At 47.5% G+C, this 105,000-nt stretch overlaps 2 protein-coding genes across 4 annotated transcripts; one reads left to right on the top strand and one right to left on the bottom strand.

Annotated features, from left to right (window-relative positions):
* Positions 1–10,797: 10,797 nt before the first annotated feature.
* Positions 10,798–39,094, top strand: LOC144600011 (cyclin-I-like). Its single transcript, XM_078411326.1, has 6 exons — positions 10,798–11,083; positions 19,943–20,095; positions 23,364–23,498; positions 31,051–31,125; positions 33,361–33,501; positions 36,438–39,094. Exons 2-6 carry the CDS (start codon positions 19,982–19,984, stop codon positions 36,861–36,863), a joined length of 891 nt encoding a protein of 296 aa, XP_078267452.1. The 5' UTR covers positions 10,798–11,083; positions 19,943–19,981; the 3' UTR covers positions 36,864–39,094.
* LOC144600009 (septin-8-B-like) lies at positions 33,154–80,156 on the bottom strand. Of its 3 annotated transcripts, none has more exons than XM_078411323.1 (9): positions 80,047–80,156; positions 73,051–73,246; positions 72,000–72,186; positions 66,132–66,293; positions 63,308–63,404; positions 61,339–61,507; positions 59,645–59,777; positions 57,024–57,214; positions 33,154–34,699 (listed from the first exon to the last, which is right to left on the bottom strand). In XM_078411323.1, exons 2-9 carry the CDS (start codon positions 73,215–73,217, stop codon positions 34,534–34,536), a joined length of 1,272 nt encoding a protein of 423 aa, XP_078267449.1. In that variant the 5' UTR covers positions 73,218–73,246; positions 80,047–80,156; the 3' UTR covers positions 33,154–34,533. The 3 variants fall into 3 exon arrangements, with proteins under 3 accessions (XP_078267449.1, XP_078267450.1, XP_078267451.1); XM_078411324.1 differs by having other exon boundaries at positions 33,154–34,696; XM_078411325.1 differs by lacking the exon at positions 33,154–34,699 and adding an exon at positions 50,368–54,097.
* Between the last annotated feature and the right edge of the window lie 24,844 nt (positions 80,157–105,000).

Genomic DNA, 105,000 nt, shown 5'->3' with positions numbered 1-105,000 from the left:
TCTGCTTTAGAGATACAGTGCGGAAACAGGCCCTTCGGCCCACTGAGTCCATGCCAACCAGCGATCACCCTGCACACTAACACTATCCCACACACACCACTCGGGACAACTTTACAATTACACCAAGCCAATTAACCTACAAACCGGCACGTCTTTGGAGTGTGGGAGGAAACCGAAGATCCCGGAGAAAACCCACGCGGGTCACGGGGAGAACGAACAAACTCCGTACAGACAGCACCCGTAGTCGGGATCAAACCCGGGTCTCTGGCGCTGCGAGGCAGCAACTCTACCACTAGGCATAACTACTTTAAATGGCACAACGCTCCATTGACCAGAAAAATGGACAATACTTATTATTTGTGCAGTAAATGATGACAGATAAAAATCCATTCACTGAGTATGGGAGTCTGGCCACGATACAGGAATCTCAGGGCAGGGAATCTAGCACAACAAACTGCACCCTTTTGCTAGCTGGATTTATAACTGAATTGTTTAAATCCTTTATAGTGGACGCACTGCTTTAAACAAATCAACACATTAGCAAGTTCATCAGAAACTATTGGCCTTGCTTATGTTGATGACAGGTTGCACATTAAAAAAAGTCAGCAATTTAGCCAGTTTTCAAAAATTCAGGAAGGAAATATTCTCCAAAGGCTTGGTTTAATTAAAAGGTGGTGTAAAATGTGCTTGTTGCACGGTTTTGTTCACTGGTTGTTCATAAGACAGTTTGTACGTTCTCCCCGTGACCTGCGTGGGTTTCCACCCACACTCCAAAGATGTGTGCGTTTGTAAGTTAATTTGCTTTGGTAAAAATGTACACTTTTAGTTTAGAGACACAGTGCGGAAACAGGCCCATCGGCCCACTGAGTCCGTGCTGACCAGTGATCCCTGCACATTAACACTATCCTACACACACTAGGGGCAAGTTACATTTATTCCAAACCAATTAACCTTCAAACCTGTGCATCTTTTGAGTGTGGGAGATGATGCCTGGAGTTGGGAGTATTAGCTATAAGGTCACGTTAGAGGCAGGAAACATTGTTCCCAATGTTGGGGGAGTCCAGAACCAGGGGCCACAGTTTAAGAATAAGGGGCAGGCCATTTAGAACTGAGATGAGGAAAAACTTTTTCAGTCAGAGAGTTGTGAATCTGTGGAATTCTCTGCCTCAGAAGGCAGTGGAGGCCAATTCTCTGAATACATTCAAGAGAGAGCTAGATAGAGCTCTTAAGGATAGCGGAGTCAGGGGGTACGGGGAGAAGGCAGGAACGGGGTACTGATTGAGAATGATCAGCCATGATCACATTGAATGGCGGTGCTGGCTCGAAGGGCCAAATGGCCTCCTCCTGCACCTATTGTCTATTGTCTATTGAGAGGTTAGGCAGACTTGGATTGTTTTCTCTGGAGCGCTCGAGGCTGAGAGAAGTTTCCAAAATTAGGAATGGCATAGATAGGGTAGACGATCAGAATCTTTTTCTCTGGGGCGGAAATGTCAAAGACTGGTTATGTGTAGTCATCTGGGAAGATGTGCAGGGCAGGTTTTTGTTTACACAGAGGGTGGTGGGTACGTGGAGCACACTGGCAGGTGTGGTGGTGGGGCAGGAACGATAGTGGCACTGATGAGGCTTTTAGATAGGGACATGGATATGCAGAGAATAAAGGGATATAGATCATGTGCCGACTGAAGAAGAGTCCTGACCCAAAATGTCATCTCTTCATGTTCTCCAGAGCTACTACCTGACCCACTGAGTTACTCCAGCACTTTGTGGCATTATTTATAGACAATAGACAATAGGTGCAGGAGTAGGCCATTCGGCCCTTTGAACTAGCACCGCCATTCAATGTGATCATGGCTGATCATTCTCAATCAGTACCCTGTTCCTGCCTTCTCCCCATACCCCCTGACTCCGCTATCCTTAAGAGCTCTATCTAGCTCTCTCTTGAATGCATTCAGAGAATTGGCCTCCATTGCCTTCTGAGGCAGAGAATTCCACAGATTCACAACTCTCTGACTGAAAAAGTTTTTCCTCATCTCAGTTCTAAATGGCCTACCCCTTATTCTTAAACTGTGGCCCCTGGTTCTGGACTCCCCCAACATTGGGAACATGTGTAAGGGGTTTCTGCGCCGAGCTTTCGCCCGACCTAAGGTCCCCGTGCCTTGCTCTGATCCCTTGACCAGGCCGCGCACACTGGTTTCCCGTGAGTGGTTCGACCCACTCACCCCCTACGGTTCTAGACACTGGGCTTAGATGCAGGAGCGTTTATAGTGCAGAAAAAAACTCAACCAGACCAGATTTGAAGACCAGGGTTTAAATGGAAAAGGCTTTTATTGAGCGCTTGGGACTATTGTCCATGAATACTTATACAGTTCTATAAGACATATCTATAAGACACATACCGAATTACATGAATACGTTTGACTATGAATCATAAAACGCACAGTTCTACAAGACATATACATGAATACCTTTTTCTCTGAATTCTAAAACGCACAGTTCTACAAGACATATACACGACTGTAAGATGGGGAACGTACGACACATCGCAAAATTGACCAACACATATTCCTTTACACACCCATGTTTATTCAAACCACCCTCCCCTCTACACTAAACTATGTCCAGGATATGCAGGATCGGGGTACATGCTCACCATGGGGCTATTACTGGGGTTACTGGCTGTTCGTGCTGCTTCTCCGCTGCTTTCTGTGAGGGTCGTGCTTGTCCCCTGAGTTTCTTCCTTCCGTTTCTTGCAGGTTTTCTTGCAGTATTTCTTCTCCAGTTGCGTGCCGGTTCCTCTCTCTTGCACTTCGCTTCTTCTTGCCTGTCTTTTCTTCCTCCTGCATCCGTTTGACTTGAGTTTAAAACCCAAAAGTCGTGGCCAGTTATACTATTCTGACCCGTCCCATCTCCCGCCAGATCTTGGGATCTCTTTGTTTAAAAGATATGTATTGAGTTTTCCCTTTGTCCTGCGTTATGTCCAGGGGTACCGGGGATGGCCAGACGGTGTTAATTGGTATTTCGTTGCGAGGTGATGGGTTTAACTGGTTTCCCATCACCTACCAGGTAGTTTTCTATGGGCTATTGTGCCCCCTTAACGAGATTAACTGTGTAGGTCGGCTTGGGGCATTGTGAAGCATGCTGATGTCAGCGCCCCAGTGTCTGGACTTCGACCTGGTTTCGCAGGTTTCTGCATGGCCAATATCCATCCATTGTTCTGGCCGTGGCTTTGCAGAAACCTAGAGACTGGGCTGTGGGGTTTTTGATCTTGTGGCTGGTCACGAGGTCCTGCGGCCATCTTAGGACCCACGAATTGTGACATCCTTTGGTAAACTGACCGCTGCTTTTCTCCGCTATCAGCCCCAGTCTCCCGTTTAAAATGTCCAAACTGCAGCTCTTTGGTTAGGTGTTGCTTGCAGAATGAGGGAAAACTTCTCAAATCTTACAGTCCCTCCTGTTGATTTGCATAACCCCAGCTTATCGAATCAATTAAATAATGTGGTTGAGCAATGTTTTCCCGATTCTCCACATCCAGACCCCTGAGGTTTTAACTAACTAGTGTTCCATTGCGAACGTACTGTCCCCATCTTTTAGGCTGACCTTTACTGCACGTGTCCCGGGCAAAACTATATTACAAGTATGTACATTTTCATGTCAGACATATACACCTACACCTTGTCCCAGGCCGATGCCTCCTCCATCCTCCTACTGGTGTCAGCTTTAATGTAGGACATGAAAACAACACAACAGCAAAACGATACATGCTGGACAGCTCGATCCTCCAATGCCTCTCAGATGAGAGTAAAAGAGGGACCAGGACCTACGATCTCCTACGGGACGAGGTCCTGGAAGTTTTGGGGATGGGCGATGAGGGTCCATTTGCCCGATTAGGGAAGACCCTCCAGATGGAGGGAGAACCCCCAAGGGTTTTTGCGGCGCAACTGTGGTCAGTGTACCAGAGCAGCTGCCCGCACGTCCCCGCGCGGGATGTCCTGGTCGGGAATGGGAGAGCCCAGTGGCTCCGATGTTTGGTGTCAAACAGCCTGGCGGCCGTCAGGGAGCAGGCGAAAGCCTGGTTTGATCCCACAAATAGCACGGAGGAGGCGGGATCAAACCAGGCTGCTCCCCGACACTGGACTTGGATGCAGGAGCGTTGATAGTGCAGAAAAAAACTAGCACCGCCATTCAATGTGATCAAACATCTTACACATGTTTCCTGCCTCTAACGTGTCCAGCCCCTTAATAATCTTATACGTTTCGATAAGATCTCCTCTCATCCTTCTAAATTCCAGTCCATTTGTAAAACCAACATCTGTAGTTCCTTACTTCTTAGTTTAACTTGGATCATTTTTGGCACGGACATTATGGGCCAAAGAGCCTGTTCCTGTGCTATGCTGTTTTATACAGTATAATCATAGAACCATACAGTGTGCAAACAGGCCCTTTGGTCCAACTTACCCACACTGACCACATGTCCCATCTACACTAGTCCCACCTGCCTGTGTTTGGCCCATATCCCACTAAACCTGTCATAAGGTCATAGGTCGGAAGTGATAGGAGTAGAAGTAGGCCATTCGGCCCATCAAGTCTGCTCCGCCATTCAATCATGGCTGATCTATCTCTCCCTCCTAATCCCTTCTCCCCGTAACCCCTGACACCCGTACTGATCAAGAATCAATCTTTCTCTGCCTTAAAAATAGTCATTGACTTGGCCTCCAAAGCCTTTTGTGGCAAAGAATTCCACAGGTTCACCGCCCTCTGACTAAAGAAATTCCTCCTCATCTCCTTCTGAAAGGAACGTCCTTTAAGACTCTCCCACTAGTGGAAACATCGTCTCCACATCCACGCTATCCAGGCCTTTCACTAATCGGTAAGTTTCAATGAGGTCCCCCCCTCATCCTTTTAAACTCCAGCGAGTGCAGGCCCAAAATTGATCACAATACTCCAAATGCGGCCTGACCAGCATCTTATAGAGCCTCAGCATTACATCCCTGTTTGTGTATTCTAACCCTCTTGAAATAAATGGTAGCATTGCGTTTGCTTTCCTTACTAACGATTCAATCAATAATCAATAGTCATTTATTTGTCACATACACATAAATGTGTAGTGAAATGAAACATTACCCGCAGTTCAACAATAAGACCAATAAGAATAATCAATAAAAATGCAATAACACGCACAATCATAAACTAACACCAAACAAAAGAAACATCCATCACAGTGAGTCTCCTCCAGTCACCTCCTCACTGTGATGGAAGGCCAGAATGTCTTTTTCTCTTCCCCTGCCGTCTTCTCCCGCGGTCAGGCTGTTGAAGTTGCCACGTCAGGGCGGTCGGGGCTCCCGACATTGAAGCCCCCGCCGGGCAGAGAAAATCCCGCGGCCTATTTCAGGCCGCGCCGGACGGTGAAATGTCCGACTTGCAGATTAACTTTTTGGGAATCCTGCACCTCCGATTTCTGGATTCTCTCCCCGTTTAGAAAATAGCCTACGCCTTTATTCCTATTAACAAAATGCACGACTCCACATTTTGCTGCCACTATATTCCATCTGCCACTTCTCCGCCCACTCTCCCAACCTGTCCAAGTCCTTCTGCAGAGTCCCTGCTTTCTCTACACTACCTGCCCCTCCACCTACTTTAATATCATCTGCAAACTTGGCCACAAAGCCTTCAATCCCCCGATTTATTCACAAAATGCTGGAGTAACTCAGCAGGTCAGGCAGCATCTCGGGAGAGAAGGAATGGGTGACGTTGCGGGTCGAGACCCTTCTTCAGACTGATGTCAGGGGGGCGGGACAAAGGAAGGATATAGAAACATAGAAACATAGAAAATAGGTGCAGGAGTAGGCCATTCGGCCCTTCGAGCCTGCACCGCCATTCAATATGATCATGGCTGATCATCCAGCTCAGTAGCCTGTACCTGCCTTCTCTCCATACCCCCTGATCCCTTTAGCAAAAAGGGCCACATCTAACTCCCTCTTAAATATAGCCAATGAACTGGCCTCAACTACCTTCTGTGGCAGAGAATTCCACAGACTCACCACTCTCTGTGTGAAGAAATGTTTTCTCATCTCGGTCCTAAAAGACTTCCCCCTTATCCTTAAGCTGTGACCCCTGGTTCTGGACTCCCCCAACATCAGGAACAATCTTCCCGCATCTAGCCTCTCCAACCCCTTAAGAATTTTATATGTTTCTATAAGATCCCCCCTCAGTCTTCTAAATTCCAGCGACTACAAGCCCAGTCTATCCAGTCTTTCCTCATATGCAAGTCCCGCCATCCCAGGGATTAATCTGATGAACCTTCTCTGTACTCCCTCTAAGGCAAGAACATCTTTCCTCAGGTTAGGAGACCAAAACTGCACACAATACTCCAGGTGCGGTCTCACCAAGGCCCTGTACAACTGCAGCAGAACCTCCCTGCTCCTAAACTCAAATCCTCTTGCTATGAATGCCAACATACCATTCGCTTTCTTCACTGCCTGCTGCACCTGCATGCTTGCTTTCAATGACTGGTGCACCATGACACCCAGGTCACGTTGCATCTCCCCTTCTCCCAATCGGTCACCATTCAGGTAATACTCTGCTTTCCTGTTCTTGCCGTCAAAGGCGGCACGGTAGCGCAGCGGTAGAGTTGCTGCTTTACAGCGAATGCAGCGCCGGAGACTCAGGTTCGATCCTGACTACGGGTGCTGTCTGTATGGAGTTTGTACGTTCTCCCCGTGACCTGCGTGGGTTTTCTCCGAGATCTTCGGTTTCCTCCCACACTCCAAAGACGTACAGGTATGTAGGTTAATTGGCTGGGTAAATGTAAAAATTGTCCCTAGTGGGTGTAGGATAGTGTTAATGTATGGGGATCGCTGGGCGGCACGGACTTGGTGGGCCGAAAAGGCCTGTTTCCGGCTGTATATATATGATATGATATGATATGAAGGTGGATAACCTCACATTTATCCACATTATATTGCATCTGCCATGCATTTGCCCACTCGCCTAATCTATCCAAGTCACTCTGCAGCCTCCTAGCATCCTCCTCGCAGCTAACACTGCCACCCAGCTTCGTGTCATCCGCAAACTTAGAGATGTTGCATTCAATTCCCTCGTCCAAATCATTAATATACACTGTAAATAACTGGGGTCCCAGCACTGAGCCTTGCGGTACCCCACTAGTCACTGCCTGCCATTCCGAAAAGGACCCGTTTATTCCTACTCTTTGCTTCCTGTCCGCCAACCAATTTTCTATCCACCTCAAAACTGAACCCTCAATACCGTGTGCTTTAAGTTTGTACACCAATCTCCTATGTGGGACCTTGTCGAAGACCTTCTGAAAGTCCAGATATAACACATCGACTGGTTCTCCCTTATCCACTCTACTAGTTACATCCTCGAAAAATTCTATAAGATTCGTCAGACATGATTTGCCTTTGGTAAATCCATGCTGACTTTGTCCGATGATTTCACCACTTTCCAAATGTGATGCTATCACATCTTTAATAACTGACTCTAGCATTTCTCCCACTACCGATGTTAGGCTAACTGGTCTATAATTCCCCGTTTTCTCTCTACCTCCCTTTTTAAAAAGTGGGGTTACATTAGCTACCCTCCAGTCCTCAGGAACTACTCCAGAATCTAAAGAGTTTTGAAAAATTATCACTAATGCATCCACTATTTCTGAGGCTACTTCCTTAAGCACTTTGGGATGCAGCCTATCTGGCCCTGGGGATTTATCTGCCTTTAATCCATTTAATTTACCTAACACCACTTCCCGACTAACCTGGATTTCCCTCAGTTCCTCCATCTCATTAGACCACCGGTCCCCCGTTATTTCCGGCAGACGGTTTATGTCTTCCTTAGTGAAGACAGAACCAAAGTATTTGTTCAATTGGTCTGCCATCTCCTTGTTCCCTATGATCAATTCACCTGTTTCCGATTGCAAGGGACCTACATTTGCCTTAACTAATCTTTTTCTCTTGACATATCTATAAAAGCTTTTGCAGTCTGTTTTTATGTTCCTTGCCAGTTTTCCCCTCATAATCTATTTTCCCTTTCCTAATTAAGCCCTTTGTCCTCCTCTGCTGGACTCTGAATTTCTCCCAGTCCTCTGGTATGCTACTTTTTCTGGCTAATCTGTATGCTTCATCTTTTGTTTTAATACTATCCTTGATTTCCCTTGTTAGCCACGGATGCACTACCTTTCCTAGTTTGTTCTTTTGCCAAACTGGGATGAACACTTGTTGTAGTTCATCCATGCGACCTTTAAATGTCTTCCATTGCATGTCCACCGTCAACCCTTTCAGCATCAATCGCCAGTCTATCTTGGACAATTCACGCCTCATACCCTCAAAGTTACCTTTCTTTAAGTTCAGAACACTTGTTTCTGTATCGACTTTTGTCACTCTCCATCCTAATGAAGGATCCTAATAACGATATAGGTTGAGACAGGAAGATAGAGGGAGATCTGGGAAGGGGGAGGGGAAGAGAGGGACAGAGGAACTATCTAAAGTTGGAGAAGTCGATGTTCATACCACTGGGCTGCAAGCTGCCCAGGCGAAATATGAGGTGCTGTTCCTCCAATTTCTGGTGGGCCTCACTATGGCACTGGAGGAGGCCCATGACAGAAAGGTCAGACACTGGAGGAGGCCCATGACAGAAAGGTCAGACACTGGAGGAGGCCCATGACAGAAAGGTCAGATTCTGTCATGGGCCTCCTCCAGTGCCATAGTGAGGCCCACTGGAAATTGGAGGAACAGCACCTCATATTTCACCTGGGCAGCTTGCAGCCCAGTGGTATGAACATCGACTCGACCCAAAACGTCACTCATTCCTTCTCTCCCGAGATGCTGCCTGACCCGCTGAGTTACTCCAGTATTTTGTGAAGAAATCATTAATATACAACGTGAGTAGCACCGACCCCTGCAGGACTCCGCTAGTCACAGTCCTCTGTGCTCCCCTCCCTCACCTCCTCCCCCTCCCCTCCGCCTCCCTCCTCTCCCTCCCTAAAATGTGAATAACTTAAAAAATATAACACCGATTTCAATGAAACTTTTCCCACCAGCCCCAAAAGGGACGACGGTGAGTAAGGTGGGCCCAAAATTGTCTCGCTTTCCTGTACCATTTGGGCTGTAGTTCAGGAACAAACAAACGAGAGTATTAGTATATAGATTACAAGACAGAAATGGTCTGAAGAAGGGTCTCTCGACCCGAAACACCACCTGTTCCTTCTGTCCACAGATGCTGCCTGACTGACCCGCTGAGTTACCCCAGCATTTTGTGCCTATCTTTGGTGTAAACCAGCATCTGCAGTTCCTCTTTACACATACTAGAGTGAAATATATGTTGTGCCCCCCACCCCCACCATCACCCCACCCCCCCATCACCAATCCCCCCACCCCCATCCCCAATCCCCCCACCCCACCCCCACTAACAACAACCCCTCCCACCAATCTCACCCATTGGGCTCAATGGGGGGGAAAAAAAGTGAGAAATGTCAGGACTTTAGAGGGAGGTTTTTTGAGTTGGTGGAAGTGACTACAGCAAGTTGTGAGTGGGGGGGGGGGGGGGGTAATAAACCCATTCCTTCTCTCCTGAGATGCTGCCTGACCTGCTGAGTTACTCCAGCACTTTGTGAATCCAACTCCTTCGATCTGTACCGGCATCTGCAGTTACTTTCTTACAATAAACGAGTGGCATTCATTGTTTCTGGCCCGCTGGCCGAATGGCCTCCAGTCCCCCCCCCCCCCTCCCCTCCCTGCACCCATTTTCTACGAGAGGAACTAAAACACAAGTGGAGGGCGGACACCAAACATTGGAGTGACTCAGGGCGGTGGGTGGGGGGGGGGGGTACAGGTCCCGTCTCGACTCACAACATGGACCGTGGTTGATGGATGTTGGGGACGGGACGGTCCGCACGTAACTGGTGTCGACGTGAAGGAACGAGGAGGGACTGGGGCTGGGGCTGGGGCTAGTTGGAGACTCGGGCTCCTCTCTCTCTCTCTCTCTCTGGATCCACACAAAGGGCGGCGGCTGTTGCTACTGCTGCTGCTGCTGCGATCACTCTCTCTCTCTCTCTCTCTCTCTCTCTCTCTCTCTCTCTCTCTCTCTCTCCCCCTCTCTTTCTCCCTCCCCCTCTCTCACTCTCTCTCACACTCTCCCTCCCCCTCTCTCTCTCTCTCTCTCTCCCCCTCTCTTTCTCCCTCCCCCTCTCTCACTCTCTCTCCCACTCTCTCTCCCTCCCTCTCCCCCCACTCTCTCTCCCCCCACTCTCTCTCCCCCCACTCTCTCTCCCCCCACTCTCTCTCCCTCCCTCTCCCCCCACTCTCTCTCCCACTCTCTCTCCCTCCCTCTCCCCCTTCTCTCCCTCCCTCTCCCCTCTCTCTCTCACACACTCTCTCCCTCCCCTCCCCCTCTCTCTCTCCCCCTCCCTCTCTCTCTCCCCCTTTCTCTCCCTCCCCCTCTCTCCTTCTCCCCCTCTCTCTCCCTCCCTCTCCCGCTCTCTCTCCCACTCTCTCCCCCTCTCTCTCACACCCTCCCCCTCTCTCTCACACCCTCCCTTCCTCTCTCTCCCCCTCTCTTTTTCTTTCTCTCTCTCTCTCACTCCCTCTCTCTCCCACTACCTCTCCCACCTCTCTCTCTCTCCCCCTCTCTCCCTCTCTCTCACACTCTCCCCCTCTCTCTCTCTCCCTCTCTCTCTCTCTCCCTCTCTCTCCCCCTCTCTTTCTCCCTCCCCCTCTCTCTCTCTCTCTCCCCCTCTCACTCTCTTCCCCCTCACACTCACTCCCTCTCCCTCTCCCTCTCTCTCTCTCCTTCCTTCTCCCCCTCTTTCTCTCCCTCTCTCTCTCCTTCCCTCCCTCCCACTACCTCTCACACTCCCTCTCCCCCCCCCCCTTGCCCTGCCCTGTGCTGGGCATCGCTTGCGCTCCCGGACGATGCTCGCCTCTCTGGGGGAGATTTCATTCCCTGGTTCACTGCCTGACGCCGACTCTCGTTCCCCTTCTGTGTTGCGGCCGAGGAGGGTTCCTGTGAACGGAGGGACGAAGATGTCCAACTGATCGATGGCTCCTTGGAGCGGGGCGGAGAAACGGGCAAAGAGGTCAGTTACCCGGAGCTTTTCTCAACTTTTCCACCCCTGCCCTGTCCAGCCCTGCCCTGTCCAGCCCTGCCCTGCCCTGTCCAGCCCTGCCCTGTCCACCCCTGCCCTGTCCACCCCTGCCCTGTCCTTCCCAGCCCTGCCCTGTCCAGCCCTGCCCTGTCCACCCCTGCCCTGTCCACCCCTGCCCTGTCCAGCCCTGCCCTGCCCTGCCCTGTCCAGCCCTGTCCAGCCCTGCCCTGTCCAGCCCTGCCCTGTCCAGCCCTGCCCTGTCCACCCCTGCCCTGTCCACCCCTGCCCTGTCCACCCCTGCCCTGTCCAGCCCTGCCCTGTCCACCCCTGCCCTGTCCACCCCTGCCCTGTCCACCCCTGCCCTGTCCACCCCTGCCCTGTCCAGCCCTGCCCTGTCCAGCCCTGCCCTGCCCTGCCAGCAGCGAGATAGATCAAAAACAGTGGTCAGAGTGTGATCAACAAGAGTGTGATAGATCAACAGTGGTCAGAGGTCTTGGCGACATTGTGTGTCTCAATGTAGGCAGGGGTGTAGCTTGCATGTAACTTAGTTGTATGTTACAGTTAGTTGCATGTTACATGTAGTTGGATGTTAGCGTTAGTTGTATGTTACAGTTAGTTGCATGTCACAGTTAGTTGCATGTTACATGTAGTTGGATGTTAGCATTAGTTGTATGTTACAGTTAGTTGTATGTTACAGTTAGTTGTATGTTAGTTGTATGTTACAGTTAGTTGTATGTTACAGTTAGTTGCATGTCACAGTTAGTTGCATGTTACATGTAGTTGTATGTTACAGTTAGTTGTATGTTACAGTTAGTTGTATGTTACAGTTAGTTGCATGTTAGTTAGTTGTATGTTACATTTTAGACAATAGATAATAGGTGCAGGAGTCGGCCATTCGAGCCAGCACCGCCATTCAATGTGATCATGGCTGATCATTCTCAATCAGTACCCCGTTCCTGCCTTCTCCCCATACCCCCTGACTCCGCTATCCTTAAGAGCTCTATCTAGCTCTCTCTTGAATGCATTCAGAGAATTGGCCTCCACTGCCTTCTGAGGCAGAGAATTCCACAGATTTACAACTCTCTGACTGAAAAAGTTTTTCCTCATCTCAGTTCTAAATGGCCTACCCCTTATTCTTAAACTGTGGCCCCTTGTTCTGGACTCCCCCAACATTGGGAACATGTTTCCTGCCTCTAACGTGTCCAACCCCTTAATAATCTTATACGTTTCGATAAGATCTCCTCTCATCCTTCTAAATTCCAGTGTATACAAGCCTAGTCGCTCCAGTCTTTCAACATATGAAAGTCCCTGGGGTTGAACTGTTCTCACTGCAGTCGCTGCCTCGGGTACACAGGCGTTCAGCTGGTCTTGTGTGTGTGTGTGTGTTCTGTAAATAATGAAGTCTCTGAATTGAAGGCAGTATATGTACCACTGCACGATTTGCAGTCCGCTTCCTTCATCTCCTTTGCAAGACATTGCACAGTCGCAGCAACACTGACCGACGAGTTTGGGTCAACAAAGACAGACACAAAACGCTGGAGTAACTCAGCGGGAAACAGGCAGCATCTCTGGAGAGAAGGAATGGGAGACGCTGCCTGTCCCGGCCGAGTTACCCGCCCACCATTTTGTGTCTATCTTTGGTGTAAACCAGCATAAGGCCATAAGTGATAGGAGTGGAATTTAGAAGGATGAGAGGAGATCTTATCCAAACGTATAAGATTATTAAGGGGTTGGACATGTTCGAGGCAGGAAACATGTTCCCAATGTTGGGGGAGTCCAGAACAAGGGGCCACAGTTTAAGAATAAGGGGTAGGCCATTTAGAATTGAGATGTGGAAAAACTTTTTCAGTCAGAGAGTTGTGAATCTGGAATTCTCTGCCTCAGAAGGCAGTGGAGGCCAATTCTCTGAATGCATTCAAGAGAGAGCTAGATAGAGCTCTTAAGGATAGCGGAGTCAGGGGGTATAGGGAGAAGGCAGGAACGGGGTACTGATTGAGAATGATCGGCCATGATCACATTTAATGGCAGTGCTGGCTCGAAGGGCCAAATGGCCTCCTCCTGCACCTATTGTCTATTGAGTGGAATTAGGCCATTCGGTCCATTATGTCTACTCTGCCATTCAATCATGGCTGATCTATCTCTCCCTCCTAACTCCATTCTCCTGCCTTCTCCATAACCCCTGACACCCGTACTAATCAAGAATCTATCTATCTCTGCCTTAAAAATATCCACTAACTTGGCCCCCACAGCCTTCAGTGGCAAAGAATTCCACAGAGTCACCACCCTCTGACTAAAGAAATTCCTCATCTCCTTCCTAAAAGAACGTCCTTTAATTCTGAGGCTATGACCTCTAGTCCGAGACTCTGTCCCACTAGTGGAAACATCCTCTCCACATCCACTCTATCCAAGCCTTTCACTATTCTGTACGTTTCAATGAGGTCCCCCCTCATTCTTCTAAGCTCCAGCGAGTACAGGCCCAGTGCTGACAAACGCTCATACTCATTCCTGGGATCATTTTTGTATAGTGCAGTTCCTTCCTACACATTCAGGTTGAGTCAATTTTTAGATTTAGAGATACAGCGCAGAAACAGGCCCTTCAGCCCACCGGGTCCGTGCCGCCCAGCGATCCCTACTCACTAACACTATCCTACACCCACTAGGGACAATTTTTACATTTGCCCAGCCAATTAACCTACATACCTGTACGTCTTTGGAGTGTGGGAGGAAACCGAAGATCTCGGAGAAAACCCATTTCTTTTCAACCCCTCAGTTCATCCACAAGGGTCTTTCAACCTATGTCCTTATTTTGGAAGGAACACTGACCGACCGCTGTGATGTGGGGAACTTAGAATGCACTTCTGGGTTTTTTTTAAAGTAAAAATTGTGGTTGCATTTTGAGAAAAGTTAGGGGAATTCCACAATTGTGTAACTAAATGTAACTTCCGATAATGTTGAGGGAAGTAGATAGAATCATAGTCATACAGCACGGATAAAGGCCCTTCGGCCCCACTCATCCATGCCGACCCATGTACGCTTTTCTTTCCCGAAGAAGCATCTTTTGTTCAATTAATCACAGATACAGAGTACTGAAAAGTACTGACATTTGTACTGATCAAGACTGACATTTGGAAGTTTGCAAACATCAATCAAACAGTCCTCAAGTTACAATGTTCATAAGTGATAGGGGAAGAATGAGGCCATTCTGCCCATCGAGTCTACTCTACCATTCCATCATGGCTGATCTATCTCTCCCTCCTAACCCCATTCCCCTACCTTCTCCCCATAACCCCTGTCTCCCGTACTGATTGAGGATCTGTCAATCTCTGCTTTAAAAATATCCACTGACTCGGCCTCCACAGCCGCCTGTGCCAATGAATTCCACAGCTTCACCACCCACTAACGAGAGAAATTCCTCTTCGTCTCCTTTCTATAGGAATGTTCTTTAATTCTGAGGCCGTGCCCTCTGGTCCTGGGCTCTCCCACTAGTGGAAACACCCTCTCCACATCCACTCTATCACGGCCTTTCACTATGTCATCCTGAGCCACAGTACACCCAACCCCCGTGGCGACCAGCGTTCATGGAAGGCCTGGAGAGTCCCTGGGGGCACCCTTTGCTCCCTCTCCTGGGACACGCAGGCATGGACGTAGGCTAGGGAGAGGGGCAGGCAGTCGGCTCGGGTACAAGCCACAACTGCCCGGACCCGTCGAATGGCCATCTTGGCCAGGGACCCATATATACACTAGTCTCACTTGTCTCCATTTGTTTCACATCCCTCTAAACCTTTCCAATCCTTTTCCTGGCCCTTTTGGGGGGGTTTTATGTACAATTCACCCTGTTTATCAGGGTCCACTGAGCACCTCGTCGTACCATGACAATGTATCTCATGTTTGCTTGGGTAGATTGCACCCAATGTTACGGAGGTTCACTTGTGACCACGTGGGTCTCCTTCTGGTGCTCTGGTTTCCCCCCACATCCCAAAGAGGTGCAGGTTTGTGTAGGGAATAGGGTTATTCTTGTCACGTGTACCGAGGTACAGTAAAAAGCTTTTGTTTTCATGCATAATGCTATGCATAGATACAATTGATCCAAGCTCAAGTACAATAGGGAGAGCAAAGGGGAAGATACAGAGTGCAGAATATAGTTCTCAGCATTGTAGCGCACCAGTTCCAGAGACAAAGTCCAATGTCCGCAATGGGGTAGAGGTGAATCGGACGGTACACCAGCTTATGGAAGGACTGTTCAGAAGTCTGATAATAGAGGGGAAGAAGCTGTTTCTGGTGGTGCGTGCCTTTAAGTTTGAATTGAGTTTATTGTCACGTGTACCGAGGTACAATGAAAAGCTTTTGTCGCGAGCCAACCAGTCAGCAGAAAGACAATACATGATTACAATCGAGCCGTCCACAGTGTACACATGATAAAGGGAAGAATGTTAGTTACGTTTAGGGCAAGGTAAAGCCAATAAAGTCTGATCAAAGATCGTCCGAGGGTCTCCAGTGAGGTGGATAGTAGTTCAGCACTGCTCTCTGGTTGTGGTGGGATGGTTCAGTTGTCTGATAACAGCTGGGAGGAAACTGACCCTGAATCTGGAGGTGTGCGTTTTCACACTTCTGTACCTCTTGCCCCATGATCTTCCCAATCTTCTGCCTGAGGGAGCGGGGGGGAGGGGAAGGGCAGCACGGTGGCGCAGCGGTAGAGTTGCTGCCTTACAGCGAATGCAGCGCCGGAGACTCAGGTTCCATCCCGACTACGGGCGCCGTACTGTACGGAGTTTGTACGTTCTCCCCGTGACCCGCATGGGTTTTCTCCGAGATCTTCGGTTTCCTCCCACACTCCAAAGACGTACAGGTATGTAGGTCAATTGGCTGGGCAAATGTAAAAATTGTCCCTAGTGGGTGTAGGATAGTGTTAATGTGCGGGGATCGCTGGGCGGTGCGGACCCGGTGGGCCGAAGGGCCTGTTTCTGCGCTGTATCTCTAAATCTAAAATCTAATGGGGGGGGGGGGGGAGATGGAATGGGTGGGAAAGGTCTTTGATTATGTTGGCTGTGTTCCCAATGTGTAGATTGTAGCTTCATTGGCCTCTGCAAATTGTGAACAGGTCGTCGATGGTCGGCATGGTCGGAAGGCCCTGCTGTATCTTCATAGGTTCATCAGTGATAGGAGCAGAATTAGGCCATTCGGCCCATCAAGTCTACTCCGCCATTCAATCATGGCTGATCTATCTCTCTCCCTCCTAATCCAATGCTCCTGCCTTCTCCCCGTAAGCCAATGAATTCCACAAATTAACTGCCCTCTAAAGAAATTCCTCCTCGTCTCCTTTCTAATAGTGTATCCTTTTATCCTGAGGCTGTGCCCTCTGGTCCTAGACTCTCCCACTAGAGGAAACATCCTCTCCACATTCATTTACCTTTCACTATTCAGTGATTTTCAATGAAATCCACCCAATTTATCCTTCTATACTCCAGTGAGCACAGGCCCAGAACCATCAAACTTCTAAACCCCGTCCTCCTGCCTTCTCCCCTTAACCCCGTGACACCCGTACTAATCATATGCTAAACCCGCATCTCAAAACTGAACCACATTTCCCAGCTGGCTACTCCTGCTGTGGTATCATGCTATCGATGAAGGTGGATGAGAATGGGTGGCCCTGGCTTTTCCTGTGACCAAAGGTAGACACAAAATAGACAATGGACAATAGACAATAGGTGCAGGAGTAGGCCATTCGGCTCTTCGAGCCAGCACCACCATTCAATGTGGTCATGGCTGATCATTCTCAATCAGTACCCCGTTCCTGCCTTCTCCCCATACCCCCTGACTCCGCTATCCTTAAGAGCTCTATCTAGCTCTCTCTTGAATGCATTCAGAGAACTGGCCTCCACTGCCTTCTGAGGCAGAGAATTCCACAGATTCACAACTCTCTGACTGAAAAAGTTTTTCCTCATCTCCGTTCTAAATGGCCTACCCCTTATTCTTAAACTGTGGCCCCTGGTTCTGGACTCCCCCAACATTGGGAACATGTTTCCTGCCTCTAACGTGTCCAACCCCTTAATAATCTTATACGTTTCGATAAGATCCCCTCTCATCCTTCTAAATTCCAGTGAATACAAGCTGGAGTAACTCAGCGGGACAGGCGGCATCTCGGGAGAGAAGGAACAGGTGACGTTTCGGTGGGGGGGGGGGGGGGGGAGAGACCCTGTTCCTGTGACCAGCCGGCCTCTGTGTCTACATCATCCCCTCAGGATTGCAAGGAATGCAGAAGCATGTTCAGTTGCGGAGAGCTGAGGAGATCTTTAAAAAGAAAGCAGGCCGGGGCGCCATCATTCCAGCTGCAACTCTCCGCACCCCAGAGAAGGGACCAGGACCTCCCTCTGAGCTCGTCTTTACCCATCGGATTTGCACAGAGCATTCCTAGCATTCCAGCGGTAGTTTAGAAAGTTTAAGGGTATCAATCCGTGCGATGAGCACGGGGGGCTTTATTCAAGAAACCACGACAGTATCCTTGACAATAGACAATAGGTGCAGGAGGAGGCCATTCGGCCCTTCGAGCCAGCACCGCCATTCAATGTGATCATGGCTGATCATCCACAATCGGTTCTACACGAGTGTCAGAATGAAAGGATAAATCAGTAGAAAGGTGATGAGGAGGAACTTCCTTAGTCAGAGGGTGGTTAATCTGGTGAATTCAGTGCCATAAACGGCTGTGGAGGCCAAGTCAATGGGTATTTTTAAGAGGGGAATTGACGGATTCTTAACTAGAACGTGTGTCAGACGTTATGGGGAGAAGGCAGGAGAATGGGGTTGGGAGGTGAAGGTAGATCAGCCACGATGGAATGATTAGAGATACAGCGCGGAAACAGGCCCTTCAGCCCACTGAATCCGTGCTGACCAGTCGACTAGCACTATCCTACACACACAAGGCACTATTTACAATTTCACCAGAGCCAATTAACCTACAAACCTGTAGTGTGGGAGGAAACTGGAGGTCCCGGGGAAAACCCACCTGTCACAGGAAGAACGTACAAACTCTGTACAGACAACACCCGTAGTCAGGATGGAACCCGTGTCTCCGGCGCTGTGAGGCAGCAACTCTACCGCTGAGTCACTGTGCCGCCCTTACCAGAATGATGATTCTCCTTCCTTTAATTAGAAACCTTGGCTGTGAATGATCAGAGCAATTGAAATATAATGGTTCATGTCTTGAAATTTCATTTTGATCGCATGGAGTACAGGCGACACTCTGGGACTGGCGTAAGGGGTATGTTCAGTTAACCCGAATGTAAGTCAGCTTTCATGCAAGTTGAAATCACCTTAAAACTAGGTCGCAGGTCCAGTGGATAGTCTTTCGTCAGAGGGAACAGGAAGCATGTACCAGAGATGGCAAGAGAGAACAAATGAAAGGAATGTGAAGGGAGTAAGTGGTGGAGATAATGTTACAATAGACAATAGGTGCAGGAGGAGGCCATTCGGCCCTTCGAGCCAGCACCGCCATTCAATGTGATCATGGCTGATCATTCTCAATCAGTACCCCGTTCCTGCCTTCTCCCCGTACCCCCTGACTCCGCTATCCATAAGAGCTCTATCTAGCTCTCTCTTGAATGCATTCAGAGAATTGGCCTCCACTGCCTTCTGAGGCAGAGAATTCCACAGATTCACAACTCTCTGACTGAAAAAGCTTTTCCTCGTCTCCGTTCTAAATGGCCTACCCCTTATTCTTAAACTGTGGCCCCTTGTTCTGGACTCCCCCAACATTGGGAACATGTTTCCTGCCTCCAACGTGTCCAACCCCTTAATAATCTTATACGTTTCGATAAGATCCCCTCTCATCCTTCGTTTAGCGTTACAGCGCGGAAACAGACCCTTCGGCCCGCCGAGTCCATGCCGACCAGCACTAGCGCTATCCCACACGCGCCTGGAACAATTTACAAATATACCAAGACAATTAACCTACAAACCTGTACATCTTTGGAGTGCGGGAGGAAACCGGAGAACTTGGAGAAAACCAACCAGGTCACGGGGTGAACGTACAAATTCAGAGTTACTCTGTTCCTTCTACCTTGTTGGGAAAAAAAATGATTTGGAGTACAATGGTTTAGTTTAGCTTAGAAATACAGCGCGGAAACAGGCCCTTCGGCCCACTGAGTCCGCGCCGACCAGCGATCCCCGCACACTAACACTACCCCACGCACACTCGGGACAATTTTACATTTACACCAAGCCAATTAACCTACATACCTGTACTTTGGAGTGTGGGAGGAAACCGGAGATCCCGGAGAAAACCCACACAGGTCTTCTGTTCTGTTGCTATTGAGGGCGTGCAGCGTAGGTTTACTAGGTTAATTCCCGGAATGGCGGGACTGTCGTATATTGAAAGACTGGAGCGACTAGGCTTGTATACACTGGAATTTAGAAGGATGAGAGGAGATCTTATCGAAACGTATAAGATTATTAAGGGGTTGGACACGTTCGAGGCAGGAAACATGTTCCCAATGTTGGGGGAGTCCAGAACCAGGGGCCACAGTTTAAGAATAAGGGGTAGGCCATTTAGAACTGAGATGAGGAAAAACTTTTTCAGTCAGAGAGTTGTAAATCTGTGGAATTCTCTGCCTCAAGGCAGTGGAGGCCAATTCTCTGAATGCATTCAAGAGAGAGCCAGATAGAGCTCTTAAGGATAGCGGAGTCAGGGGGTACGGGGAGAAAGCAGGAATGGGGTACTGATTGAGAATGATTAGCCATGATCACATTGAATGGCGGTGCTGGCTCGAAGGGCCGAATGGCCTCCTCCTGCACCTATTGTCTATTGAAACGTCTTGCTTGTACAGACTGTTTCTAACTAAAGCTCTCTGTTTCTAGGTACGTGCTCCGGGCAAGCTGGCCTGCTGTGTTGATGCCATGAAATGCCCTCGGCCACTGGATGGCCAGAAGCTGGCCTTCCTCCTTGACGTTGCCCTCTCTAAAGAGGCCCGACTGTGGAAAGTGCCCCTTATCGAGACCTACAGTAAGCAGGTAGCCTGTATTTTGCTCTATTCCGGCTCTACTCCTTCAGTCAAACTTCTTTAGAGTCATGTGTAAGAAGGAACTGCAGATGCTGGTTTAAACCGAAGATAGACACAAAATGCTGGAGTAACTCAGCGGGACAGGCGACATCTCTGGAGAGAAGGAATGGGTGAGGTTACGGGTCTGAAGAAGTGTCTCCACCTGAAACGTCACCCGTTCCTTCTCTCCAGAGATGCTGCCTTTCCCACTGAGTTACTCCAGCTTTCTGTGTCTATCTTCCTTTAGAGTCATAGAGTGATACAGTGCAGAAACAGGCCCTTCGGCCCAACTTGCCCACACCGGCCGACATGTCCTACATATACTAGCCCCACCTGCCTGTGTTTGGCCCATATCCCTCCAAACCTGTCCTATCCATGTACCTGTCTAACTTTTTCTTAAACGATGGGATAGTCCCAGCCTCAACTACCTCCTCTGGCAGCTCGTTCCATTCACCCAATATCCTTTGTGTGAAAAAGTTACCCCTGAGATTCCTATTATATCTTTCCCCCCTCACCTTAAACCTGTACCCTCTGCTGTTTGATTCCCACACCCTGAGTAAAAGAGTAGGAAGAAAACTGCAGATGCTGGCTTAAATCGAAGGTAGACACAAAATGCTGGAGTAACTCAGCGGGTCAGGCAGCATCTCGGGAGAGAAGGAATGGGTGACGTTTCGGGTCGGGACCCTTCAGACTGAAGAAGGATCTCGACCCGAAACGTCACCCATTCCTTCTCTCCTGAGATGCTGCCTGACCCGCTGAGTTACTCCAGCATTTTGTGTCTAGCTCTGAGTGAAAGACTCCCGAGCATTCACCCTCACTTTTCCCCTCACGATTTTATACTCTGTATGATCATTCCTCACCCTCCTGCGTTCCAAGGAATAAAGTCCTAACCTGGTCAACCTCTCCCTATAGCTCGGGCCCCTCAAGTCCTGCTGACGTAATGTTACAAAGCTGTAAAACCATGTTCTGCTCGCTAATGTTTTTCTCTCTGCTGTACTTGTGCGTGGCTTGACTGTACGCATGTGTAGTATGAGGCGGTCTGATAGGATAAGACAGAAACAAAAGCTTGTGACTGTGTCTCGGTACACGTGACAATAATGTCGCAGGGCTGCACGGTGGCGCAGCGGTAGAGTTGCTGCTTTACAGCGAATGCAGCGATGGAGACTCAGGTTCGATCCTGACTACGGGCGCCGTCTGTACGGAGTTTGTACGTTCTCCCCGTGACCTGCGTGGGTTTTCTCCGAGATCTTTCGGTTTCCTCCCACACTCCAAAGACGTGCAGGTTTGTAGGTTAATTGGCTGGGCAAATGTAAAAATTGTCCCTAGTGGGTGTAGGATAGTGTTAGTGTGCGGGGATCGCTGGGCGGCGCGGGCCCGGTGGGCCGAAGGGCCTGTTTCTGCGCTGTATCTCTAAAACTAAATCTAAAATCTTAATCTAACTAATCATAGACCAGGGTCAACATCTGGATTTAAAAGCTCTGGTGTTTCTCCGTTTTAAAGTGAGCTTTTTGATCTGTCATCTGATTTCAACCACGTGCACGGTTTTCAACAGGATGTTAATTATCAGCAGAATTGTACTTGCCATTTCCGACATCTAAGGAAGGAAATGAGATGAGAGGGAAACTATTAGACAATAGACAAGAGACAATAGGTGCAGGAGGAGGCCATTCGGCCCTTCGAGCCAGCACCGCCATTCAATGTGATCATGGCTGATCATTCTCAATCAGTACCCTGTTCCTGCCTTCTCCCCATACCCCCTGACTCCACTATCCTTAAGAGCTCTATCCAGCTCTCTCTTGAATGCATTCAGAGAATTGGCCTCCACTGCCTTCTGAGGCAGAGAATTCCACAGATTCACAACTCTCTGACTGAAAAAGTTGTCCCTCATCTCAGTTCTAAATGGCCTACCCCTTATTCTTAAACTGTGGCCCCCTTGTTCTGGACTCCCCCAACATTGGGAACATGTTTCCTGCCTCTAATGTGTCCAACCCCTTAATAATCTTATACGTTTCGATAAGATCTCCTCTCATCCTTCTAAATTCAAGTGTATACAAGCCTAGTCGCTCCAGTCTTTCAACATATGACAGTCCCGCCATACCGGGAATGAACCTAGTAAACCTACGCTGCACGCCCTCAATAGCAAGAAGGCGATATTAGCGCTGGAAGGAACACAGAGTCTTGGTCTTGGAGGGGAGGACGCTCCTCAAACTGCGGAGCATCCTAGACAATACAGCTCACCCCCTCCATGGCCCGCTGGTCAACCTGAGGAACACCTTCAGTAACAGACTGGTCCCACCAAGATGCAGCACAGAACGCCACAGGAGATCCTTCTTCCCTGTGGCTATCAAACTGGACAACTCCTCCCCCTTCTGTCGTGGGGTGAACTGAGACTGACCCCCTCCCCGCTCCCCAATCTTTACACATCCCCCAATCCTGGATTTTCCAATCATCACTTTAATTTCATGTTTCATGCATATTGTTGTGTTTTTACGGCTGTTGTCAGTTCAATTTTCCTCCTGGGATAAATAAAGTTCTAGCGTATTGTATCGTATTGAGTGCTGGAGTAACTCAGCGGGTCAGGCAGCATCTCCGGAGAACGTGGATAGGTGACGTTTCGTGCCGGGACCTTCAGTCAGTCTGAAGAAGGGGCCTCGCCCAAAACGTCACATGGATCGTTCATCAATTCACGTTCATAAGTGGTAGGAGCAGAATTAGTCCATTCGGCCCATCGAGTCTACACCACCATTCAATCATGGCTGATCTATCTCTCCCTCCTAACCCCATTCTCCTGCCTTCTCCCCATAACCCCTGACACCCGTACTAATCAAGAATCTGTCTATCTCTGCCTTATAAATATCCACTGACTTGGCCTCCACAGCCGTCTGTGGCAATGAATCCCACAGATTCACCATCCTGTGGTACTAAACAAGGGTTCCAATCGGAAATGTCACCTATCTGTGTTCTCTGTTTGGATAGCACTCAAAACAAAGCAAGGCTTTTGTACGTCAGTACACATGACAATAATAAACCTGGACCTGCTCCATGAAATCAGGACGTTATAAGCAGTCTGAAGGTCCCGACCCAAAACGTCAACCATCTACTTTCTCCAGAAATGCTGCCATTGAGTTACTCCATGAGTTACTCCAGTCTTTTTTTAAATAGAAGTTCGTGCTTTCTTGAAAGATTTTTCTCTGTACGTTGGGTTTTGCGTTTTGATATCCTTTTATTTTTTTAAACAGGATGCAACTATTAACCCACTTCAGCGGGAGAACGTGGTGTTGTGGCTCAGGGACTTGTGCTCAAAGTTTGGTTACTACCCAGAAACATTCTTCATTGCCGTCAGTATTGTTGACCGCCTTCTGACATCTGTCAAGGTAAGATTCCCGTCACAGAAAGGAAGCGTGCAGGTACAGCAGGCAGTGAAGAAAGCCAATGGAATGTTGGCCTTCATAACAAGAGGAGTTGAGTATAGGAGCAGAGAGGTCCTTCTGCAGTTGTACAGGGCCCTAGTGAGACCGCACCTGGAGTACTGTGTGCAGTTTTGGTCTCCAAATTTGAGGAAGGATATTCTTGCTATTGAGGGCGTGCAGCGTAGGTCTACTAGGTTAATTCCCGGAATGGCGGGACTGTCATATGTTGAAAGACTGGAGCGACTAGGCTTGTATACACTGGAATTTAGAAGGATGAGAGGAGATCCCTCTAAACCAATCCTATCCCATGTACCTGTCTAACTGTTTCTTAAACGTTGTGATAGTCCCAGCCTCAACTACCTCCTCCAGCAGCTTGTCCACACACCCACCACCCTTTGTAGGTTCCTATTAAATCTCTACCCCCTCACCTTAAACCTATGCAAAGAGGAGCAAAGAGTACCTTCTGCAGTTGTACAGGGCTCTAGTGAGACCACACCTGGAGTACTGTGTGCAGTTTTGGTCTCCAAATTTGAGGAAGGATATTCTTTCTATTGAGTGCGTGCAACGTAGGTTTACTAGGTTATTTCCCGGAATGGCGGGACAGTCGTATGTTGAAAGACTGGAGCGACTAGGCTTGATACACTGGAATTTAGAAGGATGAGAGGAGATCTTATCGAAACATATAAGATTATTAAGGGGTTGGACACGTTAGAGGCAGGAAACATGTCCCCGATGTTGGGGGAGTCCAGAACAAGGGGCCACAGTTTAAGAATAAGGGGTAGGCCATTTAGAACAGAGATGAGGAAAAACTTTTTCAGTCAGAGAGTTGTGAATCTGTGGAATTCTCTGCCTCAGAAGGCAGTGGAGGCCAATTCTCTGAATGCATTCAAGAGAGAGCGAGATAGAGCTCTTAAGGATAGCGGATTCAGGGGGTATGGGGAGAAGGCAGGAATGGGGTACTGATTGAAAATGATCAGCCATGATCACATTGAAATGGTGCTGCTGGCTCGAAAGGCCGAATGGCCTGCTCCTGCACCTATTGTCTATTGTCCTCTGGTTCTCGATTCCCCTACTCTGGGCAAAATACTTTTTTGCGTCCACCCAACCTATTCCTCTCCTGATTTTGTACATCTCTATAAGATCAACCCCCCATTCTCCTGTGCTCCAAGGCATAGAGTTCCAGTCTGCACAGCCTCTCCCTTTAGCTCAGGCCCTGAATCCTGGCAACTTCCTCATAAATCCTCTCTGCGCCCTTATCAGCTCGACAATATCTTTACTATAACACGGTCACCAACATTGAACACAATACTTTAAATGCGGCCTCACCAACGTCTTGTACAACTGCAACATGACATCCAACTTCCAATTCCAAACTTCTATACTCAATATGTGTAGGAAGGAACTGCAGATGCTGGTTTAAACCAAAGGTAGACACAAAGGTGTACTGCTCCTTGCTGTTTTGTATGTATTTGTTCGTTTGTGTTGTCCGCGGAAATCCCACAAAGATCACTTTATCCTTGTTGTTTTGATGTGTTTATGCTTTATTCTTAATTGTTAACTGTATGTTTGTGTTGTCATTTGTGAGTGGAGCACCAAGGCACATTCCTTGTATGTGCACATACTTGGCCAATAAACTTATTCATTCATTCATTCATTCATTCATTCATTCATTCAAAAAGCTGGAGTAACTCGTATACTTGTTCGAGTACTGCCACTTGCCACTTGCATACACTGGAATTTAGAAGGATGAGAGGAGATCTTATCGAAACGTATAAGATTATTAAGGGGTTGGACACGTTAGAGGCAGGAAACATGTTCCCAATGTTGGGGGAGTCCAGAACAAGGGGCCACAGTTTAAGAATAAGGGGTAGGCCATTTAGAATTGAGATGAGGAAAAACTTTTTCAGTCAGAGAGTTGTGAATCTGTGGAATTCTCTAACTCAGAAGGCAGTGGAGGCCAATTCTCTGAATGCATTCAAGAGCGAGCTGGATAGAGCTCTTAAGGATAGCGGAGTCAGGGGGTATGGGGAGAAGGCAGGAACGGGGTACTGATTGAAAATGATCAGCCATGGTCACATTGAATGGCGGTGCTGGCTCGAAGGGCCGAATGGCCTACTCCTGCACCTATTGTCTATTGTCTAACTCAGCGGGTCAGGCAGCATCCCTGGAGAGAAGGAATGGGTGACGTTTCGGATAACCTAGTAAACCTACGCTGCACGCACTCAATAGCAAGAATATCCTTCCTCAAATTTGGAGACCAAAACTGCACACAGTACTCCAGGTGTGGTCTCACTAGAGCCCTGTACAACTGCAGAAGGTACTCTTTGCTCCTCTTTGCATAGGTTTAAGGTGAGGGGGTAGAGATTTAATAGGAACCTACAAAGGGTGGTGGGTGTGTGGACAAGCTGCTGGAGGAGGTAGTTGAGGCTGGGACTATCACAACGTTTAAGAAACAGTTAGACAGGTACATGGGATAGGATTGGTTTAGAGGGATATGGACCAAACGCAGGCAGGTGGGTCTAGTGTGGATGGGACATGTTGGCCGGTGTGGGCAAGTTTATCCAAAGAGCTTGTTTCCACTCTGTATGACTCTATGATTTCCTTTTTATCTTTTTACTTCAATGAAAATGTACTTAACATTTAAAACACATTTAGGCAGGTATATGGATAAGAAAGGTTTAAAGAAATATTGACCTAATGTGGGAAATGAGGACAAGCTTAGATGGCATTTTGGTTGGAACAGATGATCATGGCTGAAGGGCCTGTTTCTGTGCTGTATGACTCTGTGGCTTTAAATTATCCACAACTAACTCCTTCATGTTAACAGTGTTTGAACTGCTAATACTCCTTTTATGCTCATCCCAATTAAAGTACCATCCCCTGTGAATTTTGGATTAGATTGCCAACTGGGTTGTCAAAACAATCACTTCTAAACTTAGAATATAGAAACAAGGAACTGGGGATGTCTGTTTACACAAAAGGACACAGAATGCTGGGGAACGGGTTAGGCAGCATCTTAGGCAGTCTCCTCGAGATACAGCGCAGAAACAGGCCCTTCAGCCCACCGAGTCCTCACCGACCAGTGATCCCCACAGATTAACACTATCCTACGCACACCAGGGACAAATTTTTTACATTTATTCATTTATACCAAGCCAATTAACCTACAAACCTGTACGTCTTTGGAGTGCGGGAGGGAACCGAAGATCTCGGACAAATCCCACGCAGGTCACAGGGAGAATGTGCAAACTCCGTACAGACAGCACCCGTAGGCGGGATCGAACCTGGGTCTCTGGCGCTGTAAGGCAGCAACTCTACCGCTGCGCCACTGTGCCACCCAGTTAAGAACATTACACAGAAGGACACTGGCCTTTGTTCAACCTTCTGTTTATTAAACCCCCCCCCTTCCCTGTGCCCACCTATTACCTGCCATGCTTTATTCTGCATCTCATCTCCTTCCCCCCCCACCCCCCAAACCACCAACAATCAGTCTCCAGAGATGCTGCCCGACCCGCTGAGTTACTCCAGCACTCTGTGAAATGTCACCTATCCATGTTCCCCAGAGACGCTGCCTGACCCGCTGAGTTACTCCAGCACTCTGTGAAATGTCATCTATCCATATCATATATCATATCATATATATACAGCCGGAAACAGGCCTTTTCGGCCCTCCAAGTCCGTGCCGCCCAGCGATCCCCGCACACTAACACTATCCTACACCCACTAGGGACAATTTTTACATTTACCCAGCCAATTAACCTACATACCTGTACGTCTTTGGAGTGTGGGAGGAAACCGAAGATCTCGGAGAAAACCCACGCAGGTCACGGGGAGAACGTACAAACTCCTTACAGTGCAGCAACCGTAGTCAGGATCGAACCTGAGTCTCCGGCGCTGCATTCGCTGTAAAGCAGCAACTCTACCGCTGCGCTACCGTGCCGCCATGTTCTCCAGAGATGCTGCTTGACCCGCTGAGTTACTCCAGCACTTTGTGTCCATTTGCTTCTAAACTCTCAGTGTCTTGACAGGGTTAGAATGGTTGCCATGGGTGTTATTGCAGATCCAATTATACTTTGGCTCAGTGGTGATCTTTAACACTTTGGCAAGGAAATTTGGCAAATGTCCAAATGAGGAAGCTCTCTAGAGCTCCGCCCAGTGGCCTGGTTCAGAACTCCATGACTAACGCTGAAATACTTAACATGCTTGACTTTTAATAACTTTCTCTTTAATATATAAGTAATGGAAAGACTATGAGCTGAGATTGGAATATTTTCGTATTTGAGCATAAGATGCATCAGTCATTCACAACTGTGACATCCTGCCTAGTTTGCAGTATTAAGCGCAATAGTTTAGTTGAGTTTAGCTTAGAGTCACGTGTACCGAGGTACAGTGAAAAGTTTCTTGTTGCGTGCTATCGAGTCTGCGAAAAGACTATACACGGTTACAATCACACAGTGCGCAGATATAGGATCAATTCAATAACAGACACAGAATGCTGGAGTAACTCAGCAGGACAGGTAGCATCTATGGAGAAAAGGAATTGGTGACGATTTGGGTCGAGATCTTTCTTCAGAGGCCTTCTTGTCCCCCATTGCAAGACATTGTGTGGTCGCAACAATACTGACTGACTAGTTTGGGTCAATAAGATAGACACAAAATGCTGGAGTAACTCAGCGGGACAGGCAGCATCTCTGGAGAGAAGGAATGGGAGATTCTGCCTGTCCCGCTGAGTTACTCCAGCATTTTGTGTCCATCTTCGGTTTAAACCAACATCTGCAGTTCGTTCCTACACATGAATGGCATACGTTTAGTGCAAGGGAAAGCCTGATTAAAGATAGTTCAATAATCTCCAATGGGGTAGATGGGAGGTCAGGACAATAGACAATAGATGCAGGAGGAGGCCATTCGGCCCTTCGAGCCAGCACCGCCATTCAATGTGATCATGGCTGATCATTCTCAATCAGTACCCCGTTCCTGCCTTCTCCCCATGCCCCCTGACTCCGCTATCCTTAAGAGCTCTATCTAGCTCTCTCTTGAATGCATTCAGAGAATTGGCCTCCACTGCCTTCTGAGGCAGAGAATTCCACAGATTCACAACTCTGACTGAAAAAGTTTTTCCTCATCTCAGTTCTAAATGGCCTACCCCTTATTCTTAAACTGTGGCCCCTTGTTCTGGACACCCCCAACATTGGGAACATGTTTCCTGCCTCTAACGTGTCCAACCCCTTAATAATCTTATACGTTTCGATAAGATCTCCTCTCATCCTTCTAAATTCCAGTGTATACAAGCCTAGTCGATCCAGTCTTTCAACATACGACAGTCCCGCCATTCCGGGAATTAACCTAGTAAACCTACACTGCACGCCCTCTGCACTTTAGCTGGTGTGAAGCTGGATCAGTTGCCTGATAACAGCTAATGGGAATTAATCTCAGTCTCGGGGGAATTGGGGGACCTGGATCACCTGCGAGCAGATGAGAGCAGTTCATGGCAGCACAGATATTGTGGGCCGAAGGGCCTGTTCCTGTGCTTTAGTCAACTTTATTATTGTCATGCGTACTGAGGTACAGTGAAAAGCTGTGCTGTACAGTTCTGTGTTGTACAGTTTAATTGATTTAAGATTTTCCAGCCATCTCCAGATTTTACCCTTATAATTTTAGGTAAATATATTATTGCCAGCGTAGCCAAGGCAGACATCATTTCGAACAGTGAGTTACATAAATTTAAGATCAAAATAATGAGTGAACTGGTCACCACTGGTGTGCAGATCTCTCAGTTCCCAACCTGAGAACACCTTCTTCCCCTCTGAGATCAGGTATCTGCAGTCCGTCCCTTAGTCGGGTACTGTTCATTCACCTCTGACCAGAGTGCACCCCGACCTCTCCCTCTTCTCCCCTCTCCCATCAGGCAAGAGGTACAGAAGTGTGAAAACGCACACCTCCAGATTCAGGGACAGTTTCTTCCCAGCTGTTATCAGGCAACTGAACCATCCCACCACAACCAGAGAGCAGTGCTGAACTACTATCTACCCCATTGGTGACCCTCGGACTATCCTTGATCGGACTTTACTGGAAACATGTTCCCAATGTTGGGGAAGTCCAGAACAAGGGGCCACAGTTTAAGAATAAGGGGTAGGCCATTTAGAACTGAGATGAGGAAAAACTTTTTCAGTTAGAGAGTTGTGAATCTGTGGAATTCTCTGCCTCAGAAGGCAGTGGAGGCCAATTCTCTGAATGTATTCAAGAGAGAGCTAGATAGAGCTCTTAAGGATAGTGGAGTCAGGGGGTATGGGGAGAAGGCAGGAACGGGGTACTGATTGAGAATGATCAGCCATGATCACATTGAATGGCGATGCAGGCTCGAAGGGCCGAATGGCCTCCTCCTGCACCTATTGTCTATTGTCTTTACCTTGCACTAAACATTATTCCCTTTGCATGTATCTCTACACTGTAAATAGATCGAATGTAATCATGTATTGTCTTTCTGCTGGCTGGATAGTACAAAAACAAAAGCTTTTCACTGTACCTCGGTACACGTGACAATAAACTAAACTGACTCTACCCCATTGCGGACATTGGACTTTGTCTGTGGAAGTGATGAGCTACAATGCTGACACAAATTGCTGGAGTAACTCAACGGGTCAGGCAGCATCATAGGAGAGAAGGAATGGGTGACGTTTCGGGTCGAGACCCTTCTTCAGACTGATGGTCTCGACCCGAAACGTCACCCATTCCTTCTCTCACGAGATGCTGCCTGACCCGCTGAGTTACTCCAGCATTTTGTGTCGACCTTCAATTTGAACCAGCATCTGCACAGTGTATTTTCCTACACAAAGCTACAATGCCGAGAACGATATTCTGCACTCTTTATCTTCTGCCTTTTGCTCTACCTATTGTGTGTGAGTTTGGCTGGATTCAGTCTGAAGAAGGGTCTCGACCCGAAACGTCACCCATTCCTTCTCTCCCGAGATGCTGCCTGACCTGCTGAGTTACTCCAGCATTTTGTGAATAAATACCTTCGATTTGTACCAGCATCTGCAGTTATTTTCTTATACTACTTTGGCTGGATTGTATCTGATTTGATTGAATCGCATGCAAAACGAAGCTTGTCCCTCTACCTCTAGCACACGTGACAATAATAAACCTAACCGATCTTATGTACGACGTTTAGGACTGAGACGAGAAGATATTTTCTTCACTCAGAGTTGTGAACCTATGAAATAGATTACCAGACAAAAGCTTTCATTGTGTGCGGAGGGAGCTAGGATATATCCCCAACACACAGAATCAGCATCAGCCACTGAACCATGGGACTGCTTCAATGGAGTAGATTATTCCTAAGTTTTTAACGTTGATTTATTTTTTATTAAAAATTATTAATTATTTTCTATGTTGCTTTATTATTTCTATTAACTGACAATTTCTTTATTTGCATCAGAATCTTCAGTAAATGAAAAAAAAAATGGTGCTGTTCTTTATTGAGTTATTATATCGACCTTTAAACATGTCATTTGTGCAGGCACAACCAAAGTATCTTCGTTGCATTGCCATTTCCAGCTTGTTCATCGCAGTAAAGATCAACGAGGAAGATGAGGTTCGTTTCATTGTTGTTTTGTCCTTGTTGTTATTGATAAGCTGTTGGAAGGTTGAACGATCAGCCTTTAGTGAATGATCAGCCATGATCACATTAAGTGGCGGTGCTGGCTCGAGGGGCCGAATGGCCTGCTCCCGCACCTGTTGTCTATTGGTTTGCCATCTCATGCCGTTGTAAAATGCCCCAATTGTACAGTGTCCCCTCACACAATTGATTGATTGATATTTTGTTATCATGTGTGGCATGTCGGCTCGGCACGGCCGCGTAGCGGTAGAGTTCCCGCCTCACGCTACCCTAGTCCCACTTGTCTGCGCTTGGTCCATATCCCTCCAAACCTGTCCTATCCATGTACCTGTCCAAGTCAAGTCAAGTCAACTTTATTTGTCACATACATACACCAGGAGGGGGCGTGGCTGCGTTCTCCAGCTGCGGCTCACCGGCAGCCTCTGTCTTTTTTTGTTTTTTGTCTTTATTATCGTTTAAATGTACGTTTTGATTTATTTTTAACTCTGTATATGTGGGGGGGGGGAAACCTTTTTTTCCAATCTCCTCCTCAACCGAGATGCGACCTTTACCGTGTTGTATCTCCGTTCGCGCTACGGCCTAACACCGTGGAGTCGGCGGCCTCCAGCTGGGATCGACCTTGAAGACTCCGGTCACAGGGCCTGGACTTACCATCTCGGAGGCTTTGGCCGTGGGCCCTGCAGACCGCAAAATCGGGAGTTCGCAGGTCCCTGGCTGGCGACCGGCTTTCGGGAGCTTCAGCCCTAGCAGCTTCGACCACCCCGAGAGCGAGGTTTGATCGACCTGCTCGCAGGCCCTTCATCGCCCTGCGTGGCCCGGCCGCGGCACTTTCCATCGCCCGGTGGGGGCTCAGGACCTTCATCGGCCTGCTCGGCTCGGCCCTGGGACTTCCCATCGCCCGGTGGGGGCTTCAAAAGTCGGGAGCCTCGATCGCCTCGAGGCACCACGGGAAAAGAATGAGGAGATAAGAATTTTCTTTGCCTTCCATCAGTGAGGGTGTGCCTGGAGCAATCACTGTGATGGCTGTTTGTGTTAAAATTGTAATTGTGTGTCTTGTGTTCTTTATTGTCTACTGCCGGACCCTGACGTGAGAGAGAGGACGCTGGCGCTATTTGATCGCCGCTTCTTCGTCAGGATAGTTCGTCTGTTTGTTTTTATGTCATGACTGTTTTTGTAAAGCGTCTTTGAGCATCTGGAAAAGCGCTGTAAAAAATAAATGTTTATTATTATTATTATTATAAGATGTGCAGTGAAATGAAGGTGGCAACGCCTGCGGATTGTTCTGAACTACAAAACAGAATAGAATTTATTTTTAGACACAAAAAATAAATTAATACAGTAAATTAAATTAGCCCCTGGTGATATGAGAGTTAACAGTCCTGATGGCCTGTGGGAAGAAACTCTTTCTTAAATGATGGGATAGTCCCAGCCTCAAACTACCTCCTCTGGCAGCTTGTTCCATACACCCACCACCCTTTGTGTGAAAAAGTTACCCCTCGGATTCCTATTAAATCTTTTCCCCTTCACCTTGAACCAATGTCCTCTGGTCCTCGATTCCCCAACTCTGGGTAAAAGACTCTGTGCATCTACCCGATCTATTCCTCCCATGATTTTGTACACCTCTATAAGATCTCCCCTCATTGTACATTATCCATGATTTAATTGTAACCCGAGGGGTCACTTTTATTTTCACACAAAGGGTGGTGGGTGTATGGAACGAGCTGCCGGAGGAGGTAGTTGAGGTAGGGACTATCCCAACATTTAGACAAGTACATGGATAGGACAGGTTTAGAGGGACGTGGGCCAAAAGTCGACAGGTGGCTCCAGGGCCCTGTTGGTCGGCGTGGGCAGGTTTGGCCAAAGGACCTGTTTCCACAATGCCTGCACTCTAAAGTGATTTGCTGTACCTCAGCACACGTGACAATTGTAAGCCTAATAAACAAGTTTTGCACATTCACCACATCTTTAAAACTTTACTGAACATAAGAAGATTTACAAAAGACAAACATTGGCACTTATTTATTGTGTAGGAAGGAACTGCAGATGCTGGTTTACACCGAAGATAAGACACAAAATGCTGGAGGAGCTCAAGAGGGTCAGGCAGCATCTCTGGAGAGAAGGAATGGGTGACTTTTCGGGTCGGGACCCTTCTTCAGTCTGAGAGAAGGAACTGCAGGCGCTGGTTGAACTTATTTATCAATTGTTTTACAGGTCACACTGCTAGTGAAGGACCTCGTGGTGAAGAGTTCCAGCGGTTGTACGAGCAGTGAGGTGGTGAGGATGGAAAAGATCATTCTCGATAAGCTGCAGTGGAACCTCTACTCAGCGACAGCGGTCGACTTCTTGAACATCGTAAGCATTCGACAGTCCGTGTTGTCTGGTCGTGATTGTGGCACGTTTGGACCGAGAGACGTTGAGACCGAGACAGGGGGGGACACCGACGTTTCTAAATCAGACTTCCTGCACCTCGGCACTTCTGCCTCATGAACCCGTGAAGCTGACGCGACTGCAACATGGACACTGGTTTCTACGGACATTTAGCACGTGGGCACGGTGGACGGTTCACCACGACTTGCAGCTGCAAACTCATGCGGTGGCCGTTCGTTGAGGGTCTGAGGAGGCACTGGGAAGGAGGGGTCGGGGCGTGACTCGTGCACTGGACAGTTTAACACAGCGACGACGGCTACATTGGAAACTGCATGGCTCTGTGATCACGGGTACATTTTACCCATCGCATCTTTTTGTTTTTGGACACCTGGATCGGGTCGTTTCTAATGATTCAGTCGAGTCTGTTGTCATGTGTACCGAGGTACAGTGATCGAAGGGGCACCTGTTGGAACCTCCACTATCTACCTTTTCCTTTCTGCCATTCAGCGTGCCAACCAACGTCTCCTGCAAGGCCACAACCTTGCATTTGCGGCGTCTCTCTTCATTGCCGCTCTCTAGCCTTCGTGAGCGACACTACTCCACCGACCCTTCAGGCTTGGTCTCCGCTCCAACTCCGGCTTTAGCGCCATCTCATGGAAGGTCCCGGGACCTCTAATTGTACGTCCCGTCCCGTCATCCGTTACGACCCCTTCTCACGTTGGATACTGGAGGTTCCCGTTTTGCATTGGTAGGCGGAGGACTCAAATCTCCACAGGTTGGTCTCGAGACAGACCACAGCCGTCGTCTGGTCGAGGTCTGGTCGAGGTCCTCCGCCCTCAAGGGATACTTGGGTTAGATTTGTCTTGCAGGTGCCGGGGGTTGGCGGGTGGGGGGGGGTACATGACAAACTCGGGCTGTTTGTGTTGGTGCCCTGGGACTAACCTAAACCTTGGTTTCCATTGTCCAGTTCCACGCCATGGTGATGTCCGTCCGGCCCCATCTCCTTGACCGCTGGCCTCAGATGAAGCCCTCCCTCCACGCCGCATTCTTGACCAGGCAGCTGCAGCACTGCACGGCCTGCCACCAGTTGCTGCAGTTCAGCGGCTCCACGCTGGCCTTGGCCATCATCAGCTTGGAGGTGGGGAGGCTGACCCCCGACTGGTTCACTGTCATCTCTGACCTGCTGGAGAGAACACAGGTAGGAACCGCTCGCCACAACATCCGCGCAAAGTCACGCACCGAGTGGCGGAGGGTCGGGCAGCTTCTGAGGAGGGGGGGGGGGGGAATGAACGGGTGACGTTCAGGGACAACAGACAATAGGTGCAGGAGGAGGCCATTCAGCCCTTCGAGCCAGCACCGCCATTCCCAATCAGTACCCCATTCCTGCTTTCTCCCCATATCCCTTGATTCCGTTAGCCCTGAGAGTTATACATAACTCTCTTGAGACCCTTCCTCAGTCTTCTTCAATAGACAATAGACAATAGGTGCATGAGGAGGCCATTCGGCCCTTCGAGCCATCCTCGCCATTCAATGTGATCATGGCTGATCATTCTCAATCAGTACCCCGTTCCTGCCTTCTCCCCATACCCCCTGACTCCGCTATCCTTAAGAGCTCTATCTAGCTCTCTCTTGAATGCATTCAGCGAATTGGCCCCCACTGCCTTCTGAGGCAGAGAATTCCACAGATTCACAACTCTCTGACTGAAAAAGTTTTTCCTCATCTCCGTTCTAAATGGCCTACCCCTTATTCTTAAACTGTGGCCCCTTGTTCTGGACTCCCCCAACATTGGGAACATGTTTCCTGCCTCTAACGTGTCCAACCCCTTAATAATCTTATACGTTTCGATAAGGTCTCCTCTCATCCTTCTAAATTCAAGTGTATACAAGCCTAGTCGCTCCAGTCTTTCAACATATGACAGTCCCGTCATTCCAGTACCACTTCAGACCAGCAGGTACAAGGGCAGCTTGTGGTTGACTGGCCAATGTGAAGCTCCATTTCACAATCCTGCAAAAAAACAGCTCTGTGTATACACTCTAACATTAATACATTGAAATTCAGTGAAGCAAAGGAGATGATCACAATTTCCTCCCAACCCTTCTTGTCCTCCCACTGTCAAAGGTACCTGGACTATCTTTAATCAGACTTCATAGGTTCATAAGTGATAGGAGTAGAATTAGGCCATTCGGCCCATCAAGTCTATGCCGCCATTCAATCATGGTGGCACGGTGGCGCAGCGGTAGAGTTGCTGCCTTACAGCGAATGCAGCGCCGGAGACTCAGGTTCGATCCTGACTACGGGCACCGTCTGTACGGAGTTTGTACGTGATCTCCCCGTGACCTGCGTGGGTTTTCTCCGAGATCTTCGGTTTCCTCCCACACTCCAAAGACGTACAGGTATGTAGGTTAATTGGCTGGGCAAATGTAAAAAAATTGTCCCTAGTGTGTGTAGGATAGTGTTAATATGTGGGGATCGCTGGGCGGCGCGGACCCGGTGGGCCGAAGGGCCTGTTTCCGCGCTGTATCTCTCTAAATCTATCTCTCCCTCCTAACCCCATTCTCCTGCCTTCTCCCCATAACCTCTGACACCCGTACTAATCAAGAATCTGTCTTCTATGACAAAAAGTTCCACAGATTCGCAGACTAATGAAATTTCTCCTCATCTCCTTCCTAAAAGAATGTCCTTTAATTCTGAGGCTGTGACCTCTAGTCCTAGACTCTCCCACTAGTGGAAGCATCCTCTCCACATCCACTCGATCCAAGCCTTTCACTATTCGGTACGTTTCAACGAGTTCCCCCCCCTCGTTCTTCTAAACCCCAACGAGTGCAGTTCCCAGTGCCGGCAAACGCTCATCGTAGGTTAACCTACTGTTAACCTCAGGTCAGTTCACATCAAGATATAGACGAGGTACTTTATCTTTCAGATTCACAGCTCAGATTTGATCTACTGTAAGAGCATGGTGGAACAGCAGGTGTCGCCGTCTGCACTGGCCTGGGATCCCAACGTGGTCTACATCTTTGACCCCGCTGCCTCGGCCATCGAGAGGCAACCACGAGGAAGGCCGTGCTACTCTCCCCAACGCCGCCCAAAGGCCGATCTGCTCAACAACGCGAAGCCACTGACCGGTCGACGAGCCGGTGTCGGCAACAACCGTGCAGCCCCGGCTAAAGCCAAAGATGCGGAGGCCACCGGAGTGCATGCAATGCAACGTTGCTCTGGGGAGGCTCTGGCTGCGGCGGGGAGCGTCGATGGCAAGGGTGTCGATTCCTGCAGAGCTGGTCGGCAGCAGATGGACATCCCCTCACCCTGCCCCTCTCTGCAGCCGGTGGACGGAGTGTGGGCAGAGTAGGGGCTCGGCAAGACAAGTCAATGTGGTTTGGTTAGGTACAGAGGTTAGCTGAATGCACCTGGTGACGAAACATAGACAACAGGTGCAGGAGCAGGCCATTCAGCCCTTCGAGCCAGCACCGACATTCTTCATTATGATCATGGCTGATCGTCACTCTTTTTCACTCTTGATCACCAACTTTTTCACTTAGAGTTGTGAACCTGTGGAACTTTCTGCTTCAGAAGGCAATGAAGGCAATTCTCTGGGTGCTTTCAAGAGAGAGTTAGATAGAGCTCTGAAAGATAGACATTAGACAATATGTGCAGGAGGAGGCCATTTGGCCCTTCGAGCCAGCACCGCCGTTCAATGTGATCATGGCTGATCGTTCTCAATCAGTACCCCGTTCCTGCCTTCTCCCCATACCCCTGACTCCGCTATCCTTAAGAATGCATTCAGAGAATTGGCCTCCACTGCCTTCTGAGGCAGAGAATTCCACAGATTCACAACTCTCTGACTGAAAAAGTTTTTCCTCATCTCAGTTCTAAATAGCCTACCCCTTATTCTTAAACTGTGACCCTCACTGTTTCTGCACTCCCCCAACGTGGGGAACATTTCATCTGCCCCCAGCCTGCCCAGTCCCTTAAGAATTTTACATGTTTCTATAAGAACCCCTCTCGTCCTTCTAAATTCCAGCGAATACAAGCCCAGTCGATCCATTCTTTCCCCAAGCTATACTCAAACCTAACCTCTCCACATTTAGGCCGTTTGGAAATTAAAAATTCCTTAGTAGCAAAGTTCAGTTTAGTTGATCAGTTGAGTTTAGTTTTTTGTCACGTGTACCGAGCGAGGTACAGTGAATAGCTTTTGTTGCTGACGTATTGTTACCAAGCCAAGTTGCTGGTGCCCAACCTAGGCCACTATTTCCATGCTGGTCACAGAAGTAGATGCACACATTATAATCGCTCCACACTCTTAAACCTCTACCCAATCAGCAACATTTCTTCACTAAACGTTATTCCCTTATCATGCACCCGTACGCTGTGAATGGCTCAATTGCAATCATGTATTGTCTTTCCGCTGACTGGTTAGCACGCAACAAAAGCTTTTCACTGTACCTCGGTACATGTGACAATAAACTGAATTGAGATTCCTCCTTCAAGCGGAATAATAATGTGGCCTTGATGGGTAATGTTTGTACGACTTGCAAGGAATAACTCGCCCTGCAGTGAAAATGGTCGGCTAAATGACATTCAAAACATCAGGGGTGGCAATAAGCAAGCTGGAGAACCTGTCCCTTGACCATTTTCTGCCTGGCCCCTACCTACAGAGCAGGTGAGAAGCATGTTTTATGCAGGATATCAACCGATATCCATTCCCATAGACAAGAACCCACTTCAGAATGGAGTCAGGAGTGCAGATGCTGGAATCTTGCACCGAATACAAAAAGTGCTGGAGGAACTCAGCAGGTCAGGCAGCATCTGTGGAGGGAATGAACGGGCGACGTTTCGAGTCAGGATGCAAACATTTGGTCCATTCCCTCCACAGACTCTGCCTGGCCCTCTGAGTTCCTCCAGCACTTTGAGTTTTGCTCAAGATTCCAGCATTCGGCCCATCGTCTACTCCGCCATTCAATCATGGCTGATCTATCTCTCCCTCTCCCTCTCAACCCCACTCTCCTGCCTTCTCCCCGTAACCCCTGACACCCGCACTGATCAAGACTCTGTCAATCTCCGCCTTAAAAACACCAATCGACTTGGCCTCCACAACCAAAGATTCACCACCCTCTGGCCAAATAAATTTATAAAAGATTGTAAATATATCATTACTTCCTATATGTAAGAGCGTGCAGTTTAAAAGTACCTTGGAAGCAAATAGGACGTAAAATGGTTTATCCCAAGTAATCTGGTTCGAAATGAAAAAGTATTTTGGAAACTGAACCATTTACCAGTGCACAAGTGTGCACTCATTTAAAGTTTTAAATATTTACATGTATCAAAGCACAGTTTAAGTGCTTCCATAACATTCTAGCCTTAGAGGGAGTACAGAGAAGGTTCACCAGATTGATCCCTGGGATGGCAGGACTTTCATATGAAGAAAGACTGGACAGACTGGGCTTGTACTCGCTGAAATTTAGAAGACTGAGGGGGGATCTTATAGAAACATATAAAATTCTTAAGGGGTTGGAGAGGCTAGATGCGGGAAGATTGTTCCCGATGTTGGGGAAGTCCAGAACCAGGGGTCACAGCTTAAGGATAAGAGGGAAGTCTTTTAGGACCGAGATGAGAAAACATTTCTTCACACAGAGAGTGGTGAGTCTGTGGAATTCTCTGCCACCGAAGGTAGTTGAGGCCAGTTCATTGGCTATATTTAAGAGGGAGTTAGATGTGGCCCTTGTGGCTAAAGGGATCAGGGGGTATGGAGCCATGATCATATTGAATGGCGGTGCAGGCTCGAAGGGCCGAATGGCCTACTCCTGTACCTATTTTTTATGTTTCTATGTTTCCATAACGATGTTAATCTAAAGCTCAACGTGCAATGATTACTTCAGTATTACTTCAGGGCTGGCTTCGAATGCAGTGTTCCAAAGAACAACGGCATTTTTGCTGCCAAGACTGTGTGTTCCTACTCTAGCAAGGTTGGACAAACATCAGTGTTAAAGCTCCTGCCCAATCATGGAGAGACAAGGAACTGCAGATGCTGAAACTTGGAAGAGGAAATAAAGTGCCGGAGGAACTCAGTGGGTCAGACAGCATCAGCTGTCTGTCTCTCTCAAGTGGCAGCTGTTTGAGGGGTAAAGAGATGGATTAACAATGTGCAAGAAGGAACTGCAGACACTGGTTTAAACCGAGGATAGACACAAAATGCTGGAGTAACTCAGCAGGTCAGGCAGCATCTCTGGAGAGAAGGAATGGGTGACGTTTCGTGTCGAGACCCTTCTTCAGACTGAAACGTCACCCATTCCTTCTCTCCAGAGATGCCGCCTGTCCCGCTGAGTTACTCCTGCATTTTGTGTCTATTTTCGGATTAATGATGAATCAGGTTGAGATCCCATATAAAGACCAATGCCAGGTCACCACCCAGAACATCACCAAATACTGGAGCGACTAGGCTTGTATACACTGGAATTTAGAAGGATGAGAGGAGATCTTATCGAAACGTATAAGATTATTAAGGGGTTGGACACGTTAGAGGCAGGAAACATGTTCCCAATGTTGGGGGGGGGGGGTCAAGAACAAGGGGCCACAGTTTAAGAATAAGGGGTAGGCCATTTAGAACTGAGATGAGGAAAAACTTTTTCAGTCAGAGTTGTGAATCTGTAGAATTCTCTGCCTCAGAAGACTGTGGAGGCCAATTCTCTGAATGCATTCAAGAGAGAGCTAGATAGAGCTCTTAAGGATAGCTGTCAGGGGGTATGGGGAGAAGGCAGGAATGGGGTACTGATTGAGAATGATCAGCCATGATCACATTGAATGGCGGTGCTGGCTCGAAGGGCCGAATGGCCTCCTCCTGCACCTATTGTCAATTCCTCCCCCCAGCCCTGCCGTTTGCTGTTTGACCTGCTGAGTTTCACCAGCAATTTGCCTCAGGAGGTGCAAGGAACTGCAGGTGCTGGTTTACAACAAAAAAAATACAAAGTGCTGGAGCGGGTCAGGCAGCATCTCCAGAGAACATGGATAGGTGACCTTTTAGGTAGGGATCCTTCTTCAGACTTGATAGGTGACGTTTCAGTCTGTAGAAAAGTGCCGATCTGAAACGTCACCTATCCATGTTCTCCAGAGATGCTGCCTGACCCTCTGAGTTACTCCAGCACTCTGTGAAACGTCACCTATCCATGTTCTCCAAAGATGCTGCCTGACCCGCTGAGTTACTCCAGCACTCTGTGCCTACTTTTTGTGGATTTTGATGCTGGTGTTTTAACAGGATAAAGTGTGCTACCTCCATCTGGTGGCCAATAACTGCAGAAAATGTACTTCATTCTGCCTGCATTGGCCTCTCTCTCTTTCGGTAACACAGTAAGAGGATGTGGGTCGTCATCTGACTGCATTGGTAAACACGACTGTACACAGAGAGATACATAAAGACAGCCACACACACACACACACAGACAAGCAGAATTAGGCCATTCGGCCCATCAAGTCCACTCCCCCATTCAAACATGGCTGATCTATCTCTCCCTCCTAACCCCATTCTCCTGCCTTCTCCCCGTAACCCCTGACACACGCACTAATCAAAAATCTGTCTATCTCTGCCTGAAAAATATCCACCCTCCACAGCCTTCTGTGGCAAAGAATTCCACAGATTCACCACCCTCTGGCCTCACTTGCTTTAGAGAAATGGTATTATGAACTATGAACGTGAAAGCTAACGGCCCAGAATGCCCTGTGTAAACATGTGGCAAGCCTTCAATTCAGTATACACTTAAAAATACAATCAGATCATTTTGAAAATGATCTTGTAATAAAATGTGCAATTCTTACCTTGGCAATAAGGTTTTAGAGATTTTCTGGAACATTGAGCAATATTCAATCGGAAGTCATAAGTTTTCATTAAAATACTATTAAGCAAAAAAAATCTAGGGGGAAAAAATCAGTTAAATTATTTTTAGCTGGTGCTGTTTGTGACAGTACAGGGCAGCGGTACCTCTAAGCCACACGTCCGTCCACACAAACATTGTGGGCCGAAGGGCCTGGTCATGTGCTGTACTGTTCTATGTAGAAACAAGGAGCTGCAGATTAGTTTTCAGTCTGAAGAAGGGTCCCAACCCGGAGATGCTGCCTGACCTGCTGAGTTACTTCAGCTTTTTATGTGTCTGTCTTCGGTTTAAACCAGCATCTACAGTTCCTTCCTACACATTGCTCTGCCATTTCTTACAGACTTGGGCAGGGTTGTTAGCCGGCGTCAGCAGATCCCTGTTTCTACATATGCTTATTAATTGTGCTTGGCTAGTGGATAATGTAAATGAATGAATTAGAACATTTTAACCACGGGCGGCACGGTGGCGCAGCGGTAGAGTTGCCGCCTCACAGCGAATGCAGCGCCGGAGACCCGGGTTCGATCCTGACTTCGGGCGCCGTCTGTACGGAGTTTGCACGTTCTCCCCGTGACCTGCGTGGGTTTTCTCCGAGATCTTCGGTTTCCTCCCACACTCCAAAGACGTGCAGGTATGTAGGTTAATTGACTGGGTAAATGTAAAAATTGTCCCTAGTGTGTGTAGGATAGTGTTAGTGTGCGGGGATCGCTGGGCAGCGCGGACTCGGTGGGCCGAAGGGCCTGTTTCCGCGCTGTATCTCTAAATCTAAAAAATCGAAATCTAAAACAAAATGTTAGTCTTAAGAGCTTGAGTTATTACATTACAAAATTAAAGTGTCCCCAATGTTTATTGATGGAAAAAAATGTGCGTAAGCATAGCTTACTGTTCAATTGATATGCAAACCGGCACCTATTTGTTTAGTTTAGTTTGGAGATACAGCATTGATACAGGCCCTTCAGCCCATCGAGTCCGCACTGACCATCGATCACCTGCAGACTAGTTCTATCCTACACCCTAGGGATAATTTACAGAAGCCAATTAACCTACAAACCTGCACGTCTTTGTAGTGTGGGAGGAAACCAGAGCACCCGGAGAAAACCCACGTGGTCACGGGGAGAACGTACAAACTCCGTGCAGACAGCACCCGAGGTCAGGCTCAAAATTGGGCCTCTGGCGCTGAGAGACGGCGACTCTACAAAATAAAAAAAGCACTACTTTTAGCTACAAATAAAATCTCCTTACAATTATTGCCAGTAATGGCAATTTGTAGAAATGTCCCTTGAATAGCCAAACTGGTTAGTAAGACTTCAATATTAAAAAAATCTTGCATTTACACACATTTTCCGTCACTTACTGGTATAGTTTTCAACATCCTCTTATGACAAGTGCCAAAGAACGGGGAGCTAGGATCAGGTCCTAGAAACAAAGAACTGGTTTACACCAAAGATAGACACGAGGTGCTGGAGTAGGTCAATGGGTCAGGCAGCATCTCTGGAGAGAAAGGATGGGTCTCATTTTGGATCCTGTCCCGAAACATCGCCCATCTTTTTTCTCCAGAGATGCTGCCTGACCCGCTGAGTTACTCCAGCACTTCGTGTCTTATTAGGCTAGGAATGATGTTAATGAATGGCAGGGGTACAGAATCGTATCGGTTCCAAAGCAAGGTGTACACGAAGCTCGCTTGCCTCGGTTTGTCCTGAGCTCCAAGGCCTGTATTGCAGAAGGAACCTGGGGTTCAGTTTCCTGAAAAAAGACACAAAAGTGCTGGAGTAACTCAGCGGATCAGACAGCATCTCTGGTGAACATGGGCAGGTAACATTTCAAGTTTCAAGCCTTCTTCAGACAGATTGTAGGTTGAAAGTTGGAAGAGTGGAGAGGCACGATAAGCTTGACAGGTAATAGGTGGATACAGGTGAGGTGGGATTCCCCCTCTGATGTATTTGCTTCAGGTTGGGACCCTTCTTCAGACTCACCAACCCCCAGGCATTCTTTTTTCTTCAAGATTGGAAGTTCTCTTTCCTAAAGTGCTTCATAGTTGATCATCTTGTGTGTTTCTTTGGTGAACAATTTGAAAGGTCGTCATTTGTTCTGTTCAACTAGTATTTTCTATTCAAATCTAATTACAAGCTCATGGAAAATGCTTGTTGCTTCTGCAAAGTTTTAGTTTAAGAGTGTTAAATCTGTCGGCATTGTGAAATTTGACGTGTTTGCTATTAACAGAATTTTCCAAATGGAGTTGCTGTTTATCCATGGTGTAAACTAGTGTCAAGGGGGTGAAACAAATTGAACAGCTGTTTTGTTCTCCTCACTCTGAATTGTTTAGTCACTCTCTAGACTGGGTAGGGAGCATGTCATAGAGTCACAGAGCGATACAGTGTGGAAACAGGCCCTTCGGCCCAACTTCCCCACACTGGCCAACATGTCCCAGCTACAATAGTCCCACCTGCCTGCGCTTGGCCCATATCCCTCCAAACCTGTCCTATCCATGTACCTGTCTAACTGTATCTTAAACGTTGGGATAGTCCCAGCCTCAACTACCTCCTCAGGCAGCTTGTTCCATACACCCACCACCCTCTGTGTGAAATGTTACCCCTCAGATTCCTATTAAATCATTTCCCCTCCACACCTTAACCTATGTCCTCGATTCACCTACTTTGGGCAAGAGACTCTGGTGCATCTACCTGATCTATTCCTCTCATGATTTTATACACCACTATAAGATCATCACCCCTCATCCTCTTGCACTCCAAGGAATAGAGTCCCAGCCTGCTCAGCCTCTCCCGAAAGCTCACACCCTCCAGCAAGATAAATCACACGCGTGTTTTAAAGGCAGCTACCGAAATGTTTCAAGTTAATCGTTAAAATGACCAAGAACATGCCTTGATTCTGCTCTTCGTAGGATTATCCAGATGAAACCTCACAGCTGAAGATAAACGGAGAGAGATAAATGAAGCTAAAGAAAAAAAAACCAGAAATGATCTGGCGTGTGATTGCAATACATTTAACCAAGAAACGTATACTATTCCTCTGTGATGGGACCAAAAACTCTCTATATATATTTTTAAAAAAAAGCTTTAGTATTCTTTTTGAATACTGTGATATTGAAACTATTTAAGCAGAACAAATATTTTGTACAATTTCTGTACTACTTTTACTGTTAAGGACACAAGATGCCAGTAATCTCCATTTTTAGTAGATATAATGTCTTGATCTTCATCATATTTTCTAAGCTAACACTGAGCCGTTGATACTGAGCAAGATAATGGAAGCTCCTCAATGTCCCTGATGGAGCTCTCTTATCTAATTTGATGTCAGATTATTTGAAATAAAGATCTGATAAAAGAGAATTTTCTGCTCGTCTCTATGTTTGCTGTAACATGCTTTCCCATTGAGGCAGTTGAACTATCAATAGACAATAGGTGCAGGAGGAGGCCATTCGGCCCTTCGAGCCAGCACCGCCATTCAATGTGATCATGGCTGATCATTCTCAATCAGTACCCCGTTCCTGCCTTCTCCCCATACCCCCTGACTCCGCTATCCTTAAGAGCTCTATCTAGCTCTCCCTTGAATGCACCCTCTGTAAATTCAGATTCAGGGACGGTTTCTTCCCAGCTGTCATCAGGCAACTGAGCCATTCCATCACCAACTAACGAGCAGTCCTGAGCTGCCATCTACCTCATTGGAGACACTCGGGCTATCTTTAATCAGACTTTATCTTGCACTAAACATTACTCCCTTTATCCTGCATCCGTAAACACTGTGGACGGCTTGATTGTAATCATGCATTGTCGTTCCACTGACTCGATAGCACGCAACGAGAAAGCTTTTCACTGTACCTCGGTACACGTGACAATAAACTGAAGATGGAACTTTACTCGAAACGTCACCCATTCCCTCCAGAGATGCTGCCTGTCCCGCTGAGTTACTCCAGCATTTTGTGTCTATCTTCGGTGTAAACCAGCATCTGCGGTTCCTACACAATAAACTAAATTAGTTGAGTAAAACAAAACTTCTCTCGCACGTACAGTATCCTTTAAACTTTGCCACTCTTAACTGAAAGTTCTGCCCTCTAGTCTTTGATATTTCTCCCTGAGAAAAAGGATCTGTCTACCCTGTCTACACCTCTCATAAATTTATGACAATATTTAATATGAACAAAGCTAGGTGGAAAATATTACCATAGCATTTTGTGGTGACAAATTATGGACCAAAAACGATGAAAAATGGTGGCAACAGGAAGGTTTGTAGACCGGAAACCCATATATCAAGCTAAACAAGAGGGAATTAGACAGAAAGAACTGTAGGAAAGAACTGCAGATGCTGGTTTAAATCGAAGGTAGACACAAAATGCTGGTAACTTAGCGGGACAGGCAGCATCTCTGGAGAGAAGGAATGAGTGAGGTTTGGGCTTGAGACCCTTCATAAGGTCATTTAGTTGTTGGAGTATTATTAGGCTGTTCGGCCCATCAAGTCTACTCTGCGATTCAATCATGGCTAACCTATCCCTCTCAACCCCATTCTCCTGCCATCTACCCGCATAACCCGACACCCGTACTAATCAAGAATCTATCAATCTCCACCTTAAAAATATCCACTGACTTGGCCTCCACAGCCTTCTGTGGCAATGAAGGCCACAAATTCACCGCCCTCTGACTAAAGAAATTCCTCTTCATCTCCTTCTTAATGGAACGTTCCTTTAATTCTGACACTATGACCTCTGGTCCTAGACACCAGTGGAAATATCCTCTCCACATCCACTCTCTCCAGTTCTTGCACACCCTTCTTCAGTTTGAAGAGATGTCTCCAGAGATGCTGCCTGTCCCGCTGAGTTACTCTAGCACTTTGTGTCTGCCTTGGCAATTAGACAGAGACGTACAATTTGTCCAAATGCCATAAGAATGATTCATCTTTTACTCAGTGCATGAATGATTCTCTCTCTCCAAAGTAACTGGTGACTAAAGGGCCAGTCCCACTTAGGCGATTTTTAAGGCGACTGTCAAAGTCGTAGCAGACCGCCGAAATTTTCTTTTACCCTACGACAATGTCGAGTCAGGTCGATACAAGATACTTTTTTCGTGAAACCAGCACCTGGCTAAGAGATTACACGGTCTTCGGAAACATCGCAAAATTCCCACGCTCACCTGACCGTCAAACTGTTGCCTCCAATCTACCCGCACCCTCCGCTCTGCTGCTGCTGCCAACCTCCTGTCGTCCCCCATCCGGACCAAACTCAGATCCTGGGGGGACAGGGCTTTCTCCATCGCTGCTCCCACCCTCTGGAACTCACTACCGCAAACCGTCAGAGACTCCTCCTCACTCACCACATTCAAAACATCACTGAAGTCTCACCTGTTCAGCACTGCCTTCAACCACTGACCGTCACCTCACCTTCTATCTCCTTTTTCTGTTCGTTTACTTATTTATCTATTTATTTTCTTCTCTATGTTCTAGTAATCCCTGTAAAGCGTCTTTGAGTGTTTGAAAAGCGCTATATAAATGTAATGCATTATTATTATTATTATTACCTGTCAAATGTCCTGACGGTAAATAAATTGGTTAAACAAAACTATCTACTGGTATCTTCAAATGCCTTTTCTTAATTTAATATCACGTGCTTCTAAATGCATCTGCGACAACCTAGCAAACCTGGGGACAGCATGCGACAGACAGCGCCCGCAATAAGCAACGATAACTGGCGACAAGCCAGCTGTCGCCGAGAAATTTCTATCAGGTAAATTTTTCCCCGATGCGCCGAGATCCGCTACGATTCATTGAAGACTCCTCACGATCATGCCCACGACACCCCGGCGAACATTCGGCAATAGCCTAGACACCGGCAGTCGCCTTAAAATCTTTAACAGGCCCTTAAGGGGGGCGTGTATACTCATACCTCAAAGATGTTCTCCTCTTCAATTTATATCCTCAAGTGTAGACATCCAACATATATATGTATGGATACAAGCAAACTAAATCTCAAAAATCAAATGATTTATTAACATTTAATGATAAAGTCAAGATGAAACAAATAATGAAAAATTCATTAAAAAAACCCCCAGCACATTTGAAACAATTTGTACTGGCGCACAAGAAGCCATTTTTGATTTTAGGCACTGGCTCATCAAATTAACTCATCAAATTAAAGATGGACACAATGGATTGGTTTAAAATTAAAACTGAACAGCTTCAATACAATTAAAACAGCAACCAATGGTGAACAACAGTGTCAGAAAAGACTTGAACAATAAAAAAAAAAGCGTTGTTCAAGTGTACAAATGTTCCACAAAGCACAAAAAAAAACAGCAAACCAGAGTTTACAGAGGCAGAAATAATGAAAAAAAATAAAAATTCCCAACAGCACAAAAGATAAAATGATAGAAAAAGTACAGTGAAGTGGAATGACATTCAAGTAACAATATTAGCATTTATATGTAAGATGTTTAGAACAATTTAATGTCTATAGTCTACATAAAAATATTTTATAAATATCTATGGATTTTAAGCAAGCACTGTTAAGAAATAACATTAAAAATAGTCGCTCCACAACTGTTAGAAAGTAGTTTGGTTCAATGATAAGAAATTATACCTTCAAATAAAACCCATGCTACCGATTTAAAAAAAATAATTCTTTGCCTCCAAAGACATAATGTGCACTTTCATTCTACAACTTACCGATAAAGCTACATTGTCCTGTTTTCCTCGTAGCCTATTGTCCGCCGATTATTTAGACTCCAATACTCTCTACACCAGAGGAGATACTTGGGGAATGAATTTCCCCTCAGCAAAGTTTAAAAAGCAAAAAAAAGATGTAAAAGATTTGGTTTAGGTCGAAATAAAATCAGAACAGTGCTGTCAGTTGCTGACATATTTAAGGCATTAAAAGCCAGATGACTGTCTATTGTCACCCTCTCTCCCACTGCCCCAACCTCTCTCAGAATCTGCTCTGATTTTTTCCCCCCGCTTACACCTCCTCTACTGAGAACTCTACACAAGAGGAATATTCGAAGAGGAGCTTCCTATAAGCGATGTTCCTTAAAAGCAAGACAGAATGCTTTGTTCAGTTTTGGGGGATTTCGAGTAAACCCAGAGGAAACCCACGCGGTCGCGGAGGGAACGAACAAACTCCGCACAGGCCAGCACCCGTGGTCAGGATTGAACCCGGGTCTCTGGCGCTGCAAGGCAGCAGTTTAGTTCAGTTGAGAGATACAGCACAGAAACACGCCATTCGGCCCACCGGGTCCGCGCTGACCAGCGATCCCCGTACACTAGCACTATCCTATACACTCGGGACAATTTACAATCTTTACCAAAGCCAAATTAACCCCTACAAACCTGTACGTATTTGGAGTGTGGGAGGAAACTGTTCCAGAGGAAACCGAAGCAGGTCACAGGGAGAACGTACAAAATCCATACGGACAGCACCTGCAGTCAGGATTGAACCTGGGTCTCTGGCGCTGTAAGGCAGCAACTCTACCGCTGCGCCACCGTACCACCATTGTTGATCATGGGGAAATCGTCTAATCGCCGACCAGCAATCCGCGCACATTAACACTATCCTCCACACTAGGGACAATTTTTACATTTACCAAGCCAATTTACCTACAAACCTGTACGTCTTTGGAGTGTGGGAGGAAACCGAAGATCTCGGAGAAAACCCACGCAGGTCACGGGGAGATCGTATAAACTCCGCCCAGACAGCACCCGTAGTCGGGATTGAACCCGGGTCTCTGACGCTGTAAGGCGGCAATTCTACCACTGCGCCACCGTGCCGCCCACTGGAGGGGGCACCACTTTAGTCAGAGGGTGGTGAATCTGCGGGATTCATTGCCACAGACGGCTGTGGAGGCCAAGTCAATGGGTATTTTTTAAAGTCAGAGATTGACAGGTTCTTGATCAGTACGGGTGCCAGGGGTTACGGGGAGAGAATGGGGTTGAGAGGAGAGATAGATCAGCCATGGTTGAATGGCAGTGCAGACTCGATGGGCCGAATGGCCTAATTCTGTTCCTATAACTGATGAACTTGCACTCTTCCGATCAAAAATATAAATTACGAAGTGAAGAGCAAATATAAAACCATATTTCCTTCACGCAAATATGCGGCTTATTTGAGTGTGCTACAGTATTCCTCAAGATTATTATTCTGCATTGATGTAAAACATCCCATTCCTGAAATCATTTTATTTTCTTATGCTGCTTATAAACATATCCTTTTATATTCTTCCTTAATTTTTACAGGACAGAAAACACACTGTCATGACACGAGTTAGAATTATATCCTATCAGTTCAATTAGTTAAAAATATAAAAAGAGAGATTAAAAAAAACCTCCACTTACACACCTGTTGGGACACAGGAAGCCTCACAGAACGTGACAGGTAAAGAAATCAGAAACGTAATTCTCTCCAGATCCACCACCGATTACCCGGTAACTGGTAGTGTACCAACCACTGGCCACATCTTCCCATCACCTCCCCTTTCTGCGTTCCGCAGAGACCGTTCCCTCCGTAAATCCCTGGTCCACTCGTCCCTTCCTACCCAAACCACCCCATCCCCGGGCACTTTCCCCTGCAACCGCACGAGATGCAACACCTGTCCCTTTACCTCCCCCCTCAACTCCATCCAAGGACCCAAACAGTCTTTCCAGGTGAGACAGAGGTTCACCTGCACCTCCTCCAACCTCATCTATTGCATCCGCTGCTCCAGATGTCAACTTGTTTACATCGGCGAAACCAAACGCAGGCTCGGCGATCGCTTCGCTCAACACCTGCGCTCGGTCCGCATTAACCAATCTGATCTCCCGGTGGCCGAGCACTTCAACTCCCCCTCCCACTCCCAGTCTGACCTTTCTGTCATGGGCCTCCTCCAGTGCCATAGTGAGGCCCACCGGAAATTGGAGGAACAGCACCTCATATTTCGCCTGGGCAGTTTGCAGCCCAGCGGTATGAACATCGACTTCTCCAACTTTAGATAGTTCCTCTGTCCCTCTCTTCCCCTCCCCTTCCCAGATCTCCCTCTATCTTCCTGTCTCCACCTATATCCTTCCTTTGTCCTGCCCCCCTGACATCAGTCTGAAGAAGGGTCTCGACCCGAAACCTCACCCATTCCTTCTCTCCCGAGATGCTGCCTGACCCACTGATTTTCTCCAGCATTTTGTGAATAAATACCCGGTAACTGGTGGTCTGCCGCCTCCTTTAACCTGGACAAAATTACGAGAGCTCACTTGAAATCCAACCCCCCCCCCACCCCGGAAGTCCCCCCAGAAAACGTGGGGCCCAGGCCGGGTGAGGCGGCCGATCTCGACCTCATCAGGACATCCACAGCCTGTCGGTGGGTGGAATTTGTCCCACTGCGGCCGGGCCTCTGGAACTCCGGCCCGACTGGAGCCGGCAGATCCGATCCCACAGCCGATTTCCGAGGGGGGGGTGGTGGTCTCTTGTCCCCAACCCCGCGGCCTTGCCCTCTGTTGGTCCGGCAATACGGGTAATGTGGCAAGGCTCTGGAACCAAGGGTGCTGGGAAATCGGTGGTGGACCTGGACTATAACCCAGACAACATGGTGGGCAATTTGGACGCTGAAGGTTCTCAAGGGAAAATGTGCAGACAGCCCGATAATCTGCTGCGGGGAATGTTTATGGACAGAGAAATTCTGGCCAGGAGACAGGGCTTTCTGGCTTTTTTTAAGTTTAGTTCAGAGACACAACATGGGAACAGGCCCTTCGGCCCACCAAGTCCGCTCCGCCCAGCGATCCCCGCACATTAACACTATCCTACACACACTAGGGACAATCTTTACATATTACCCAGTCAATTAACCTACATACCTGCACGTCTTTGGAGTGTGGGAGGAAACCGAAGATCTCGGAGAAAACCCACGCAGGTCACGGGGAGAACGTACAAACTCCGTACAGACGGCGCCCGTAGTCAGGATCGAACCTGAGTCTCCGGCGCTGCATTCGCTGTAAGGCAGCAACTCTACCGCTGCGCCACCGTGCCGCCCACATAACCTTTTCACATATAAGTTCCACATTATCCCACTTTCTCAGGGGCAATTTACAGACAGCCAATTAACCTGCAAACCTGGCCGTCTTTGGGATGTGGGAGGAAACCGGAGCACCCGGAGAAAGCCCACATGGTCACAAACTCCACACACGGACAGCACCCGAAGTCAGAATCGAACCGGGGTCTCTGGCGCTGTGAGGCAGCAACTCTACCGCTGCGCCACCATGCTGGCCATCTTCAGACTGTCGAGAGTTGTCTTATCCAAAGAGGTCGTTGAGGCAGGCACTCTTGCAAAATTTAACAAATATCTCAAAACAGGTAGGTGGATAGGACAGGTTTACAGGGATATGGGCCAAATGCAGGCAGGTGGGACTGGTGTAGATGGGGCGTGTTGGTCGGAGTGGGGAAGTTGGGCCGAAGGGCCTGTTTCCACGCTGTAGGACTCTATGGCTATTCAGTGTGAAGCTCTCTCACAGTCGAGATGTATTTTGTGTGATCCTCAGGAATGTGAGTGAGACAGAACCTTCTGACTCGAGGCAAAAGTGTTACCCGAAAGCCAATGATAGTATATGGAACAGCACAAGAACAGGCCCTTCGGCCCCAAAGGTCTGTGCTGAACCTATCCCATCACAACTGGAGAGCGGTCCCCAGTTACTATCTACCACATTGGAGACCCCTGGGCTATCTTTAATCGGCCCTTGGACTACTTCATCTTGCACTAAACATTATTCCCTTCACCCTGTATCTGTACACGGTGGATGACTCGATTGTAATCGTGTACAGTCTTTCCGCTGACTGGTTAGCACGCAACAAAAGCTTATCACAGTACCTCGGTAGACGTGACAATAAACTAATTTACACTATACCACCTCTTACCTGCCTGCAAATAATACCGATCCATAAAATATCAGGGAGAACTATCAACTGTGGAAGATGACTTTCATCCACCACCTGTATCAGTCATTGGGTTATTCCTTTGTTGACCTGGTGTAAATATGTCCAAAAACCCTGCAAGCAAAACTATTTAGTAGTTAAATATACAAACTATTCCTCGCCACACTGATCTCACCATTTAATCCTTCCTTCGTAGCAATGTGCAAAATATAGGAACTTCCTTAAGCGACTGCGATGTCTAACGTGAGGCTTGTATACCTGCCCCAAGGTGACACGTGAAAGGCACTAAACTCTAGGGGGGCTCCCTGTGGAATGAATAACAATGCCGCCCTTGTAGAGGCAAGGAACTGCAGACGCTGGTTTACAGAAAAGGGCACAAAGTGCTGGAGTAACTCAGCGGGTCAGGCAGCGTCTCTGGAGGTCGGAATGTACAAGCAAGGAACTGCAGACGCTGGTTCAGTCTGAAGAAGGGCACAACTCCAAACGTCATCTATCGATGTGTAGAAAGGAACTGCAGATGCTGGTTTAAACTGAAGATAGTAAGACACAAAAAGCTGGAGTAACTTAGCGGGTCAGACAGCACCTCTGGAGAAAAGGAATAACGAGACTGATGAAGTGTCTGGACCCGAAAAGTCACCTATTCCTTTTCTCCAGAGATGCCGTCTGACCCGCTGAGTTACTCCAGCTTTTTGAGTCTATCCTACGTCATCTATCCATGTTTTCCAGAGATGCTGCTTGACCTGCTGAGTTACTCCAGCACTGTGTCATTCAACAATATTACTTTGCCTCAGCCAAATATGGGCAAATCTCAGCGTCGAAACACATCATTTCAGTTGATGGTGCATTTACTTGCTTCAACTTGCATAAGATCCAACACTAGCAGCTCGATTTCTTTCCAACTGCACATCAAGACCTTAAATGTTCTAAGACGGACGCAAAATGCTGGAGTAACTCAACGTGACGTTGACAATAGGTGACATTGCAGGTCTCATTTTCACACCTTACAATTCCTCACCTCTGTGTCTCCCTCTCCCCTGACCCTCAGTCCGAAGAAGGGTCTCGACCCGAAACGTCAACCATTCCTTCTATCCAGAGATGCTGCCCGTCCCGCTGAGTTACTCCAGCATTTTGTGTCGATCTTTGGTGTAAACCAGCATCTGCAGTTCCTTCCTACACCTTAAATGTTCTCGTCTGAGATCCCACTTCTGAGTGCAAAGCTATGATGTTACTGCTCAACTGAGAAGTAGGGAACAAATTGGCACAAAATTGCACATTTTAGCTTTCCCCCTAGAGCAGACTTCAAGATTTAGGAACGTCCTTCATTTGTAAAAAAATAAATCTATGAATAGATTAGGAATAAAGCTTAACGTGGTCGACACCTTGCATCTATTCGAAAGTGTGGCATTGATATCTTAAGCTGAGAAACTAGTAATAGTTCCTGTCATATTTTGTCAAGTAACATTTTGTATACTGATATTTTTAAACTACTGCAGAAATTATACAAAAGAAAAAAAAAAAATATATATATATACATGTTATGACTATTTAAAAAACGGCCCTTTGCAGAAAATTGAGAAATCTACGTCGTTTTCAACTTATCAAAGTTCACAGGTAAGGATTCACATGATGTCTGTTCGTATGGTGCATTGTACAGGTATAATGTTGACTTCTTCTGATCAAGTCTTGACTTGGACTATTCCTGGTCCGTGTTGTGGCAGAGTAGAGATGGTTAGGTTAGGAGGCAAGAGACTTTTTTTTTTTAAATGTGGTAACAATTACGTTATTAAGGTCACGAGAAATAATCCCAGAGGTTTAACATGTGCAATGACGTTTTAACTGAAAAAGAAAAAACAAAAACAGAAAATAAAAATGAGAGAAATCGAAGAATGAAGCAAAATCATAAGTCATCGCGTTTTGTGACACAAACGGTGGCATTCGTCATGTTCGATATCTGTGCACTGGGAGAGGGGCCGGGGGGCAGAAAGAAAAGGGGCTGAAAAAGAAATAAATTAACACGGGTGCAAAATACAGAAACAAAACAATACACGGCTTAATATGGACTTTAACAAAACGAGCACCACCAGACTCAATGTGTAGGAAGGAACTGCAGATGCTGGTTGGAAACCGAAGATAGACCCAAAGTGCTGGAGTAACTCAGCGGGGACAGGCAGCATCTCTGGAGAGAAGGAATGGGTGTCGTTTTGGGTCGAGACCCTTCTTCAGACCCTGAAGAAGTCTGACGAAGGTTCTTGATCCGAAACGTCACCCATTCCTTCTCTCCAGAGATGCTGCCTGAGTTACTCCAGCATTTTCTGTCTACCACCAGACTCAAGAACAGCTTCTGAATGGTCCTTCCATAAGCTAGGGCACTGTCCGATTCACTTCTAACCCATCGCGGACATTGGACTTTGTCTCTGGAACTGGTGCGCTACAATGCTGAGAACTATATTCTGCACTCTGTATCTTCATCTCTGCTCCAACTTGAGTATTGTACTTGAGTTTGATTTCATTACATTTACGTAGAGTTTTATCTGATCTGATTGGAGAAAATGTAAAATAATGCTTTCCACTGTACACGAGGCAGTATTAAACCCTAACCCAAAGATGTTTTGTAGTAAACTTTACAAAGAGAAACATTCGGAAATCTTTGAACGTAAAGCAGATGGAGAGCTCCAGACTCTGCAACATGAGGATTAAAACAGGCTTTCAGATAAAGTAGAGTCATCTGCTAACAGCACCCCCTGTCAAATGAGCAGGCTGGCTTAGAAAGGTAATTAGAGATTACTCTAATTAAAAGTAAATAGAGTAAACGCAGAGATTGACAGGTTCTTGATTAGGAAGGACATCAAAGGTTAGCACGCAACAAAAGCTTTTCACTGTACCTCGCTCGGTACACGAGACAATAAACTAAAACTGGTGTGGGGAGAATGCAGGAGAATGGGGTTGAGATCAGCCATGAGCGATCGAATGGTGGAGCAGACTCGAGGGGCCGAATGGCCTAATTTTGCTCGTATGTCTTTTAGTCTTAGGGGCTTCGGGGAGCTACAAGGGGTCACAAAGAACCAGTAAATCAGGAGGTCTCTGATTCATACTGAGATGAGGAAAAACTTTTTCAGTCAGAGAGCTGTAAATCTGTGGAATTCTCTGCCTCAGAAGGCAGTGGAGGCCAAGTCTCTGAATGCATTAAAGAGAGAGCTAGATAGAGCTCTTAAGGATAGCGGAGTCAGGGGGTATGGGGAGAAGGCAGGAACAGGGTACTGATTGAGAATGATCAGCCTTGATCACATTGAATGGCGGTGCTGGCTCGAAGGGCAGAATGGCCTCCTCCTGCACCTATTGTCTATTGTCTATCAGTAAGATTATTGCCATATATACAGTAGGTACAATCCCCAGCAAAGTACCAAAGGCAGAGAAACTGCCCGCTGAGTCATTAAGTTAATTGCTTTTAAAATGTAAGAAAACTTGATCAATCGAGACCGCAGGCGAATGGTAGGTAGGGTGGGCCTAAAATTGTTGCACTATCGTGTACCGTTTTGGCTGTATTTCGGGTACGCACAAACAAACACCAAACAAACAAAGACAAGATGAGAGTTTTAGTAACATATAGATAGACACAAAAAGCTGGATCAGCGGATCAGGCAGCATCTCTGGAGAGAAGGAACGGGTGACGTTTCGGGTCGAGACCCTTCTTCAGACTGAGAGTCAGGAGAAAGGAAAACAAGAGGTATAGACTGCGATACAGAGAGATGTAGTCGTCTAGATCTCTCATTTCCCTTTCTCCTGACTCTCAGTCTGAGGAAGGGTCTCGACCCCAAACGTCACCCATTCCTTTTCTCCAGAGATGCTGCCTGACCCGCTGAGTTACTCCAGCTTTTTCTGTCAATGTTTAGATAATAATGCTGACCGGTTAATCTCCAGCTATCATTGCCCTGGAAAGTGGACTGATAGTGAAAGAACAAGTAGATCTGTTGAAGAACGAGAAGCTGGGGCTGTTAGTGTAGTCAGCTTTGGAAGAAAGATGTCCAACAGGAGAGACCTTGCATAACCTGTGATGTACACATTACAGAGTAGGACAGCCAGAGTGAAGTCTTGGTATTGCATCAGTAAGGAGATACTTCACAAGTTTATAAGTGATAGGAGCCGAATTAGGCCATTCAGCCCATCAAGTCTACCCCGCCATTCAATCATGGCTGATCCATCTCTCCCTCTCAACACTATTCTCCTGCCTTCTCCCCCGACAGCCCAGATACTTCAGTGTGGTTTGGCTTAAAGATGAAACGCGGAAACAAGCCCTTCGGCCCACCGAGTCCACACACCCACCAGTCACACACACCCACACTCACACCCACCAGTCACACACACCCATCAGTCACACACACTCACACCCAACAGTCACACACACCAGACACACAAGCACACGCACACACACACTCTAACACACAGACACACACACACACACACACACACTCTAACACACACACACACACACACACACACACTCTAACACACACACACACACGGGACAACTTTACATTTCATACCAAGCCAATTAACCTACAAACCTGTAGGTCTTAGGAGCGCGGGAGGAAACCGAAGATCTCGGAGAAAAACCACGCAGGTCACGGGGAGAACGTACAAACTCCGTACAGACGGCGCCCGTAGTCTAACCCGGGTCTCTGGAGCTGTGAGGCAGAAACTCTGCCGCTGCACCACCTAAAGATAATTTACAACCAGCCTTTGCGAGCTGGGTAAAGCAGCTTACTTTTTCCTGTCCTTGTCTTTCTTGACGGGCTGCTGCCCGGAGGCCTGGAAGGATTGTCCCTGCAGCGTGTGGGCGGCCATTCTCAGCCGGTTAAACGCGTTCATCTCCTCCTCCAGATCCCTCCGCTTCTCCTCCAGCTTCTTCTTCTCCTCCTGGTGCGTTTTCTTCAGCTGATCAAACTGATCGTGAAGCTGTAAATCAAAGCCCCAGATACTTCAGTTTAGTTTAGTTTCAAGATTAAAAAGTGCGGAAACAAGCCCTTCGGCCCACCGAGCCCACACCCACCAGGAGCAGTGATGCAAACTCAAACTCTGGTTTAGTTTAGTTTAGAGATACCAGCCTGGAGACAGGCCCTTCGGCCCACCGTGTCCGCGCCGACCAGCGAGCTCCTCATACAGTTTACAGTTTAATTTATTGTCACGTGTACCGAGGTACAGTGAAAAGCTTTTTGTTGCGTGCTATCCAGTCAGCGGAAAGACAATACATGATTACAATCGATCCATTTACAGTGTGAAGATACAAGATAAGGGAATGATGTTTAGTGCAAGGTAAAGCCAGCAAAGTCAGATCAAGGATAGTCAGCATCTCTGGAGAACATGGATAGGTGACGTTTCACAGAGTGCTGCAGTAACTCAGCGGGTCAGGCAGCATCTGTGGAGAACATGGATAGGTGACGTTTCACAGAGTGCTGGAGTAACTCAGCGGGTCAGGCAGCATCTGTGGAGAACATGGATAGGTGACGTTTCACAGAGTGCTGGAGTAACTCAGCGGGTCAGGCAGCATCTCTGGAGAACATGGATAGGTGACGTTTTGGGTCGGGACCTTCTTCAGACTGAAAACGAATCTGCAGTTCCTAGTTTCTACATTGAGCAGTACAGCACAGGGTCAGGCCTGCCAGCCCACAATGGTTGTGTGAACCATAATGCCATTTTAATCGGGACAATTGCCTCCACATAGTCTACACACCTCCATTCTCTAACTGGTCATGTTGGTATAGTTCAGTTTATTGTCACGTGTACAGTGAAAAGCTTTTGTTACGTGCTAACCAGTCAGCAGAAAGACAATACATGATTACAATTGATCCTTTTAAAGTGTATAGATACGTGATAAAGGGAATAACGTTTAGTGCAAGGTAAAGCCAGCAAAGTCCGATCAAGGATAGTCCGAGGGTCACCAAGGAGGTAGTCGTTCAGCACTGCTCTCTGGTTGTGGTAGGATGATTCAGTTGCCTGATAACAGCTGGGAAGAAACTGTCCCTGAATCTGGAGGTGTGCATTGTCACACTTCTATACCTTTCGATACCGGTTTGTCAAAATACCTCTTAAGCATTGTATTGGCTTCCAACCTTCCCTTGGCAGTGTGTTCCAGGCACACACCACCCTCTGTGTGGAAAAATCTGACCACGTACATCCGCTTTAAACTTTGCCCGTCTCACCTTTAAAATATGCCCTCTAGTCTTTGGCTTTTCAACACTGCAAATAAGGTTCTGACTGTCTATCGCATCTATGCCTCGACATTTTATAAACTTCTATCAGGTCTCCCCTCAGCCTCCGATACTCCAGAGAAAACAATCCAGGTTGGCCCAACCCCTCCCTGTAGCTAATGTACTTCTGGCAATATTCTGTTGAATTTCTGTCCATTCATGTTATGGGAGTAGAATTAGGCCATTCGGCCCATCGAGTCCACTCCGCCATTCAATCGTGGCTGATCTCTGCCTCCTAATCCCATTTTCCTGCCTTCTCCCCATAACCCTTGGCACCCGTTCTAATCAAGAATTTGTCTAAATCAGCTTTAAAAATATCCACTGACTTGCCCTCTCCACAGCCCTCTGTGGCAATGAGTTCCACAGATTAACTATCCTCTGACTAAAGAAGTTCCTCCTCACCCCTTTCTAAAAGAGTGCCCTTTAATTCTGAGGCTGTGACCTCTGGTCCTGGACTCTCCACTAGTGGAAACATCCTCTCCACATCCACTCTATCCAGGCCTTTCACTATTCTGTACGTTTCAATGAGGTCCCCCCTCAACCTTCTAAACTCCAGCGAGTACAGGCCCAGTGCCGACATTGGCTCACCACTCATTCCTGGGATCATTCTTGTAAACCTCCTCTGGACCCTCTCCAGAGCCAGCACATCCTTACTCACATATGGTGCCCAAATTTGCTCACAGTGCTCCAAATGCAGCCTAACCAGCGCCTTATAGAGCCTCAGCATTAACATATCATATCATATCATATATATACAGCCGGAAACAGGCCTTTTCGGCCCACCAAGTCCGTGCCGCCCAGCGATCCCCGCACATTAACACTGTCCTACAATTTTTACATTTACCCAGCCAATTAACCTACATACCTGTACGTCTTTGGAGTGTGGGAGGAAACCGAAGATCTCGGAGAAAACCCACGCAGGTCACGGGGAGAACGTACAAACTCCGTACAGATGGCGCCCGTAGTCAGGATCGAACCTGAGTCTCCGGCGCTGCATTCGCTGTAAAGCAGCAACTCTACCGCTGCGCTACCGTGCCGCCCATCTCAAAAACATCTCTGTTTTTGTATTCCAATCCTCTTACTATAAATGCTACCAATAAATCACCACCAATTTCCACTTCCGGGAAGAAAGCCTCACCTCCTTTTCCTTCTCCTTGAGATCCATCTCGGTTTCCTTAACCCGGGCAACAAACATTTGCCTCATCTCCTCCTCTTTCTTCTGCAGTTCACTCATAAATTCGTTCCTTTTGGCTTCGTAGGTTTCCTGCAGACTGAATATAGAGCACAATATTCCACATTATCCACCCACCCCTCAATCAGTCTTCAGTACAGTTGAGTTTATTGTCACGCGTACCAAGGTACAGTGAAAAGCTTTTGTCGCACGCTAACCAGGCAGCGGAAAGACAACACGTGATTACAATCTAAACCATTTACAGTGTACAGATACATGATAAGGGAATAACGTTTAGTGCAAGGTAAAGCCAGTAAAGTCCGATCAAGGATAGTCCGAGGGTCTCCAATGAGGTAGATAGTAGTTCAGCACTGCTCTCTGGTTGTGGTAGGATGGTTCAGTTGCCTGATAACAGCTGAGAAGAAACTGTCCCTGAATCTGGAGGTGTGCGTTTTCACACTTCTGTACCTCTTGCCTGATGGGAGAGGAGAGAAGAGGGAGTGGCCGGGGTGCGACTCGTCCTTGATGATGCTGCTGGCCTTGCCGAGGCAGCGTGAGGTGTAGATGGAGTCAATGATCTGGGCTGCAACTACAATTCTTGTATCCTTCAGTTAGCTAACCAACGTGACAGAGGACGAGCCTAATTAATGAGGTTTAGGTTTATGATTGTTGCATGTACTGAGGTACAGTGGAAAGCTTTGTTTTGTTTGCTATCCAATTAAGTCAAATAATACTATACATAAATACAATCAAGTCAAACTTAAGTACAAAAGATAGAGTGAAAAGAAAGAGTAACTTTACTTTAGACTTCAGAGATACAGTGCGGAAACAGGACATTCGGCCCATCGAGTCCGTGCCGACCAGCGATCACCTTGTACACTAATACTAACTGCACACACTAGGGTCAATTTACAATTTTTACCGAAGCCAATTAACCTACAAACCTGGATGTCTTTTGGAGTGTGGGTGGAAACCAGAGCACCTAATGCGGTCATAGGGAGAAGGTACAAACTCCGTACAGACAGCACCCGTAGTCAGGATCGAACACGGGTCTCCAGTGTGTAGGATAGTGCTAGTGTGTTGTGAATTTTGAACAACAGAGAGATGTGAATTTGTGGAATTCTCCACCACAGAAGGCAGTGGAGTCCAATTCACTGGATAGAAACATAGAAACATAGGTGCAGGAGTAGGCCATTCTGCCCTTCGAGCCTGCACCGCCATTCAATATGATCATGGCTGATCATCTAGCTCAGTAACCTGTACCTGCCTTCTCTCCATACCCCCTGACCCCTTTAGCCACAAGGGCCACATCTAACTCCCTCTTAAATATAGCCAATGAACTGGCCTCAACTACCTTCTGTGGCAGAGAATTCCACAGACTCACCACTCTCTGTGTGATGAATTTAAGGGAGAGTTGGACAGAGCTCTAGGGGCTAGCGGAATCAAGGGGTATGGGGAGAAGACAGGCACAGGGTTACTGATTGTGGATGATCAGCCACGATCACAATGAATGGCGATGCTGGCTCGAAGGGCCAAATGGCCTCCTCCTGCACCTGTTTTCTATGTTTCTGTGTGGGGATCGCTGGTTGGCGTGGACTCAATGGGCCGAAGGGGCTGTTTCCGCTCTGTAGCTCCAAAGCAATGCGGGCGGCTGATCCAACCTGAATGGTTTGCTGTCAGGGTCCGTGTCTTTGAAGCCCATCTCCTCGAGCTTGCACCGCCGATACAACTCGTAGTGCCTGGCATGAGTCTGCTCCCTCAGATCCTCCATGTTCACACGAATCAGCATCTCACGCAGCTTCACAAAGTCACAATGGCTCTCATTCTCAACTGGACAAAAGGACAAAAGCGCATCAGAACACCTCCTGGGTCAAGGGTCAAGAATACTGTCTGTCAGCAAGTAGACACTAAATGCTGGAGTAACTCAGCGGGACAGGCAGCATCTCTGGGGAGAGGGAATGGTTTTAATTGTCCTATGTCCCAGACAGAACAATGAAATTCTTACTTGCAGCACCACAACAGAATATGTGAACATGGTACTCTGTAAACAATATAATAAACAAGTTCAATGTATAGGAAGGAACGGCAGATGCTGGTTTAAATCAAAGGTAGACACAAAATGATCGCATTGAATGGCGGTGCTGGCTCGAAGGGCTGAATGGCCTACTCCTGCACCTATTGTCCACGTTGGGTCGCTCTTTGTTCTCCGTGCTCCCCTCCCTTCCTATGGGGGGGGGGGGGGCAATGTTACCTAAAATTGGAGAATTCAATGTTCATTGAAAATACATGTGCAGGAAAGAACTGCAGATGCTAGTTTAAACCGAAGATAGACACAAAATGCTGGAGTAACTCAGCGGGACAGGCAGCATCTCTGGTGTGTGTGTGTGTGTGTGTGTGTGTGTGTGTGTGTGTGTGTGTGTGTGTGTGTGTACATGTATGTATGTGTATTTGTATATGCGTATAGTGTAAGAAAATAACTGCAGATGCTGGTACAAATCGAAGGTATTTATTTCACAAAATGCTGGAGTAACTCAGCAGGTCAGGCAGCATCTCAGGAGAGAAGGAATGGGTGACGTTTCGGGTCGAGACCCTTCTTCAGTGTATATATACATACACACACACACATATATATATATATATTTATAAGAAAATAACTGCAGATGCTGGTACAAATCGATTTATTCACAAAATGCTGGAGTAACTCAGCAGGTCAGGCAGCATCTCGGGAGATGCTGCCTGACCTGCTGAGTTACTCCAGCATTTTGTGAATAAATATATATATATTTATATATATATATACAGTATATAAAGACACACACATTTATACACACATATATATGCATATACAAATTCTTTTGTATTTGCCTTCCTTTGTCCCGCCCCCCCTGACATCAGTCTGAAGAAGGGTCTCGACCCGAAACGTCACCCATACCTTCTCTCCTGAGATGCTGCCCGACCTGCTGAGTTACTCCAGCATTTTGTGAAATGAATACCTTCGATTTGTACCGGCATGGCACACACGCGCACGCACACACGCACGCACACACGCACGCACGCACGCGCACACGCACGCACGCGCACGCGCACACACGCGCACGCACGCACACACTCACGCGCACACGCACACACGCCCCCACCCAAGTCTATGTAGCTTAGACTATGTAGTTCACATCTAATACATGTGTAATGTTTTTTAAAATATGTGGATACAGGCCCTTCGGCCCACCGAGTCCATGCCAACCAGCTATCACCCTGTACACCAGCACTATCCTCTACACACACGAGGGACAGTTTAAATTTTTTACTGAAGCCAAATAACCTACAAACCCGCAGGGTTACTCCAGCATTTTGTGAAGAAATACCTTCGATTTGTACCAGCATCTGCAGTTATTTTTTATATAAACCCGCACGTCTTTAGAATGTGGGAGGAAACGGAGCACCTGGTGAAAACCCACGCGGTCACGGGGAGAACGTACAAACTCCATACAGACAGCGCCCGTGGTCAGGAACGAACCCGGGTCTCTGACGCTGTGGGCACTGTAAGGCAGCAACTCTACCGCCGTGCCACCCCCTCGCTCGACATAGGTGAGGAAGCATAGGTGACATTAGCTTAATAAATGCTCCACCTACCCTGTACGATGCCCCAGGGATACTGACGAGCTTTCACCATCTTGTTTCCTACTTTTGCCTCTTCCATGCTGCCGACAACTGCAAACGGGAGATGTGCCTAAAAGAAGAAAGGAAATACACACCTGCCCATCACAATATGTTCAACAAGAGGTTTTCAAGAGAGAGTTTGATATCGCTCTTAGGACTAACGGGATCGTGGGATACGGGGAGAAAGCAGAAACGAGGTACTGAATTTAGTACTTATCGAGATCTTATCGAAAAGTATAAGATTATTAAGGGGTTGGACACGTTAGAGGCAGGAAACATGTTCCCAATGTTGGGGGAGTCCAGAACAAGGGGCCACAGTTTAAGAATAAGGGGTAGGCCATTTAGAACTGAGATGAGGAAAAACTTTTTCAGTCAGAGAGTTGTGAATCTGTGGAATTCTCTGCCTCAGAAGGCAGTGGAGGCCAATTCTCTGAATGCATTCAAGAGAGAGCTAGACAGAGCTCTTAAGGATAGCGGAGTCAGGGGGTATGGGGAGAAGGCAGGAACGGGGTACTGATTGAGAATGATCAGCCATGATTACATTGAATGGCGGTGCCTGCTCAAAGGGCCGAATGGCCTCCTCCTGCACCTATTGTCTATTGAATTTGGGTGATCAGCCGTGATCATATTGAATGACGGTGCTGGTTGGAAGGGCCGAATGGCCTACTCTTGCACCGATTTTCTATGTTTCTATGTTTCAGCCCCTAGCTCTAATGCTGCAAAATGTCAAAACACACTGAGTTCATCTTCACCAATTTCCTCAAGGAACTGATGTGGCAGATTACGTTCATAGGAAAACATTCTGACACAATCGATGGGCGTGCAAAGATTTAATTGTGATTGAAAATCAGTGTTTGTGTTGCTGACCGACAAAGGTTATGGGTCCACAACATTTGTATTTACACGAACAGCTTCATCGTATTGTTTTGTGTGGCACGGTGGCGCAGCGGTAGAGTTGCCACCTTACAGCGCTTGCAGCGCCGGAGACCCGGGTTCGATCCCGACTATAGGCGCCGTCTGTACGTAGTTTGTACGTTCTCCCCGTGACCTGCGTGGGTTTTCTCCGAGATCTTCGGTTTCCTCCCACACTCCAAAGACGTGCAGGTTTGTAGGTTAATTGCCTTGGCGCAAGTGTAAATTGTCCCTGGTGTGTGTAGGATAGCATGAATGTGCGGGGATCGCTGGTCGGCGCGGACCCGGTGGGCCAAAGGGCCAGTTTCCGCGCTGGATCTCTAAACATTCATTTGCAATCACTATTTTAATTTTCTAGTTTTAGAGACACAGTGTGGAAACAGACCCGACGGCCCACCGAGCCCACCGAGCTGACCATTGATCACACCCGTTCACACTAGTTCCGTGTTATTCCACTTTCTCATCCATTCCTTACACGCTAAAGGGGGCAATTAACCTACAAACCCGCACGTCTTTGAGATGTGGGAGGAAACCGGAGCACCCAGAGGAAGCCCACGAGGTCACAGGGAGAACGTACAAACTGATTATAGACAATAGGTGCAGGAGGAGGCCATTCGGCCCTTCGAGCCAGCACCGCCATTCAATGTGATCATGGCTGATCATCCTCAATCAGTACCCCGTTCCTGCCTTCTCCCCATACCCCCTGACTCCACTATCCTTAAGAGCTCTATCTAGCTCTCTCTTGAATGCATTCAGAGAATTGGCCTCCACTGCCTTCTGAGGCAGAGAATTCCACAGATTCACAACTCTCTGACTGAAAAAGTTTTTCCTCATCTCAGTTCTAAATGGCCTACCCCTTATTCTTAAACTGTGGCCCCTGGTTCTGGACTCCCCCAACATTGGGAACATGTTTCCTGCCTCTAACGTGTCCAACCCCTTAATAATCTTATACCTTTCGATAAGATCTCCTCTCATCCTTCTAAATTCCAGTGTATACAAACCTAGTCGCTCCAGTCTTTCAACATATGACAGTCCCGCCATTCCGGGAATTAACCTAGTAAAACCTACGCTGCACGCCCTCAATAGCAGATATGTGAATCAGGACAGTGGTGTACTCAAGAGTTCAGGTGACCTGGTGCTACCTAAATTCCAACTGTGACTTTCTGTTTTCTGCTTTTATTTCAATCAGAGAGAAACACAAAAAAAATGGAAATGTATCTAATTTTCTTTCTTTTTGGTTTTTGTTTTGGTTCGAAGTCAGGTCTCTGGTGCCGTGAGGCAGCAGCTCTACCCGCTGCACCACCCTAATTTTCTTATCGAACAGGTAACTTTTGTACATCATCCACTGTTGGGCGACAACATAAATAGAGAACTACTTTGGAGAATGACTCTAATTGAAAATGATTTTACTCAAAACTCCTTCAAGTGTCAACTCAGAGAGACAATTTGAGAGAAGTAAAGAGACACTCTGTTCTAGTACAAGCTCCTCTAAAGGTTATCTTTCAGGCAAAAGGTACAGAAGTGTGAAGACGCACGCCTCCAGATTCAGGGAGAGTTTCTTCCCAGCTGTTATCAGGCAACTGAACCATTGTACCACAACCAGAGAGTAGTGCTGAACTACCATCTACCTCATTGGTGACCCTCGGACTATCCTTGATCAGCCTTTGCTGGCTTCACCTTGCACAAAAACGTTATTCCCTTATTATGTATCTGTACGCTGTAAATGGCTTAGATTGTAATCATGTATCGTCTTTCCGCTGACTGGTTAGCATGCAACAAAAGCTTTTCACTGTACTTCGGTACACGTGACAATAAACTCCACTGAATGAAAATTAAACACGGACCCAAACGACGACGTGTTCGGACGAGAACCTGCTGTACTTACGTTCATCGTAGAGTTCATCTCCGCCATGGCCTCATCATCAGTTGGAAACTGATAGATCTGCACACCATTGCTCACCAGTTCACTCATTATTTTGATCTTAAATTTATGTAACTCGCTTTTCGAAATGGTGTCTGCCTTGGCTACGATGGGAATAATATTTACCTGAAATTATAAAAGAAAAATCTGGATGAGGTGGCTGTAAAATCTTATATCACTTAAATTACAGTACAGAGCAGCTTTCCACTGTACCTCAGTGCACGTGACAATAACAAAGTGAACTAAAGCACAGGAACATGCCCTGCGGCCCACAATATCTGTGCTGGGATGAACTAATCTCTTCTCCCTGCACTCAATCCATAGCCCTCCATTCCCTGCATATCCATGTGCCTACCGGAAAAAAATTCTTAAAGGGCACTATCATATCTGCAAGGAAGCAAAGGGCCGTGTGGTGGCGCAGCGGTAGGGTTGCTGCCTTGCAGTGCTTACAGCGCCGGAGACCCGAGTTCGATCCCGACTACGGGCGCTGTCTGTACATTCTCCCAGTGACCACGTGGGGTTTCTCTGAGATCTTCGGTTTCCTCCCACACCCCAAAGACGTACAGATTTGCAGGTTAATTGGCTTGGTAAATGTAAAAATTGTCCCTAGTGGATATAGGATAGTGTTATTAGACAATAGACAATAGGTGCAGGAGGAGGCCATTCGGCCCTTCGAGCCAGCACCGCCATTCAATGTGATCATGGCTGATCATTCTCAATCAGTACCCCGTTCCTGCCTTCTCCCCATACTCCCTGACTCCGCTATCCTTAAGAGCTCTATCTAGCTCTCTCTTGAATGCATTCAGAGAATTGGCCTCCACTGCCTTCTGAGGCAGAGAATTCCGCAGATTCACAACTCTCCGACTGAAAAAGTTTTTCCCCATCTCAGTTCTAAATGGCCTACCCCTTATTCTTAAACTGTGGCCCCTTGTTCTGGACTCCCCCAACATTAGGAACATGTTTCCTGCCTCTAACGTGTCCAACCCCTTAATAATCTTATACGTTTCGATAAGATCTCCTCTCATCCTTCTAAATTCCAGTGTATACAAGCCTAGTCACTCCAGTCTTTCAACATATGACAGTCCCGCCATTCCGGGAATTAACCTAGTAAACCTACGCTGCACGCCCTCAATAGCCCTTAATGTGTGCGGGGATCGCTGGTCGGTGCGGACCTGTTGGGCCGAAGGGCCTGTTTCCACGCTGTATCTCTAAACTAAACGAAACATATAAAATTATTAAGGGATTGGACACGCTAGATGCAGGAAACATGTTCCCGATGTTGGGGGAGTCCCGATCCAGGGGCCACAGTTTGAGAATAAGGGGTTGGCCATTTAGGACTGAGATGTGAAGGCAGGTGAATTGGCTTGGTATAAATGTAAATTGTCCCTAGTGTATGTGTAGGATGGATGGTGTTAGTGTGCGGGGTTCGTTGGTCGGTGCGGACTTGGTGGGCCGAAGGGCCTGGTTCCGCGCTGTATCTCTAAACTAAAGTACAAAAACGAAACTAAATATTATATACACCGTCGTATATATTTGCTCCCAATAATATATACATTTGTAAAGATTAAATGCGTTTTAAACGGCCTCTTCTGATGAAATGATGACCATTTCCAAGTTACAGACAATTGTTGAAGATCAACAAGCTGTGTATTCAAGACTGATGGACCGTTCAAGAGAGAGCTAGATAGAGCTCTTAAGGATAGCGGAGTCAGGGGGTATGGGGAGAAGGCAGGAACGGGGTACTGATTGAGAATGATCAGCCATGATCACATTGAATGGTGGCGCTGGCTCGAAGGGCCGAATGGCCTCCTCCTGCACCTATTGTCTATTGTCATCAACCGGGACAAGGATGCATGTTTCTCCATGCCACAGATCATATCATACCTCCCAGATCTTCGGTTTCCTCCCACACTCCAAAGACGTGCAGGTATTGTAGGTTAATTGGCTCGGTGTAAGTGTAAACTGTCCCTAGTGTGTGTGGGATGGTGTTAGTGTGCGGGGATCGCTGGTTGGCACGGACTCGGTGGGCCGAAGGGCCTGTTTCCACGCTGTATCTCCAAACTAAACTCGACATTAATCCCCGTGATATTGTTTATGGGAAAGGAGACACGTTTCAATTTTGAGACAGAGCACTAGAAAAGTACCAGTGGGAGACGGGCACAATTGAGCTGGTTTCCTGCACACAATTCCTGCCATTCAACCAAGTCAGCCAATCTGGGAAACAACGGTCCAGCAGAAAAAATACTCCTTTGTTCTCTCTCTCTCTCCCTCGTTCTCCCTCTCTCTCTCTCGTTCTCCCTCTCTCATATTCTCTCTCATTCTCTCTCTCTCTCTCTCTCTAATATTCTCTCTCTCTCTCTCTCTCTCTCTCTCTCTCTCTCTCTCTCTCTCTCTCTCTCTGTCGTTCTCTCTCTCATTCTCTCACTCTCTCACGTTCTCCCTCTCCCTCGTTCACCCTCTCATATTCTCTCTCATTCTCGCTCTCTCATTCTCGCTCTCTCTCATTCTCTCTCTCTCTCTCATTCTCTCTCTCATTCTCTCTCTCTCATTCTCACTCTCATTCTCTCTCTCTCTCTCTCTCTCTCATTCTCTCTCATTCTCTCTCACATTCTCTCTCACATTATCTCTCTCATTCTCTCTCCCTCTCTCTCATTCTCTCACTCTCACGTTCTCCCTCTCTCTCGTTCTCCCTCTCTCATATTCTCTCTCTCATTCTCTCTCTCTCTCACACGTTCTCCCTCTCTCATATTCTCTCTCATATTCTCTCATTCTCTCTCATATTCTCTCATTCTCTCTCTCTCTCTCATTCTCTCTCCCTCTCTCTTTCTCTTGGTCTCTCTCTCTCTCACCCTAACCTTCACTGCAACTCATAATGTGAGTTTTTCTTTAAAGTTGACTTGTCTTTTAAGACATGCAGCACGGTAAGAGAACCTTCGGCCCGTGCAGACTACATTGGTGACGTTGATGATTAAGTGCCCGAATCACTCTCTCCCAGAAACTAAATTCACATTTTGATTAGGATAAAAAAACTGCAGATGCTGGTATAAATCGAAGGTAGACACAAAATGCTGGAGTAACTCAGCGGGTCAGGCAGCATCTCGGGAGAGAAGGAATGGGTGACGTTTCTGGTCGACACCTTTCTTCAGTGATGTCGACACCTCTCCTTCCCAGTTCTCCCACACGTCTTCCTGTCTCCGACTACATTCTATCTTTGTCCCACCCCCTCCCCAGACATCAGTCTGAAGAAGAGTCTCGACCCGAAACGTCACCCATTCCTTCTCTCCAGAGATGCTGGCTGACCTGCTGAGTTACTCCGGCATTTTGTGTTTATCTTCACATTTTGATTATTGGGTCAGACCAATACGAATTCAGAATCTTAAATAACAAAAGAGAAATTACAAAATGAAGACAGAACATGAGGAAATATTACTTCGGTAGAAAGAAACATATGTTCAGTGGCACTTTTATTGTCAATATGTGCAAAGTGCGAAAACAGTGAAATCATTTTGCTATTGAGGGCGTGCAGTGTAGGTTTACTAGGTTAATTCCCGGAATGGCGGGACTGTCCTATGGTGAAAGACTGGAGCGACTATGCTTGTATACACTGGAATTTAGAAGGATGAGAGGGGATCTTATCGAAACATATAAGATTATTAAGGGGTTGGACACGTTAGAGGCAGGAAACATGTTCCCAATGTTGGGGGAGTTCAGAACCAGGGGCCACAATTTATGAATAAAGGGTTGGCCATTTAGAACGGAGATGAGGAAAAACCTTTTCAGTCAGAGAGTTGTAAATCTGTGGAATTCTCTGCCTCAGAAGGCAGTGGAGGCCAATTCTCTGAATGCATTCAAGAGAGAGCTAGATAGAGCTCTTAAGGATAGTGGAGTCAGTGGGTATGGGGAGAAGGCAGGAATGGGGTACTGATGAGAATGATCAGCCATGATCACATTGAATGGTGGTGCTGGCTCGAAGGGCCGAATGGCCTCCTCCTGCTCCTATTGTCTATTGTCTATTTTTCTGGGCGGCACAAATGATAGACACAAAGTGCTGGAGTAATGGGCCTGTCCCACTTAGGTGATCTTTTTGGCGACTGCCGGCGACTGTCAAAGTCGTAGCAGATTGCCAAACTTTTCTTTTACCCGACGACAATGACCTCGACAATGACCACGACAATGACCGCGACAATGACCAGGACAATGACCAGGACAATGACCAGGACAATAACCACGACAATGACCCCGACAATGACCATGACAATGACCACGACAATGACCACGACAATGCCGAGTCAGGTCGAGATTACACCGTCTTCTGAAACATCGCGAACATTCCCACACTGTCAATGCTTCTCCGGCATCCGAATTTTCGCTGAAATCACTGACAAGTCGGTAAGTACTTGAGAGTTTTGAACTATAACACCTTGTATGGGTTACTTAAAAACCAAGCTTCACTGTAACAAGGAATAAACCGGATTTACTTCCAGTTTACTAATAGCTGTGATAAAAAATAAAAAATAAAAAAATGGTTCAGTGGATTTTTGTGAAAAGTGTGTGGGCATTCTTTGAAAATGTACGGGAGATGCATATCTGGTTTCTGGGTTGCATATCTGGGTTTGGAGCCCACTTTAAATGTAATGGCTGAGGCCAAAAACATCGCGAAAATTCCCACGCTTACCTGACCGTCAAACTGTCTCCTCCAATCTACCTGTCAAATGTCCTGACGGTAAATAAATCGGTTAAACACAAGCATTTTATGGTATTTTGAAATGACTTTACTTATTTTAATATTATGTGCTTTTAAATGCATCTTAAGGGAACCTGGCAAACCTGGGGACAGCATGCGACAGCGACCGCAATAAGCAATGATGCCTGCCGACAAGCCAGCTGTCGCCGAGAAATTTCAAACCATTTGATTTCTCCGCGACGCGCTGAGATCCACTACGAACTTTGGAAGACTCCTCACGATCATGCCCGCCACACCCCGGCGAACTGTCGGCGACAGCCTAGTCGCTGGCAGTCGCCTTAAAATCGCCTAAGTGGGACAGGTCCTTAACTCAAATGGATCCTTTCTCTCCAGAGATGCTGCCTGGCCCACTGAGTTACTCCAGCACTTTATGTCTATCTTCGGTATAAACCTGCATCTGCAGTTCTTTGATTCTCCTTTTTATTTATTTTTTTAAAAAAATTGCGATTAACTCTGTTTCTCAATACATCGTGTAATTTTTATTGTGTAGGAAGGAACTGCAGATGCTGGTTTAAACCGAAGGTAGACACAAAATGCTGGGAGTAACTCAGCGGGACAGACAGCATCTGTGGAGAGAAGGAATGGGTGACGAACCTCCTCCACTGTCAGAGTGAGGTCCAACGCAAATTGGAGGAACAGCACCTCATATTTCACGTGGGCAGTTATCAACCCAGTGGTAAGAATATTGACTTCTCTAACTTCAAGTAACCCTTGCATCCCCTCTTCCTCCGTCCCCTCCATCATAGTCATCGTACTAGTTTCACTGTCGCCCTGCAGAGTATCACTGTCTGAATAACTCATTATCACCTATCCCACAGCCAACAATGGACCATTGTGGGCTCCACCTTTCCTCGATCATCGTTGCTTTTTGCACAGCTTTCATTCATTCGTTCCATGTGCCGTTCCGTCCATATCTCTGTATCTCCCTCTCCCCCTGACCCTCAGTCTGAAGAAACGTCTCGACCCCGAAACGTCACCAACTCCTTCTCTCCAGAGATGCTGCCTGACCCGCTGAGTTCCTCCAGCTATTTGTGTCATTTTTATTGCTATTTCGGACTTCCGGTGTTTTGCGTCGAATGTCGGTTTACCTTGCTGTCGAGTTTTTTCATTGTGACCAAATCCAGTGATTTAAGGCAATGGCCAGTGGGGACGATGAAGTAGAGACAGGCGTGGATCCTCGTGTCGTGACAATCATGCAGAGAGCGCCTGATCTTCAGTTCCTCCTGCAGGTAACTCTCAAACTGCGTGTCAATGTAGTCTACCACCGGCTTGTAGCTGAAGATAAAAAAATAAAACACAACAACCTCTTACAACTCCCATCCGTGGAATTCTCTGCCGCAGAACACCTTCTCCTGTGACTGCTCCGGTTTCCTACGGGTGCTCCGGTTTTCTCCCCCATCCCAAACGTGTGTGGGTTTGTAGGTTAATCGGCCCCTGGTGGATAACATTGAACTGGTGCGAACAGGTGACCGATGGTCGGCATGGACTCGGTAGGCAGAAGCAGGCAGGTGGGACTCATGTATCTCATGTATCTCTATAATGTATCTCTCAAACTAAAGAACTTAGAGTCATAGAGTGATACAGTGTGGAAACAGGCCCTTCAGCCCAACTTGCCCACACCGGCCAACAATGTCCCAGCTACACTAGTCCCACCTGCCTGAACTTAGTCCACATCCCTCCAAACCTGTCCTATCCATGCACCTGTCTAACTGTTTCTTAAACGGTGGGATAGTCCCAGCCTCAACTGCCTCCTCGGGCAGCTTGTTCCATACACCCACCACCCTTTGTGTGAAAAGGTTACCCCTCAGACTCCTATTAAACCTTTTCCCCTTCATCTTGAATCTGTGTCCTCTGGTCCTCGATTCCCCTACTCTGGGCAAGAGACTCTGTGCACCTAACTGAGACCCAAAACGTCGCCCATTCCTTCTCTCCTGAGATGCTGCCTGACCTGCTGAGTTACTCCAGCATTTTGTGAATAAATACCTTCGATTTGTTCCAGCATCTGCAGTTATTTTCTTATACTACCTGTGCACCTAACCGATCTATTCCTCCCATGATTTTGTAAACTTGCACCTTGATATGAAGGATCCAGAATAAGGGGGTCCATGTTGAACATGTATGCTTATTTCAAGAACATACCTCTCCTCTTTGTTGACTTGGTCACCAAATCCCACTGTGTTGATGACAGTCAGTTTAAGATCCACGTTAGTCTCCTTCAAACAGTAGCTCTGTGGCTTTAAGCGGACACCAGGTTCATGGTGTGTGGCCTCATCAGTCTCAAACATGGTGTTGAATAACGTGTTCATCAGTGTTGATTTACCTATACCCGTTTCCCCTGAGGTAGAAAGGAAAACCAGTCAGACATTAGAAAACAATAGAGACGGACACAAAAAGCTGGAGTAACTCAGCGGGGACAGGCAACAGCTCAGGAGAGAAGGAACGGGTGACGTTTCGGGCCGAGACCCTTCTTCAGACTGAGAGTCGGGGGAGAGGGAGACACAGAGACAAGGAAGGGTAAGGTTTGAGAACGAGACATCAAAAGAGATGAGGCTCAATGAATACGTAGAATAGACCATTGTTTAGATTTAGATTTAGATTTTTTAGATTTAGAAATACAGTGCAGAAACAGGCCCTTCGGCCCACCGGGTCCGCGCCGCCCAGCGATCCCCGCACACCAACACTAGTCCTACACCCACTAGGGACAATTTTTACATTTGCCCAGCCAATTAACCTACAAACCTGCACGTCTTTGGAGTGTGGGAGGAAACCGAAGATCTCGGAGAAAACCCACGCAGGTCACGGGGAGAACGTACAAACTCCGTACAGTACAGCGCCCGTAGTCAGGATCGAACCTGAGTCTCCAGCGCTGCATTTGCTGTAAGGCAGCAACTCTACCGCTGCGCCACCGTGCCAGGAGAAAGTGGCAACAAAGCAAACAGAGATAAAATGTAATCAGGGACAATCAGACTGGTCGGAGAATTTGGATGGGGGAGGGGATGGAGAGAGAGGGAAAGCAAGGTTTACCTGAAGTTAGAGAAGTCAATATTCATACGGCTGGGGTGTAAGCTGCTCAAGCGAAGTGCTGTTCCTCCAAATTGCACTGGGCCTCACTCTGACAGTGGAGGAGGCCCAGGAACAATAGCTCAGAAGATTGTAAATCTGCTGTGTGGTTGGGTAGGTGTGTGTTTGCTGTGTGGTTGGGTAGGTGTGTGTCAAGCAGGGGAAATTAGACTATTTTTCTGTGGGCACGGAATGGAGATGAGGATGAATTTCTTCAGCCAGAGGGCGGTGAATCTGTGGGATTCATTGCCACAGACGGCTGTGGTGGACAAGTCAATGGGTATTTTTAAAGCAGAGATAGATAGGTTCTTGATCAGTAAGGGTGTCAGAGGTTATGGGGAGAAGGCAGGAGAGTGGGGCTGAGGGGGAAAAATAGAAAGAGTCTCACAGCACGGAAACAGACCCTTGAGACCAACTCATCCATGCTGACCATGGATCAGCAGATTCGATGGGCTGAATGGCCTAATTCTCCTAGGTCTTATGATCTTATAGGTACAAGGAATAGCAGATGCTGGTTTACTAAGAAAGGCACATGGTGCTGGAGTAACTCAGCGGGTCAGGCAGCATCTCTGGAGAACGTGGATAGGTGACGTTTCACAGAGTGCTGGAGTAACTCAGCGGGTCAGGCAGCATCTCTGGAGAACGTGGATAGGTGACGTTTCACAGAGTGCTGGAGTAACTCAGCGGGTCAGGCAGCATCTCTGGACAAAACGGGCAGGTGTTGTTTTGTGTCGGGACACTTCTTCCGAGCCGAAATGTCAGCGGCCATTTTCTGTGCTGGGTCGATGAGCCTTTTATTGTGTCTCCTGCTTTGACTACACCAGCGATCTCGTCTTACCTGGCTGGGCTCCAACACACACCCGCAGTCTGACAGAGAGACAAGGACAGGGCGAACAAGAATCACATCTCACCAGACAGTGATGCAGCACATTGATACCCTGGGTACTGATCCACAACGGCACACTTTGTTGTCAAGATTTTATATCAATGAGCAGCATTGTGTGAGGAATGCGATTCATTTTAATTCTTTAAATCGGTCTCTTATGCTTGGGTATCAAGTGACTATTTTTGGCTGGGATAAAAGAGTTTAATTGAAACGGGTACATTTAACAAAAAGGGCATGACCTTCATCAGAAACTTTACCTCTCATAAGGTCATAAGGAATAGGAGTAGAATTAGGCCATTCGGCCCATCCAGTCTACCCTGCCATCCAATCATGGCTGATCTATCTCTCCCTCCTAACCCGATTCTCCTGCCTTCACCCCATAACCTCTGACATCCGTACTAATCAAGAATCTATCTACCTCTGCCTTAAATATATCCACTGACTTGGCCTCCACAGCCTTCTGTGGCAGAGTTCCCCTCTAATGTCCAGTTAAACCGCTAACCTCAGTTACAATAACGCTGAACACCTTCGCTCAGTCCGCATAGGCCTACGTGATCTCCCGGTTGCCAAAAGCTTTAACTACCCCTCCCCATTCCCACACTGACCTTTCTGTCCTGGGTCTCCTCCACTGTCAGAGTGAGGCCCAGTGCAAATTGGAGGAACAGCACCTCATATTTCGCTTGGGCAACTCACACCTCAGCGGTACGAATATTGATTTCTCTAACTTCAAGTAACCCTTGCATCCCCTCTCTCTCCGTCCCTCCCCCACCCTAGTCACCCTGTTAGTTTTACTGCTATCCTGCTTAGTTTTACTGTTCGTATCCCCTCGAGATCGCTTTTTCCACAGCCAACAATGGACCATTGTGGGCTCCACCTTTCCTTGATCATGGTGCCAGCTTTGATTTGTTCTTTTCATACCTTTCATTCATTTGTTCTTTGCAACGTTTCAAACCTCTAGTTTCCCTCTCCCCTGACTCTCAGTCTGATGAAGGGTCTCGACCTGAAACGTAGGGTTGCCAACTGTCCCGTATCGGCCGAGACATCCCGTATTTTGGGCTAAATTGGTTGGTCCCGTAAGGGACCGCCCTTGTCCAGTATTAGGCCCGGGGGGCACTGTAGGCCCGGACATGCTGTAGGCCTGTACACTGTAGGCGTGGACACTGTAGGCGTGGACACTGTAGGCCCTGACACTGTAGGCCCGGGGACGCTGTAGGCCCGGGGACACTGTAGGCCCGGGGACATGCTGTAGGCCCGGACATGCTGTAGGCCTGTACACTGTAGGCGTGGACACTGTAGGCGTGGACACTGTAGGCGTGGACACTGTAGGCCCGGGGACACTGTAGGCGTGGACACTGTAGGCCCTGCCGCTGTAGGCCCGGGGACACTGTAGGCGTGGACACTGTAGGCCCTGACACTGTAGGCCCGTGGACACTGTAGGCCTGGGGACACTGTAGGCCCGGGGACACTGTAGGCCCGGGGACACTGTAGGCCCGGGGACACTGTAGGCCTGGACACTGTAGGCCCTGACACACTGTAGGCCCTGACACACTGTAGGCCCGGACACACTGTAGGCCCGGACACTGTAGGCCCGGACACTGTAGGCCTGGACACTGTAGGCCAGGAGGCCGCTGTAGGCCCGGGGGCCACTGTAGGCCCGGGGGCCACTGTAGGCCCGGGGGCCACTGTAGGCCCGGGGGCCACTGTAGGCCCGGACACCGTAGGCCCGGACACTGTAGGAGCGGACACTGTAGGCCAGGAGGCCAGTGTAGGCCCGGGGCCGCTGTAGGCCCAGACACTATAGGCCCGGGGGCTGCTGTAGGTCTAGACAGTGTAGGCCCGGAGGCCCAGGGAGCTGCCTAACGGAGGCTGCATAGCATCCCGCCTCCCGGCCCGGGCAGCCGCCATTAGTGGAGCGGGAGCTGCTGGCTGGGTGAGGTCACATGGGGCGTGGGCGGGGGCGGTGATGTCACCTTTTGTCCCTTATTTGGGAGCGAGAAAGTTGGCAACCTTCGTGAAAAGTCATCTACTCCTTCTCTCCAGAGATGCTGCCTGACCCGCTGAGTTACTCCAGCACTTTGTGTCTATCTTTTTTTGCATTTAACCTACCAAGTTCACCAGGATTGACAATGAACAATTAGCAGGGATCCATTATATGAATCATTATCCAACAGCTAGCACTCAAAATTGGAAAAGTGCAGATAAAGTTGAGCTGATTGATTGACAAGAGTCTATGCACTCAAGAATTTTAGAGTCACACGCAACGGAAACGGACCTTTCGGCCCAACTCATCCAAGATGCCCCATCAACACATAGTCCCATTCCCCCACATTTGGCTCATATTCCTTTTAGCCTTAACATCTATCTGTCCAAATGTCCTTTAAATTTGTTATTGTATCTGCCTCAACCACTTCCTCTGTCAGCTCGTTCCAGACACCCACCACCCCCTGAGTGAACTCACTTCCCCTCAGGTCCCCACACTAATCTGTGCAGCACGGTGGCGCAGCGGTAGAGTTGCTGCCTTACAGCGAATGCAGCGCCGGAGACTCGGGTTCGATCCTGACTACGGGTGCTGTCTGTACGGAGTTTGTACGTTCTCCCCGTGACCTGCGTGGGTTTTTCCCAAGATCTTTGGTTTCCTCCCGCACACCAAAGACGTGCAGGTTTGTAGGTTGATTAGTGTGGTAAATGTAAAAATTGTCCCTCGTGGGTATAGGATGGTGTTAATGTGCGGGGATCGCTGGTCAGCGCGAACCCGGTGGGGCGAAAGGGCCTGTTTCCGCGCTGTATCTCTAAACTTTCCCCTCTCACTATGTCCTCTAGTCCTTGATTCCCCTACCCTGGGGAAGAGACTGTGTGCATTCACCCTAGCTGTGACTCTCATCATTTTATACACCTCTATAAGATAATTCTTTGCCACAGAGGGTTGTGGAGGCAAAGTCAGTGGATATATTTAAGGCAGAGACTGATAGATTCTTGATTAGTACGGGTGTCACAGGTTATAGGGAGAAGGCAGGAGAATGGGGTTAGGAGGGAGAGATAGATCAGCCATGATTGAATGGCGGAGTAGACTCGAGGGACCGAATGGCCTAATTCTCTTATCACTTGTCATCTTATGATCACACCTCACCATCCTGCGCTCCAAGGAACAAAGTCCTAGCCCTGCCCAACCTCTCCCTGTAGCTCAGGCCCTCGAGTCCTAACCCTAACCCTAAGGGCGGCACGGAGGCACAGCGGTAGAGTTGCTGCCTTACGGCGAATGCAGCGCCGGAGACTCAGGTTCGATCCTGACTATGGGCGCCGTCTGTACAGAGTTTGTACGTTCTCCCCGTGACCTGCGTGGGTTTTCTCCGAGATCTTCGGTTTCCTCCCACACACCAAAGGCGTCCAGGTGTGTAGGTTAATTGACTGGGTAAATGTAAAAATTGTCCCTAGTGTGTGTAGGACAGTGTTAATGTGCGGGGATCGCTGGGCGGCGCAGACTCGGTGGGCCGAAGGGCCTGTTTCCGCGCTGTATCTCCAAATCTAAAATCTAAACCTTCTCTGCTTTTTTTCCAGCTCAGTGGGATGGTCTTTTCCACACCTGGCCTGAACTAGACATGGAAAAGGCCGCAGTCTGAATCGTTTTTAACTAAATTGTTTTAATTGTCTCCCTGTTATCCAGATTTTGTAGCATAATCAGATTATATAATCAGATTGTATTAACTGTGAAAGTCAGAACATTAATCTAAATATTCAACGCTGCATCAAATAAAAATTAAGAGTTTAACTCTTACTGTGTAATCAAAACTGTCAGGGACAATTTCCAATTACATCGACCACACACACTCATGTAACTAAGTGGAAAGCACAGTAACGAGAGCAGTACCTCAAACATAATTGTCTTTAATTAAATAATTGTCTTTCTGCTGTTGTTGGTGAATACTTATGTTAGGTTATAATTTCATCTTTACCCATTGTTCTGTAACACTTGATCCCTAAGATCTCGTGCAATGAAGTGACACTATTAAATTCTTCAAAGTAATTAGTTATTTATTAGCTGCACTTTCGTTATAGATTTAGATTTAGAGATACAGCGCAGAAACAGGCCCTTCGGCCCACCGAGCCTGCGCCGCCCAGCGATCCCCGCACATTAACACTATCCTACACCCACTAGGGACAATTTTTACATTTGCCCAGCCAATTAACCTACGTACCTGTACATCTTTGGAGTGTGGGAAGAAACCGAAGATCTCGGAGAAAACCCATGCAGGTCACGGGGAGAACTTACAAACTCCATACAGACGGCGCCCGTAGTCAGGATCGAACCCGAGTCTCCGGCGCTGCATTCGCTGTAAGGCAGCAACTCTACCGCTGCGCCACCGTGCCGCACTTTTTATAGGTCATTACACTTGAGATACAGTGCGGGAACAGGCCCTGTGGCCCACCGCGTCCGTGCCGATCGCCGGTACACTAGCACTATCCTACACACTCCGGGGACAATTTACAATTTTACCGAAGCCAGTTAACCTACAAACCTGGATGTTTTTGGAGTGTGGGAGGAAACCGGAGCACCCGGAGAAAACCCACGCAGTTCACGGGGAGAACGTACAAACTCCGTAAAGGCAGCGCCCGTAGTCAGGATTGAACCCGAGTCTCTGGCGCTGTGAGGCAGCAACTCTACCGCTGCGCCACAATGCCGCCCTCAATAGTGGGTACTGAGTAACATGGGGCCACAGTTAAATTTTCTTCGAAGTGATTACTGCCAAAATATTGCTGTACTTAATGAACCAAAGTCAATCCAGGACAAGCATTCAATGGGTATTGAACCATTAAATCAACAGCAGTGTCAAAAATATCAAGTCATTTTAACTTGGTGAAAAGTTTGGACAGTTACCTTATATATACACACACAGGACTTTTAAACACAAGGTGAGAGATTTAATGTAGACACAAAATGCTGGAGTAACTCAGCGGGTCAGGCAGCATCTCTGGAGAGAAGGAATGGGTGACGTTTTGGGTCGAGACCCTTTGTCAGACTGATGTCGGGGGAGGGGGTGGGATTATGTCCCGAAACGTCACCCATTTCTTCTCTCCAGAGATGCTGCCTGACCCGCTGAGTTACTCCAGCATTTTGTGTCTACCGTCGATTTAAACCAGCATCTGCAGTTCTTTTCTACGCACGAGAGATTTGATATTTGGAAGATACTTACCCACACAAAGTATGTTGAAACTGAATCCTTGTGATACAGATTTGCTGACTAATTGATCAGGAAGGCTGTCAAACCCAACGTGACCACCAAGGTTAAGGCTTCGGCTCTCCGCGGCCTAGTTTGAAACAAAAACAAAACATGAAGCAGGTCATAAAATAGATCAGATATCGTACATTTTATTCAGAGAAATGACATCTACCCCAAAAGGTGAATGGTATTATTGTGAATGGCGATGGATGGAAATAATTTTTAAAAAAATTTAGATTTAGATACAGCGCGGAAACAGGCCCTTCGGCCCACTGAGTCCGCGCCGCCCAGCGATCCCCGTACATTAACACTATCTTACACACACTAGGGACAATTTTTACATTTACCCAGTCAATTAACCTACAAACCTGTACGTCTTTGGAGTGTGGGAGGAAACCGAAGATCTCGGAGAAAACCCACGCAGGTCACGGGGAGAACGTACAAACTCCGTACAGACGGCGCCAGTAGTCAGGATCGAACCCGAGTCTCCGGCGCTGCATTCGCTATAAGGCAGCAACTCTACCGCTGCGCCACCGTGCCGCCTTTAATGCTCTGTTCTACAGAAAGATGTGTCGGGCAATTGGCTTCAGTGAATTGTTCCTAGAGTGTAGAATAGAACTAGTGTTGGTCGGCACGGACCCGGAGGGGCCGAAGGGCATGTTTCCACGCTGTATCTCTAAACTAAACTGAACATAAACATCAATGTGCTTTTTTGATCACTGCATCAAGTCAAGTCAAGTTTATTTGTCACATACATATACAAGATGTGCAGTGAAATGAAAGTGGCCACGCCTGCGGATTGTGCTAAACTACAAAACAGAATAGAAAAAACAAATTTTAACACCAAAAATAAATTAATACAGTAAATTAAATTAGTCCCTGGTGATATGAGAGTTAACAGTCCTGATGGCCTGTGGGAAGAAACTCCGTCTCATCCTCTCCGTTTTTACAGCGTGACAGCGGAGGCGTTTTCCTGCCCGTAGCAGCTGGAACAGTCCGTTGCTGGGGTGGCAGGGGTCCCCCATAATGTTGCTGGCTCTGGATCTGCACCTCCTGATGTATAGGTCCTGCAGGGGGGCGAGTGTAGTTCCCATGGTGCGTTCAGCCGAACGCACTTCTCTCTGCAGGGCCTTCCTGTCCTGGGCAGAGCTGTTCCCAAACCAGATTGTGATGTTCCCGGACAAGATGCTCTCTACAGCCCCAGAGTAGAAGCACTGAAGGATCCTCAGAGAGACTCTGAATTTCCTCAACTGTCTGAGGTGGTAAAGGCGCTGCCCTGCCTTACTCAGCAGTACGGAATCAGTGTGAAGGGATATGGTTAAGTTTAGTTTAAATTAGTTTTGAGATACAACGTGGAAACAGGCCCGTTGGCCCACCGAGTCCACACCGACCAGCGACCGTCCGCACACAAGTTCCATCCTACACAGCTAGGAGCAATTTACAGAAGCCAATTAACTTATAATCCCGCACATATTTGGGATGTGGGAGGAAACCGTACAGGGAGAACGTACAAACTCCGTACAGGCAGCACCCATAGTCAGGATCGAACCTGGGTCCCATGCGCTGTGAGGCAGCAACTTTACCGCTGCGCCACCGTAACACCTTAAGTTATTGGCGACATGGATGCCTTGGAAGCGGAGGCTGGCAATGAGGGCAATGCCGAGTTCACTCCCTCAGGTCAACCAATAGACAATAGGTGCAGGAGGAGGCCATTCGGCCCTTCGAGCCAGCACCGCCATTCAATGTGATCATGGCTGATCATTCTCAATCAGTACCCCGTTCCTGCCTTCTCCCCATACCCCCTGACTCCGCTATCCTTAAGAGCTCTATCTAGCTCTCTCTTGAATGCATTCAGAGAATTGGCCCCCACTGCCTTCTGAGGCAGAGAATTTCACAGATTCACAACTCTCTGACTGAAAAAGTTTTTCCTCATCTCCGTTCTAAATGGCCTACCCCTTATTCTTAAACTGTGGCCCCTTGTTCTGGGCTCCCCCAACATTGGGAACATGTTTCCTGCCTCTAACGTGTCCAACCCCTTAATAATCTTATACGTTTCCATAATACCTCCTCTCATCCTTCTAAATTCCAGTGTATACAAGCCTACTTCTAAATTCCAGTGTATTCAAACCAACACGTTAATTTTCATTAACAATGCAGCCAAATTCCAGAGAGAAAAAAAAGATGCACTTCCAGCAAGGAGGGAATAAAGTGAGCAATTAAACAATTATACCAAACCATGAATCCAACTATCTATTATCACTAGAGTGCAAAACAGCAAATGTTTTAAAAGCACGAGCCACATGGGAGATAAACCGGAATCAAGTTCACGTGCAAATGTTAGTGAATTAAATTAACATAGAAAATAGGTTCAGGAGGAGGCTATTCGGCCCTTCGAGCCAGCACCGCCATTCAATGTGATCATGGCTGATCATCCAAAATCAATACCCTGTTCCTGCTTTCTCCCCATATCCCTTGATTCCTTTAGCCCCAAGAGCTAAATCTAACTCTCTCTTGAAAAATCCAGTGAATTGGCCTCCACTGCCTTCTGTGGCAGAAAATTCCACACATTCACAACCCTCTGCTTGACAACAGTTATTGCTCATTCTTTGTGCATATTAACATTTATGGATGCAATAAACACATTGCGGCCCTCTGCTGTAAAATCAGATGGCCAATATGTAAAATTCAAAGTCAAAGCTGCCAAGTTTCCTTGGTAGCAGACTGACCACACACAACTGTGCCACAACGTGCTGGAGTAACTCAGCGGGTCAGGCACATCTCTGGCGGACATGGATAGACATTTTGGGTCGGGACCCTTCTTCAGACTGATCATTGATTGAAGGGAAGATTGACTCTTCAATCAGTCTGAAGAAGGGTCCCGACCCAAAATGTCACTTATCCATGTCCTCTGGAGATGCTGCCTAACCTGCTGAGTTACTCCAGCACTTTGTGTCTTTGTTTTTGTAAGCCAGCATCTGCAGTTCCTTGAATCGACATGTACCTGTGATAGCTGGAAACTGTTACTATAACAACATTTAAAAGGTACCATAACAATATCTAAAAGACACGGTGGCGCAGCGGTAGAGTTGCTGCCTTATGGTGTTCGCAGCGCCGGAGACCCGGGTTCCATCCCTACTACGGGCGCTGTCTGTACAGAGTTTGTATGTTCTCCCCGTGACCTGCGTGGGTTTTCTCCAAAATCTTCGGTTTCCTCCCACACTCCAAAGACGTGCAGGTTTGTTAGTTAATTGACTTAGTATAAGTGTAAATTGTCCCTAGTTTGTGTAAGACAGTGTTAATGTGCGGGGATCGCTGGTCGGCGCAGACTCGGTGGGCCAAAGGGTTTGTTTACGCACTGTATCTCTAAACTGTATCTTTAAACATTTGGACAGGTAAATGGATAGGAAAGGTTACGGGCCAAACAGGGGAAGGTGGACCTGGTTTAGATGGGACATCTCGGTCGACATGGGAAAGTTGGGCCAAAGGGTCTGTTTCTGTGCAGCATGGTGCTATGAGAACACAAGAGACAATCAGTAGCTATGTTACCACAACTAGCCCAGCGAGGGTGTGGTGGGCAGATGCAGGATTAGATGAAATTAGCCACGTCTCAGTTCCCTTTTGATAAATTCCTCGATGTTGGCTAATAGAGGAATTACTGAAGCACAAGTTGCAGCCAGAGGCAATGGGTTTACAAAGAATCCACAGCAACACAGAACAAGAAGGGATTTGTATGCTACAAAACCAAGTTTTAATTATGACAGACAGTATGTTGTTTGTGTGCAATTCTGCCACTGAATTACACAGAATTAATCTGGTTAATATAGAACACATTGAATGTTTAGTTGAGAACTTGCATCTCAGTCTTCCTCCTAAGAAGATTGGAGAAAAGGAGTTGAGTATAGGAGCAAAGAGGTCCTTCTGCAGTTGTACAGGGCCCTAGTGAGACCGCACCTGGAGTACTGTTTGCAGTTTTGGTCTCCAAATTTGAGGAAGGATATTCTTGCTATTGAGGGCGTGCAGCGTAGGTTTACTAGGTTAATTCCCGGAATGGCGGGACTGTCATATGTTGAAAGACTGGAGCGACTAGGCTTGTATACACTGGAATTTAGAAGGATGAGAGGAGATCTTATTGAAATGTATAAGATTATTAAGGGGTTGGACACGTTAGAGGCAGGAAACATGTTCCCAATTTTGGGGGAGTCCAGAACCAGGGGCCACAGTTTAAGAATAAGGGGTAGGCCATTTAGAACGGAGATGAGGAAAAACATTTTCATTCAGAGAGTTGTAAATCTGTAGTATTCTCAGCCTCAGAAGGCAGTGGAGGCCAGTTCTCTGAATGCTTTCAATAGAGAGCTAGATAGAGCTCTTAAGGATAGCAGAGTCAGGGGGTATGGGGAGAAGGCAGGAACGGGGTACTGATTGAGAATGTTCAGCCATGATCACATTGAATGGTGGTGCTGGCTCGAAGGGCCGAATGGCCTACCCCTGCACCTGTTGTCTATTGCTCAAAGTACAAGTAAGTATTTTCTGGAGACAGTAGGAACAACAGATGCTGGAACCTTGAGTAAAACACAAGGTGCTGGAGGAACTCAGAGGGTCAGGCAGCATCTGTGCAGTGAATGGACAGGCAACGTTTTGGGTTGGGATCTTCCTTCAGATCTCTTCTTTTGGGATCCAAGTTTGACTTGATAGGGGTTAAGTCACATCAGAATGTAGAAACAAGGAACTGCATATCAATAGACAATAGACAATAGACAATAGGTGCAGGAGTAGGCCATTCAGCCCTTCGAGCCAGCACCGCCATTCAATGCGATCATGGCTGATCACTCTCCTGGTTTACAAAACAAAAAGACAATTGCTGGAGTAACTCAGCGGGTCAGGCAGCATCTGTGGAGAACATGGATAGGTGACGTTTCACAGAGTGCTGGAGTAACTCAGCGGGTCAGGCAGCATCTGTGGAGAACATGGATAGGTGACGTTTCACAGAATGCTGGAGTAACTCAGCGGGTCAGGCAGCATCTCTGGAGAACACGGATAGGTGACGTTTCACAGAGTGCTGGAGTAACTCAGTGGGTCAGGCAGCATCTCTGGAGAGCATGGATAGGTGACGTTTCAGGTCGGGACTCTTCTTCAAACTGATTGTGTGTGTGTGTGGGGGGGGGGCGAAGAAAACTGGAAGAGAGGGGCAGGACAGTGTGGCAGGTGATAGGTGAACAGACACGGTGTTTCAATACTGTTCTGAGTTTAAAGTATTCTAGCAGCGATTTTGTTCAAAAAGTATTCAAATTGATATTTGAATGATATTGTGGTATAAACAGGAAGAACTGCACGTAATGAAAATTAACTGCAGATGCTGGTTTATACCAAAGTGTAGGAAAATAACTGCAGATGTTGGTACAAATCGAAGGTATCACAAAATGCTGGAGTAACTCAGCAGGTCAGGCAGCATCTCAGCAGTCTAAAGAAGGGTCTCGACCCGAAACATTACCCATTCCTTCTCTCCTGAGATGCTGCCTGACCCGCTGAGTTACTCCAGCATTTTGTGATACCTCTGGTTTATACCAAAGATACACACAAAGTTCTGGAGTAACTCAGCGGATCAGGCAGCATCTCTGGAGAAAGAGAAAGAGGCAGCATCTCTGGAGAAAGAGAAAGAGGCAGCATCTCACTCCAATGACGTACAGGTTTGGAGGTTAATTGGCCTGGTGTTAATGCAAATTGTGCCTAGTGTGTGTAGGATAGTGTTAATGTTGGTGGATAGCTGGTCAGCACGGACTCGATGGGCCGAAGGGCCTATTTCCACCCTGTATTTCTAAACTAAACTAAGCTAAAATGGATAGGTAGACACAAAAAGCTGGAGTAACTCAGCGGGTAAGGCAGCATCACTGGAGAGAACGTTTAGGCTTGGGACCCTTCTTCAGACTTATATCTTCGGTGTTCAGTCACCAGTCAACAGCATCTAGATTTATAGGAGAAGTTGAAATCCATTAAGTGGATCCAAAAAAAAAGCGAAATCACTGCCAGTTTGGTCATCTGAGCTCGTCTGGCAGAATTGTTACAGGATTTCACAGCCGGCTACAGGTGCACTGTGGTCTGATGCTGATGCAATGCCACTTTTATACAAACAGCACAATCATTCTGAGCACGTCACCATCTCATATTCAATCTTTGTCAGCTCCAGAGTGGCGAGCAGACAGGCTGCTTATTCAATAGACAATAGGTGCAGGAGGAGGCCATTCAGCCCTTCGAGCCAGCACCGCCATTCAATGTGATCATGGCTGATCATTCTCAGGAACAGTACCCCGTTCCTGCCTTCTCTCCATACCCCCTGACTCCGCTATCTTTAAGAGCTCTATCTATCTCTCGCTTGAAAGCATCCAGAGAATTGGCCTCCACTGCCTTCTGAGGCAGAGAATTCCACAGATTTACAACGCTCTGATTGAAAAAAAAAATCCTCATCTCAGTTCTAAATGGCCTATCCCTTATTCGTGAACTGTGGCCCTGGTTCCGGACTCCCCCAACATTGGGAACATGTTTCCTGTCTCTAACGTGTCCAATCCCTTAATAATCTTATATGTTTCAATAAGATAGACAATAGACAATAGGTGCAGGAGTAGGTCATTTGGCCCTTCGAGCCAGCACCGCCATTCAATGTGATCATGGCTGATCATTCACAATCAGTACCCCGTTCCTGCCTTCTCCCCATACCCCCTGACTCCGCTATCCTTAAGAGCTCTATCTAGCTCTCTCTTGAATGCATTCAGAGAATTGGCCTCCACTGCCTTCTGAGGCAGAGAATTCCACAGATTCACAACTCTCTGACTGAAAAGGTTTTTCCTCATCTCCGTTCTAAATGGCCTAACCCTTATTCTTGAACTGTGGCCCCTTGTTCTGGACTCGCCCAACATTGGGAACATGTTTCCTGCCTCTAACGTGTCCAATCCCTTAATAATCTTGTATGTTTCAATAAGATCCCCTCTCATCCTTCTAAATTCCAGTGTATACAAGCCTAGTCGCTCCAGTCTTTCAACATATTCATCTGCATCATTTCGTTAACCCCTCCGCTCAGTCCGCCTAAACCTACCTGATCTCCTGGTTACCAAGCACTTTAACTCCCCCTCCTATTCCCACACTGACCTTTCTGTCCTGGGCCTCCTCCACTGTCAGTAAGGCCCAGCGCAAATTGGAGGAACCGCACCTCATATTTCGCTGGGAAGTAACCCTTGCGTTCCCTCTCTCTCTGTCCCTAGGCGTACTAGTTTCGCTGCGTAACTCGTTATCATCTTCCCCACAGCCAACAATAGACCATTGTGGGCTCCACCTTTCCTCGTTGCTTTTTGCCCATGTTTCATTCTTTTCTTCTCCGTACCTTTTCATACCTCTAGTTTCTCTCTCCCCTGACTCTCAGTCTAAAGAAAGGTCTCGATCCAAAACATCACCTATTCCTTCTCTCCAGAGATGCTGCCTGTCCCGCTGAGTTACTCCAGCATTTTGTGTGTGTCTTCGGTGTAAACCAGCATCTGTAGTTCCTTCCTAAACATTTTACATGTTTGGTGTTCTATTGAATTATTCCGAAAGAATGGAGCGACTGGGCTTGTATACACTGGAATTTAGAAGGATGAGAGGGGATCTTATTGAAACATAAAAGATTATTAAGGGATTGGACACGTTAGATGCAGGAAACATGTACCCAATGTTGGGGGAGTCCAGAACCAGGGGCCACAGTTCAAGAATAAGGGGTAGGCCATTTAGAACTGAGATGAGGAAAAACATTTTCACTCAGAGTTGTGAATCTGTGGAATTCTCTGCCTCAGAAGGCAGTGGAGGCTAATTCTCTGGATGCTTTCAAGAGAGAGCTAGATAGGATAGCGGAGTCAGGGGGTATGGGGAGAAGGCAGGAACGGGGTACTGGTTGGGGATGATCAGCCATGATCAGAGTGAATGGCGGTGCTGGCACGAAGGGCCGAATGGCCTACTGCTGCATCTATTGTCTATTGTCTATTAAAGATACAGAGTGGAAACAGGCCCTTCGGCCCACCAAATCCACACTGACCAACTATCACCCTTACACTTTAGGCTACTTCTATCCAACGCATATGGGGTTGTTTTTTTTAACAGAAGCCAATTAACTTACAAATCTGCACATCTTTGTAGTGTGTGAGGAAACCAGACCACTAGGAGAAAACTCACAAAGGTCACAGGGAGAACGTACAAACTCCGTACGGACAGCACCCGGGGTCAGGATCGAACCTGGGTCTCTGGCGCTGTGAGGCAGCAACTCTACCGCTGCACCATCTCAAATTATGTTAAAAACCAAAATGCAGAATATTATTCACTTTTCAAAAAAATGTAAAGCTATTTTTTAATGTAAACCAGATGAACCAGTAGGAAATCTTATGGTTAAAAAAAAAATTCTGTGAATGAAGGTTTTAATATTGTTGCTCTTTGCTTTTAGAAATGAATACTCGTTGGATCGTTACAGGCCCACGTTCCTGCTTTCACTCCTGGATATCGGCGAGGTCAAACGCAGGCTCAGCGATCGTTTAGTTGAACATCGCCGCTCAGCCCGCCTCCCACTCCCACACTGACCTTTCTGTCCTGGGCCTCCTCCATTGTCAGAGTAAGGCCCAGCGCACATTGGAGGAACAGCACCTCATATTTCGCTCGGGCAGCTCATACCCCAGCGGTATGAACATTGACTTCTCTACCTTCAAGTAACCCTTGCTTTCCCTCTCTCTCCATCCCCTCCCTCCCCATTTCCCAGTTCTCCGACCAGTCTTGCTGACTCCGACTCCATTTTATATCTCTGTATCGCCCACTCCCCTGACATCAGTCTGAAGAAGGGTCTCGAACGGAAACGTCACCCATTCCTTCTCTCCAGAGATGTTGCCTGACCCGCTGAGTTACTCCAGCATTTTGTGTCTCTCCGGCTTTAACTTCCATTGTTTTGATCAGTCAGTGGTGGAAGGCTGGTAATTATGTTTTCAAGTACAGGGGGATGGGTGGCTGGGAGAAGGATTTGCGTGCAGCTGATATATATATAGGCACCATTTCTACTCAGCAGAAACTTGGCTGTGTCTGAGACTGATGCACATTTGCATACCCTGACGTTGTGGGCACTCAAGAGTTTCACATCTTGTGGTTAGACCATTTGCAGTCTCTTTTTGCAAAGCTGCATTTCCTGAGGCTGTTGCAGATCAAAGCCAGCTTGTTTTCTGCTAAAATTAACCGACATTCTGGTTAATGTTTCCATTAGTGGGAGAGTCTAGAACTAGGGGCCACAGCCTCAGCATTAGGAAGGAGATGGGGAGGAATTTCTTTTAGTCAGAGGACGGTGAATCTGTGGAATTCTTTGCCACCGAAGGCTGTGGAGGCCAAGTCAGTGGATATATTTAAGGCAGAGATAGATAGATTCTTGATTAGTGCGGGTGTCAGAGGTTATGGGGAGAAGGCAGGAGAATGGGGTTAGGAGGGAGAGATAGATCAGCCACGATTGAATGGCAGAGTAGACCTGATGGGCCGAATTGGGCTTGGACTCGCTGGAATTTAGAAGACTGAGGGGGGATCTTATAGAAACATATAAAATTCTTAAGGGGTTGGAGAGGCTAGATGCGGGAAGATTGTTCCCGATGTTGGGGGAGTCCAGAACCAGGGGTCACAGCTTAAGGATAAGGGGGAAGTCTTTTAGGACCGAGATGAGAAAACATTTCTTCACACAGAGAGTGGTGAGTCTGTGGAATTCTCTGCCACAGAAGGTAGTTGAGGCCAGTTCATTGGCTATATTTAAGAGGGAGTTAGATGTGGCCCTTTTTGCTAAAGGGATCAGGGGGTATGGAGAGAAGGCAGGTACAGGTTACTGAGCTGGATGATCAGCCATGATCATATTGAATGGCGGTGCAGGCTCGAAGGGCCGAATGGCCTACTCCTGCACCTATTTTCTATGTTTCTATGTTTCTATGTAATTCCACCTCTATTCCTTATGACCTTTAAACTTCCAGCGGCAGAAGGCATCAAACGCTGCCGAGGGTGGGAACGAAGGAGGAACCTGGCGTGGGGGGACCGCCGAGAGGGAGGGGTGAAAAGGGGGGTTGGGGGGAGAACAAAGGGGGACCTGGCGCGGGGGGAAGGGGGAATATTTGTAAGCGTCCTTTATGAGCGACTATTTGAACACCATGGCAAGATCTGCAAGAAAATAATTTCACTGTGACTTGTATTCAATTCAGTTCGAGTGAGGCATGAGCCTCGTGACTGGGAGTTGCCCGATTTGAGACCGAGTGAATGGGCCGGGCCCGGGGACAGAGAGAGAGAATAGCTATGCTGTCCACGGCTGGTGGCCGAGCTCGGTTTGCTCCGCACTTTGACGTTAAGTTACGTGCCGGTAAGCTCACAAGTTAAAGGAGCAGAGTTAGACCATTCGGTTCAGTTGAGTTGAGCTTATTGTCACGTGTACCGAGGCACAGTGAACAGCTTTTGTCACAAGCTATCCAGTCAGCGGAAAGACCATACACAATTACAATCACGGTCACGGGGAGAACGTACAAACTCTGCACAGACAGCATCTGAGTTCAGGATCGAACCCGGGTCTCTGACGCTGTGAGGCAGCAACTCTACCGCTGCGCACCTTAAAGAAGATTGTTAATTGTGAACTTCTATTTTCTATAGAGGTTATATAACCTCTATACTCAACCTCTATATAATCTCTATACACAACCTCTATATAACCTCTATACTCAACCTCTATATAACCTCTATACTCAACCTCTATACAACCTCTATACTCAACCTCTATATAACCTCTATACACAACCTCTATATACAACCTATATACAACCTCTATACTCAACCTCTATATAACCTCTATACTCAACCTCTATATAACCTCTATACTCAACCTCTATATACAACCTATATACAACAAATATACAACAAGTGGTACACAACGTCTATACAAACTCATGTCAGAGTTAGGCTACCCAGATAGGTTTCCTGCTGTCACAAGGCCCTTACGTTGACTGCAACCATCCAGCCAATTCAATAATGATCTATTTTCCACCCAAACTGATAGAAAGAAGATAGACACCAAGTTCTAGAGTAACTCAGCGGGTCAGGCAGAATCTCTGGAAAACGCGGATAGGTGACGTTTCAGGTCAGGACCCTTCTTCAGACTGGAAACGTCACCTATCCATGTTCTCCAGAGATGCTGCCTGACCCGCTGAGTTACTCCAGCACTCTGTGAAACGTCACCTGTCCATGTTCTCCACAGATGCTGCCTGACCCGCTGAGTTACTCCAGCACTCTGTGAAACGTCACCTGTCCATGTTCTCCAGAGATGCTGCCTGACCCGCTGAGTTACACCAGCACTCTGTGAAACGTCACCTATCCATGTTCTCCAGAGATGCTGCCTGACCCGCTGAGTTACTCCAGCATTTTGTGACTATCTTTGGTGTAAACCAGCATCTGCAGTTCCTTTTGATTACCGATAGCGAGAAGCCTTGCAGGTGCCTCGACTTCCCTAGACGTGTAAACAGAACTGCTCTGTCACTAGACACACAAACACATTTCTACAGGTGTGTTACAGAAAGCATCCGGGCTAGTTGCATCAGGCCCTGATATGGCAATTCCAACCTGTACTCTTAATGAGGATAAACACAAAATGCTGGAGTAACTCAGCGGGTCAGGCAGCATCTCTGGAGAGAACGAATGGGTGACGTTTCGGGTCGAGACCCTTCTTCCCCGAAACGTCACCCATTCCTTCTCTCCAGAGATGCTGCCTGTCCCGCTGAGTTACTCCAGCATTTTGTGTCTATCTTCGGTTTAAACTAGCATCTGCAGTTCTTTCCTGCACATGTATTTTCAATGAACATTGAATTCTCCAATTTTAGGTAACATTGCCCCCCCCCCCCCATAGGAAGGGAGGGGAGCACGGAGAACAAAGAGCGACCCAACGTGGACAATAGACAATAGACAATAGGTGCAGGAGTAGGCCATTCAGCCCTTCGAGCCAGCACCGCCATTCAATGCGATCATGGCTGATCACTCTCAATCAGTACCCCGTTCCTGCCTTCTCCCCATACCCCCTCACTCCGCTATCCTTAAGAGCTCTATCCAGCTCTCTCTTGAAAGCATCCAACGAACTGGCCTCCACTGCCTTCTGAGGCAGAGAATTCCACACCTTCACCACTCTCTGACTGAAAAAGTTCTTCCTCATCTCCGTTCTAAATGGCCTACCCCTTATTCTTAAACTGTGGCCCCTTGTTCTGGACTCCCCCAACATTGGGAACATGTTATCTGCCTCTAATGTGTCCAATCCCCTAATTATCTTATATGTTTCAATAAGATCCCCCCTCATCCTTCTAAATTCCAGTGTATACAAGCCCAATCGCTCCAGCCTTTCAACATACGACAGTCCCGCCATTCCGGGAATTAACCTAGTGAACCTACGCTGCACGCCCTCCATAGCAAGAATATCCTTCCTCAAATTTGGAGACCAAAACTGCACACAGTACTCCAGGTGCGGTCTCACCAGGGCCCGGTACAACTGTAGAAGGACCTCTTTGCTCCTATACTCAACTCCTCTTGTTACGAAGGCCAACATTCCATTGGCTTTCTTCACTGCCTGCTGTACCTGCATGCTTCCTTTCATTGACTGATGCACTAGGACACCCAGATCTCGTTGAACTCCCCCTCCTCCTAACTTGACACCATTCAGATAATAATCTGCCTTTCTATTCTTACTTCCAAAGTGAATAACCTCACACTTATCTACATTAAACTGCATCTGCCATGTATCCGCCCACTCACACAACCTGTCCAAGTCACCCTGCAGCCTTATTGCATCTTCCTCACAATTCACACTACCCCCCAACTTAGTATCATCTGCAAATTTGCTAATGGTACTTTTAATCCCTTCGTCTAAGTCATTAATGTATATCGTAAATAGCTGGGGCCCCAGCACCGAACCTTGCGGTACCCCACTGGTCACTGCCTGCCATTCCGAAAGGGACCCTTTTATCCCCACTCTTTGCTTTCTGTCTGTCAACCAATTTTCTATCCATGTCAGTACCCTACCCCCAATACCATGTGCCCTAATTTTGCCCACTAATCTCCTATGTGGGACCTTGTCCGCCGAGAACAAAGAGGAACCTGGGGTTGGGGGGGGGGGCTGTGGTCACGTGCGGCAGCAGACCTGGTTCACCGTTGCGAGACACAGAAACATAGAAAATAGGTGCAGGAGGAGGCCATTCGGCCCCCTCGAGCCAGCACCGCCATTCAACATGATCATGGCTGATCGTCCAAAACCAGTACCCCATTCCTGCTTTCTCCCCCCATATCCCTCGATTCCTTTAGCTCTAACAGCTATATACAATACAATACAATACATCTTTACTGTCATTGTACAGGGGTACAACGAGATTGGGAATGCGCCTCCCATACGATGCAATAATTTAATTAGCTAGTCAGTATAAATTTAAACAACCCAATGAAACAAATTGGAACAGTTTTAAAACAGAATAAAGTGCAAGTAGATCTGTGCCGGTTCACTGTGCGATGTGACCATCCGGCTCAGCAGGACCGGTTCATAGCAGCTATGGCCCTGGGGATGAAGCTGTTCCTGAGTCTGGATGTGCGGGCGTAGAAGGCCTTGTATCGTCTGCCCAATGGAAGGGGTGTGAAGAGTCTTTGTGGATGCTGATGGCTTTTCTAACTCTAACTCTCTTTTGAAAACATCCAGTGATGAGCAGACTGTACTAGGAACTACTGAACCTCCATGGGCTGCAGAATCGTGGCAGCTCTGTGCACTGCCTAGGTGAGGTGTGCCGTGTGATTTTACCGGGTTGTACATAAAACAAAGCATTTCTCTGTACCTAGGTCCATGTGAGAATAAAGTATCATTGCATTGAATCTTTTTTTTAAACAAAAAAGGAGAGCAATGACAAGATATCTCTATAAATCACTGGAAATATTCTGCTTTGACAGTCAAAATGGACACGGTGTTTAATTCCTTGTCTCAGGCAGCCTCCATTTTGATTGCACTCACAGACCGGTGGTTTGGAGCAAAATGTGGGTTGGGTAGGTTTCAACCACTTGTGTAGGAAGGAACCTGCAGATGCTGGTTTAAACCGAAGATAGACACAAACAAAAAGAAAATGGAGTAACTCAGCGGGACAGGCAGCATCTCTGGAGAGAAGGAAGAGGTGACTTTTCGGGTCGAGACCCTTCTTCAGGCTGAAGAAGAGGTCTCCACCTGAAACGTCACCCATTCCTCTTCTCCAGGTTTCAACAACTTGCTGGCTTTACATCGCTCCTTGCAAACCCCGATTCCAATACTGAGAAAATCAACCACAAACAAACGTCACATAGAAAATAGGTGCAGGAGGAGGCCATTCGGCCCTTCGAGCCAGCACCGCCATTGATTTTGATCATGGCTGATCGTCTCCAATCAATACCCCGTGCCTGCCTTCTCCCCATATCCCTTGATTCCACTAGCCCCTATAGCTCTATCTAACTCTCTCTTAAATCATCCAGTGATTTGGCCTCCACTGCCCTCTGTGGCAGAGAATTCCACAAATTCACAACTCTCTGGGTGGAAAAGTTTTTTCTCACCTGTTTTAAATGGCCTCCCCTTTATTCTAAGACTGTGGCACCTGGTTCTGGACTCGCCCAACATTGGGAACATTTTTCCTGCATCTAGCTTGTCCAGTCCTTTTATAATTTTATATGTTTCTATAAGATCCCCTCTCATCCTTCTAAACTCCAGTGAATACAAGCCCAGTCTTTTCAATCTTTCCTCATATGTCAGTCCCGCCATCCCGGGGATCAATCTCGTGAACCTACGCTGCACTGCCTCAATTACAAGGATGTCCTTCCTCAAATTAGGAGACCAAAACTGTACACAATACTCCAGATGTGGTCTTACCAGGGCCCTATACAACTGCAGAAGAAGCTCTTTATTCCAATACTGAAATCCTCTTGTTATGAAGGCCAACATGCCATTAGCTTTCTTCGCTGCCTGCTGTACCTGCACGCCAACTTTCAGTGACTGGTGTACAAGGACACCCAGGTCTCGCTGCACCTCCCCCTTACCTAACCTAACGCCATTGAGATAATAATCTGCCTCCTTGTTTCTGCCGCCAAAATCACCTACTATATCGTCATTTTACTACCTCAGCAGGTTCCAAACTAGCTGACAATGCCAAGAGTGTTTTGTTGCCATAGGCGGCACGGTGGCGTAACTATAGAGTCAATGCTTCCCAGGTTCGCTCCTGGCTACGGATTGTAAATTTCCCCGGTGTGGGACGCATAAAGTAATATATTCTATGCCCCAGAAGGAACTGCAGATGCTGGTTTACACCGAAGATAGACACAAAAAATGCTGGAGTAACTCAGCGGGGGACAGGCAGCGTCTCTGGAGAGAAGGAATGGGTGACATTTCGGGAAAGAAGGGTCTCGACCCGAAACATCACCCATTACTTCTCTCCAGAGACACTGCCTGTCCCGCTGAGTTACTCCAGCATTTTGTGTCTATCTTCGGTGTAAATCAGCATCTGCAGTTCCTTCCAGCTATTGTTTGAAGTTGGCTGCCAATGCCGGGAGATCTTGATTAATTGGTAATGGACAGATTAACTTTGTCAGGTTGCAGTGTATACTATTGACAGATCAGAAACCATTGATAAATCTATTCCAGGCTGTGTTAACCATGCTATTTAAAGCTTTCATAACATTACATTAATATTTATAGCAAGACACTGAACACATAACCTGATGGGAGTCTAACTTTTGTATATTTAATGATTTACGTCCGGTAATTACAGTAAATTTCATCGCAAAGCAACAGAGGAGCACTTCAGTGCAGTAATGGTCCAATATCAGCCCCTACCATTCCCAATTGATCATTCCATCTTAATAACAATAACCACAGAATACTCTCATCACTTTTTAAAAAAAAGAGATACAGTATGGAAACAGGCCCTTGGGCTAAGGTTGCCAACTTTCTCTCTCCCAAATAAGGGACAAGGTGACGTCACCGCCCCGCGCCCCACGTGACCTCACCCAGCCAGCGGCCACGTGCTCCCGCTCCACCAATGGCGGCCGCCCGGGCCAGGAGGCGGGTTGTCACGCAACCTCCGTTAGGCGAACACACTCGGCCCCGCTCCCCGAACACACTCCGTTAGCCTACACTGGCCTACAGCGGCCTAATACGGGACAAGGGCGGTCCCGTACAGGACAAACAAACGTAGCCCAAAATATGGGACGTCCCGGCTAATACGGGACAGTTGGCAACCCGACACCAAGTCCATGTTGACCATCGATCTCCCTTTCACACTAATTCTTTGTAATCAGATATTAATCCAAGAAAACATCAATAATAAATCTGAGTGGACCCTTGAGGAATACATTAACTTGGGTCAAATTGTCTCGTCTACAAATATCTTGCAAAAATACAGTGAATACTCTGTAGACACAGCATGGAAACAGGGACAAGATGGCCGACCAAGCCCACGCCGACCAACAATCCCAGTTCTGCATCCTACACACCAAAAGCCAATTAACCTACAAACCTGTATGTCTTTGGTGGTGTTGCAGTGCTATTTCTTTAGGTGCCAGAGCTGTCACTGGTGCCGGCTGTTAAATTCCTCTCTAAGTTAAAATTCCCCGCTGTTTATTTTGGCTTTTGTTTTTACAGAGGTGTCGGAGCGGCGCTCCGGTGAGATCCGGCAGCAATGCGCTCCTGGTCTTTGGAATGTGGGAGGAAACCGGAGCACCCGGAGAAAACCCACGCGGTCACTTTAAAAAAAAAAAAAGAGATACAGTATGGAAACAGGCCCTTGGGCTAAGGTTGCCAACTTTCTCACTCGCTGCGTGGGTTTTCTCCGAGATCTTCGGTTTCCTCCCACCCTCCAAAGACATACAGGTTTGTAGGTTAATTGGATGGGAAAATGTAAAAATTGTCCCTAGTGGGTGGAGGATAGTGTTAGTGTGCGGGGATCGCTGGGCGGCGCGGACCAGGTGGGCCGAAGGGCCTGTTTCTGCGCTGTATCTCTAAATCTAAAAATCTAAGTCACGGGGAGATCGTACAAACTCCATACAGACAGCATCCGTAGTCAGGATTAAACCAGGGTCTCTGGCGCCATAAGACAACAACTCTACCACTGCACCGCCCCAATACTGCTATTGGAAGTGTGTAGGAAAGAACTTAAATCGAAAATAGACATAAAATGCTGGAGGAGAAAACTTTTTCAGTCAGAGAGTTGTGACCAGCACTGCGAGAAACAGCCAGAGTCTATTGCCTCACATCTAATATAATCTTATGTGTACACATTCTTCAACATTAAGGTGCTGGTAAGGCTGCATTTGAAATATTGTGAGCTATTGTGGGCCCCATATCTGAGGAAGGATGTGCTGGCTCTGGAGAGGGTCCAGAGGAGGTTTACAAAATAGGATCCCAGGAATGAGTGGGTTAGCCCATGATGAGCGTTTGTCGGCACTGGGCCTGTACTCGCTGGAGTTTAGAAGAATGAGGGGGAACCTCATTGAATCTTACAGAATAGTGAAAGGCTTGGATAGATTGGATGTGGAGAGGATGATTCCACTAGTGGGAACATCCACAGTTTAAGAATAAGGGGTAGGCCATTTAGAACAGAGATGAGGAAAAACCTTTTCAGTCAGAGAGTTGTGAATCTGTGGAACTCTCTGCCTCAGAAGGCAGTGGAGGCCAATTCTCTGAATGAGTTCAAGAGAGAGCTAGATAGAGCTCTTAAGGATAGTGGAGTCAGGGGGTATGGGGAGAAGGCAGGAACGGGGTACTGATTGAGAATGATCAGCTATGATCACATTGAATGGCGGTGCTGGCTCGAAGGGCCGAAGGGCCTACTCCTACACCTATTGTCTAGTGGGACAGAGTCTAAGACTAGAGGTCATAGCCTCAGAATTCAAGGACGTTCTTTTAGGAAGATGAGGAGAAATTTATTTAGTCAGAGGGTGGTGAATCTGTGGAATTCTTTGTCATAGAAGGCAGTGGAGGCCAAGCCAGTGGATATTTTTAAGTTCTATGTTATCTCAATTGGAGGATTCCCACAATTGACGCAGTGGCCAGTATTCTTCATTCTTTATCAGTAGTCTTGATGGGCCGAATGGCCTAATTCTGCTCCTATGACTTATAATAACATTATTGACCTTTGCACCAATTTGCAAAAATCATCATATTGTTTGCAATTAACACATCTTATTTTGTAAGAAAATAACTGCAGATGCTGGTACAAATCGAAGGTATTTATTCACAAAGTGCTGGAGTAACTCAGCAGGTCAGGCAGCATCTCTGGAGAGAAGGAATGGGTGACGTTTCGGGTCGAGACCCTTCTTCAGACTGATGTCAGGGGGGCGGGACAAAGGAAGGAAACATCTTATTTTGTAGTTCTTTCTTTCAAAGGGAGGAAAACTAGGCGAGTGTTACACTGATCCTCAAGGTCATAAATGATAGGAGCAGAATTAGGCCGTTCGGCCCGTCATGTCTATGCCACCATTCAATCATGGCTGATCTCTCTCCCCTCTCAACCCCATTCTCCTTCCTTCTCCTCGTAACCCCTGACACCCGCACTAATAAAGAACATTGGCCATTGCATCAATTGTGATAGCCCTCCTATTTAAGATAACATAGAACCTGTGTGAACGGGTGACCGGCGTGGACTTGGTGGGCCGTAGGTCCTGTCTCCATGCTGTATCTTCCAATCAGGCAGTCGGCCCATGGAAATTGTAGCAATTTGTCCACAACAAATAGATGTTTTAAAATGTCCTGTCTTATGTCCTGCCCCACTGCATTCCAGCTCTCCCCTCCCCCCCCCCACACCACATCGGACGACAGGTCCTGACCCGAAACGTCTGATATGCTGCCCGACCCACTGAGCTACTCTGGAATTGTGTGTCCTATTTTGGGATAAAATAAAAACAAGAGATACTAAACAGCAGAGGCAACTGCAAAACATAATTCCCACTGATCGTCAAAGCAAGAATTTATTAATGGCCCCTTCACCCTCTCAATCAGAGCTTGATGTGAAGCCAGACATTGCAGGAAGAAAAGGTCAACCTTCCAACATATCATACATACATCATTATTGTTGAAAACATTCAGAAACTTTAGACTTTAGAGATTAGTGTGGAAACAGGCCCTTTGGCACACCGAGTCTCTGAAGTAGGGTCTCGACCCGAAACGTCACCCATTCCTTCTCTCCCGAGATGCTGCCTGACCTGCTGAGTTACTCCAGCATTTTGTGAATAAATACCTTCGATTTGTACCAGCATCTGCAGTTATTTTCCAATGCTACAGTACACCAGCATTATCCTGCACACTACCAAAGCCAATTAACCTACAGACCCGTACGTCTTTGGAGTGCGGGAGGAAACCGGAGCACCCGGAGGAAACGCAAGCGATCAATATGCAATAGACAGGAGAGGCGAAATGGGGGGGAAATCTACAATGCTTGGGTCGAGTGCAGGGAACTAATAGACAATAGACAATAGGTGCAGGAGGAGACCATTCGGCCCTTTGTGCCAGCACCACCATTCAATGTGATCAAGGCTGATCATTCTCAATCAGTACCCCGTTCCTGCCTTCTCCCCATACCCCCTGACTACGCTATCCTTAAGAGCTCTATCTAGCTCTCTTGAATGCATTTGGAGAATGCAGAGATGACAGGGAGAAGGTGCAAACTCCGTACAGACAGCACCCATAGTCAGGGTTGAACCTGGGTCTCTGACGCCGTGAGGCAACAACTCTACCGCTGGGTCGCTGTGACACCCGACATTTCATTCCACTTTTTAAAAAATACACCAAAGTGATTTATAATTTGTTATTTGTACCATGAGATACAAAGCATACCAAAACCCATCACTAACGCAAATAAATAGGAAGATGCTGCAAAATGTTTCTGAGGCAGTCTGGTTTGAAATCCAGCAGGTTTCTTTCTACTGGATGAAAGGGGCTCGAGTGTTGGAATAGTACGGTACTTTATTTGTCACCTTTACTGAGGTAAAATCCATTGCACCATCCAAGCTGATCACCAAACCCACGGGACTTGGTGTCAGCATTCATCTTTGCAACTGGATCCTCGACTTCCCGGCCAACAGGCCCCAATCGGTGAGGAGAGGGGACAAATCATCCTCTCCGATAACCCTCAACATTTTACACCTCGTGCACACACGACTGTGCGGCCGTGTACAAATCTAATTCCATTTTCAAATTGGCAGACCAACATCACCGTGGTGGGCCGGATATCAAATAATCGTGAGACAGAGTACAGGAAGCAGATCGAGAACTGCGTGACCTGGTGTCGAGACAACGATCCTTTCACTCAATGTCAGCAAGGCAAAAGAGATAGTGATCGCCTTCAGGAAGTGAAGTGTTCACACATCCCAGTTATCACGGACGGCGCCAAAGTAGAGTTGGTTGAAAGCTTCAACTCTCCAGGTCACTGCCAGAATCTCTGCCTTAAAAATATCCACTGACTTGGCCTCCACAGCCTTCTGTGGCAACGAGTTCCACAGATTCACCACCCTCTGACTACCCATTCCTTCTATCCTGAGATAGAAACATAGAAAATAGGTGCAGGAGTAGGCCATTCGGCCCTTTGAGCCTGTACGCACCGCCATTCAATATGATCATGGCTGATCATCCAGCTCAGTAACCTTCTCTCCATACCCCCTGATTCCTTTAGCCAGATCTAACTCCCTCTTAAATATAGCCAATGAACTGGCCTCAACTACCTTCTGTGGCAGAGAATTCCACAGATTCACCACTCTCTGTGTGAAGAAATGTTTTCTCATATCGGTCCTAAAAGACTTCCCCCTTATCCTTAAGCTGTGACCCCTGGTTCTGGACTTCCCCAACATCGGGAACAGGACCCCACCACTGGCCATATCTTCCCATCCCCTCCCCTCTCTGCGTTCCGCAGAGACCATTCCCTCCGCAACTCCCTGGTCCACTCGTCCCTTCCTACCCAAACCACCCTAACCCCGGGCACTTTCCCTTGCAACCACACGAGATGCAACACCTGTCCCTTTACCTCCCCCCTCAACTCCATCAAAAGACCCAAACATTCTTTCCAGGTGAGACAGAGGTTCACCTGCACCTCCTCCAACCTCATCTATTGCATCCGCTGCTCTAGATGTCAACTTATCTATATCGGCGAAACCAAGCGCAGGCTCGGCGATCGCTTCGCTGAACACCTGCGCTCGGTCCGCATTAACGCAACTGATCTCCCGGTGGCCCAGCACTTTAACTCCCCCTCCCATTCCCAGTCTGACCTCTCTGTCATGGGCCTCCTCCAGTGCCATAGTGAGGCCCGCCGGAAATTGGAGGAGCAGCACCTCATATTTCGTCTGGGCAGTTTGCGGCCCGGTGGTATGAACGTCGACTTCTCCAACTTCAGATAGCTCCTCTGTCCCTCCCTTCCCCTCCTCCTTCCCAGATCTCCCTCTATCTTCCTGTCTCCACCTATATCCTTCCTTTGTCCCACCCCCGACATCAGTCTGAAGAAGGGTCTCGACCCGAAACGTCACCCATTCCTTCTCTCCCGAGATGCTGCCTGACCTGCTGAGTTACTCCAGCATTTTGTGAATAAATCGGGAACAATCTTCCCGCATCTAGCCTCTCCAACCCCTTAAGAATTTTATATGTTTCTATAAGATCCCCCCTCAGTCTTCTAAATTCCAGCGAGTACAAGCCTAGTCTATCCAGTCTTTCTTCATATGAAAGTCCTGCCATCCCAGGGATCAATCTGGTGAACCTTCTCTGTACTCCCTATAAGGCTAGAATGTCTTTCCTCAGATTAGGAGACCAAAACTGTACACAATACTCCAGGTGCGGTCTCACCAAGGTCCTGTATAGATGCTGCCTGACCTGCTGAGTTACTCCAGCATTTTGTGAATAAATACCTTCGATTTGTACCAGCATCTGCAGTTATTTTCTTATTCCCTCTGACTAAAGACATTCCTCCTCATCTCCTTCCCAAAGGAACATCCTCATATTCTGAGCCGATGACCTCTGGTCCCAGACTCTCCCACTGGTGGAAACATCCTCTCCACATCCACTCCATCCGGCTCTATTAATGTCTTCATTGAGGCTTCTATTACATTGGTCAACATTTTTGAAAGGTTAGACACATTTATACTGACGCACAAGGGCAAGAAAATGTCAAGCTGGCATTTGTATTTTTAAAAAACCCAAAGTGCTGGAGGAACTCAGTTGGCCAGGCACCATCTGTGGAGGGATTGGACAGACTGAAGACGGGTGGGTTTGGAGGTTAATTGTAAAATTGCTCCTAGTGTCCATAAGTTCGAGAGGCAGAATTAGGCCATTCGGTGCAAGTGTAAATCGTCCCTTGTGTGCGTGGGATGGTGTTAATGTGCGGGGATCGCTGGTTGGCGCTGACTCAGTGGGCCGAAGGGCCTGTTTCCGCGCTGGATCTCTAAACTAAACTGGACATTAATCCTCGTGATATTGTTTATGGGAAAGGAGACACGTTTCAATTTTGAGATAGAGCACTAGAAAAGTACCAGTGGGAGACGGACACATTGCTCCTAGTGTTCGGAAGTTCGAGGAGCAGAATTAGGCCATTCGGCCCATCAGGTCTACCCCGCCATGCAATCGTGGCTGGTCTATCGTTCCCTCTCATCCCCGTTCTCCATCCCCTGAGGGCAGATGTGAAAGTGGGATAACGGAGAACTAGTGTGAACGGGCGATCGATGGGCGGCGTGGACTCGGTGGGCCGAAGGGCCTCCTTTCCATGCTGTACCTCTAAACTAAGTGGCACAGCTGCAAATGGAACCACTGGTAAGGTTTGGGGGGGGAGGGGGGAACCACACAGCATTGTGGGAAGGAGAGGCGAAATGGGGGGAAAATCTACAATGCTTGGGTCGAGTGCAGGGAACTAATAGACAATAAACAATAAGTGCAGGAGGAGGCCATTCGGCCCTTCGAGCCAGCACCGCCATTCAATGTGATCATGGCTGATCATTCTCAATCAGTACCCCGTTCCTGCCTTCTCCCCATACCCCCTGACTCCGCTATCCTTAAGAGCTCCATCCAGCTCTCTCTTGAATGCATTCAGAGAATTGGCCTCCACTGCCTTCTGAGGCAGAGAGTTCCACAGATTCACAACTCTCTGACTGATTTTTTTTTCCCTCATCTCCGTTCTAAATGGCCTACCCTTTATTCTTAAACTGTGGCCCCTTGTTCTGGACTCCCCCAACATTGGGAACATGTTTCCTGCCTCTAACGTGTCCAACCCCTTAATAATCTTATACGTTTCCATACGGATCTCCTGTCATCCTTCTAAATTCCAGTGTATACAAGCCTAGTCGCTCCAGTCTTTCAACATATGACAGTCCCGCCATTCCGGGAATTAATCTAGTAAACCTACGCTGCACGCCCTCAATAGCAAGAATATCCTTCCTCAAATTTGGAGACCAAAACTGCACACAGTACTCCAGGTGAGGTCTCACTTGGGCCCTGCACAACACAATAAAGATTAACTCAGCAAGATGGGGGGGGGGGAGAGGAAATAGACCCAAATTATCCCAACAACTGGTACATAAATGCCTTTAATACATCAAAAGGGCCTAAAGTGCTTTAAAGCACGATCATTAAAAAAACATTTCAAATCTATTAGGGCAGATGATTGAGTAAGGTCATGTGGGGAGGTGGCAAGAGAGTATATTAAAGATAGTAATGACTCCTGAACTCCATCATTTCCCCAAGCACAACGTTTTAATTCCCTCTTAAAAGCTCTCTGTCTCACATCCCCTACAGTGTTTCTTAAAACCGTCCTCTAACACCGAGCTTTAAATCAGCCTTTCCACCATTTCGTTTGACCCTGCAACACAATGATTTGTCATGAAGTGCTTTGGCTGTTTAATTATGTTAAGGGCGCTATATAGATGCAGGGCACGTCCTTGTTAATTCCACCCTCTATCGTCTATCTCAGACGCAGTCAGTACAGATGGCGGAAAGGAACGAGAAGGTCAAAAGTGCGCATTTATAAGCACCGACGACTCGGGGGCGAAAATTAAACGGTGACAGAAATGTAAGAGGGATGTACGAGGCCTTCGACTTTACAATGAGAGTTATACCCACTCTGCTTCGATCACACTGATGCAATCTGCCTGATACCCGCCCGCAAGGAATGTGTAACAAGACCCTTTACGTTTTAACACCGGGGAAAAGTTTATAAGTCGAGAGACTGACTGACCGAACAACACGGAAAGCACTTAACGTGTAGAAATTCAAAAGGGATGTTTAAACTGTGCTGGAACATTAAATACTACATTGTCGCAGAATTACAACCACGAAAGACAAAATAGAGAGGGGGGGACAGAGGGGAAATGGAAAGAGGGGAGAGGGGGGGGGGAAGAGGGGAGAGTGGGGGGGGAAAGAGGGGAGAGGGGGGGAAAGAGGGTTGAGGGGGGGAGAGGGGGACAGAGGAGAGAGGGGGGAGGGGAGGACAGAGGGGAGGGGACAGAGGGGAGAGGGGGGGACAGAGGGAGAGGGGGGGACAGAGGGGAGAGGGGGGGACAGAGGGGAGAGGGGGGGGGACAGAGGGGAGAGGGGGGGACAGAGGGGAGAGGGGGGGACAGAGGGGAGGGGAGAGGGGGGGACAGAGGAGAGAGGGGGGACAGAGGAGAGAGGGGGGACAGAGGAGAGAGGGGGGACAGAGGAGAGAGGGGGGGGACAGAGGAGAGAGGGGGGACAGAGGAGAGAGGGGGGGACAGAGGAGAGAGGGGATGGAAAGAGGGGGGAGGGGAGGAGGGGGGAGGGGAGGAGAAGGAGTGGGGGAGGGGAGTAGAAGGAGTGGGGGAGGTGGGGCAGAAGAATGATAACTATTTAGCCGCCGAATGAGAGCAACCAGGAAACAGGGCACCTGCTACATGTCACAT

This window comes from Rhinoraja longicauda, chromosome 14 (assembly GCF_053455715.1).
Source record: "Rhinoraja longicauda isolate Sanriku21f chromosome 14, sRhiLon1.1, whole genome shotgun sequence".
In the NCBI taxonomy this organism is placed as follows: Eukaryota; Metazoa; Chordata; class Chondrichthyes; order Rajiformes; family Arhynchobatidae; genus Rhinoraja; species Rhinoraja longicauda.
Note: the sequence above shows the minus strand (reverse complement) of the source record. Positions and strands in the feature narration are given on the sequence as shown.

Excerpts from the sequence above, each read along its gene's own strand:
- LOC144600011 (XM_078411326.1), top strand. The coding sequence starts at position 19,982 with ATGAAATGCCCTCGGCCACTGGATGGCCAGAAGCTGGCCTTCCTCCTT. Across the intron at positions 23,499-31,050 it reads GCCTTCTGACATCTGTCAAG|GCACAACCAAAGTATCTTCG; the intron begins GTAAGATTCCCG and ends TCATTTGTGCAG. Across the intron at positions 33,502-36,437 it reads CGGTCGACTTCTTGAACATC|ATTCACAGCTCAGATTTGAT; the intron begins GTAAGCATTCGA and ends TTTATCTTTCAG.
- LOC144600009 (XM_078411323.1), bottom strand. The coding sequence starts at position 73,217 with ATGAACACGTTATTCAACACCATGTTTGAGACTGATGAGGCCACACAC. Across the intron at positions 66,294-71,999 it reads TGAAAAAACTCGACAGCAAG|GTAAATATTATTCCCATCGT; the intron begins GTAAACCGACAT and ends TTATAATTTCAG. Across the intron at positions 34,700-57,023 it reads AAAGACAAGGACAGGAAAAA|CAGGTCAGAGATGACAGTGA; the intron begins GTAAGCTGCTTT and ends TGTTCTCTCCAG.